This window comes from Mirounga angustirostris, unplaced genomic scaffold (assembly GCF_029215605.1).
Source record: "Mirounga angustirostris isolate CCGP_5_RB_7025 unplaced genomic scaffold, mMirAng1.0.hap1 SCAF_6, whole genome shotgun sequence".
In the NCBI taxonomy this organism is placed as follows: domain Eukaryota; kingdom Metazoa; phylum Chordata; class Mammalia; order Carnivora; family Phocidae; genus Mirounga; species Mirounga angustirostris.
Window position 1 is genome coordinate 70390289 of NW_026991714.1, and position 144179 is coordinate 70534467.

At 39.8% G+C, this 144179-nt stretch overlaps 1 protein-coding gene across 11 annotated transcripts; it reads left to right on the forward strand.

Moving 5' to 3' along the window:
• The first annotated feature begins 20650 nt into the window (after positions 1 to 20650).
• On the forward strand, positions 20651 to 80713 carry ZWINT (ZW10 interacting kinetochore protein). 11 transcript variants are annotated; one of them, XM_064594533.1, is made up of 9 exons: positions 20652 to 20801; positions 21405 to 21495; positions 21644 to 21767; positions 21910 to 22076; positions 22220 to 22276; positions 22790 to 22932; positions 23007 to 23166; positions 23261 to 23383; positions 80581 to 80713. In XM_064594533.1, the coding sequence occupies exons 1-8, from the start codon at positions 20761 to 20763 to the stop codon at positions 23336 to 23338; spliced, it is 861 nt and encodes a 286-aa protein (XP_064450603.1). In that variant the 5' UTR covers positions 20652 to 20760; the 3' UTR covers positions 23339 to 23383; positions 80581 to 80713. The 11 variants fall into 11 exon arrangements, with proteins under 11 accessions (XP_064450606.1, XP_064450603.1, XP_064450600.1 ...); XM_064594530.1 differs by lacking the exon at positions 80581 to 80713 and adding an exon at positions 69645 to 72322; XM_064594529.1 differs by lacking the exon at positions 80581 to 80713 and adding an exon at positions 60681 to 62874.
• The last annotated feature ends 63466 nt before the right edge of the window (positions 80714 to 144179 follow it).

A 144179-nucleotide genomic window follows, 5' to 3' on the forward strand; every position in this document is an offset into this window, starting at 1 on the left:
TGTGGGCGTGGGAAGCCAGCGCCCTGGGAAGTCTCTCTTTGGCTTAGTTTTGCTACAACATCAAGAATGTAACCAGTTCCTGCAGGTTCTGCAGCCATTTCAAGTTCGTATCCTGCTTCCTGTGCTTTCTGTCTTCCTTTCAGCTGACCCTGCTATGACAACCTTTCAAGTCTCTGACCCAACCTTTCCTCCTTTTCTTCGGCTTTACCCCTCATATGACCTCGTCACGCCAAACAGCCAAAAGCAACAATGTGTTCACTAGCAGATATCGCCTTTGAGCTTTTTTCCAGGCAGTTTGGTTTTTTTCCCCTTAATTTTATCATCAGTTCATATTCTAGCACCTAGTTATTCTATGCTTTATTCAGAATGGTACAAATTTTGAGAGAATCTCAATGTACAATAATAAAGACCTGTGACATTGGTAAATAATAACCTACAAGTAATATAAATAAAAATAAGCAACAGTGATGAATAAATTATGATGGGTTACAGAATGGTCTGTTCAGCATGCAAAGACCTTAAATTTGACCGATAATTAAAAATAAATTTTCTGCTTTAAACAATTGCGAAAAAGTTATACTCAGCCATGAAATAGGAAAAAAAGAAAAGGAAGATTCAGAAAACAAACAAGCCCCTTGAATAAAAATGCTGAAAATTTCTAAATAATCTTATTTTTTTTTACCCTTTGTTTCCAATATTTATCTGTTCACCAAACAATTGATGATCACTAAAGACAAAAATAAACCCATCACATACAAATAAATATACGTAAAGATTGGTCATAACCACCCAAGCCTGGAAAGAATCACTCTTGTCCCTGCATATACATCTTTTCAAATTCATTTAAAGAGAAGGTAGCTAAAATTCCTATCTGTGTGAAATGCGTTTTTTAACCCATCTGTTCCACTTACACATATGGATGGAAAGGGAGAGCATTTTTTGAGCATAAGGTCAAAGTTCAAAGTTCCTGATAGTCCCTCTAACTTCTGAAAGAAAGAAAACAAGTATAGATGTGTAAGTGTTGCCTTTAGTTGAGGCATCAGTGAGACTTTGAATGTGCAAATACAAGTCCTGGGCTTCGCAGAGTGGAGAATATACATTCTCTGCAGAGTAAAATACGAGGACTTTGGAGAAGATCAAGAAATCAATGAAGTCAGAAAAAAGTAAATAGGGGTGCCTGGCTGGCTCAGTCAGTGGAGCATGCAACTCTTGATCTCAGGGTAGTGAGTTTGAGCCCCATGTTGGGTGTGGAGATTACTTAAAACAAAATATTTTAAAAAAGAAAAAAAATACATGTTGGTAGAGATTGATGGGTGAGTGGGTGTCTAACCATGTGATAAGTACATACCCTCCTTTGTTATAATTAGTTATTAAAACTTGCGGCTACCCGCAGACTCGTCTGGTTCCTTCAGGGGAAACCAGAGGTAGGGAGGAGAGGTAATGAGTAAAAAGGATTTATGATTGTAAACAGTTTGATTTGGTTTTGATTATGGGAGAAATCAAGGAAATAAATAGGTTGAACTCGTGAACACAAATAACCATAAGCCTGAAGCCCACAAAGAGATTCATAATCCTTTGCTTTTAGCCTAATAAAGAATTATTCCCAATTTAGAGGTAAGAGCCAAGTGACTCAGATATGGGAACTCAGCTAAGTCACCCTTGAAATCTAGAATACCTGGGCTTGTCTTTTGGTCTTTAGTTTTTATTTCGTTTTCATTGTCTTGCTTCCTTGGTATTATCTTTTCCACTTGGTGGTTTATTCAGATGTGTTAACCCTATTTGGGAGCTTTGGGGAATAGTTATGTACTGAATGAACACTTACAAAAGTTGTGTTAATCACATCATTTTTGAAGTGTGTGTTCCATCCTTCCTTAAAGGAATAAAAGTGGTAAATTCTCACCATATGTAAGGGGCATGGTCAGCTATTAATTAGTAATGAATTTCCCAAATGCAGAGATTCTTTCCTCTTCCCACATTTCTAGCTGACAAAGCTTACAGTTATAGCATCTCTAGAGACAAGTTCAGGGACCCAACATGTGGGGAAATAATAATGTAAACATAACTTTAAACATACACCTCATCGATCTTCATTGTATGTCTTCGAGGGAGGTAAACATTGGCATAATTTGAATGTAGAGTGAAAGCTTGAAAACAAGGCAGAGGTGAAGTTAGGACTCACTGTTCTTTTAGATGACCAGTGAAAGCAGAAGAGGTAGCAAAGTGACATCCTGCATCAGTGTTCATGGATTTCAGTGTCGAGAGTTTACTTATGATGTGTCCTCGGCATTAGATCTTTGTCCACGTTCCTGTGTGCCGATAGCTTCATTCTGTACAGATGACTGATGATTACATGCTAATTGAAGGGCCAATCACTGGTTTTCCATGAGCTTTGCATGGATATAATGGGAATACTCTTTATCACAGTAATAAAACTGCCTTTGCACAAATTGAAAATCAGAGGCACTAAAAAATTTATTTGATGTTGCTTCCTAAAGGACAAACTTTTCTGCAATTTCTACCATCTGCGTCAAGTTCTATAACTCAGCTAGTTTCAGAAAGTAGTTCCTATACCCTCACTAGGTGCCACTCCGAGATTTTAAAGAGGAAACACTATCAGAATGGAAGATAAATGAAGACTAATACCATTATTAGTTGTTAGAGTCTAAAGTTCTTTAAAGGTCATAGAAACGGTTTCCTTCCTCTTAGATTTGAAGGCATTTCATCCTGTACAGATCCAGCTTATTCAAACTCATCAGCTGGGAGCACTTTGGTGGCTCAGTCGGTTAAGCATCTAACTCTGGCTTTAGTCTCGGGTCATGATCTCAGGGTCCTGGGCTCCAGCCCGGTGTTGGGCTCCCTGCTCAGCAGGGAGCCTGTTTGAGGTTCTTTCCCTCTGCCTGCCCCCCCCCCATGCTCTTGTACGTGTGCACTTTCTCTCTCTCTCTCTCTCAAATAAATAAATCAGTCTTTTAAAAAAATCATCAGCTGCGTGAAGGTGGACCCAAAATTAGGTAGCAGTTTGTTAATTATGGATCCAGTTCTCTTTCTATAGCATGGTTCCCAGTTAAGGAAAAAAATTATTTAATCTAATAAAGTACCAAGAAGATTACCAGACATGGGTAGAAGCTCTGCACCCACTTTCTAACCCTCACAAGCAAAGTCCAGAAGCAGGAGACCCTCTCCTCCTCTCTTTTTGAATTCCAAGGATTTTGCCCTGTTTTTCTTCACTCTGCTTATAATTTGATTGTGTTTTCATTAACCTAATAACCTAAAATTATGATATATTAGAATGTGACTCATTATCAAAAAAATACAGGACAGACATGGTAGGAATATAATTTCACTAGTGGAAAGTGAATAATTACAACAGAACTTCAGTTTGAAAATTTTTCAGGGAGAGAAGCACTCTTTCTCTTCTCATTCTGCTTCTTCATTCATTTTATGATAATTGCATTCATCTTGCAGACCCAGATGTAATTTTTCATGAGAAAATAGTAAAGTTTCACAAATTTTAAATGTGCTAGTACATATATTTTTACATTTTCAGGTAAATATATTCTGCATTTTTTTTCTATTTAAATAAATTTGCCGCATGTAAGAACACACATCCAGTTTCCCTTCCTGCTCCCCTACAGAGTAATTGAGTGTCTGTGTGAGTGTGTGAGTTAATAAAAAGAAATAGTGATAAAGTACAAGGTACTTATTAATTCAAGCTAAAACCTTCATTCTTAAAACACAAACTATTATTTGTCTATACTATTGATAGTAATAGTAATAGTAATATACTATTACTTTTAATGCCCTTCCATGATCCATCCTTCTGGACAGAGCAATGAGATAAAAGCATTGCAATTATCTATAATAGGAAATGCAATTTCATTTCCAAAGAACAAATACATCATTATACTAAAACATTGTGGGAAGAATACGACTGATGTAATCAATGATTAAATAGTCAAAGGAATGTGACCTTCGAGGCTATGGCTAGATAATTATGGATGGTTCAAAGTGATGGAATCAAATTCTGTTTCAAATTGAAAAAGTGTACCTATTGGTCAACTTGGGCTACCATAATAAAATACCATACATTGGGTGGTTTAAACAACAGAGGGGATGTGAAATATTTAGAGTGTGGTCTCCCAAGCATTCACCTGATGGACTATAGTTGCATATTCGCTTCATCCACACCGAGAATGGTACTTCCCACATCACAGGCAGTGTGGTGCATGTATTCAATGATCAATAAATATGCATCAAAAGACTTTAAAGTAATATACGTATATGATCATATTTGCATCTTGGGAAAAGGGACTGTAGAAGACAGTCACAATGGGAACTCTGAACAGTCTCTGTATTTGACCCGAAAAGAGCAACCATAATTCCATATATATTGTGAAACACACCACACAGCTGTTAAAGTGATGCATAAATCTGTAACTGTAGCTTAAAGCATGCAGGCATGTGTGTGTGTATAAAATACGTTAATGATACAAGCGTAATAGTGTTTTAGTGATGTGTTTATGTATTTCTCCTCTGTTGACCATTTTATTCTCACTTCCATGATTTGTGTAACGCTCTTTATATCAGGCCATTAGTGAACTGGGGCCAAGAGAGTAAACATAGGCAGTTCAACACATTGCCAGTGACTTCCTACGTAAAACGTTTAGGTGCTACTGGTGTATCAACGAGTCAGCGTTACCAACTGAATGAAATATCCGTGAGCTGGGCACCGGAGCTCAGCAAAGGCACAGACTGCATTAACAGTCAGATGGGCATTAGCCGTGACACTTGGCCTTGACGTGCAAAGGCCATAGCCAGTGGGTGGCTTTTGTCTCCGTATGTAGACATATTTGCAAAACCAAAAGTATGTGGCCCTGCTCACAGGTGAAAGCTCCCCTGAACCTTTCATTCTGGGCAGCTCAACCTCTTTGACTCATGCCCCACATACGCCAACGGCTGGGAAAATGTGCAGGATCTTCGCTGTTTGACACTGGTTCCGCGGCCTTGCGGCTGTTTCCCAGCCTGGCACAGCTGCGGCAGCAGGTGCCTGTGCTGCCCCACGGTGACAACGATAAGCTTCATAGCCGACCACCTTTAAGTAGAGCATCCGTTGTGACTTTCAGAAGCACTGGGTGAGAGCCCCAGCACGCGGGGCTGGAAGGAATCACAAATTTTACGCAGAACCTTTTATTTTATTTAAAAAAAAAAAAAAACCCATAAGTTTAAAGAACAGAGCAGCAGAGACCAGGGGGACCCACATGCTTCTCGAGCAGCGAGGCATCTGCTGGTGATCCGTATCGCCAACAACAGTCACCGCACCGAAGGCTCAGCCCCTGCTTCACGCCCCAGGCCAGGCGACGGGTGCGATCTTCCGGCCGCTGCAGAAGCAGACTCGTGGCTACCTCACCCTTCAGAAAAGGAGAAAGAATGATGGACGGGGAAACACGGGAGGAAGTATTGTTACAGGATTTTCTGCTCCGTCGGTGCCCATGGTTCTTGGTCAGGCTGCTTTGAAGAATGAAGAGGGAGACCACACAGAGGGGTGGACAGCAAAGCCAGGTTGATTGAGCAAGAGCAAAGTGATAGTACAAAGCTCCCGAAGAGGGAGGGGACCCCAGAGGGTTGCCACTGGAGTTCCTAAGTCTATGGTTTTTTATGGGCTTGTTGGCGGGTTGTTTTAATCTGATTAACCCTCCCTGCACCTGTCACCCCATCAGGCTTTTGTCATCTACCTATCATATGGGAAAGGGTGGAAGGCTCCTTCCAGGTGGTGTAAAATCCTTTTAAGGGTGGTTTCCTCTTAGGGCCTCTTGTCCCTGCAACTATCTGTTATTAATATAATAAGCTGTTTATTCTTCATTGCATGAGCTTCTTCAAATATTTTGGCTGGAAGAGAAGTTACAACTGTCTGATGTGGTGCTAAATGTTTGCAGAGGAATAGTTAAGATAATTATATTTTTAAGTTGGAAGGGAAAGCGACCTGAAGAGAAACAAACGTTCTGCACCCCACTCTAAGTTGTGAGATGTTGACACCAATAGCCTGCGATAAGTTATACATGTCATAGCAAGACCTATAACAACCACTCAGAGAAACTGTACAAATTGATACACTCGAAATCATAAATAAATCAAAATGTAACTCTAAAAGATAGTTAAGTAACCCAAAGATGGACAAGAAGGAAAAAAACAACAACAAAGGAACAAGAAACACAAGGAAAAATACAAGCAAATAATGACAAAATTAAGCCTCAGCATATACATACTTACTTTATATATGAAAATGTCTAAATTTACAAATTGAAAGGCAGAGATTAGCAGAATAGAGAAAAACTCATGACCCAACTATACTCTGTACACCAGAAAATCACACATAACAAAATAGATTGAAAGTAAAAGAATGGGAAAAAACATCATGCATTCTTTAATACAAATTACAACAGTGCTTCTATGAAGGTTAGAAGAGATAGTTCTAAGAGCAAATGAAATTACTAGGAACAAGATGGACATCACATAATGATGAAAAGATGAATCCCCCAATAAGAAGCAGTGGTCCCAAATGTGTGTGCACCAAACGGCAGGGTGTCATCCACGCCAGGAGAAAGGAGACAAGCCTGCGGGGACAGGTGGGTTCAGCGCCCCACCTGCAGCCAGCGGTGGGCCACACAGGAGAGGAGCCAGAACAGGGGCCATCTGAACCGCGCCACCAACCACGAGCTCTATTTCACATGTATGGGATACTCCAGGGAATAATGGAGGTAAGAACCTACCTCGGTGATCCTGACAATGAATCTATCGAGAAAAATCAATAAACCCAAACCCATTTATGAAAAAACAATCTACAAATTGATGAAACTCCTGCTAGACGAACCGAGGGGTGTGTGGAGAGAACATCATTACAGATGCTCGAGACACTAGAAGATCATGAAAAATCGTTAACCCTGTTATGCCAATAATTTAGATAACCTAGAAGAAATGGAGAAAACTTTCGGAAGTGCAGGAAGCGTTCCTTCCAGGTGTTGCTGAAGCGACTGCAGAGCACGTCGGTAACCGGTCAGTTACCTCTGCTCACGGATTAGCCGAGTCAATGCCGTTAACGTGGTGATCCTCACCAACTTCATCGACACATTTCATGCAAACACAACCCAAATCTAAGGAAATATTTTAAAGACAGTGATGTCAATTATAACATGGAAATGGAAATTTAAAGTACTTGAAATAGCCAAAACCATTTTAAACATGAACAAAGCTAGTAGACACTGACTCATTATCAGCATTCGTATAAAACTGCAGGAGTCAAGACTCGAGGATTGGCGTCAGAAGAGACAGATAGATGAAAGAAGCAAAACATGAAGTCCAGAACTAGACCAACATAGATATGATCCACTTATTTTTTACTGAAGTGCCACAGTAATTCAAAGGGGAAAGATAATCTTTTCAATAAAATGTGCCAACATGATTGGACATCAATATGAACCAATGAACCTCAGCCCTCACCTCATGTATACACAAAAATTCACTTGAAATGGATCTTAGGTATAAACGAGGGTGTCAAACTTCCTGGCAGAACGTTTGAGGAAAATCCTTGCATCCTGGCTTAGGGAGATATTTCTGGAATGAGACAAAATAAAACATTGATAAATTCGACCTAGACCAAGATCAATTTGGGTTTTTTTAGAGTGTATTCTTTGTGAACCCCATTAAGAAACTGCAAAGATTAGCAACAGTTGAAGAGAAATTTTTTATAAAACATACATCTGACAAAGGTCTCATGTTCAGAATATATAAAGAACACCTACAACTCAATAAGAAGAGGTCAAACCCAACATTTAAAAATGGGCAAAATATTTGATCAGACACTTCATGAAGGAGATTCTACTTATGTCCTTCAGATATCTTTCATATTCCCAAAATTTTCATGCTAAGGCTTGTTCCCTCAGGGAGGCCTATAACTTAATAGAGCCTATAACTGACTCTTTGGAAAACATAAATCATTAATAGATTTAAGAAAAAATGTTTGATCTTACTAGATATCCAGGGGAATATAATTAAAATAATATAATAATTTGGAAAAATTTTAATCAGTAGAGGGTTTTTTGATGCACCTTTATTCAATTGAAAATGTTAATACATGAAATGAGGATCTTTGTACACCTTAATTTAAAAATATTAAAAAATAAAAATATTGATATCAGTAGATTTAAAACTACCAAAATAACTGACAAAAATGCCAGTAATTCGCTACTTTTAAAATGGCACAGTAGGTACGCCTGGGTGGCTCAGTCGGTTAAGCGTCTGCCTTCGGCTCAGGTCATGATCCCAGGGTCCTGGGATCGAGTCCCGCATCGGCCTCCCTGCTCCGTGGGGAGCCTGCCTCTCCCTCTGCTTCTGCCTCTCTCTGTCTGTCTCTCACGAATTAAAAAAAAAAAAAAAAATCTTAAAAAAAATAAAGTAAATAAAATAGTATATCGGGACCCTGAAATGGTAAAAGGCTGCATTGCAATCACCAGGACTTTAAACAATTTTTCCTTACCTGGAAACTAAAATAACTGTCCAAATCATGTTGTTTTTGGACATAGTGTATCTGTGAGATATAAAGAGGTTGAGTTTTATTTTAGTTTTGAATGCACTTTATTTAATGGAAACGTAGTTACCTGAAGATTTATGACTTTTTCTCCCATTGTCATGTATAAACACAAAAATAATTTCAAAGGGATTAGTAATTTCTGTGGCAACATCGCAATACCATAGAGTAGATGGATGGGGGAATCCCTGAATTGTGTCTGTTCCCCCCTTGCTTCCCCAAGCCACTCGCTTTGTGCACCTAAGGGACACAGCCATCCCTGGAGGAGTCTCGATGGTTGTCCAGTGATAAAAACCAAATCAACTTAGCACTCAGCTTCGTCTATGAAGGGAAACAGATAACTCTCCTTGAACTGAAATGGAAAGATTTATAGAAAGTGAAATTATCTCTCTTGAAAATTAGCGGGAAAGCAACAGGAACAATCTAAACATGATTATAAGTGCGACAGATCCATAAAAATGAGTTTCAGAATTAAAAATAATCCCTTTAGCTTTCAGGCATTCATCACTGTGTTTTGGTTCATTACTGTCAGAAAACAAAGAGGAAAAAGCTGGAGGGTGAGATGGTGATGAGAAAAGACTCTAAAGGCTTTCATGGGCATTTGCTCCTAGGGAGACATCCTTTCTCATGAGGGTCTTGCAATTTAGTTTCATGGTCCATGTCCAAACTGCATGGATGCTGAGCATTGTTAGAGGAAAGAGAGACTGAAGTAGGGAACCGAACGGAGTCTAAGTCAGAATCTATCCATCTGGAACTAGCAAATCAAGGTAAGAATTGCCTTATAATCTGCAATTTAGATGCTAAACATGGAGATTCACCCTCAAATGCCAGGTTGTGTGTTGATCTGAAAATTCCAACAAAGCACAGCTGTAGCTAACATCAGACTATCACTGACTCTCAGAATCATAGTTCCTGGGAAAGTAGTAATAGTTTTGTGCTAAAAGTTAGGCCTCAGGAAGGGTAATTCTTTCCTTCCTTCCTCCTTTCTTTCTTCCTGTCTGCCTTTCTTTCTTCCTTCCTTCCTTCCTTCCTTCCTTTCTTTCTTTTTCTTTCTTTCTTTCTTTCTTTCTTTCTTTCTTTCTTTCTTTCTTTCTTCTTTCTTTGTCTCTCTTTCTTTCTTTCTTTCCTTCCTTCCTTCCTTCCTTTTCTTTCTTTCTTTCTTTCTTTCTTTCTTTCTTTCTTTCTTTCTTTCTTTCTTTCTTTCTTTCTTTTTCTTTCTTTCTTTCTTTCTTTTCTTTCTTTATCTTTCTTTTTTCTTTCTTTCTTTCTTTCCTTCTTTCTTTCCTTCTTTCCTTCCTTCCTTTCTTCTTTCTTTCTTTCTTTCTTTCTTTCTTTCTTTCTTTCTTTCTTTCTTTCTTTCTTTCTTTCAGATTTGGTTTGTTTATTTGAGAGAGAGAGAGAAAGCACAAGTAGGAGGAGCAGCAGAGGGAGAGGGAGAAGCAGACTCCCCACAGAGCAGGGAGCCCGACGTGGAGCTCAATCCTAGGACCTTGAGATCATGACCTGAGCCAAAGGCAGATGCTTAACTGACTGAGCCACCGATGTGCCCCAGGAAGGGTATTTCTTAATTGCTGTTTCAGTGAAACCTAGAAGTAGAGTTCTAAGTTTATTGACCAAGTTGACACTGACAAATGAACCATAGGAAACCATGAAAAGTAATGATTATAAATCATGCTAAACATTAATGCAGCTGGAAGAGATATAGTTTATTGGAAAACAAGTCTGATCCATGTTGTATCCATGTTAATATTATCCTCTATGTGCCAAGCATACAGCAAGATAGTTTCCAGAAACTATTTTGTTTGGTTTCTCACAAGAAAACTGCTCATCACTATCCCTGTTTAATAAATGAGAAAATCAAGTTCTTGATTTTACTTAAATTGTCCAAGGTCACAAAGGAAGATGCTGATGCTGTGAGGGAAAATAGGCCTTCCATGAAGTTTCATTGCCCAAAACCTCTCAGGTCGAACTCCGCTCAGTGCAGGTAAGGGAAAGAATGGCTTTGGTGTCCCACAGGTTTGTTTCAGATGAGGCTTTGCAACTTACTAGCTCTGTGGCCTTAGCTAAGTTGCTTTGGCTAGTTACGCTTTCCTGAGCTTCTGTTCCCTTTCTATTAGTTTGGAAATAAAAAAAGTTAGTTCAGAGAGCATCTGTGTGGCAATTAAATGAGAACATGTTTATTATTTTTTAAAACCGAGTATAGCACTTTTGGATTAATAATTATGAATTTCATCCATCTGGCACAAAGTTTCCATAGATGCCAGGTTTGGTCCATTTTCTTTTCCAAATCTCAAAATAGGCACCTCCACTGAGAATTTGCTGTTCCTCTTTTCAAAACACTAAGATGATTGGCTTCTGAAGTTTTCAGAGAGGGTAGGTTTTCTTGCACTTTTATGAGGGAAAAAAGGACCTAATGTGTCAGAGCAAATTATCTCACTTTGTCAATATATTGCTGTGTCCTGTTAATGCAGTATTTAATCTCCATGCCTATTTCCTTTTAAATAAGGTGAGTTATTGTGTCAAGTTCTTTGATTTGAATATAAAATTCTTTCCAAAAGTCTAACTGATCCATCCCTCTGTCCTTATTATCCATTTGCATACCTTCTTGTGAAATATCAATTGGTTATTTGTTTTCTAAATATTGCATTTTAAGAGTTATATATATCCTACATAGAAGTCTTTTCTCTCAGGTATAGGATTTGAAAATATTTTTTTCCCAGCCTGTGGCTTGTCTTTCATTTTCTTAAATGTGTCTTTAAACTATTAAGAATACTTGCCTAGTGGAATTATATAATGTTTTTTGTTTTCTTCTCAAAGATTTTTAGTTTTGATTCTTACATTTACACTTACAATTCATTTTGAGCTAACAGAAGGATTTTTCAGAGAAAAGTGTACATTAAAACCTCAAGATACCACCTCACACCCACTGTAGTGGTTATAAACAAAGCTACTGAATACACCTCCATTACTAGATATCTATTCAAGAGAAATATTCATATATGTTCACATACATACTTTTAAGGGAATGTTCAGGGTGGGATTATTTGTAAATGTCAATAACTAGAAACAATCCAATTTCCATCAACTGGTGAATAGATAAACTGTATGAGGCATATCCACACAGGGGAATATATTCATCAATAAAAAGGTACAAATTACTGATGCATGCTACAATATGCATCATCCTCAATGCATCATGCTACAATGATGCATCATCATCAGTCCAGTTTCTGGACTGTCCAAAAAAAGGCTAGTCTCTATAGGTAAGACAAAATAATACATCACTGCTGATCTGAGACTGTGGGTGGGAGCAGGGATTACTGCCGACAGGCAAAACAGATCTCTTAGAGGTGATGGAAATGTCTTAAAACTGATTGTACAACCCTGTTAATATAATAACACCATTGAATTTTACATTTATAATTAAAATTACAATTGATATTTCAATAAAGCTATCTTAAAAAGTAAGTAAACCAATTGGAATTCCTTATTCCCAGAGCAAAACTGAAAACACACACACACACAGGAGGATGTATTTATTGGTTGATAAATGCAAAAGAGTTCCTCTTCAAGAGTTTGAGTCACTATGAACACCTTTTGATTAACTATTTGTATTGTCTGCCATATGACTATCTTGCTGCATTCCAATCAGATATACAATTCACCTTAATGCATTAAAACACCCACACCAAAGGAATAATTATTTATCAATTTTTTAGGGAAAATTTTTTTTTAAAGATTTTATTTATTTATTTGAGAGAGAGAGAATGAGAGACAGAGAGCATGAGAGGGAGGAGGGTCAGAGGGAGAAGCAGACTCCCTGCTGAGCAGGGAGCCTGATGCGGGACTTGATCCCAGGACTCCAGGATCATGACCTGAGCCGAAGGCAGTCGCTTAACCAACTGAGCCACCCAGGCGCCCTAGGGAAAATTTTTATATTTCACAATGCTAGCTATTGAAAAACACCCTAACAAGTTACTATTACCAAAAATAACTTTTTAAAGAATTCAGCAGGCTAAATTATGTAAGTTCTGAAGTCCTGCATGTAGAATATTTGAGATATAGAAAAAAAAATCCATCAGTCAGTGGTCTAAAATGATACAAACATAGAAATATTCCTATGTTTAGGAAGAAAGGAAAGAGGAAATACTTTTGACAGTTACATCTCAATAATGAATAAATTTAATACATTTTTAAGCATTTTTTGAAAATGTCCTGGCACAGATCACTATGCTTTAGCCTCTGAATTAATAAAAATCATGATGGAATTACACATTAGTAATCTGTGCATGATTGTGACATGGGAAGCAGAAAACCAGTGATTCTATAGAGAAAAAAGGCTAGTGTTAAAGTTCTAGGAGAAAATTTTAAAGGATTTTAAAATATGCCTTTTCAGTTAATGTTTATGGTGATATACAAACACACATATAAAGATGTGTGTGAAGACAGAGATAGATGATAGATAGATGATAGATAGATAGATAGTTATGATATACATACCTATTTATATGCAATGTTTTATCCATTGGATTTCCCTTGACCCACTTAGAGGAACTTGCCAAAGGGCACAGAAGGTCTGGAAATGCAACTTCAAATCCTAAAACAATGCTTGGAGAGCTGGACATACCAAATAGAAGTTTCTGTTCAGTTGGAAATCAGTGCCCAAAACATGATATATTGTCTTTAATGTTTTATAAAGTACTGGAGGCATTTTTCTGTGGACAGTTGCAAAGATGCGTCTTATCACATACTTATATTTGCTTAATGCTCTATGAATTTCAGATGAATCTTCCCCATAATCACTTCATGCATCCCGATACAACAGTTGATGTTCCATTTGAATGCTAGCATAAGTACTATTTTCAAAACCATCTCACATGCATTACACAATAAAAGCTTCAAAATGAGTGAGGAAATTTTCTATTTCCAGGAGCATATGCTTTATTTTTTTTTTAATTTGCCATTTGTTCAGTGATTGAATAGATGTCACCATCTTAATAATGAAAATATAATACCCATATCAATTATATGCTTGAGGGAATTCACTTCCTCTCTGGTTGTGCTGTTACCTCTGCAACAGAGGAAGATTGGTTGAGGAACACAAAATTTCTATATATAATTTATGGAGGGCATTAGAGTAGATTAGCTGCAAACAAGCACTCCTTAAACTTATAAACACATACAATTTGTATATTTGCAACTTCTTTACTACAAATGTGATATTTTTTAAACTATGGATCTTTTTAACCTGTTGGTTTTTTTGAAATTAATGTACATTAAACTTTTGTACATAAAGTATGGATATACATGTCTAATATACCTACAACTTTTTTTGAATCATTACTGTCCAATTGAATCTTCCATCACTGGAAATATTATTTTTTTTAAGATTTTATTTATTTAGGGGTGCCTGGATGGCTCAGTTGGTTAAGCGACTGCCTTCAGCTCAGGTCATGATCCTGGAGTCCCAGGATCGAGTCCCGCATCGGGCTCCCTGCTTGGCAGGAAGCCTGCTTCTCCTTCTGACCCCACCCCCTCTCATGCTCTCTCTCTCTATCTCATTCTCTCTCTCAAATAAATAAATAAAATCTTTTAAAAAAAAGATTTTATTTATTTATTTGAGAGAGAAAGCAGGTGCAGGAGCAGGGGAAGGGGCAGAAGGAGAAACAGACTCCTCACTGAGTGTGGAGCCTGACACAGGCTCCATCTCAAGACCCTGAGATCATGACCCAAGCAGAAACCAAGAGTCCACGCTCACCAACTGAGCCACTCAGGCGCCCCCATCAGTGGAAATATCCTAAAATTTTCATTGTCTGGTATGGCAGCCATTAGTTATATATTGCTATTGCTCATGAAATGTGGCTAATGTGATTTAGAAACTAAATTTTAAATTTTATTTAGTTTACCCTAATAATATTAAATCTAGATGTAAGATGAGGTCATTTAATATGTTTGGGGAAAAAATGATTCCAAAGTCAATATTTCCATGGAAATTTGTAATAAATAGATAAAAGGCACCCAAACCCTCAAACATAAACAGATTAACAAAATCAATCCTCATTAGTCTAATCAGATGTGCCTTTTAGAAAGTGTCGTTTAAAGAAAAAAGAAAGAAAGTATCATTTGTTTTCTCCATTGTATATATGTAGAATATTTACAAAGTGTTAAAAAATAGATTCACCAAGCAGGAAGGACTCTCAGGAGTCGGGCAGGAAGATTCTTTACTGAAAGCAGAGGGAAAGCTTTGTCATTACAAGTATGTACATAATACAAATTACAGTGGAGCTTATTAAAACTTCAGTGAAAAACTACCCTTTTTCAGAGTCCATCGTCTCTCATGATTCTTCTACCCCTCCGATTTCCCCCCCTTCATTCTTCCCCTCCTGCTACCTTCTTCTTCTTTTTTTTTCTTAACATATATTGCATTATTTGTTTCAGAGGTACAGATCTGAGATTCAACAGTCTTGCACAATTCACAGTGCTTACCAGAGCACATAGCCTCCCCAGTGTCTATCACCCAGTCACCCCATCCCTCCCACCCCACCCCCCGCTCCAGCAACCCTCAGTTTGTTTCCTGAGATTAAGAATTCCTCATATCAGTGAGGTCATATGATACATGTCTTTCTCTGTTTGACTTATTTTGCTCAGCATAATACCCTCCAGTTCTATCCACGTTGTTGTAAATGGCAAGATCTCATTCCTTTTGATGGCTGCATAATATTCCATTGTATATATATACCACATCTTCTTTATCCATTCATCTGTCGATGGACATCTGGGCTCTTTCCACAGTTTGGCTATTGTGGACATTGCTGCTATAAACATCGGGGTGCATGTACCCTTTCGGATCCCTACTTTGAAAAACAAACTGAGGGTTTTAGAGGGGAGGGGGGTGGGAGGATGGGTTAGCCTGGTGATGGGTATTGAGGAGGGCACGTTCTGCATGGAGCACTGGGTGTTATGCACAAACAATGAATCATGGAACACTACATCTAAAACTAATGATGTAATGTGTGGGGATTAACATAAGAATAAAAAGAAAAAAAAAAGACCGTGCATAAAGCTGCCTCTCTTACAATATGCTATAACAAATTATTATTAATTGCTTACTATTGTTTATGAGCAAAAATATATCCAACTCATGCCCTCAATGAGTTTGCTTATTAGAAAAGGAGAAAGATATCATTCGAATAATTGTATAATCAATTGTAAAAATGCAACTGCAACCAGTATTAAAAAGTCCACAGTTTTGTGAACCTACGATAAAGAGGCTTGATTTAGGCTTATGGTGAAGGATTTTGAGCAGAAATCTAAGGAAAGTTTAAAAGTTAACTTGATTTTTTTAAAAAAATAAAAAAAGACTGCTCCATGAGAGTACATCATCATTTTAAAACATGTAGAAGAAATTATTTGGACCCTTTACACACATAAAATATACTTTGTATGGTTCTACTCATCATTGATATTTATTTATTTATTTGTTTGTTTATTTATTTATTTTTATTTTTATTTTTTTTAGATTTTTTATTTATTTATCTGAGAGAGAGAATGGGAGACAGAGAGCATGAGAGGGGGAGGATCAGAGGGAGAAGCAGACTCCCCGCTGAGCAGGCAGTCCGATGTGGGACTCGATCCCGGGACTCCAGGATCATGACCTGAGCCGAAGGCAGTTGCTTAACCAACTGAGCCACCCAGGCGCCCCCATTTGTATTTATTAAGATGCATTTTATGACCAATAAGATGGGCTTGTTTGATCATTTGGTGTGCACTGGGGAAGAATGAGTATTCTGCCATTTCATGTAGTGTTCTATCAAATATTGTAAATTGCTTACTGAAATCCCAACTGTAGCTATAGATTCATTTCTCCTTTCAAATCAGCCAGTTTTTGATTCATATATTTTGATGGTCTCTTATTCGGTGTAAATAAACATTTATGATTATTAAGTTCACATGATGAACTGACCACTTGATCATTATGAAATCACCTTCTTTATTTCTGGTAGTATTTTTTGCTCTGAATATACACATATATATTAAAATAACCACCCCAACATTCTTTTAATTAGCATCAGCATGACAAACTTTTTCCCACCCTTGTATCTATTTGTCTTTATATTTAGTGCAATTCTCTTTTTTTTTTAAAGATTATTTATTTTAGAGAGAAAAAAAGAGAGAGCACATGCAAGTGGGGAGAGGGGCAGAATTTGAGAGAGAGAGAGAATCCTCAAGCAGACCCCATGCCAGGCGCATCCATCCCAGGACCCTGCGACCATAACCTGAGCTGAAATCAAGAGTCGGATGCTTAACCAACTGTACAACCCAGGTGCCCCTGGTGCATCTTTTAATGTAATTGTTGTGCTTTTAGATCCAATCTGATAATCTCTGCCTTTTGTGTCTTTAAAGCACTTACATTTAATGTAGCTATTCATATAATTAGGCTTAAAGTCTATCATTTTGCTATTTGTTTTCTATTTCCCTCATCTCTTTTTTTCTCCTTCATTTTTTTCTGCTTGTTTTAGATTTGTTAATATTACTTAGGTTCTCTTTTATCTATTTTATTGGCTTATTAGCTGTAACTCTTTACTTCCATATTTTAGAAGTTGCTTGTATTAGTTTTCTATTGCTGCCATACAAATCACCACAATTCAGTGTCTTAAAATAACACTCATTTGTTATCTCACATTTTCCATGGGTCAGGATTTCAGGCAGTTTCCGTAGGACAGGATTTTTGCATTCTTTTCTGGGTCTTAATAGGGTGGCAACCAAGATGTTAACCTGGCAGGATTCTTTTCGGGAGGCTCAATTAGGGAATAATTTGCTTCCAAGAAACACTTTAGCCTCTTGTGATTGTGTGATGGAGGGCCCCATCTTACTAGCCACTGGCTAGAATCTATTTTGGGGTCCAAGAGCCTCTGTGATCCTCACCACTGATGGTTCCAACAGGCCTGTTTGCTTCTTCAAGGCCCGCAGGAGAGCTCCCTCTCGGGGTTGCTGCGGAGCATGATGTCACGAAATGACATCATCGGAGTGATGTATTTTGCCTAATGTAGCCTAATCAACAGATGGATACCCCACCACCAGTACTATATTCTATTGCTTAGAAACAAGTCCTAGGTTTCACCAAGAAAGATTATACAAGAGTAACTCATTGGTGGCCACCCTGGGGTATCCGCACCACTTCTTAAAGAGTTACAGTCCACGGCTTTCTTTTACCAGTCTACTTTCACCTGATACACAGCTTTACATAAATGACAAGATGTGTAATTCACTTTTGTTTCTTCCCCCCGACCCTTTTTTTCTGCTGCATTTTACTTTTGTATATGTTATAAATCCTACATTATTGCTGTTTTTATTAATGTAGCTCATTAACTTTTTTTTTAAGATTTTATTTAGTTGAGAGGGAGAGAGAGAGCACAGCAGGAGGAGTGGCAGGCAGAGGAGAAGCAGGCTCCCTGCTTAGCAAGGAGCCCCATGTGGGACTCGATCCCAGGCCCCTGAGATCATAACCTGAGCCGAAGGCAGATGCTTAACCAACTGAGCCACCCAGGTGCCCTGTAGTTCATTATCTTTTTTAAAAAAGATTTAAGTATTAAAAAAGACACATTTTTATTCATGTAGTTACCATTTCTGGTGTTGTTCATTTCTCTGTAGACAATCAGATTTCATCTAATGTCATTTCCTTCTGCCTAATAAGAGTTCTTTCACATTTCTTGTAGTGTGGATCTGCTAATGATAAATTCCTTCAGCTTTTGTATGTCTGAATGTGTCTTTAGTTAACCTTCGTTTTCTGGAAGGTTTGCTTCCATTTATTTTTTATTTATTTATTTTCTAGCGGTACTTTAAAAATGTTGCTTCACTATGGTGTTTCTTGCATTGTTTGCAATAAGAAAGCTACTATAATTCTTATTTTTGTTTCTTTGTATATAACATACACTCTCCCCACCCTCCTCCCCCCAGCTGCTTTCAAGAATTAAAAAAAATTAAAAAAAAAAGATTTTCTCCTATCAATGGTTTCAAGCTATACAGTTATGTAGGTCTTAGTATAGTTTTCTTCATGTTTGTGTTTAGGTTTTATCGAATTTCATTTTCATCAAATTTCAAATTCTTTGGTCATTATTACTTACTTACTTATTACTTTGTCCTCTTGCCTCCTTCAGGGACTTCATTTATAAGTATATTAAGCTGTTACAAACTGTCCCACAGCTTACTGTATTTTGTTCTATTTCATTTTGTTTTAATATTCTATAATTCATGTTAGTTTCTAAACCAAAGTCTTCAATTTCATTTTTTTCTTTATGTAATGTTTAATCTGCTACTAACCTATTTTCATCTATCACATTGTAATTTTCACCACTGTAGTTTTCACAAGTTTGATTTAGATCTTTATTATATATTTCATATCTCTGAAAGAGCTTTATGGAGACCCATTTAAGTGTAAATCGAATGGCTTTTTGTATACAATGTGTAACCTCTCCATAATCTAATTTTAGGACATTTTAATTTACCCCTACAAGAAACCCTATGTCCCTTTGCAGACCCTCTCCATACCCTAGCCACCCCCCTCCCTCGCCCCACCAGCGCCCCTACCGCCATCCCAGTCCTGGACAACCACTAGTCTACTTTCTCATTCCTTAGATTTGCCTAATCTGATCATTTCATATAAATGGGATCATACCATATGGTCTTTTGGGACTGTTGTTGTTTTTTTTTTTTCACTTTGCACAATGTTTTCAAGGTTCATCTGTGCTTCAGCATGTATGCCTCATTCTCTGTTATTACTGAAAAATACCCCATTGAATGGATGTAGATTTTGTTTTCCAAGTCACCTGCTGATGGACATTTGGGTTGCTTCTACTTTTTGGCCGTTGTAAATAATACTCTATGGACACCTGTGTACAAGGTTTTTGCGAACACGCTTTCCTTCCTTTTTTTTGATATATGCCTGGAAGTGGAATTGGGTCTATATGATCGCTCTGTGTTTAACATTTTGAGGAACTGCTAAGCTGTTTCCCAAGGCAGATGCATCATTTTATATCCCCACCGGCAGCACCAACATTCCACTTTCTGCACATCCTCACCTTTTATTATTTATTTTAATTCTGCTTATTTTTTTGAACATAACTGTTTCCAATATCTTTGCCTGTTTGATTCTAACATCAATTTCTGTTCTGATTAGTGATTGTTTTTTTCCTTCTCATTATGGGTTTTCTTTTCCTCCTTTTTTGCAAACTTGGTGGTTTTTAATTGGATGCCAGACGTTGTAAATTGTACGTTAATGGCTGCTGGACATGTTTCTGTGAATATTATTTTGCTTTGGTCTGTCACATATTTAGGTGATTTGTTCACAGTCTGAGCCGTGAAGTGGCACTAGAGGGGCGACCAGTCTCTGGTACCTGCTCCCCACCGCGGAGGCACGCCTATCTGAGCACTCTACCCCGGGCCCCCAGCTGGTGCAGCTTTCGGCCGAACGGGAGGAGCCGGTCACGGTTCCTGCCTCTCCAGACTCCGCACGCCCTTCCCGGGCAGCCCCCCCCGGGGCCCACGGCGCCCCGCACTCAGCGGACCCTCGACAACTCGTGGAACCCCGGCTGGTGGGCGGGTCCCCAGCTGGTGGGCGGATCCCCGGAGTGGCGGGCAGGCACCAGTAGGCGCGGGGAGACGGACCTCCGGACACGTCGGGAAAGCGACTCGCTCCGGCCCTGGCATCACCGGCCCCCTGCACTTCCAGGATCCCTGTTCTTTCCTACGGATGCTAAGCGTCTGGGGAAACACACCGAGTGTTCTCCCTCTACCACAACATAATTTTTTTAAGGGAACTCAGTGCCCAGAGCCTCCCCTAAAATCCAAACTCAGGGACTTGTTCTCTGTGTCCCGCGAAGTAGGAACCGGCCGCACGGCGCGGGCCTGGCCCACGCCACGCCTCCAGGCTCAGCACCGCCTACGGGCAGCGCGCATGCGCAGGATTCCGGCGCGCCGGCCGCGCCCAGCCACGACCGCGCCGGCGCCAAACATCCAGAGTTCCAACCGCTCGTCCGTGCCTGCCAATCAGAGTGCACGCTGACCCTTGGTTCCCGCCCACTGGCCCCGCAGCCAATCACCTGCCCCGGCGCGCAGCCGCGGCGAATCCAAAGGGCAGTGCGGGCGGGGGACGGAAGAGCAGAAGCCAGCCGCCCGCAGGGATGGAGGAGGCAGAGGCCGGGGCGCGAGCTTCAGCGCTAGAGTAAGCTAGCTGCCAGCCGGGGGCGGGCGGGGAGGGCCCTGCAGGACCCAGGGTACCCCCCGGGGGTCCCGGCACCCCGCTGTGCCGGCCGCGGCGAATGCGAGAGGGACTGCGCTCTCCCGGCGCGCGCACAACACGGCGAGTTCCCGCGCACTTGACGTCCCCTCGCGGGTAGCGGCGTCCTCGCAGGACACGTATGGGAGGGTCACTTAGCTTCTCTGCCCCCGCGTCCATGCGCATTCCCCCATCCTTGCCTGCCTGGGGGGCGCTGCAGGCCCCAGCGGGGAAGGACCAGGAGAGCCTGGAACCAACCTCCTCAGACCCTGCCCCAGGACGCTCCCTGTCTGGGACCCCCGCTGCCCATCAGAGCGGGGCCTCTTGTCTTCCTGTCCCTGTGTTTCCCTGACTCTTCTTGCTCTGCTTAGCTTTGCTCAGGGCACGTATTGTCTTTATACACACGCCGTTCCTGCTCCCAGATACCCTGCAGGCTACCGGTCAGGGCAAGACTTGGCATTGGTACGGGTCTGTACGCGTCTGTGCACGCCAGCGGGCCAGGACGAGCACCCCAGGAGTCTCCCGTTTCCCCTGTCTGCTTCACCTCAGGGCCCTGGCCAAGCTGGCAGACATCCTGGAGCCCATCGGCCGGCAAGAGGAGGCAGAACTGCCGGCCCAGATCCTGGCGGAGTTTGTGATGGTATGTGCAGGATGGGCAGCTGGGGCCTCTCCTGGGTCTTCTCCGGGAGCTACTGGGCAGCACCGATGGCGGGCGCCCTGGAAGGCAGTCTCAGCCTGCGGCACACACAGGTAATGATGTTCCCTGCCTCTGCCCACTCTCCAAACAGGACTCCCGCAAGAAGGACAAGCTGCTCTGCAGCCAGCTTCAGGTAGTAGACTTCTTGCAGAATTTCTTGGCTCAGGAGGACGTTGTCCAAGAACTAGACCCCTTGGCTTCTGAAGACACCAGCCGTGAGTGGGCACCGGGGTGGGATGGGGAAGTAAGGGGATGTCAGTCGGGTCAGCTCTTTGGCTGATGGGAAGACAGAGGCCCAGTGTTGCAGGCAGGCAGGCCATTCTCCCTTATGTTCTCATCCTCGGTGGCTCCTTTCAGGGCAGAAGGCACTTGCGGCCAAGGAGCAATGGAAGGAGCTGAAGGCCACCTACCAAGAGCATGTGGAAGCCATCACAGGTGCCCTGACCCAGGCCTTGCCCACAATGGAGGAGGCTCAGAGGAAGCGGGCGCAGCTCCTGGGAGCCCTGGAAGAGCTCCAGGCCAAGGTGAGCCAGGCTGAGGGGAGAGGAGGGCAGGCAGAGAGGAGGGAAAGGGCATGCATGCTGGGCTGGGCCTACTGGCCACCTCCCAGAATCCAACCAGAAAAACACTCCTCTCCTCCTTGTTCTCCTCCTCTGCTTCCCTACAGAAGCAGGTGGCCACGGAGAGACTGAGGACAGCCCAGAAGCAGTGGCAGCTGCAACAGGTGGGTCCACACCCCTAGGAAAATCTCCCTTCCCCGCCACCGTGCCGTTGCATGGGCTCAGTCCTCTGCCTGGAGTCCCTCTGCCTCTTCTCTTGTGCGGTGTTATAGCACAGGTACCAGCATCCTCACTTCCTGTGTTACGACTTTGGGCCGTCCCCTCACTTCCTGTGCTTCCGGGTCTTGCTTGTGACGTGGAGGCGACATTAGCACCTACGGTACAGAGCTCAGTTGATGAAATCGCTAGCAGAGCAAGTGCTTATGTGGACGCATGGCAGCACATAGCAGACTAAATGAGTTATCATGTTTGTGCCCCTTTTCTCCTGAATGCTTCACACTGGAATAGCTCATTCTCACCCTTTTTCTCTAGGGCCCTTGTTTTGCCTAAAGTGGGTAGGGTCCCTCTTTCCATCTGTGGGTCTGAGCCCCAAGTTGGGTCTAGCCTGGAGGGGTTAAGAGAGTGGCTGTAAGTCCTGCGCATCTGAGGAGCCGTGTCTGCCTTCTCATTCCTGGTAGGAGAAGCACCTTCAGCACCTGGCAGAAGCCTCTGCGGAGGTGAGGCAGCGGCAGAGAGGGACGCAGCAGGAGCTTGAGCGGCTGTCTCAGGAACTTGGAAGACTGCAGGAGCAGGCGGGGCAGAAGCAGGACACGCTTCACAGGTGAGGCTGGGAGTGTGAGCTGCAGACCCAGCGTGGTCCAGTTTCCCTTCCTTACAGCCTGCCTCTCCTTCCAGGCACCAGACCTTCCTCCAGCTGCTGTGTACTCTGCAGGGTCAGCCGCCATTCCCTGAGGCAGAGGCAGAGCTGCCACGGAAGCTGGACCTTCCTGAGGGTGAGCCCCAGGAGCAGAAGCCTGGGGCTATCGTAGGGAAGGACAGGAGTGTGCCGTCCAAGGTGAACTGAGAGGTGGGCCGGGGGCTGGGGAGGTGCAGAAAGAAGCAGGGAGGTAGGCCTCACCCAGCACCCATACCCTGTCTCCGTCCCTAAGGCTGATGGCCCACAGCCTGCTGGAGATGCGAGCTTGCCTGAGCTTCCTGAGGGACAGCAACATGGGAAAGGAACCTAGAGCAGGTCAGACTCCAGCTCAGGCCTTGGTGTCCCTGGACTGCAGGTACGGAAGGAGGGAGACCTCTGGTCTCTGTCTCTGGGCTCTGTTTTCACAGAGGGGACAGGAGGTGGGAAGGAGCAAGGATTTATCTATGGCTGAAGCTTATCGCCACATCCTGTGCCCAGCCTGCCCTGGACCAACCCCTCTCTGTCTTCCTGAATCCCCTAGTCCCACGCTTATTGCAGGATGGACTAGGAACTCCTCTGAGTGCAGCCTGGTTTCTGACCATGATGGGGGTGTGTTCTGGATTCTGTTAGTTAAAAGCCCTAGAGCTCTCAGTTATCTCTTTTCCTATGTTGGTGGGAAGAGCCACACTTGAAGCCAACAGTATGACAGGTGCTGGGACTGGTGTGAATAGAGAGGGTGCAGATGGGAAGGGGGCCCTGGCCTGGAGCCTCCGGGGCTGCTTGTCCAAATCCATATGAATCAAACATGCTGAGCTGATTAATTCGGGGAGAAGGAGAGTGCTTTGTGCAGGTGGTTAGATACGGGAAGATAATTTTAATTGCTGACCCAAACATTGATTGAATCCGTGCTTTGTGCCAGGCCCCTTGCTATGAACTGAAGCTACAGCAGCGGGCTTGTCTGATAGTCCTTGGCTGTGGGGAACATAATGAGCGTGAACAATAAACAGGTCAATACCTGATTGCAGAGTATGGGAAAACAAACTAAAACAATAGTATGGTAAATTTAGAGCGGTAGTAACAAGAGAGACCCTCATCTGCGGGGGGGGGTGTGTGTGTGTTCTTTGTTCTGTCTTTTCGCCTCCGCTCCTCCATGTGTCTCTTGCTGGGTGCAGGGACAGTGGGGGTATAGGCGTGTGGGAGAGATTATCTCCCTGATTGGGAGCGTGGGGCTGCTGGCGAAGAGAGAGGGATACCAGTGACAGCTGCAGTGGGAAACCCATTCTTCAGCTTAGAACAGGACCCTCCCGTGTGAGCAAGACCTAAGCATCTCTGAGAAAGAGACACTGGGGCTTTGCTTTTGGCAAGAGAGTTTCAAGAGACACTGGGCTCTGCTGTGTCTCCGACCAGGATGCCTTCTTGGAGGTGGAGATTGAGATCCTTGCTCACTCTGATCATTTGCTCTGCTTTTCTCAGGTCCTGAGTGTTCTAATTACTCTTTTGAATGTGTTGGCCCCATTGTTTAGGTATGAAATGTGACAGATAACAGAGGTCTTTGAAGACTCAGTCAAGACGGAGTGAGGGGGTCGGTGAGGATTGAGGATACTTCTCTAGGGAGCACACACATACCCGGAGAGGCTCCCTTTGTCTGCCCATCCACCTCCTCACAGGTGGTTCTGAATGTAGCCTTCTAGCAACCCACATAGCAGTCCTATCCTTCCGCTGCTTCCCGCTGGGTGGGCTCCCCTCCCCTGCATTCTGGTTTATTTCTGTAGTCTTGTAGACCCTGAAATTTTTATGGTATGCAGGGGAGAGCAGGAATACCCACGCTGAGGAAGGAGGGCCTACTAGGGGGCGCTGGGGTATGTGTTGGGATGGTGTGGACTCACCATGTCCTTGCACACATGGTGGCTGACAGAGAGTCAGCAGGGACGGGAAGATACTCCCTGGAGCCCTGCAGGTGGAGGTCAAGGATGATGTCCTGAGATGCTCCGCGTCAGCGGACAGGGGAAGAGATTGGGCAGATGCACAGTAGTCAGACTTAGACCTCTGAGGAACTTCTGGGAACCAGCTTTGTCTCGAGGAGTATGGACGAGTCAGTGCATATATGAGGCCAAAGGGGAGGGGAGGCTTGAGTGTTTTATTGGCCAGTGTGGTCTGTGGCGTTGGTGTTCTGCACTGACAGCTCAGGAATTGGGGTTTATTTTCAGATAGGAGCTGGATCTCAGCTTCTAGCTGCTCTGTCGTCCCTTAGGTTCCCCTAAATACTGTCCTTGTTTATTGTTCTTGCATCAAGCATTCGTGTGCAAGGTGGGAGCCTCCCCCTGAGAAATTGTGGTCTCTGCTGCCTGCTGAGCATCTCCTCTTCCTGTTCTCCATCTGACGGAGGGACACGGAGACCAGTGAGGTGCAGGGAGGGATGGACACTAGTCAGGACTGGAAGTATCCTTGATAAACAAAAGGGATGGTAGGCTTAGTCCGATTACATAAAAACTCTGATTTCCATAAGAATAACGTTTTCCTTTTAAACAAAATTTTCTTTTGTGGTGAAATATTATTTTGCTTTTTTTCCCTGAGTTTTATTTTCATATTTTCTAGCTACTGTCACATTTTTCTAAGAATTTTTCATTTCTAATTTTTTAAGCTTATTGGTATAAAGTTGTGATGATTTTTTTTTTATCCTTTTAATGTTTACAGCCTGTTGTAGGATGTTAGACTCCTAATGTTTTTATGTCTTACCTGAATTTCCCTTTGATCTATCTTCAGATGTTCATTCAGTTTCAAATATTGAAAGAGTCAGAGATTGGCTTTTGTCATCCAGCGTTGTATGTCAGTTCTGACTCATCAATTTGTAGTCCTGTCTCCATCTCCGACCTTCTGTGTTTTGGTGGAGAAGAACTTTTTTGGTAAACTTTTAATTTGTATCGGTTGATAAACTTGTGTATTTGGTTCTTGATTTGTTTTCTTAAATAAACATGTAAGGCTATACATTTTTTTCTGGTTTTCTCTTAAGTATTTTCATGCTCATTCAACTTATAGAATTTTTTCTTTCCCATTATAAGTATTTGATTTATGAGTTTCTTAGAAAAATAATTTTGAAATTTTCTACTCTATATGAGAAGATAGTTTTTCTAAGTTTATTCTACTTTGGTCAAAGAATGTCCTCTATATAATAAACACTTTGAAGTTTGGTGAAGGGAGCAGTTGGAGCCATGAATGTGGTCTCTCTCTTTTTTTATGTTTCACGTGGATTTGAAAAGAACGTCTCTTTTGGAATTGTCATGTGTGGTGATTTCTATATGTCTGTTAGATTATGCTTGTTATGTGTTCGGTTAATCTTCTGTATACTTAATTATTGTTTTCTGATTATCACCTTCTGAGAGGTGTGTTCAGGTCTCCAAGTGTGACAGTGGATCTGTTTATTTCTCTTTCTGGTTCTGGTAAAGTTTGCTTTACATGCTCTGTGGCTGCTTGATGAAGGCATGGCACGTTGACACGCGTGTCTTTCTTCTAAACGGAACTTGACAGTCGTCTGGTGGCCTCCTCCATCTCTGGGTGAGTGTTCCTTAGCTTGAGATGGGATGAATACCAGTACACCCCAGCCTGCTCCCTTACCGATCCCTCGCCTGCTCCGTCTCTCCCACAACCTTCTGAGTTTCAACCTTTCTTTATCCTTGTGTGTTTCACCTATTTTTTTTAAAGCAGTTTTTTTTTTTTTTAAGATTTTATTTATTTGACAGAGAGAGAGACAGCGAGAGAGGGAACACAAGCAGGGGGAGTGGGAGAGGGAGAAGCAGGCTTCCTGCAGAGCAGGGAGCCCGATGCGGGGCTCGATCCCAGGACCCCGGGATCATGAGATGAGCTGAAGGCAGATGCTTAACAACTGAGCCACCCAGGCGCCCCTGTGTTTCACTTTTATACCACTGTTTTTAAAGATCCAGTTTCATAATTTTTGTCCCTAAGATTTTGTATTTGTGTCACGTTTTTCGTTCACTCTCCCTTGTTTTTTTTTTTTAACTTTATTATGTTATGTTAATCACCATACATTACATCATTAGGTTTTGATGTAGTGTTCCATGATTCATTGTTTGTGCATAACACCCAGTGCTCCATGCAGAACGTGCCCTCTTTAATACCCATCACCAGGCTAACCCATCCTCCCACCCCCCTCCCCTCTAGAACCCTCAGTTTGTTTCTCAGAGTCCATCGTCTCTCATGGTTCTTCTCCCTCTCCGATTTCCCCCCTTCATTTTTCCCTTCCTGCTATCTTTTTTTTTTTTTAACATATAATATTTGTTTCAGGGGTACAGGTCTGTGATTCATCAGTCTTGCACAATTCACAGTGCTCACCCACGTACCCTCCCCAATGTCTATCACCCAGCCACCCCATCCCTCCCACCCCCCACCACTCCAGCAACCCTCAGTTTGTTTCCTGAGATTAAGAATTCCTCATATCAGTGAGGTCATATGATACATGTCTTTCTCTGATTGACTTATTTCGCTTAGCATAATACCCTCCAGTTCCATCCACGTCGTTGCAAATGGCAATATTTTGTTCCTTTTGATGGCTCCATAACATTCCATTGTGTGTGTGTGTGTGTATACATATATATACACACACACATATACACCACATCTTCTTTATCCGTTCATCTGTTGATGGACATCTTGGCTCTTTCCATAGTTTGGCTATTGTGGACATTGCTGCTGTAAACATTGGGGTGCAGGTGCCCCTTTGAATCACTACATTTGTATCTTTGTCTCCCTTATTTCTTATATATTCCTTTTTTGCCTCTGGTTTTGTTTATTTATCATTTCGTTTTCATTCCTTTTATCTTTTTCTTCTAAAGTCCTTCACTGATTATTATCCCAGTTTAGCTTTGAAGTCTATAGTAAAGTATAACAAGTACTGAAGCTTAGAAGACTTGACCGTTGACGATACTCTGAACTAATGATGTTTTTGTCCAGTTTATTACTTCTAGCCTATTCTGTTCTCGGAAGTTGGACTTCCTGTTCTCTACAGTGTTTTGTTCATATTCACTCATTTACTTTGATTTTTTTTTGCCTGCTTGATTTTTATATGTCAGAGCTTTCATATAGGATAATGTCCCCACCTGAAATACATGTATCAGACTTTCTTGGTTATGGTCTGGAGGCTGTATAACACTTCAGTATTTCTTACTATGGAATGTTTTTATTTTATTCTCATTCTTTTTTTTTTTTTTTTAAGGTTTTATTTATTTATTTGAGAGGGAGAGCAAGAGTGCACAAGCAGGGGCAGGCAGAGGAAGAGGGAGAAGCAGGCTTCCTCCTGAGCAAGGAGCCCAATGTGGGACTCTATCCCAGAACCCTGGGATCATGACCTGAGCTGAAGCAGATGTTTAACCGACTAAGCTACCCAGGCGCCCCTTTTATTCTCATTCTTTAAAGATGTTTTTATTACATAGAGAATGTTTAGTAGACAGGTAGTTTCATTTAAAACATTGAAGATCTTGTCCTGTGATTATCTGGCTTTCACTTTGCTGATAGAAGTCAGCTGCTTGGGGCGCCTGGGTGGCTCAGTAGCTAAGTGTCTGCCTTCAGCTCAGGTCATGATCCCAGGGTCCTGGGATCAAGCCCTTCATTGGGCTCCCTGCTCGGTGGGAAGCCTGCTTCTCCCTCTCCCACTCCCCCTGCTTGTGTTCCCTCTCTTGCTGTGTCTCTCTCTGTCAAATAAATAAAATCTTAAAAAAAAAACAAAAAAAAAAGTCAGCTGCCTGTTAAAAGCTCTTCCTATATGTCTGGATCATTTATTCATTCATTCTAAAGTTAGTTGGGCTTGCTAAATCTGAAATTACCAGTCTTTAAACAGTTCTGGAGTTTTTTCAGCCTGTTTAAAAAATGGTCTTACCTCTTCTGTACAAGCTTCTTCCACACCAGTTAGACATCAGTTAGGTTTTTTAACTTCGTTCTTCATGTTACATAAACTTTCTCTTACATTTATAATTTTTTCTCTCTAGAATGCATCTTTAGATGCTTTCCTTTATTTTGTTAACTGTATGTTACTAACCTGTTGTTTTATCATCCGTTTCTTAATTTTTGTTCTTGATTTTCAAGCAGATATAGTAGACCTCAGTTTACATTATTTGGATTTTTGTTGTTATTCTGGCCTATGTTTTGAGCTTATCTTTTCTCGTCTTAATACAACATATACAGGCCTTTTGTTGTCTGTGTTGGAAAGGTTCATGATTTCCATCTTTGCGGGCCTGGATCCTTTATCACATACGCTCCCTATTTCTGTTTCGTGGTCCATTTTGATGGAACTCTATTGTTGAGAATTCTTGTGGCTGGTTACAGAGTTGAGAAGATTTGTTTTTACTTCTGTCAGTCGCTTGTGGATACCACCAATACAACATTTAGAAAAAATGTTTAAAGATACATGTTAATGTTCTTTATGTCTCTCCTCATTTTCATTCTGCTGTTTGAAGATTTTATTTCTTTTTCATTAATATTTCTCAGAGATTTTTTTTCTATCTTTCAAAAGCACAAGCTTTTGGCATTATTTTAATACTGCTTTAATGTTCTTTCATTATTTTCCTTTCCAAGGTACCATCCTACAATTCCTTATTGAATTCTATTTTTATGTGACTTATTTCTGCCAGGAAGATATTCTTGTTAACACTGGATAGTTTCAGCAAAGTAAATACCTCTCATTCTTTCTTGACAGTGTTAAAATTTGTAAGACTAAGGTTTCACTTTGAATATTCTACCCTATGTGAGAAGAAAGCTATTCTAGAATAAAAGAATAATATAAAATATATGTGTTCTATAATAACAAATTAAATGATAATAAAAGAAAGTTATTCTAACCATTCTAGGATCTATGGTTAATATACCTCATTCCTGTCTTATACAATTTATGCAACTTTTTGTATTCCAATTTGTATGTGTCTTCTTTGAGGCAATTATGTATACATTTTGAAATACAGAGTGTGAAATTAAACTAATTTCATTATTACTAGCCTAGTCTTTAAATGGCCCATTTGCTCCTTTGAACACTGGGCTCTGAGGAATTTAGTGTTTGGGTCTTGATATACTTTGATTTTGAAATGTAGGGTAACCTAGGCATTAGGTCTCAGTCTCAGGAATTAACATCTTTTATGTTTGTTTCAGGCCTTTTTAAACAGTTTTTTTTTGGGGGGGGGAGTGTACATTCTTTTATTGATGTTGTTAAATTGAATTTCTATAACTGTTGACATAGTTATAAAAAAGGCCGTGTTAATCTTCACGGAGCTCTGCAATATACAAAAATTAGCTGTTGGATGCCATATTCCCATGTATTTCTAAATTTTAAATTGCCAGATGGGTTTTAGCAAATACACCTATCCAAGGCATGCATGATTCATTTCATCCTGCATTTCTTAGTTATTAAATCCTAGTGAAGGAGTTGATAATTACTTAAATGGATTGATTACTATAGGCCTAAAATAGTGTTTTGAAATAGAAAAAAGGGGTAAACCCAGAACTATTTTCAGAGGCTAACCAGACTATTGTGAGAGATTATCACATGTAAGCATTATAAAAGAAGTAAATGAAGAAAAAATATATATGTGTGTGCACAAGAATTTGTTTTATTTACACCATACTATAAAAAATGATAGAAAAAACTAATTGAGTTGGGAGTCATCAAAGTAGGGTTTGTTTATGAAAGAATGAATGAGTTTAAATTATGCTATAGATTCTCAGTGTTATAAAATTGTGTTGCAAAAACTTAAGGTCTAATTTTAATAACCAATCATAAACAGTAAGCATATCAGTTTCATTAATTAAAATACGAGTTTAAAAGGTAGGTATATTAATTTTCAAGTTTTTCATGTAAGTTATCAGTGGACAAGAAGTTACGCTTTATGTGACTTTGAGGGAAAATACTCTTTAGGGACAGAGGCCAGTCCCCCTTCTCCATATCTGGATTACCTGGCCCAGATGCTCTAGAAATAAAAGAGGAATTTAAAGTAATGTGTTTAGTGAAGTTTGGCTCTCCTCCTGGTTGATTGGATCACTCCATGAGGACAGCAGACTGCTGTGGAGGATGTACAGCTTTGTATTTGGAAACTCTGCTCTTGATGATGACTGAGACTCTAGTTTATTGCAGTGCGTTGTTTTCAACATGAGAAAGATGAGTTCAATCCTAAAAAATATACATAAACACAGCAGAGAGCATGCAGATCCGAGGGAGGAAGGAATTACACTGCTCCTTTCAGGTCCAGATCCTGCCGTTCACCACTGGTGCTCCTCATTCCTCTGTTCGGGAACATGCGTAACTTTATCCACAAGTGAACACACACTGGTGCCTCCATACTTTGAAAGGACTTAGTAAATGTTCCTTGGGTTCTGTTCAGGGAAGATTTCCCAAAGAGCTGCCCCTTGAGCTCAATTTTAAACAAATGAAATTATCTGGAGGCTGTTTCATCATTTATTGAATGTCAGCTATGTGCTGAACATAAGTTTGGATGATTAAAAAAAAAAGATAAAGACAATCAGTTTAAATTTGAAGACAGGAAGGAAGAATCTGTTAAGAAACGAATTCTCGGGGCACCTAGGTGGCTCAGTCAGTTAAGCGTCTGCCTTTGGCTCAGGTCATGATCCCGGGGTCCTGGGATCGAGCCCCACGTTGGGCTCCCCTGCTCAGTGGGGAGTCTGCTTCTCTCTCTCCCTCTGCTCTCGCTCATTTTTTTTTTTTTTTAAAGATTTTATTTATTTGGCAGTTAGCACAAGCAGGGGGAGCGGCAGGCAGAGGGAGAGGGAGAAGCAGGCTCCCCACTGAGCAGGGAGCCCGATGCGGGGCTTGATCCCAGGACCCTGAGATCATGACCTGAGCCGGAGGCCGATGTTTAATGACTGAGCCACCCAGGCGTCCCTCTCTCACTCCCTCTCAAGTAAATGAATAAAATCTTAAAAAAAGTAGGTAGAATAGAGTGATCACAATTATAAGCAAGTACATGTTATACCCACCAAAGCCATCACTAAAGCGTTTCAGTGACTAGTATTCTTGGATGGTGGTAGTTACCCATTGGAACAAGTGTATACCAACTAGAAACTGATGAACTGCTTTTCCCCCGGCTCACTGCTTTTTAGTGTGTGAGTCACTGAAGGCTCATGACTTTCTGAGAACATTGGAAAGCATTTTCAACAATGCAGAATTATTGTGCCTGAGTAATATTCTGTTTATCAAAGTTTTAGGGACTAACAGTTGAAAATAGGAAGGGAAAAAAACCTCAGCCATAATTTAAAATGTTTATGATAAAGAATGGTGACCAACTTCCCATCAATTTGCCAAATGAGTATGGTTGTTAGACAATACCCTATGACTACCAAAATAACTTTAGTTTTAATAATTATGTTGAACGGTATTCAGAGATACTGGAATGTAAAGATAAGAGGAGCTTTACTTGAGGTGCCCCAGTCACCCTTGGTGCTAGCAACAGGCTGTTCTTACTCTTTTGAAAAAGAAGAGAAATCTTATTTGATTAAAAAAAAAAAAAAAAGTTTGGTTGCCATCATAAGAGATTTTCTGTTTTACGCCTTCCGTGTAGCTCTGTCCCATCTCAGAAATTTTCAGCAACTGATTTGCTAATTAACTTTAACTCTCTTGGGGTGGCGGCAGCGATCTGAAGAAGTAGGTAGTGCAAACAAATGTGACGTTTATAAGAACAAAAAGGAAAGGCTAGTAGATACTCAGCTAATTCTGATAATCATTGTTTTATGTCTTATGTCTTTTGTATTGGAGAATGACTAAAACTGGGGGGTTCCATGCACCTCAAGGAAACAGTTTTCTATCTAATTAATGAAATGGGGTTTTTTTGCTTTTGGATGTTCTACAACAGTGTTACTGGTGTGAGTCTACCTGTAATTTAGCAGTCACGTTGTCTAGGTTGAACAGGTGATAGTCTGGCAGGTGGTAGTGAGGGTTTCCATAAAAGGTTTACAGTTTTTGGCAAATTTCTTGCCTTGTTTGTTCTTTTTCTGAAATTGTGTGTGTGTGTGTGTGCACGTGCGTGCATGTGTGCATGCATGCACACAGACCCGGTCATATTCATAAAGTGTGCTCCTTTATATTTTGAGGCTAAGTTGATACTTACATGCAGATTCAGAATTGTACTAACTCCCTGATAATTTTTTCTATTAGTATGTATCGATGATGCACTTAACAAACTTTTCTGAGCACCTACATGCCAGTTACTTTTCCATTTTTTAATAAAAATATATTTGACACTTAACATTGCATAAATGTAAGTTGTAAAACATGTTAATTTGATTGTTGATGTATTGTACTGCAATTGCCATTGTAGTGTGGAGGTACCAGAATTAACACCTCTGTCACATTATTTAATTATCATTTCTTCTAGTGGTTAAAATAATTAAGTTCTAGTCTCTTAGCAAGTTTGGTGGTGATCCTGCAGTATTGTCTTTGTTCATTACACTGTGCGTTAGATCTCTAGGGCTTATTTACTACTCCTTGCAGGTTTGTCCCATAAACAATGTCAGTCCTATTTTCCCGACCCTCATCCTCTGGTTATCACCATTGTGTTCTGTTTTCATGAGTTTGGCTTTTTTGATTCCACATGTAAGTATACCATACATTACTTGCCTTTCTCTTCTGACATACCTCACTTAGCATAATTGCTCAGAGTCCATCCATGTTGTCTCAAATGGCAAGATGTTCTTCGTTCATGTGGCTGGAAAATATGTATACCATGTGTATATACATGAATATATACCATACATATGGATAATATATATAACATAATATATATGCATCACATCATCTTTATCAGTTCCTCCATCGATGAACATTTAGGTTGTTCCCATGTCTTGGCTATTGTGAATAATGCAGTGAACATGGGAGTTCAGATATGTCTTTGATATATTGTTTTCATTTCCTTTGGGTGTATACACAGAAATGGAGTTGCCAGTGCATCTGGTAGATATGTTTTTAATTTTTTGAGGAACCCCTGTATTGTTTTACATATTGGCTGAACCAGTACACATTTCCACCAACAGTGAGGAGGGTCCCCTTTTCTCCACATCCTCACCATACTTGGTCTCTGTCCTTGATTCTAGCTAGTCTAACAGGTATGACGTGGTATCTCATGGTGGTTTTGGTTTGTCTTTCCCTGATGATGAGTGATGTTGAGCATTTGTTCATGTACCCGTTTGCAATATGGATGTCTTTGGAGAAATGTCTATTCAGTTACTGTGCCCATTTACTTATTTTTTTATCATGTATGTTACTGAGTTGTCTGAATTCTTTGTATATTTTGGATATTAACCCCTGTTAGATATGTCTGGTTTGCAAAAATGTTCTGCCCTTCTGTAGGTTGCCTTTTCATTTTGTTACTTGTTTCTTTTGCTGTGCAGAAGCTTTTAAGTTTTATGTATTCCCATTTGCTGATTTTTGTTTTTGTTCAACGTTTGTGCTTTTAGTGTCCTCTCCAAAAACCATTGCCAAATGCAATATGAAGGAACTTCTTCCCTGCATTTTCTTCTAGGAGTGTTATGGTGTCAGTGTTATGTTTCAATCTTTGATCCATTTTGGGTGAATTTCTGTGAGTGCTGTAGGATAGCGGTCCAATTTCTTTGTTCTGCATGTGTTTTTTCAATGTTCTCAGCACCATTTATTAGAGATTGTTCTTTCTCCATTGGGTGCTCTTGGCCCCTTGTGGAACACTAGCTGACAGTATATGTGGAAGTTTAATGCTGAGCTCTGTGTTCTGTTCTCTTGGTGTGTGTGTCTGTATTTATGCTAGTTTTTATTAACCATGGTTTGTAGTATACTCAGGAAGTGTGATACCTCCAGCTTTGTTCTTCCCCAGCATTGCTTTGGCTATCCAGGGTCTTTTCTGGTTCCATATAAATTTTAGATTTTGTTTTGTTTTCTTTTTAGTTTCTTTGAAGCAGTTGGAATTTTGATGGGGATTGTGTTGAATCTATAGATGGCTTTGGATAGTATGGACATTGTAACTATTAATTCTTTCAATCCATGAACACAAGATGTCTTTCCATTTGTGTCTTCAACTTCTTTCAGCAAGGTCTTGTACTTTTCAATATACAGATCTTTCACCCCCTTGATTAAAGTTATTCCTAGGTATTTGAGTGTTTTTGAAGCTATTGTAAGTAGGGTAGTTTTCTTTCTTTATTTCATTTTTGGATGTTACATCATTAGTATATAGAAATGCAACTGCTTGTCATATGCTGATTTTATATCCTGCAACTTTCCTGAAGTTCCAACAGTTTTTTGGTAGTGTTCTTGGGATTTTGTATATATTTTGTATATACAAAATCAAATCATCTGCAAATAATAGCAGTTATACTTCTTCCTTTCCAATTTGGATGCCTTACTTGTGTTGACTAAATGCTCTAGCTAGGACTTCCAGTAGTGTATGGAGTAAGACGGGTGAGAGTGGGCATCCTTGTCTTTTTCTTGATCTTAGAGGAAAAGCTTTCAAAATTTCTATGTTGAGTATAATGTTAGTTATGGGTTTGTTGTATATGGCCTTTATTATGTTGAATTGTGTTCTTTCCGTACCCAATTTGTTGAGGGTTTTATCAGGAAAGGATGTTGCATTTTGTCAAATGCCTTTTCATCATCTATTGTGATGATCACGTGAATTTTCTAATCTGTTAATGTGCTGTATTACATTTATTGATTTGTGTATATTTGAAGCATCCTTGCATCCCAGGGATAAATCCCACTTGGTCATGGTGTATGATCATTATTATGTGTTTTGAACTTTTTAATGTGTTTGCCAATATTTTGTTGACATTTTTTGCATCTATATTCATCAGGGATGTTGGTCTATAATTTTACATTCTTGTAGTGTTCTTTTCTGGCTTTGGTTACATGGTAATATTGGCATCCTAGAATAAACTTGGAGGTGTTCCCCGCTCTTCATTTTTGGGGGGGGGGGGGATGGTTTGTTTTTTTTTTTTTGAATGCATTAACTCTTCTTTAAATATTTGGTTGAATTCACCAGTGAAGCCATCTGGTCCTAGAGTTTTCTGTGTTAGGTTTTTGATTACTGATTCAATTACTTTACTAGTTATTGGTCTGTTCAGATTTTCTCCTCTCTTTATTCAGTCTTTGTATATGTTGTGTTACTAGAAATTCATCCACTTCTTGTAGGTTATATTTGTTGGCATATAATTATTTATATAGTCTGTTAAGATCCTGTATATTTCTGTAGTATCAGTTGATTTTTAATTTTATTTATTTGAGTCTTCTTTCTTTTTTAACTAGTCTAGCAAAGGGTTTGTCAATTTTGTTTATCTTTTTGAAAAACCAGATCTTAATTTCATTGATCCTTTCCATTGTTTTTCTGGTCTGTATTTAATTTATTTCTGCTGGGATCATTATTATCCTCTTTCTTCTAACTTTGGACTTAGTTTGTTCTTCTTTTTCTAGTTCCTTGAGGTGTAAAGTCAGGTTTTTTGTTTGAGATCTTTCCAATTTCTTAATATATGCATTTATCACTATAAACTTTCTTCTCAGAACTGCCTTTGCAGCATCCCATAGGATTTGATATATTTCCTTTTTCCTTTGTTTCAAGATAACTTTTTATTTCCCTTTTGATTTTTCCTTTGACCCAATGGTTGTTCAGAAGTGTGTTGCTTAGTTTCCACATATTTGTAGAATTTTCACTTTTTCTCTTATTTAAAAAAAAAAAAATTTTTTTTAAAGTAGGCTCCACACCCAACATAGGGCTCAAACCCACAACCCCAGCATCAAGAGTGGCACGCTCCACTGACTGAGCCAGCCACGTACCCCTCAGCTTTTCTCTTATTGATTCCTAGTTCATACCATTGTGGTCAGAAAAGATCCTTGGTATGATTTCAATCTCCTTAAATTTGCCAAGATTTATTTTGTGTCCTATCATAGGATCTATCCTAGAGAATGTTTCATGTGCACTTGAGAAGAATGTGTTTTCTGCTGCTGTTGGGTGGAAGGATGTATATATGTCAATTAAGCCATTTAGTCTAAGAAGGGGTTCAATTCCAGTGTTTCTTTGTTGATTTTCTGTCTGGATCATCTATCTACTGCTTACAGTGGAGCATTGAAGTTCACTAGTATTTTTGTAGTGCTGTCTGTTTCTCCCTTCATACCTCTCAGTATTTGCTTACTATATTTAGGTGTCCCAATGGTGAGTGCATATATGTTTCCGATTGTTTTATCTTCTTGGTTTATCAAACCCTTTATCATTATATGACGGCCTTCTTTGTCTCTTGTTAGTGTTAGTGGCTTGAAGTCTATTTTCTTTGATATAAATATGGCTACCCTTACTTTTTTTAGATTTCCATTTGCATGGAATATCTTCTTCCATCTGTTTACTTTGAGCCGGTATGTGTTGAGAGCTGAAATGAGCCTCTGTAGGCAACATAAACTTGGGTCTTGTTTTTTTTTTTTAATCCATTGAGTCACTCTGCACCTTTTGATTGAATAATTCAGTCCACTTACTTTGTAGTGATTATTGATATGTAAGGACTTGCAACTGCCAACTTACTGTTTGCCTTCTGGTTATTTTTCATGGTGATTTGCTCAGTGCCCCCCCCCCCTTTTTTTTATGTTTTGTGAATCGAGTCTAGATTTTTGTTTTGTGGTTACCATGAGGTTTATGTAAAACATCTCAGAGATAAAAATAGGTCATTTTATGCTGAAAGCAGCTTCTCTTCATTCCTGTATAAAAGCTCCACCCTTTTATGTTTTTAATGTCACAGTTCACTGATTTTATGCTGTGAATTTGTTAAATTATAGTAGCTGTAGGTTTTAATACTCTTTTCCTTTAACCTTTATACCATAGTTAAGTGGCAACAGTGCTGTTCTAATGTAGAGTTACCGTTTTCTAACTCTGTAGCAGAGTAGAGTGTGTTTTTGTGTCACTGATTAGCATCTTTTCATTATAGCTCGAATAATTCCTTTTAGCATTTCTCGCAAGTCAAGCCTTGTGGTAGTAACCTTGCTTTAGCTTTTGTTTATCTGGGAAGTCCTTTTTTTTTTTTTTTTTTAAGATTTTATTTATTTGACAGAGAGAGACACAGTGAGAGAAGGAACACAAGCAGAGGGAGTGGGTAAGGGAGAAGCAGGCTTCCTGCCGAGCAGGGAGCCCGATGCGGGGCTCGATCCCAGGACCCCGGGATCATGACCTGAGCCGAAGGCAGACACTTAACGACTGAGCCACCCAGGCGCCCTATCTGGGAAATCCTTAATCTCTCCTTCATATCTGAAGGGGAATTTTGCCAGGCAAAGTGTATTTGGCTGGCAGTTGTGATCTTTCAACACTTTGAACATGTCATTCTACTCTTTCCAGGCCTGCAGAGTTTCTGCTGAGAAATCTGCTGAGAGCCTAATAGGGTTCCTTTGCAAGGTTACTTTCCTTTCCCTGGCTGCCTGTGAGGTTCTTTATCATTGATTTTTGACAGTTTCATTATAATGTGTACTGGAAAAGATTTTTTTTGCATTGAGATAATAGGCTGTTGTAATCGTTTTGTGGACTCTTACCAATTTCTTCCCAGGTTTGGGAAGTTCCCAGCTATTATTTCTTTAAGTAGACTGTTCCCTTCTCCCCCTTTTCTCCTTCTGGTACACCAGTTACTTTTATATTTGCCTTTTTGAACTTTTGGATTGAAACTGATAGCTCTTGCTGGGTTTCTTCACTATTCTAAAATCTTAGTTTTCCCTCCTCATAGAACTGAATTATTTTTCTATTCCTATACTCCAAGTCACTTATTCTCTCTTCTGTCTGGTCTGCCCAGTTACTGATGCTTCATTCTCCATCTCATTTATTGAATTCTTCAGTTCTAGTATTTGTTTGGTTCTTCCTTATAATTTTAATCTCTTTGGTAAAGAACTACTGTGTTCATTAATTTTGTTCCTGAGTTCACTGAATGGCCTTTCTGAGTTTGCTTGTAGCTTGTTGAATTTCTTCATGACAACTATTTCGAATTCTTTATCAGTTAGAGTGTGGTATTCTGTGCCTCTGAGTTTGGTTGCTGGAGAATTCTTTTCTTTTCTTTTTTTTTAAAGATTTTATTTATTAGAGAGATAGCGAGAGCAGGAGCACAAGCAGGGGGAGTGGAAGAGGAAGAAACAGGCTTCCCATTGAGCAGGGAACCCAATGTGGGACTCGATCCCAGGGCCCTGGGATCATGACCTGAGCCGAAGGCAGACACTTAACGACTGAGCCACCCAGGCGCCCCGGAGAATTATTTTCTTTTTGTGATACCATATTTCCTTGATTGTTTATGGTGTTTGAAGACATGCACTTCTGCTTTAGCATTTGAAGTAGCAGTCACTTTCCCTAATTAAGGTTTTGTGTTTACTTTGGATCTTACAGTTCAACAGACTGGCCATTAGAAACCTTTCTTTTCTATTATGGAAGGTGGCACTGTAGCTCGTTTGTGGTTTCTCCTGTAACAGCTAGCTCTTGTGGATGCACTTAGCTGGTGGCAGAGTGGGGGGTGTTGTGGGCTTGGCAGCTGGAGCTTTGGGGTGCCACTGGGCCTGGTGTGGCATCAAGTGGGGCATATCCAGAGGTCTGTGGGCGGTCCTGCCAAAGTCCTGAAGCCGGCAGCAGGAAGCCCATTTCTTCACTGCACTTTGGTATTCTCGACTGCCTCCTTCCCTTTCCTCTTTGACCCCTCAGTCACTGGTGTTCCTCCTCAGAAATCCAGGTGCTGCTGGGGAGAAATGGGTCCCTCCTGCTGCACCTGGACAGCTGCCTCGAACGTCACTCCCCCAACCAGTGACAGGGTGTTGGCCTTTGCCTTGTGGTTTTTGTATCTCTAGAACTTAGTTCCTAGTCACTAGGGTGTCACTTACAGGAAATATCTTTGTTAAATGACTTTTCCACCAAATGGTGTTTTCTATCAGACATGTACCTAAGTTAAAAAGCTGTTTAATCTTGTGTTTTGTTTTTTCTAGCTAGGTATCCTGAGTATCATATTTTTTAAATATATGTGCATTTACATATATTCTAAACTGTGAAGGCAGGTATTATTTTCTCTTTATAATTTAGTTTTATTTTCTATTATTTTTTAAGGAGTCATTAATTCCAATCATGAAGACACCTGGACGCTATGGGAAACCTTTCTCACTTTATTGTAGTACTGACTGCTATCTGTAGTCTGCTGTTTTTTATGGGTGTCCAGTTTATTTGTAAAGAAGTTGAGTGGACATCTTGGCTCATTTTAAATTTTGTATTAGGAGCAGAGTTCACATTTAGTGCTGTCACAGAACTCGAGATGTTTGCTTCTTGGATGTTGTGAGTTGGACAGTGTTAAGGTTCTGTGACAAAAACAGTGCACCTACTTTGTTTAATGTCAGTTGAAGCCTATCTGATATTTCCTAGATGGTTAATAAGTATATGAAATTAATATATAATACAAAATATAGAAAAATTAAAAATCTAATGTCTTCCTCTAGACATTACTCTCTTCACAGAAGTATATATGCCTGACAGAAATGTGGAGGAAGAATCTCCATCCTTGTAACAAATCCTCCAGAGTTTCCAAAAAATTTCATACTTTAAGTCCTTGGTCCCTTGATTTGCAGTTTCTCTGACCGCTTGCGGCATTTGTATTAACATTGAACATTCACATCTTTCTTTGACCAGCTGTCTCATTGGTTTTACTCTTCTTATGAACTGGTACTGCTTCTTTAATGATGGTTTTTGTTGAACAGCTGATACCTGGGAAAACAGAGAAACCTGAACTTGCTAAGTCTCTTATTTATTTAGCTTCTGCTATCCTCAGTACATCTGGCATGTGAACAGCCCTGTGAAGGCAACCAGAGACGCTTTGAACATTGCATTTGCCGTCACGAAGTGATCTTTCAAAAATCCACTTGAAATCCATGGACCAAGAGAATGAAGGCCTGAGAGAAGCAAATGAAACTCTTGTGGTTTAATCATAACAAACAATTCAAGTATCCTTTGAGCACAGACATCACTAACAGTAGGTTTTATATTGTGAATTTAAATGCAGGCTTGCTGCAGTGTTATGGTGTCCCCTATTCTAATTGGCTGTGAGCCCTGTGGGTGTGAATTGTTCTGTGTAGGAGTTAGCACCACTGGCCTTTCTCAGCCCCACTCGCAGAACAGATGTCTAGTCAACCTTGGCTCTTCCCTGACACCCTTAAGTATGGAAGATCACCTCCCTCGTGCTCCAGTACCCCGTTCAGCCACTCCCAATCGATAGACCTTGGCATGTAAGAAAAATATTTTTGCTCTGCCTACTAAAATATGTTGAAATCAGCATAACATATATGTTATATATATATGTGTGTGTGTGTGTGTGTACACACACACACATGCTCCAGAAATATGTGAAGTGGGGAGCTAATTCTGTGGAATAAATCCAGGGGATGTTTGCAAATAGTGGGATGGGAAACAGGCCTTTGTAAAAGGTATAAAATGGCGTTTTGTTGGGGAATTTTAGAGTAAAGTAAACTAAGCCAGGTTCCACATACAGGATAAGTAGGGTAACACAAGACCGTGTGGAGGAGCCGTGAAGGTGTGATGTGGCCGCAGGAAGGCTGTGGTGTGTGGTGTGATTGGAATGCGTTAGAGGCCGTTGGTTGGACAAAGGGCGCTGAGTGACCTCCTCAGATGTTCGAAATTTAGAGACAAAAGCAAATAGATGTTGAAACTTGGAACTTTTATCTGCTTGTCTTCCTATTGATTTTGTCACCTTTCAGGTTATCTTCTCAGTGAAAATAGCAGATTTTTGTCAGTTCACAATTTTTAAACAGATTAATATTCAATCCTATAGGTAATAAACATTTAATGCTTTTAGGCATTAACTGGTGAGATAGTATTGTTACCATTTGTAGACTAAGTAGCTGAGGATCAGGTGCTTTCCCTAAAGAAAAACAACTGCAGCAACAGCCGTGATATTCGGGGCCAGTATGCTCCGTTTCTTCCCTCATGTCATCGTTGACACACACACACAGACTCACTGTAATGACCCGGATATGTTATCTGGGAAGACATAGGGCTAAGCCTTTAGTTCTTAAAATGTGAGGTGTAGTAGAGTCACCTGGAGGCGTTTCTTAAAATGTTGATTTCATTTGTCTCTTGGAGGTTCTAATTCCTAGTGGCTGGTTTAGATTTTGCATTTTTAACAAACACCTCCAGTGATTATGATGCACTGGATTTAGGGACCGTTTTGTGAGAAACACTTCACTCTTTCCCACCGAGACTTCAGCATTCATTGTATTATCAGCTCGCTGGGTTGTCCTGGAGACCATGAAACAGTGGACCCACCCATTTTGAACAGGGCTGGGGCCCTGGACAAGCTGGAAGTGATGTGGGAATAGGGGCGGGGTTGTGTCATGGCAGAGTCTGAAGTGGGAGGAGAGGGCGGCGGAAGGGAGAGCAATGAGGGCTGAAGGCAAACATGTACTGTAGGGGGTTCTGGCCCACTTGTGTGCCCAGCACACGAGCCCGGAGGGCAGACGGGACAGTGGAGGACACCTATCCCTCCTTGTCCTGTTCCCATGGGAAATAAACTCAGGAAATGAAAATGTTGATCTATGAAGAGATAAATTGCCTAAGTTTATCATAAATACACATTTATGAATTGTGCCCCAGACCCACAGCTGAGCTCATTTCCTACCATCCTGTGGCATCAGGTGAGGTCCTGTGTCTCGACTTCAGCTAAGATATGGACAGCAGTGTGACCTCAGGCCTGGCTCGTGAGGACCCCGAGGATGGCTAACTGGGGAGGATGCTGAGGTGGCGGGGAAGGTGGGGATGACAGTGGAGGGGCCTGGCTCCTGGGGACAGCTGTGAGTCAGGAACAGACTTTTGTATTCAAAGAGCCACTGAGGCTTGGAGGTGGTTTTGTTAGAAGCTGACACCTTATGGATCCACTTCTGGTTTCTGCAGCCAAACTTACTGGAAAACGCCTTAACTTTTGGTGATAATTAAACGTTCACTAGACTGGAAAAGCTGCTTCTCAGAGGATCTCCATGTCAAGTAAATAAAAGTTTGCAGGCAGCAAATGGAATGCTGGTCAAAGACAGGGTAGTAGTTCGATGGAGTTGTCCATTGCCCACATAAAGATGCAGGTGTTGTTACCACAAGCTTAACTCGCTATCCTGCAGTCTCTCTCGCTTATGCTGAAACCTCCAGACATGCCTGATCGGACGAGATGAATGCTGAACTGTTCAGAACGGAAAACATACAAGTCCTACAATTGCCCCGTGTTTTAGGAAAGCTGAGCGGTTTGATACATTTTACCTCCCACTTGGAAAGGAGTCCAAAGTTTATAAACCCTCCTAACGTGAGTTTTAAGGTGACTGGTGAGTCCTCCCTGAGCTGTTTCTGCTCTAAATACCAGGCAGGAAATTTGTGATCTGCTTGGCGGCAGCCCGTTGCCGGAGACTGCTGAGCCCCGTCATTCTGAGCTGGAAACACCTTATGCTTGTGGCCTCCCGATTGCTGCGTGTCCTGGGCCGTGAGGCGGTCAGGCATGCTCGTGCGAGGCTTTGTGCCCCTTTGCTTCTCCCCTCGCTGCAGTGCTTTCTTTATTGCTGGTTGCTGGTCTCCTTACTCCAGCCCCAAGAATCTGTGAGATGCTGGGGATTCGCCATCATGAGTGGTTCTCAGAAGGTGTTCTTAGCGGTACCCGCAACATCCTAAATCCGTGTTGCTGTTTTGGATTCAAGTGCTCTTGAAGAGTTCATGCTACAGTGGGAAGTTTTAAAAGCTGTGATGATTTCCTCTTACCTACTTTCTAATTTTCAGAAGTCACATGTCACATGTCACATTTTAATACTTAGTTTGTAATTACTTCCCCGGCCCCTCTGTGCCCTCATTCCACGGGACAGACAGCTGTTTAGGGTGATGAGAGTTTGGGGGTGGCCATTTTTCCTCATTTCTTTTCCTGAATTCATTGGTCTTGAAGATTGTTTACCTATGAACAACATCTTCTAATATTGTCTTTTTAAAAAAAATATTAATCTCCAACAGTTGTCATCTTTTTGTTAAAAGTATAATTAATAAAAGTGGAAATGTAGGCTTTCAACATTATGGTGTTTTAATCTAATTTTTGAGTATCTCAAGATAACTGAGTTGCCATAGCAATCAGTTAGATGTGCAAATGCAAGAAAACTTTAAACAAATGTTTTGTTTCTTTTTTTTAACATATAATGTATTATTTGTTTCAGAGGTACAGGTCTGTGATTCAACAGTCTTGCACGATTCACAGTGCTCACCATAGCACATACCCTACCCAATGCCTATCACCCAAGCACCCCATCCCTCCCAACCCCCACCACTCTAGCAACCCTCAGTTTGTTTCCTGAGATTAAGATTTCCTCATATCAGTGAGGTCATATGATACATGTCTTTCTCTGTTTGACTTATTTCGCTCAACGTAATACCCTCCAGTTCCATCCACGTCGTTGCAAATGGCAAGATTTCATTCCTTTTGATGGCTGCATAATATTCAGAAGAAGATAGCAGGAGGGGAAAAATGAAGGGGGGAATCGGAAGGGGAGACAAACCATGAGAGTCGATGGACTCTGAAAAACAAACTGAGGTTTCTAGAGGGGAGGGGGGTGGGAGGATGGGTTAGCCTGGTGATGGGTATTAAAGAGGGCACGTTCTGCATGGAGCACTGGGTGTTATGCGCAAACAATGAATCATGGAACACTACATCAAAAACTAATGATGTAATGTATGGTGATTAACATAACATAATAAAAAAATTAAAAAAAATGTTTTGATTGTGTCTGTTCCTAATTGGTACTCACTCATCTCCAGTATTTCCATTGGGTGTTTTTATAACACTTTAATGGAGTAGATATTTATCAGCAGTTAGAAGTTGTTTTATAGACAGTAAAACTATTACAACTTTGTAATTTTTATCTTAAAAATATGAAATCTGCAATACTTTGACAAACCTTTGAAAAGTTGTACTTACTGTAGCTATCTTTGGCATTTCTCAGAGCAGAGAAGATTTGCTCCTCTACTTCCACACCCTGAACACGGATCCCACCTGGCCCTCACCATAGCTTATGGAAAGTCGTGCTAACTGCTAATTTTATGCTAACACTTTGTCTTCATTGTGTGTTATTACTACAGAATACACTGCCTGTTGCATAATAGGTATCCAAGAGTTGTTTCTTTGCTTGTTCTTTTGATAACTTTTGAACCTTATGTCTCAGGGGCTTGAACTCAGTTCAAGCCAGGCACTATGTCAAGATACACAAATGACCTGGGGCAGATGGAGCCTTCAAGGAAATCTCCAAATGAACGAGGGAGGCTTGTTCATGCTACAGTGAAACACTTTGGAATATATAGGTGTTGCTGTTTTTATTTTTGTTGTTGGTGGAAAAACCTACATAACAAAATTTACCATTTTAACTATTTATAAGTGTACAATGCAGTGGCATTAAGTATTTTCATGCTGTTTTACATCCATCGCTGCCATCCACCTCCAGGACATTTCCATGTTCCCAGGCTGTAACTCCTTCCCCATGAACCAGTAACCCACTCTAGGGACCTCATATAAATAGAATCAGGCAATACCTGGTCCTTTGTGACTGGCTCACCCTTAGCACAGTATTTTCAATGTCAAACTTTCATTATTAAGGCTGAATAACATTCTGTATGAATATACCACTTTTTGTCTATCCATCTGTCAATGGATGCTTAGGTTGCTTCGCCTTTTGGCTCTTATGAACAATGTTGCTGTGAACGTGTATACAGATAGCCATAGGAGTCCCTGCTTTCTCTTATTTTGAGATTCCAGAAGTGGAACTGCTGGATAGTGTTAGGTAAGCCTATGTTTGATTTTCGGAGAAACTACCATACTGTTTTCTACAGCGGCTACACCATCTTATATTCCCACCAGCTGTGCACAAAGGTTCCCGTTATTCCATGTCCTCACCAAAACTTGTTATTTTCTAGGGGTTTTTTTGGTTTGTTCTTGGTAATAGCCACCCTAATGGGTATGAAGTGGTATCTCATTGTGGTTTTGATTTGTATTTCCCTATCAGTTATCAGTTACCAGTGTTGAGCATCTTTTCAAACACTAGTTGGTCATTTCTTTAGAGAAATGCCTGTTCAGTCCTTTGACTATTTCTTAATCAGTTTGTGTGTTTTTTGTTGTTGAATTGTAGGAACTCTCTCTATATTCTTGATATTAATACTTTATTAGATATATGCAGGGATCTTCTCCCATTCTATGGATTACCTTTTTACTCTTGATTATGTCCTTGATGCACAAATATTTTTAATTTTGATAAAATCCAACTTACCAATTTTTTTCTTTTGTTGCCTTGCTTTTGATGTTATATCCAATAAATCATTGCCAAATCCAATGTAGTGAAGCTTTCTCCTATGTATTCTTCTATAAGTTTCATAGTTCTAGTTCTTTAGGTAAAGCCTGTGATCCATTTTGAGTCATTTTGTATGTGGTACACATTGAGTCTAAAACTTCATTCTTTTTTGCATGTGGATATCCAGTTTTCCAACACCATTAGTTGAAAAGAATCCTTTCCCTCTTGAATGGTCATGGCACCACTGTCGAATATTTTACCATACACATGAGAGTTTATTTTTTTGTAACATTGCTAAATTTGTTTATTAGTTCTAACGGATTTTTGTGTGTGTGGAATCTTTAGGGGTTTCTGCATATAAGGATATGTCATCTGTGAACAAAGATCATTTTACTGCTTCCTCTTTTATTTAGATACCTTTTATTTCTTTTTCTTGTCTCATTACTCTGGCTAGGCCTTAACATTACTATGTTTAATAAGAGTGGGATGAGTGGGGATCCTTGCCTTGTTCCTGATCTTAGAAGAAAAGCTTTCACGTTTTTACACTTGAATATGATGGTTGCCTTGTGTTTTTCATATATGGCCTTTAATATGTTAGAAAGTTTTCTTCTATTCCTAGTTTGTTGAGTGCTTTTATCAGGAAGGATTGTTTTATTCTGTCAAAAGGTGTTTTTTTTTGCATCAATGGAGATAGTCATGGGTTTTTTGCTTTCATTCTGTTAATGTGGTGTATGTCATTGTTTGATTTTCATATGTTAAACCATTTTTGCATTCCAGGAATAAATCCTACTTGGTTTGTGAATAGTTCTCTTAATATATTCTTGAATTTTGGTTTGATGGTATTTTGTTGAAGATTCTTGTATCAGTGTTCATGAGAAATAATTGGTCTATAGTTTTGTTGTTGCTGTTTTTCTTTGTCTGGCTTTGATAGGTTAATGCTAGCTGCATGGAATGAGTTAGTTCAGGCTGCTGTAACAAAAATACCATAAACTGGTGGCTTGTAAACAACAGAAACTTATTTCTTACAGTTCTTGAGACTGGAAAATCCAAGGTCAAGGTGCCAGAAGATTCAGTGTCTGGCAAGGGTCCTCTTTCTGGTTCATAACCAGCACCTTCTCATTATGTCCCGACACTGGAAGGATGAGGGAGCTCTGTGGTTCTCCTTTATAAAGGCACTAATCCCATTCACAAGGTCTCCACCATCATGACCTAATCACCTTTCAAGGACCCCAGCTTTTAATACCATCACCTTGGAGGTTAGAGTTTCTACATGTGAATTTTGGGGGGACACAGTCAATCTATAGCAGAAGTGTTTCCTTTTCAGTTTTTTGGAAGAAGTTGAAAAGGATTGGCTTAATTCTTTTTTAACTGTTTGGTAGAATTCATGGAAGACACCATCTGGTCCTGGGCTTTTCTTTGTTGGGAGGTTTGATTCCTGATTCAACCTGTTCATTATAGATTTATTCAGATGTATTTCTTCATGATTCAGTCTTGGTTGTGTGTGTGTGTGTGTGTGTGTGTTAATGTTTCAGTGAGGGAATTAGGACCTGAAACTTCTTAGTCCACCATCTTGCTGGCATCCCTCTCTGCTACATTATCATTACATTGTGTTACTGTCCTGTAAATCATTGGCGGTAGTACAAAGTGGTTCATGCAATAAGAGCTTCCTTTTCTTGGTTCCCAGCAAGTGTTCTCTCACTTTTGCACTGTTACATATGTATGATTGCACTAAAATCAATGATTCATGGATATCACGATCTTGCTGTGATTAAAGTCTGTATTTTACACTGAGGCACATGTCTTAGTGCAGAGTGGTGACCCTGCTTTTGAGAAGTATGTGTTCGTGTTCCAAACCTGGTCATAAACAGCACTCGTATTTTTGTGACTTATCTTTAAAATGAGAATGTTAAAGTAAATGATGTTTAAAGGCCCTTTTATATCTAATTCTCCATGTTTCTATAATGTAGATAGCAATTTAAATTTTGAAACTATGTAAGTGAGCCTAAGAATACTTTTATGTGTATCTACTCAGGAGTACACTTACCTGAAACACTTTGGATTAGGTCAACAGGTAGCCCTTATGAAAATAGTGAAGAGGGTGGGATAAATTATTGGGACCTAAGAAAATCAGACTCTTAAATCAACATGCTCTTGCCCCAGCCTTTCAGAGGGTGTTGTAGGTTGTCTGTGAACTTTACCTTGAGGGTAAAATAGAACACATCTCTGGACATTTTCCTGAAGGAAATGTTCATTGTTGGCAGGGAGAATCTTTGGAGAATAACAGTATATGATACACCTCCAATACCCTTTGATTTTGTCCTAGGAGAATATGGTTCAAGTTCTTTAATAAATGGGGTTATAAGAATATGACAGAAAAAGCCCCCACCCTTGCTGTAAATAAGAAAATATGGAAGGAAAAAAAGATAGTAACAACTTCAGTGTCAATAGAAAAAGAAACTAAAGGCTCAGTCGGTTAAGCGTCTGCCTTCGGCTCGGGTCATGATCCCGGGGTCCTGGGATCTAGTCCCGCATCGGGCTCCTTGCTATGTGGGGAGCCTGCTTCTCCCTCTGCCTCTGCTCCTTCTCTGGCTCATGCTCTCTTTCTCTTGCTCTAGTTTGCTCTCTCTCAAATAAATAAAATCTTTAAAAAAAAAAAAAAAGGAAAGGAAACTAGGTTCATAAAGGTGGAAGAAACTATATGGTATTTGCATGCAAGATCCATCCAGAAAACTCTCACAAACTGGCCATTCAAACATGAGAGAAAACAAGATTGCTTTAATATTGCTTATTGCCTAAAAAGTCATTATTGGCTATTTTAGGACTTGAGGCCTGTGTGTTTAACACTGCCATGAAGAAAATTTGTGTACACAAAAGGAGATTCTTCTTTATTTTCAGAAATCATAGCATGGAAAATACAACAAAATATACTTGAGAAGGTTTCTGAAAGCAAACAAAATTTTATAAACACTCAGTTTACTTCAGATGTTAAAATGTAATGTTTGTGAATAATAGCCACAAATATTTTTTAGGCCAATATGCTTTTCTGTTTGCTTATAAATTATACGTAACTGAAGATGGTTACAGTTTATAAATTTCTAATGTGCGTTGCTATTTATATGGTGTTTCTTTATGCTATTAATGTGCAGTGCCACTGTCTTCCATTATTTTCAGATATTTCTTTAGTTCACATTTTCACACTTATGATACTGTTAATTTATGTTATTTTTTCCTACTCATGAATGTCAATAATGACAGAGAAAAGAGCACTGAAGAATAATGAAAATGGTGAAGAGTCCATCAAAGTGTGATTAAAACAGTCCAAAAATAGGTGAAAGTTCATGAATTTTGCAGAAGTGTTTCATAATAGTGAAGTTCACTGATGTGAATTAAAGACTAGTAAATTTGGTCAAGATATATGGTCCTCACATCTGCATAAGTGGGATTCAGGCAAAATATAAAAGAGCCAAGTGTGGGGGAATGTGGTGGCATCGTTCTGGTTCTGTCCTTCAACCAGGTAGGACTCACTCAGCCCCCTGTGGGAAGTCACAGATGAAGACACTTCAGGGGGAGGATACCAGGAAGAAGGCAGAAGAGGAGGTGCCAGGAATCCGTCTCCCACCCAGGCAACCAGTCACGCTGGTAGAATCTGTCTAATGTAACTATTTGGGAACTTTGGAGACTTTACAGCTTTTGGGGGATGGCTTCGATGGTAAATTGTGATTAATTGCAGTCAACTGCAAATCTCTGAGCCCCAGCCCCAGCCCCAGGGCAGACAGCCAAGCACACGTTCCTGGAGCACATTGCAGATAGCTTGCAGGAGGCCAGGGTGAGCAGTAAGGAACCGTCCCCCCAGTATCAATCGTCTGTGTTCTGATCACTAATTGCTGCCTTAAACTCTATCCTGGATGTCTGAAATACGACCGACTGGCCCTGCTCGAGGCTTATTCACAAATGACGGAGTCTGGGTCCTGGGCAGTGTGGTTGAAGCTGTTACTGTACACTGGTCTCATCTTTCTGCTTGAAGTTCTGTTGAGAGTAGCCTTAATTATATTCTGTACGAGAGAAATTAAATGTAGTTAGCCCTAGTCTCTGTTGGTCAGATTTATCAGAATGGCAGATGGAGTGGTATACTCATGTGACTATTCGAGTTCAACCAAGAAAATTAGGGTCAGATATTGGAGGAGGCAAACTGCTATAGTTCCTGAGCATTCCTGAACATTGTGGGCATGCCAAGAATACAAAGCCCTGACCGCTCTTTGCTTACTGCCTTCTGTAAAAGAGGTGGGTTTCCCGTGGTCAGTGTTCCTCAGATGTGGCACAACCCCGACTACCTGTGTAGCATAGAGAAGGCGTCTCCATACTGGCCCCGTGGAACTCAGGGCACCCAGGGAAACCAACAGAAGCATGATGCTTTTGCTTCGCAGTCTGCTGTAATAAAGCTCTTTGTCTGGAAGAAAAAAATCCAATAGAAGCCTGAAAAGAAAAATAAATACATGGTAAAGGAATATATAAAATAAGGTAGAAATTAGTCCAGATAATTGCTAATAAAAAAATTATATAAATTAAATTTACTTGCTAAAATGAGATTTTGAGAAGGAATTTTAAAATGATCTGTGACATATACAAGAGACACATTACATAAAAGGATGAATGATGAAAGTCATGGAGCAGTCAAACATCATAAAATAATTAGGCTTCTGCTAATAAGTAATACACACCAAATATCGTGTTATGTTATTTAATATTTGTAAGCTCTCGTAAAACTTGAAACAATTGATTTTGTTAGAATGCTGCCAGATGACATCTATATTGATCTTAAGGTTTATAACAAACTTGAAAACCAGGTATTTTTAAGAAGCAGAGAATGAAGTTATGAACACTCAAGTAATTTCTCAAGAACTTTTATAGAACATATGATCTAACTAGGACTCAGTTTGCTTCCTTCCATCCTCCCTCCCTCCGTCCCTCCTTCCTTTCCTTCCTTCTTTCCTTCTTTCCTTCCTTCTTTCCTTCCTTCCTTCCTTCCTTCCTTCCTTCCTTCCTTCCTTCCTTCCTTCCTTCTTCCTTCCATTCTTCCTACCTTATTCCTAACTCCAAAGCTATTAAACTTTCTGTCACTAAGTCTCTTATTCATGCACTAGGTATGAGTAACTTACAAATATGAGACCATTTGGCAGCTATCTACAATGTTATGGTAAATGGAAAAGGCTGCTACGTTAGCTCTGGAGACATAACCAAATGATTCCGACCTATTCTCTTTTGCATTCTACATCTCGCATTTTTTTAAGTAATGAGATTATCTAATGTAATAAGTGCACATCATCTGTGGTGGTCTTGGAAGGTATGTGTTGTGTGGGGGGAAGGTGCAGGCAGGTGTCCAGAGAGGAGGCTAAAAGGCATAAAGAGGGTGCTAATATCCTTTACTTGTGGACGAGGGACTTCTTTGCTTTTTTTGGGTCTCCTAGAGCTTGAGGTGAATGATTTCCCTTTCATACCCTTAACATCAATGATTACAATGACAAGCCTGGTTTCAACTATGTAATCCCCTTTGCGTATCTTAGGTGGGAAGGCATAAAGTTACCTATTGCACTTGCAAGATATTGAATACATTGTATTCAGTAAGTCCTCATGAATGAATGAAAGTATTAGGAGTTACTTATAGAAATGTGACATAAGTACGATAGCATCTTTCCTCTCTGCATTGTTCAGTTTTTTGCTGTGTTAAAGTCCCAGAGCTATTCCTCTCCACTGTCCTGCTTCTGCACTTTCCAAGTTCAGTTTGGTTGCAGTTTTTATCAGTTTACACCCCATTCTACTCAGGCTGCCACTCACATTGCAAAAACCATTGCCCATAGCACAACTTTTATTACTGTCTATGAAAAGAAAACACAGATTGATATATCCTCAAACTCTGTGTAACCTATAGAACATGCAGATAGATAACTTATTCATGCAATATGACTTTTTAACTCAAAATACTAATATGAAAAATATGAATAATATGAAAAAATATGTAAAAGACAGTGAAGCCAGTCCTAATTAGCATTGTCTGAAGACCAGCAGCATGTAACATCTTGATTAATTAATAGCTGTCCTCTTTCTTGATTGCCTTAGAGTAAAAAAAAAAAAAAAAAACTGCATTTTTGCATATGTGTGCCATGTCATTCACTCCTTTGTTTTCACGTTCCTGTCCCTGGTGTCCCTGGAGCACAGCAAAACTGATTTGTTCAGGTCTTCGCTCGGTCATTAACTTACTGTCCCACCTTCCCCAGTTCCCTGAAGTTCTGTGAACGTCAGTCTCTTCATTCATAAACGAGGTAGTCAGAACTGCACTCTTCTTCATCTGTATGCTGGGGAAACCAGTTGTCTCTCCAACCGTAAAATTCTATGGATTTGATGAAATATTATTTGAAATAGACCAATTCATGGTGATGGATGTGGACATTTAAGGTTGCAGGACTGAGCAGGACAAGCATCTCGTGAAGAAATGATTTTGCCTGATAAGGAGTTTTTTGGCCTGGACAGAAAGAATGAAAGAAGGAGGAGATAATATAATGACCCTGCAAAAATAATGAGGATCTATTCCCTTTATCAACAGTGGAGATACTTTTGGGATCATGTTTCCAGTAGAGGGTGGGCCACAGGGGAAGTAATTCCTTTGTAGCCTGTGGTTTCTCAAAAGAGAACAGAGATCACCATCTTGATAACTAAAGATTTCAGGGACTGAGAATAAAAAGTGGCTCAGCTCGGGGGGCACAGCAGAGGGTTTGGGCCCCTTGTAGACTTCAGAGTGGCCCAAGAGTCTCTGCAAAACCAGGAGATTTACTAGAGGATGGGTATACTCAAAACTGCCATGCACCTGCTTGGAAGCAGGAATAAAGCCGCAGTGCTGTGTTCTTCATTGTGTTTCCTGATGTGCTTTGCAGTAAAACATGTTTGTCTCTTATGTTAAATATTCCCCGAAGTGCTAGAGGTAAAACCATGTCCCCTCAGAGAATTTCATAGCATCCTTGTCTTTGCTTCAAGTCCCCTGAAGGAGACCTGTGATAAAGATCTGAGCACAAGTAGTTTGTTCAGGTGGTTCTAGGAAGTTTTGGCCTTGAGTGTGAAATAGAGAGGGAAAGGAAGAAAGTCAATACCCAGGGTTTGCTGATGATCGGGGCGGTGATTGGGGCACCCCACTGTGATCCCCAGGCGATGGTTGGGAACATGTTTAGAGCTGTCCTAAGCAGCAGGAGAGCCAGGGTGCATAGGCATTTTTCAGTTGTGCTGTGTTAGGTTGTTCAGAGGGTGAACTTCCTGGTGCTTCCCCTCGGCCCCACACAGAGTACATGCTTCCAGCCAGAGGCAGCTGACAGAGTCCGGCACAAGACACACTAGTGCGAGGACACGAATGAGAACACAGTCCCCATTTGCGCTCCTCAGACCCATCTGTGTCTCACATTCTCTTCCTCACGTCTCATCTTTGCTTTAGCAAGATCATGGCCCATCAAAATGTGACATACATACTTACAAAACCTTTTTATTTTGAAATAATAATTGTAAGATCACATGCACTTTAAAGAAATAACACAGAGATCCCATATTTCACTCATTTTTTCCCCAATTGCAGTTAGCTTAGAATATATCGTTAATAATCATTTTTTCCCTTTTATGCCACAGATTCCAGATTTACCTCAACCAGCATCAACACATCTGATGATCTTGGTTGCTTGCTCAGCAAAGTAGTCAAGATATATCACGTTAAAGTATATGAACATCCGGGGTCTTTGCTCCTTCAGACCATGATTTCTACCTTGGCTACTGAAGGTCATCACCAAGGATGGATGTCCTAAGGGGTGCCCACATCAATATGCTGAGCTCAAGATATACACATCTTTTTTTTTTTTTTAATTTATTTTTTATTCTTATGTTAATCCCCATACATTACATCATTAGTTTTAGATGTAGTGTTCCATGATTCATTGTTTGTGCATAACACCCAGTGCTCCATGCAGAATGTGCCCTCCTCAATACCCATCACCAGGCTAACCCATCCTCCCACCCCCCTCCCCTCTAGAACCCAGTGTTTGTTTTTCAGAGTCCATCGTCTCTCATGGTTCCTCTACCCCTCCGATTTCCCCCGCTTCATTCTTCCCCTCCCGCTACCACCTTCTTCTTCTTTTTTTCTTAACATATATTGCATTATTTGTTTCAGAGGTACAGATCTGAGATTCAACAGTCTTGCACAATTCACAGCGCTTACCAAAGCACATACCCTCCCCAGTGTCTATCACCCAGTCACCCCTTCCCTCCCACCCCACCCCCCACTCCAGCAACCCTCAGTTTGTTCCTGCAATTAAGAATTCCTCATATCAGTGAGATCATATGATACATGTCTTTCTCTGTTTGACTTATTTCACTCAACATAATACCCTCCAGTTCTATCCACGTCGTTGCAAATGGCAAGATCTCATTCCTTTTGATGGCTGCATAATATTCCATTGTGTGTGTGTGTGTATATATATATATATATATATATATATATATATATATATATATACCACATCTTCTTTATCCATTCATCTGTCGATGGACATCTTGGCTCTTTCCACAGTTTGGCTATTGTGGACATTGCTGCTATAAACATCGGGGTGCACATACCCCTTCGGATCCCTACTTTTTTATCTTTGGGGTAAATACCCAGTAGTGCAATTGCTGGATCATACGGTAGCTCTATTTTCAACTTTTTGAGGAACCTCCATACAGTTTTCCAGAGTGGCTGCACCAGCTTGCATTCCCACCAACAGTGTAGGAAGGTTCCCCTTTCTCCGCATCCCCGCCAACATCTGTCGTTCCCTGACTTGCAGCTCTGGGGTGGAGTCTTTTGGGTTTTCCACATAAAGTATCATATCATCTGCAAAGAGTGAGAGTTTGACTTCTTCTTTGCCGATTTGGATGCCTTTGATTTCCTTTTGTTGTCTGATTGCTGTGGCTAGGACTTCCAATACTATGTTGAATAGCAGTGGTGATAGTGGACATCCCTGCCGCGTTCCTGACCTTAGGGGGAAAGCTCTCCGTTTTTCCCCATTGAGAATGATATTCGCTGTAGGTTTTTCATAGATGGCTTTTATGATATTGAGGTATGTACCCTTGATCCCTATACTCTGAAGAGTTTTGATCAAGAAAGGATGCTGTACTTTGTCAAATGCTTTTTCTGCATCTATTGAGAGGATCATATGATTCTTGTTCTTTCTTTTGTTAATGTATTGTATCACATTGATTGATTTGCGGATGTTGAACCAACCTTGCAGCCCAGGGATAAATCCCACTTGGTCGTGGTGAATAATCCTTTTAATGTACTGTTGGATCCTATTGGCTAGTATTTTGGTGAGAATTTTTGCATCCATGTTCATCAGGGATATTGGTCTGTAATTCTCCTTTTTGATGGGGTCTTTGTCTGGTTTTGGGATCAAGGTAATGCTGGCCTCATAAAATGAGTTTGGAAGTTTTCCTTCCGTTTCTATTTTTTGGAACAGTTTCAGAAGAATAGGTATTCATTCTTCTTGAAATGTTTGGAAGAATTCCCCTGGGGCGCTATCTGGCCCTGGGCTTTTGTTTGTTGGGAGATTTTTGATGACTGCTTCAATTTCCTTAGTGGTTATAGGTCTGTTCAGGTTTTCTATTTCTTCCTGGTTCAGTTTTGGTAGTTGATACCTCTCTAGGAATGCATCCCTGTCTTCCAGGTTATCTAATTTGCTGGCATAGAGTGGCTCATAATATGTTCTTATAATTGTTTGTATTTCTTTGGTGTTGGTTGTGATCTCTCCTCTTTTGTTTGTGATTTTGTTGATTTGGGTCATTTCTCTTTTCTTTTTGATAAGTCTGGCCAGGGGTTGATCAATCTTGTTAATTCCTTCAAAGAACCAGCTCCTAGTTTCGTTGATCTGTTCTACTGTTCTTTTGGTTTCTATTTCATTGATTGCTGCTCTGATCTTTATTATTTCTCTTCTCCTGCTGGGTTTAGGCTTTATTTGCTGTTCTTTCTCCAGCTCCTTTAGGTGGAGGGTTAGGTTGTGTACTTGAGACCTTTCTTGCTTCTTGAGAAAGGCTTGTATTGCTATATACTTTCCTCTTAGGACTGCCTTTGCTGCATCCCAAAGATTTTGAATAGTTGTGTTTTCATTTTCATTGGTTTCTATGAATTTTTTTAATTCTTCTTTAATTTCCTGGTTGACCCATTCATTCTTCAGTAGGATGCTCTGTAGCCTCCATGTATTTGAGTTCTTTCTGACTTTCCTCTTGTGATTGAGTTCTAGTTTCAAAGCATTGTGGTCTGAAAATAGGTAGGGGATGATCCCAATCTTTTGGTACTGGTTGAGACCTGATTTATGACCTAGGATGTGATCTATTCTGGAGAATGTTCCATGGGCACTAGAGAAGAATGTGTATTCCGTTGCTTTGGGGTGGAATGTTCTGAATATGTCTGTGAAGTCCATTTGGTCCAGTGTGTCATTTAAAGTCTTTATTTCCTTGTTGATCTTTTGCTTAGACGATCTGTCCATTTCAGTGAGGGGGGTGTTAAAGTCCCCCACTATTATTGTATTGTTGTCGATGTGTTCCTTTGCTTTTGTTATTAATTGCCTTATATAATTGGCTGCTCCCATATTGGGGGCATAGATATTTACAATTGTGAGATCTTCTTGTTGGATAGATCCTTTAAGTAGGATATAGTGTCCTTCCTCATCTCTTATTACAGTCTTTGGTTTAAAATCTAATTTGTCTGATATAAGGATTGCCACCCCAGCTTTCTTTTGGTGTCCATTAGCATGGTAAATGGTTTTCCACCCCCTCACTTTCAATCTGGGGGTGTCTTTGGGTCTAAAATGAGTCTCTTGCAGACAGCATATCGATGGGTCTTGTTTTTTAATCCAGTCTGATAGCCTGTGTCTTTTGATTGGGGCTTTGAGCCCATTTACATTCAGGGTAACTATTGAAAGATAGGAATTTAGTGCCATTGTATTGCCTGTAAGGTGACTGTTACTGTATATTGTCTGTGTTCCTTTCTGGTCTATGTTGCTTTTATTTTTATTTATTTATTTTTTTAAAGATTTCATTTATTTATTTGACAGGGAGAGACACAGCGAGAGAGGGAACACAAGCAGGGGGAATGGGAAAGGGAGAAGCAGGCTCCACGCAGAGCAGGGAGCCCAATGCGGGAGTCGATCCCAGGACCCTGGGATCATGACCTGAGCCGAAGGCAGTCGCTTAACCGCCTGAGCCACCCAGGCACCCTGGTCTACGTTGCTTTTAGGCTCTCTCTTTGCTTAGAGGACCCCTTTCAAGATTTCCTGTAGGGCTGTTTTTGTGTTTGCAAATTCCTTTAGTTTTTGTTTGTCCTGGAAGCTTTTTATCTCTCCTTCAATTTTCAATGACAGCCTAGCTGGATAGAGTATTCTTGGCTGCATATTTTTCTCCTTTAGTGCTCTGAATATATCCTGCCAGTCCTTTCTGGCCTGCCAGGTCTCTGTGGATAGGTCTGTTGTCAATCTAATGTTTCTACCCTTGTAGGTTACATATCTCTTCTCCCGAGCTGCTTTCACGATTTTCTCTTTGTCTATGAGACTCGTAAGTTTTACTATTAGATGTCGGGGTGTTGACCTATTTTTATTGATTTTGAGAGTGGTTCTCTGTGCTTCCTGGATTTTGATGCCCGTTTCCTTCCCCAAATTAGGGAAGTTCTCTGCTATAATTTGCTCCATTATACCTTCTGCCCCTCTCTCTCTTTCTTCTTCTTCTGGGATCCCAATTATTCTAATGTTGTTTCGTCTTATGGTATCGCTTATCTCTCGAATTCTGCCCTCGTGATCCAGTAGTTGTTTATCTCTCTTTTTCTCAGCTTGTTTATTTTCCATCATTTCATCTTCTATATTACTGATTCTCTCTTCTGCCTCATTTATTCTAGCAGTTAGCGCCCCCATTTTTGATTGTACCTCATTAATAGCCCTTTTGATTTCTACTTGGTTGGATTTTAGTTCTTTTACTTCTCCAGAAAGGGTTTCTCTAATAACTTCCATATTTTTTTCAAGCCCAGCTAGTATCTTTAAAGTGATGATTCTGAACTCTCGATCTGACATCGTACTAATGTCCGTATTGAGTAGGTCCTTCGCAGTCGGTACTACCTCTTGTTCTTTTTGTTGAGGTGATTTTTTCCGTCTTGTCATTTTGTGCAGAGGAGAATAGATTAATGAGAGAACAAAATGCTAGCAGAGTAACCACGTCCCCAGAAAATATACTCTAAACAAATCAGAAAAGACCTGAAACAGTGGGAAAAGAAAGGGAAAGAGAGAAAAAAAAAAAAGAAAAAAAAGAAAAAGATAAAGATAAAAACAAAAACAAACAAAACAAAACAACAACAACAACAAAAAAACCAGAATGTGATCAGATATGATCAGGCTGGTATATAGATCAGTGCCACACACTAGATTTGGGGTGTATTTTGGTCTTTTAGAAGAAAGTGCCTCCCAAAATTTTAAAGAAAGAAAAACTTATATATGTACACAAATAAGGGTTGATATGATGAAGGGATGGAATATGACTGTAAAGATGGAAATTATAAAAAATTTTATAAAAGGAATTGATAAGAAGTTGTTTGAAAAAAGAAAGAGGATTTAAAAAAAGAAAAAAAGGAGAGGATGTGATCAGGCAGGGGAATAGAAAACACCATATACTAGAGATTTAGTGTATATTTTAATCTGTTAGAAGAAACTATCTCAAAATTTTAAAGAGAGAACAACTTATATATATATGCCAAAAGTACGGGTAACTACTATGAAGGGATAGAATATGACTCTAAAAATGAAAAATAAAAATATTTTTTTTTTAAAAAGGGATTGATAAGATGTTGGTTGAAAAAGGGAAAAAGAAAAATTCAAAAAAAAAAAAAGTTAAAAAAATTAACTTTGAAAGACTAAAGAATCATGGTAAAAAAAGCCATGAATTTTATGTGCAGTAGTCCCCTAGGGCTGGAGTTCTGCCGTTCTCATTGATCGGTAAACTTGGTCTTGGCTGGCTGTTCTTGCTGATCTTCTGGGGAGGGGCCTGTTGCCACGGTTTCCAAATGTCTTTGCCGGAGGCAGAATTGCCCCGCCCTTGCCCCCTCCCGGCTAAGTAATCTGCTCGGGTTTGCTCTCGGGGGCTTTTGTTCCCTGGGAACCTTCCGTACAGCTTTGGAGGCAGAGAGTGAAAATGGCGGCCTCCCAATCTCTGCCCTGGAGGAGCCGAGAACTCGGGGCCCCGCTCCTCAGTGAGCCCCCAGAGAAAAGCCGTCAGTCACTCCCGTCTCCCGGTCTCCGGCCACACTCCGTGCTCACCTGGCCTGTGATCGCACGTTTCTATCTCTGGCACCCGACCCCGGGTGGAGTCTCCAAACCCAGCAGATCCCTGCGGTGCACTCCCGCTCGGCTCCTCCTGGGGAAGGAAGGGGAGTCTCCCCGGATCTGCCGCTTGTTGGGTCCCTGCTGGAGGAGCAGTGGCCCGACTGTGCCGCGGATCACGGTTTATGGCCACTCCGAGTTGAGAGCCCGCGCCTGGGCTCCGCCTCTGCAGCCGGCTTCCCCGCTCCGTTACCTGGGAGCTCTGCCACACTCAGGCACCCCCAGTCTTTCTGTGACCCCGAGGGTCCTGAGACCACGCTGTCCCGGAGGGTTCCACCCCTCGCTTAGCCACCAGAGTGTCGTCCCTCGGCGGAGCAGACTTTTAAAAGTTCCGATTTTGTGCTCCGTGGCTCTATCACTTTCCAGACGTGGCCGATGGAGGCCCCTCCCCCGCCGTCTATCCTCCCGAATATCGCCTCGGATTCACTTCTCCGCACGTCCTACCTTCCAGAAAGTGGTCGCTTTTCTGATGAGAGAGTTGTTGCTCTTCTTTTCTTCGATCTCCTGTTCAGTTTGTAGGTGTTCAGAATGGCTTGATCCCTATCCAGCTGAATTCCTGAGAGGAGACGAAATCCAGGTCTCCTACTCCTCCGCCATCTTGCTCCGCCCCCAAGATATACACATCTTTGTCCTTTCTTGCCACAGTTCCATCTCCTGACCCGAAGGCTTCATTGTTTCCAGCAGTATAGTATTTTATCTCTTGGCCACCTACAGGTCTACACAAGAGAAACCTCAGATAACTAAGTGGTTGTCATAGCTTTATGTTTAGCAAAACTCAAGTCTCTTCTAGGAGGAATGTCCCCCACTCAACCTTCCTCTAAGACAGAACTTGATGGCATAGACTCTAATGTTAGAGGGACAGGAAGTATAGATTATGCCCTGGGTCACTGAGAATGATCGTGAGATGAGCCACTCTTAACCACCATTTATTTCTGTTCCAGAGACACAGGACCATTGATGCACAGGACCCCAACCCCACAGGTGTCTTTCCCAAGCTGGCCATCTCATCTAAGCTGTCTGTAAATGAAGCCCTTCCAACCTTCCAGTATTCTATTGGGAAAGAAGTTTCTGAGTGAAAAGTACATGCTAGAACCAGGCCATCCAATTGTCATGAGCAGTCCAGGTTCTCAGAAGCATCCACTCAAATGTCCCCTGCCAGATCTCGACATCTCAGTCCTCCTTAGCACTGGCAACTTACTGCAGCTCGAGTTCAGCCCCGGTATAACCACTCACTCTAGCATTAAAGTCTTCGTCTTCATTTTAACACGTTCTACTCTTTGGCTGTAGAAAGAGGAAGGGAAGTTCTTTCAAGCCTACCGAGGAGGCCTTCTGTCGTGCACAGCATCCCCGAGTTAAAAGGCTGGTATCAGCCTGTTTTTTTGTTTTGTTTTGTTTTGTTTTGTTTAAGAGCTCTGGCTTACAGTTACTGTTGGCTTAAAATATGATAGGCCTTAGAATACTGTGAAGGCAAATGCAGTTCCTGCCAGACCTCATCCCAGTTCATTAGAGCCGAGTCTTAGAACTTCATTGCTTCAGTAAATCATAGGTTAACACCATGCAGCTTACCATTGGCAATGGCGACCTTGTTAGCATTTTCTGAGAGATCTCATAACCCCATCTTAAAAATCTGACTTCTGATGCCATGTGTAGTATCAGTGGTCTTTGTTTGGGTCTCACCAAAAAAGACCCTGATCCATAAATTTGAGTGCAAGTCGTTTATTGCAAGCAGCACTGTGATGAAGTGAGTTGTTTGGGTGGGGAAAGGAAGGAGTTAAGTACAGGTATGCCAGTGACTGCTCCTTCCACAGGTGATTGATTCACACACTTTCTGGAGACCCCCCTGAGCTAGTGTATCTGAAGAACGAGGGACGGTGTCATTCTCGGTGGAGAATTGCTGTGTGACCAGTGTCATCATCTTGCCAATTTGCATATGTGCCCAGAAAACTTCCTTGGGCAAGGGGAGTCCTCATTCATCACACAAAGAACTGCAGTTTCTTGCAGTAAGAAATAGTTGATATGTATAGAAAAGTTATGAGTACAGGGGCGCCTGGGTGGTGCAGTTGGTTAAGCATCTGATCTTGCTTCCGGCTCGGGTCATGATCTCAGTCATGAGACTGAGCCCTACATTGGGCTCTGGGCTCAGTGGGAAGTCTGCTTGGGTTTCTCTCTCCCTCTTCCCCTCCCACTCATGCTCTCTCTCTCAAATAAATAAATCTAAAAAAAAAAGAAAAGTTAAGAGTACATGTGGACATGAGGTCCTTAGTATCTGTTATACCACTCTTTAACCAAATTAATGCAAACTTTCCTGGATGAAAAGTCATCTATTTTAAATATAACAAAGAGAAAGAAGTTATGCTTTATTTTACCCTTTATGCATTCAAGTCTACTGACCATCACTATACTTACGAGGTGAGCTAAAATTTCTAGCATCACAAAAGAAAGCAGTAATCTAGGATCACTGAGAACGTGTGGCTGACTAGAGATTTTCACCAAAATTTGCACCCATTCACCACACAATCCCAGGTGGGAGCCAGGTCAGACCATTTTCATTATGTGATATTAAATTGTGCAACTAATTATCAGTCTCTTGTCTGATGATCCCAAATACCATATATAACTAAAGAAAAAGTAATTATTTTCCGTCCGGTTTCATAAATGGGAAATCTGAATTTCAGACATCTAGTGTCAGCTAGTGACTAATAATACAAGGAAAACTCAGAGCTCTGTGCAATTACCCACTGACGGCACAGATTTACCCAGGTTTAAATGACCTCAGACACTATCAAATGTATGTGTTCACTACAAGCTCTCAGAGTATTAAAGTATACAGAATATTCTTAGTCAAGCAGTCTTGTTGTACGTGGTTTCTAATTATGGAAGCAAGACATCACCATTATCATCAGTCACCTCCACCGCCACCACCACCAGCACGACCATTACCACCAGCACTGTTTCAGAAGAGCACGTATGTGCAGGTGAGAATGGTGAAGACGTCCCATCTTTGCACTCAGGCTTTGGGCTCTTCCTACCTGGATTTCTTGTGTCTTTATTTCACCTTTTCAAATGTGGCTGCATTTCTGTTGACTCCAGCTCTGCTGGAAAAATATACATATTTGTAGTTTGGACCAGTGATTTGTCTCACTAAGTTCCTTGTGTTTTTTGATTTGCTGAAGTACGTTTAAATAACAGCAGTAAGAGTATTCACTCTCAGCACATTCAGTGCTTACTAAGTATAATGCTCTGTTCTCATCATGTGGGATACAGTGGTTAAACCAAAGTTCCTGACTTCAGTGACTTATAATTTAGTGGAGGAGACTGAGCAAACAGTCGGGAAATATGGATTATAACATCCTATCATACTCTGAAGAAAAAACATAAAGCAAAAGTTAAAGGGATATAATGAAAACTTATATTTGATAGGTGGCCCGCCCTGACAGGGTGACATTTGAGCAGAGACAGGAACAAAATGTGGCAGAAATTTAAATCAGTGACTGAGGGAAGCAGGGTCCTGGCAGGAGGACATAGTAGAGCAGAGGCCCTGAGACAGGACAGTGTGCCATGTCTTTGTGGGAGAGTTTGACATCTGGGATGCTTAGAACAGAGAGGGAGGATAGAAGTGAAGAATGTTTGAAGAGAAGCTCAGGGCCAGATAACGGGGCTTTGTAGCTCATGGTGAAGAGTTATATGTATTTTAAGTTAGGAAGCTGGTAAGAATTACGAGCAAGGGAGTTGTATGGTCTGTCTCATACCTTAAAAGAGCACATGGCTACAATTTGGAGAAAAATGTAGGTAAAATGTAGGAAGGCAAAAGGTGATGGTGCTTGGATTGTGTAGTACCATTGGAGATGGTGATAAATTGCCAGATTATGGACAGATTTTGAGATTATGGCTGGCGGCAGGTGTTTGTCCTGGGTTCCTGACATGTACGTGGTCATATTAATGTTGTCTAGTCAACTGAGGGCCTGCTCTGGCCCTGCTTTATCCAACAGAATTTATCTAGCCAGGGTCTTGATATTCCTTAAGTGCTTCTAATGGCACCATGTGGCATATCCAAAGGGATAAATATGATGAGATACAAGAGCTGTCTTGAAACCACATGGAGACTTTCTCAAAATTGGGAATGCTGTGCCGGGAGATGGGAGGATGGAGTCGCTCTACCCGGGTCGACCTCAGACTGCCTGCCACGCCTGCCCTTGTGCGTTTGCTAGCGATTTCCCTGTCCTGCTTGCTGGCAGTGGAGTTTGATGGTCTGTGATCAAGTGTATCGGCTTTACCTTGATGTTCCAGACTTGACAGGAAGAGGGATGCAACCACACAGGCATGGAGGGAGGGCTGTGTCGGGGAGGAGCCTGCTGCACTTCCAGATGGAGGTTAGCCTCCCCATCTGTACCTCCCAGCGTGGATCCCACTGCTCTCACCAATGCATCATGTGCCACAGGAAACCTCTCCCTGATTCTGAGCTTCCCTGTGTTTGGGATCAGAGAACCCTGGAATTTAAGTGCTGGGGAGTGCCTTAGAGATGATTTTATCTGAGAGAGAAGAAAACTAAGGTGTAAATGTCAAGGATAATTCGCTGTTGCCACAGAGTCGAACAGAGGCAGAGCTGGGACCAGCTTATACCTTCAGTGGCTTTTCCTTTAAGAGTCTGGCTGATTATGTGAGATTTAGTCCCGCAGGAGTTGTAAGAGGAGCGCCTTTTGGACTGCATTCCATCTTTAACTCCAGGACATGTAATTATTCACGTGAGTGTGTTATTTTTAGCTTTGACAAAAACAGTTCCATCCAGCTATTTTGGACACTTACCAGAAAATTAGTCCCAGATGTTTCCTTTTGTCTCATTTTATTATAAGAATAGTTTAAAATAAGTCATGATGGAGTCCAGACCAAGATGGTGACATAGGAGACTCCTGAGCTTCTGTCCTCCCACAGATGCACCAAATACATAGCTCCACACAGAACATTTCCCTCTGAAATCCTGAAACTAGCTGAGCGGCATAAGAGCACCGAAACATACACAGTAAATACTATAGATCTCAAGGGAGAAATGAACAGCAAGACATTAAGCATAGGGTGTTTCAATGCTCCACACTCAAAATGGATAGATTATCAAGACAAAACCAATAAGGACAAAATGAGGCTTAGTTAGACCAGTTGGACCTAAAAGACACATAGAGAACTTCCCATCCAACAGCAACGGAACACACATTTTTCTCAGGCACATGTGGAACATTATTCAGGGTAGATCATGTGTTAGACCAAAAAACAAGTCTTAATAATGTTTAAAAAACTGAAATTATGTTAATTATCTTTTCTAACCAAAATGGTTTGAAACTGAAAATCAATTACAAGAGAAAAACTAAAAAATTCCCACACATATGGAGATTAATCAACATGCTAGTGAACAACCAATGGGTGAAAGATGAAATCAAAAGGGAAATCAAAAATATCTTGAGACAGAGGAAAATGGAAACAAAATACCAAAACATATAGATGCAACAAAAGCAGTACCCAGAATTTTATAGTGTTGAATGCTTACATTAAGAAAATGTATCCCAAATAAGCGTATATTTACATTTCAAGGAACTAGAAAAAGAAGGACAAATTAAGGAAGGAAATAACTCAGATCATGGGATTCAATATGAAATAGAGACTAGGAAGATAATAGAAAAGATCAATGAAACTAAGAAACAAAATTGACAAATCTTATGACAAAAAAAATCAGAAATGAAAAAAGACATTATAGCTGATACCTAGAAATAATAAGGATCATAAGAGACGGACTGCTATGAACAATTATGCCATCAAATCAAATTACCTAAAAAGAATGGGCAAGTACCTAGAAACCTACAACCTATCAAGACTGAATCATGAAGAAATAGGAAACTTGAATGGATCAATAAAGAATAAGAAGATTGAAGTGTAATCATAAATTGGATATAGAAGGAATGCACCTCAACATAAGGCAGGTTTCCTCCGGTATCCAAAAGTAGAGCATTCCTGGGAGACCTTTCATAAGCTAAAGTGATTGTAAAGCAAAGAAGCAATTATTATTTCATAAAAGCAAAAACCCTCTTTGAATTTCTTTTGGTTAGCAAAAATAGATACTAATGTAGGTCTTTCTTAAAGCAAAATGGCATCAAGGGAACCTTTGGATGGCAGGGGAAACCTGTATAGGCCATATATGACAAGCCCACAGCTAAAATCTTACTCAACAGTGAAAAGTGGGAAGCTTTTCCTCAAGATTAGGAACAAAAAACAAGGATGCCCACTCCCACTATTTTTATTCAGCATAGTACTAGAAATGCTAGCCAGAGCAATTAAGCAAGAAGAGCAATAAAAGGCATCCAAATAAGAAAGGAAGAAGTAAACTTGCCTCTCTCTGCGGATGACATGATCTTGTATAGAAAAGCCACAGAGACCACCCCAAATCTTAGAACTAACCCATTCAGTAAAGTTGTAGGATACAAAATCAATATACAAAAATCATTTGCACTTTTATACACTAACAATGAACTATCAGAATTTTTTAAAGTCCCATTTACAGTAGCATCAAAAATAATAAAATACTTAAGAATAGGTTTAGCCAAGGAGTGAAGATCTGTACACTGAAAACTATAAAAAAAACAATGAAAGAAAGATACTTGGTGTACCTAGATTGGAGTAAATGGAAGAATGAATATTGCAAGATTATTATGACTCTCTAGTTTCCCTGAAGTCTCAGGCTCACATTTCTGTTTGCCTTTGCATGGTTTTAAAAAAATGAAAAGGGGCGCCTGAGTGGCTCGGTTGGTTGAGCATCCGACTCTTGATTTCAGCTCAGGTCATGATCTCAGGGTTCTGAGATCGAGCCCCGTGTTGGGCTCCACACTCAGTGGGGATTCTGCTTGAGATTCTTTTCCCCTCCCTCTCTTTCTGCCCCTCTCCCTGTTTGCAAGCTCATTCTGTCTCCCTCTCTCTAAAATAAATAAATAAATCTTAAAAAAAAGAATGTGAAAGTGCAAATTGACTTTTCTTTTTTCCTTTTGTATTTATTTATATTTATATTTTTTGTCATGATAAGTGCACTCTTTAATTCCCATCACCTATTTCACCCATCCCCCTCACCCACCTCCCCTCTGGCAACAAGTTTGTCCTCTATAAGAGTCGGTTTCTTGGTTTCTCTCTCTTGCTTGCTTGCTTGCTCATCTGTTTTGTTTCTTAAATTCCACATGAGTGAAATCATATGATAATTGTCTTTCTCTGATTGAATTATTTCACTTAGCATAATACCCTCTAGCTCCATCCATGTCATTGCAAATGGCAAGATTTCATTCCTTCTTATGGCTGAATAATATTCCATTTTATATATATACACCACATCTTCTTTATCCATTCATCTGTCGATGGACATCTTAGCTCTTTCCAGAGTTTGGCTATTGCGGACATTGCTGCTGTCAACATTGGGGTGCATATATCCTTTTGAATTAAGTGTTTTTATATTTTGGGGGTAAATACCTAGTAATATAATTCCTGGATTGTAGGGTAGTTCTATTTTTGACTTTTTTGAGTATCCTCCACACTGTTTTCCACAGTGGCTTCACCAGTTTGCATTCCCACCAATAGTGCATGGGGGCTCCTTTTTCTCCACATCCTTGCCAACACTTGTTATTTCTTGTCTTTTTTTTTTTTTTAAGATTTTATTTATTTATTTATGAGAGACAGAGAACGTGAGAGGGAGGAGGGTCAGAGGGAGAAGCAGACTCCCCGTGAGCAGGGAGCCTGATGTGGGACTCAATCCCGGGACTCCAGGATCATGACCTGAGCCGAAGGCAGTCGCTTAACCAACTGAGCCACCCAGGCGCCCTCTTTCTTGTCTTTTTGATACAGACATTCTAACAGGTATGAAGTGATATCTCATTATAGTTTTGATTTGCATTTCCCTGATGGGAGTGATGTTGAGTATCTTTTCTTTACAACTTTAAGAAGAAAAGCACTAACTTTAGCTAAGTTTGCCCTTTTGTATCTCATAAATATGGACAGTCTAGGAGCTGGATGCTAAGTAGTGATGAAGCGTATAAAGCACACCGAGGCGCTTTTAGAAACTCAGAGATAAATGGACCTACAGTACAATATGCCATTTCTAGTGGATCGACAAGCTGCCGTCCTGCTGAGGAGGATCTGGCGTGTTACCATAAGCAAAGGCCAGGTGTGGAGGAATGTGAAGTCTCCCTGCCAAGCTGCAGGCCAGCGAGGGCCGCACAGATGGGAGCCCCACCCCTGAGCGTGACTGTTGGCACATTTGATGCACATTGTCTCCATTTTACATTTGACTCTGCTCATTTGTGTGGTATCTCAGGATACACTTACTTGCCAATCACACACACAATAGCAAATACTTTTCCCAGTAGCAATTTATAAAAATAATTCAGATGAGAGGCTACTTTCAGAATTGTTAATGAAGTCAGATAAGAGAATGTCAGCTTTTCTTTTCCCCAAACTCACATTCTTTTTACAGTGCCAGAAAGCTTTTCCCAAACTGTCTCGTGCCTAAATGAATACTGTAAAATGGAGCTAACTGTATAAAACAAACTCTAAGGATTAGCATAATGTGCTGTTGGTTCTTAGAGTCCATTGTTTTCTGATATTTTCTACATGACCTATATCTTCATAAAATGAACCCCAGTCAACATGTATTAAGCCAAAATAGCATTGCAGAAATGTGATTCTTTTTGTTTTGTTTTTCATGTTTCCTTTCTCATATCACTTCCTAATTCTAGGACCTCATTAAACTAACTCCCTATGTGGTAGTTCTGTGTTAAGAATTTCTTAACCTCCTTTCCCAGTTTTCTGCTGCTTACACTTCAGTGCAGATGTTGAAACAGACCGATAAGTAAAACATAGCAGCAAAAATGCTGTGAATAAAAATACAGCAGAGGGGGAGGAGGATTGCCAGGGGAGAAAGGGGGATTATCATGGGATGGGCTATTGGTTAAAGACCTGTTAAATCAGGGCTCTGAACGTCTGTGTTTCTGGAGGAGCTGTGAAGATGGAGTTACCTCACACAGATGTGGAGGGACGGTGTGGAGTGAAGATGTGGGCCACCAGCCAGGAGCTCAGCTTTTGAGATGTGGGGTTTGAGGTGTCTGTTTGAACTCCAAGGGGTGAACGAGCCGGCAGCTGCCTTTGTGAGTGTGCAGATTGGGGGTGAGGTCCACAGTGGAAATCAAATCTTGAATGCTTCTGCAGTAGATCTCATTTGTAGCTGTCGGGGTGGATGTGTTTAGCGAGCATAGGAAGAAAAGAGCAAAAACCCAGGAGGAGGCCAACATTTGACTACGGGAGAGATGAGAACTCAGTGCAGAGGATCTGATGGGCGGCCAGTGAAGGACACGGGGGAGATGGGTGTTGATGGAGGGACGGTCTCTTCCGAAGGCTTCTGTTCGTCTAGTGGGGCAGTAGCATCAACCTTTTACACAGTGACTTATGTATCTTATATTTTACAAAAAAAGAAAAAAAAATATTGTCCTGGGGGATTGACGTTATCAGCTGAGAATGAGAATTCAAAGGATGTGCTGGAGATTTGAGAAGAGAGAATGGTCTGTAGATGTTGTCAAGGCAGTAAGAATTGTTGAATCATGGAAATGTGGTAAGACTGCCTGCTCCAGGTTCATGAGATGGATTCAGCATTACTCCCCTTGGCCATGTTCTGCCGTACACGTGCAGACACAGAGTAGGCTAAGGATTGAATTTAACCAGAAGTTTTGACTAAGAAGACACTATGATTAAAAAAAAGTATACCCTTAGGGATTGGAGTGACTGTGTGATTTGCTGTAGCCGAAGAGTTAAAAGTCGTTTTCAGACTTCTGGGCTGAAGCATTTATAAGCAAATTCACATAATTCTCCATGCTTTTTCCTTGATGCTGCAGAAGCTGGCGTGTCATGTTGAAAAGGACTTGGTCCACATGGGAGTGGCCTCGAATGCTGAGCAACTGCATGGGGAAAACTTCCCTGGAGAACGCAGATTGATGGAGAATTTTATGAGAAAAGGAATGAACCTTTTGTTTCCAGCCACTGAGCTTTTGGCGATCTTGTTGTCACTGTAATCCAGTGTGTCCTACCTAATAACAAGTCTTGCATGTGGGAGCAAATGGCTGAGGTCAGATGAAGGACGAGATCAGAAGGACCGAGATGTAGAAGCAGCATCTGTGTGAAGATTTAAATCACCAAGAATCATGAGGGAAGAAGTGCTGGAGGAAGTGAGGTTGAGTCAGGAGATAGTGTGATCAAAGAGCGGGGAAGGAGAGGAGCTGAAGGCTCAGGGATGGCTGTGGAAAGTGGGGGTAATGAGGATGTGTGACCCCAGAGCATGGAGGATGGGGGAACTGAGGAAGGCTCTGGAGGGAGCTGTAAAAGCAAATGGAGGTAATCACTAGACACTAATATTAACTTAAAGGGTGTGGCCGTTAAAGAATTGGGTGACTTTTCAAAGGGAATGCATCTGAAGCACATAACCTTTATCAGGATTTCAAGGTCCATACCAAATGGAAACTTTAAAAATGGGTCATTCTCTTGGATTTTTAGACCTTGGAAGCAACATCAGAATATCCTCCCAAAGTAAGCAGTTTCCCATGTTGGAGTCTCCAAACAATAAAAGACTATTTGGACTGAAATTATAATGAGCTCACACAATTTACAAACTTTGACCTCCACTAATGTTGCTTGAAGGTTGTTGTTTTTTTTTTTAGATTAATTCACAGTTGTGCTATTTGTCTTTTTTATGTCAGTTTCTTACGTTATTTGGAAAGAAAAACACAATCTCTATACCTTCTACTCAATTTTACTGTGAAGTTGAAAGTGCTAAAAAATCTCCTTTAAAAATACAGTCTGCCTGATTCCATTTACATGAATTTTTATTCATTACATTTTTTTTTATTTCAAAAACTTGGAGTCATATATTTAACAGTGTGAATCTTTTGTCACTATTATGTAATGATCAGTAGTGCTTCTTTTTTTTTTTTTTTTTCCTTAAGATTTTATTTATTTGAGGATGCCTGGCTTGCTCAGTAGGTGATCAGCTCATGGTCGGCTCAGGTCATGATCCCAGGGTCCTGCGATTGAGCCCTGCATCGGACTCCCTGCTCAGCGGGGAGTCTCCTTCTCCCTCTGCCCCTCCCCCTGCTTGTGCTCTCTCTGTCAAATAAAATCTTTAAAAAAAAAATTTTTTTTTAAAGATTTTATTTATTTGAGAGAAAGAGTAAACAAGAATGAGCCTGAGATGCTTAACTGACTGAGCCACCCAGGCACCCCTCAACAGAGCTTTTTAAAAAAAATCCCTAAAAAAATGCTATCCTTTTGCTTTGAATATAGGTAAGAAACTGCTGAAAGTTACCTTTGTAAAAAAAAAAAAAATATATATATATATATATATATATATATTTGACTTCATCAATGACCATGACGTGTGACTGAAATAACTGAAAAAATTCATTGTAGATTCTCATTAAAACATAGTTGAAGTTATTTGAGGTATTAAAATTTTTACAAATAGACTATGATAACAATTCCATTTTTATTTTTAAGAAATGTTTCTTATTTTCTATAGTCCCACAACTATTTCTTTTGCCTTTGCCATTAATATTAGCCTAAGTGGAGGCATACTAGCTGAAGCTTGATCTTCATTCTTTGAGAAATACCTAAAAAGGACGTAATTATACAATACTACTTTATATAAAACATCTAGAACTTATCTATTTCCTTCATGATGTGAATTTTTAAATCTATACAGATTGCTTTTATGCTTTCTTTTAGAATTCAGTTTCTCAATCACTGTTTACTACAATCATGTTTTCCTAGAATAATCTTGGTTACAACTGTAGCTGTGCCATCCCAGGGAAACGGGAGCGGTGGGCCCCTCACCCCAGAGCACCAAGCCTCGATCCATTCTTTATAGTGTGCCCTGCAACGGGCGCCCATGTTTTTGAACTAAGTGGTTACGTTTGCCCCGTCAGAATGAGAGTACAACATTTCGTAATGATTCCACTACCAAATATTTGTCAGGTTTTGCATGGTCCTCCCTCTGTAATGATAAAAAGACAGGGAAAGAAACAACAAATGTTGGAGAGGTTGTGGAGAAAGGGGAACCCTCTTACACTGTTGGTGGGAATGCAAGTTGATACAGCCACTTTGGAAAATAGTGTGGAGGTTCCTCAAAAAGTTAAAAATAGAGCTACCCTATAACCCAGCAATTGCACTACTGGGTATTTACCCCAAAGACACAGATATAGTGAAAAGAAGGTCCATATGCACCCCAATGTTCATAGCAGCAATGTCCGCAATAGCCAAACTGTGGAAAGAGCCGAGGTGCCCTTCAACAGATGAATGGATAAGGAAGATGTGATCCATATACACAATGGAATATACTCAGCCATCAGAAAAGATGAATACCCAACTTTTACATCAACATGGATGGGACTGGAGGAGATTATGCTAAGTGAAATAAGTCAAGCAGAGAAAGTCAATTATCATATGGTTTCACTTATTTGTGGAACATAAAGAATAGCATGGAGGACACTAGGAGAAGGAAGGGAAAAATAAAGGGGGGGTATCAGAGGGAGAGATGAACCATGAGAGACTATGGACTCTGAGAAACAAACAGGGTTTTAGAGGGGAGCGGGGAGGGGGGATTGGTTAGCCCGGTGATGGGTATTAAGGAGGGCAGGTACTGCATGGAGCACTGGGTGTTATACGAAAACAATGGATCGTGGATCACTACATCAAAAACCAATGATGTATTGTATGGTGACTAACGTAACAATAAAATTAAAAAAAAAAAAAAAGGAAGCTCATTTGTTATAAGTAATTTCTGAGTGTTTTCTCTGTGCCATGCCCTATTCTTAATGTTTTATATGTCACCCTCACAATTTTTTTAGATGGTTCATTACCCATTTTTACTGAAATTGGGAGAGTGTAAGTAGTACGCTCTGCTTTTCCTCCCAGTTAGGATGTGGTGCAGCTGGGACTGAAAGTCCACCTCTTAACCACTCAGTACTTTTGCTAAAAGTACTTCTCTCTGTATTTAGAGAGAAGAAGTCATCTTCTCTAAATACAGATGCCTGGGCTCCAGTCCAGATCCGATGAATCAGACTCCAGTGGGCAAGGATGAGTTAGGGATCGGAATCTGAATTTTCACAAAGTCCCCCAAGGAATTCTTCTACACTTGAAATTTGAGTGATTACCTAACTCTTTGCCTTAATTCCTCCGACAGTGGGTGGTCTGGTCCCACATTCTGTCTCCGTCCTGTCTCACTTCCAGGAGCTGTTCTCACCTGACATAAGAGAAATGGAAAGCTCTGACATTAAAAGGATGTGTGTACCATGCTGTGTGTCTTCTGCAAATGGACTTTAGCACAGCCCCCCTTGCCTCAGGAGTTCCAGCAATGGGGCTGCTGTAAGATCCTTACAGGCTCAGCTCTTTGGGTTAGAGTGGAGCTCTTCTGTGTTCCCTCAGAAAGTTCTGATGATAGTGTTATTTTGCTGGATTTAGACTTCTCACCCCCTTACTTCAAGAGAACCCGGTTTTCCAGGCACCTCCCATGACCCAGACCCCGATGATCTGTGTCCTTTGGTGTGTCAGGTGTCGTCTGTTAAAACAGATCACAACACAACTCTCATATATTATTAAGGGGGCAGATACCAACAACACACACAAACTTCAGTCTTAGTCCAACAGGAGAGCCAGAGAAACAATGTTATTTTCTGGATCCAGGATCAAGATACTATGAAGAGTTTTAACTAATGCATTTATTAAATGTGTAAGCAGAACTTCTCTGATGCAACTTCACAGGAGACAAAACTGTACACTCTGACTACCTGCTTTAACTACAGTACTTTGCTTGGAAAATTCCATAATTGTATCTATGTATATTACATCTTTTTCCTAAAATCACCATGGCGATCCCATTAAAAAGACTTCTGGCAGGAAAACAAGTATTTTTTCCCTCTGGATTTGGTTTAAAAAATATATGTATATAAAATCTAAACTGAGAGGGCGCCTGGGTGGCTCAGTTGGTTAAGCGACTGCCTTCGTCTCAGGTCATGATCCTGGAGTCCTGGGATCGAGTCCCACATCAGGCTCCCTGCTCGGCAGGGAGTCTGCTTCTCCCTCTGACCCTCTTCCCTCTCATGCTCTCTATCTCTCATTCTCTCTCTCGCAAATAAATACAATCTTAAAAAAAAAAAACAAAAACTAAACTGAGATCATTTAAAAGTGAAATTTAAAGGGGACATTTTTAAACTTTACAAAATGAACAATTTTCACTGTTTACATTTTCTGTTTCTCAGTCACCAATACTATTTGTATGACTTTGGTCAAGATTTTTTACAATTTTATTTAAATGCAATTAACTACACATTTTTAGAATGTACAATTGGATTAGTTTCCACATACATGTTCACGAATGAAACAATGGTGACAGTCAAGATGATGAACCTATCGCCATGAGACCCTCTGTCGCACTCCTTTGGAACCCCTCCCCTGCAAGCTCCTGACCCTGACCCTAGGCAACCACTGATGTGCTTTCTGTCACCGTGAGCTTGTTTGCATTTTCCAGGATTTTATATAATCAGAATCATGTAATATACAATCTTTTTTGTTTGTTTGGTTTCTTTTATTTAGCTTAGTCAGTTTGAGATATACCATGTGGTTGTGTGCATCCTTTGTTCATTTTATTTTATTTTATTTTTAATTTATTGTATAGACATACCACAGTTCTTTTATTCAATCACTTGTTAATGGGCCTTTGGGTTGTTCCTAGTTTTAGCTATTTTTTTTTCCTAATTCTAGCTATCATGAATAAAGTTGCTGTGACCTTTTCTGTGCAGTTCTTTGTATGAAATTTTGCTTTTATTTCTCAAGGGTGAATCCCTATAACTGTCCAGGGTGAATTCTATGGAAGTGTTAGGAACTTTGAAGAAACTGACAGACTGCTTTTCAGAGTGTTTCTAGCATTTTATAATCCCAGCATAAGAGAATTCTAGTTGTCCCTTGTCCTCAACACTTGGTACAGTCAGTTTTATTAATTTTAGACATTTTTATAAGGGGTAGTGCTATTCCTATAGGTAATGTCATTGAGGTTTTATTTTTTAATGAGTTTGCAGCTAATGTTGAGCTTCTTTTCATGTGTATATTTACTATTATATATCTTACTTGCTAAAGTGCCAGCTCAGATCATTTGCCTATTTATGAGAAATTAGTTGTTTGTCTTCTTCATTTTGTGAGCCTTTGTATATTGCAGATACAAGTTCTTTATTAAATATATAATCTGAAAATAACTTGCCTGTAGTTCTATTTTTCATCTTCTTGTCTTTAGAAGAGCAGAAATTCTTGACTTTGGTGCATTGTAATTGATCAGTTGTTTCTTTTTATGGTCCATGCATTTGGTGCTGTGAGTGAGAAATCTTTGCCTGACTCAAATATTTCCTCTAGTCCAGCTGGTGGAAAGAGGTGCTATAATTCTCAGCCCTGTGTGGTTCTGTTGTTATGCCCGGTGCTCTTTCCAGGTGGTCCTTTCTCTGGAGGCCGGTGGTCTCTTCACACACACAGTTCAGTACTTGTCTAAGTCACGAGATGGACTCATAGCCCCAAAGCTCATGTCCCTCTCTGCGTGCTTCTTCCTCTCCAGTCCTCTGCCCCATGCGCCCTACCTGTAGCCTCCCTGGACTTCTAGCTCCATCTCCTCATTTTAGGAGGACTTCTGGGCTAGGGGTTCCTTGGTGCTGAGCCTCAGCCCAGAAGCTCTTGAGGCAGCGAGCTGAGGCAATCATGAGGATCACTTCAGTAGTCAGAATACTAACATTTTCTTGTCCTACTGCTATTTCTGAGAGTAATAAAATCCTTTGTCTCTGACCAAGGAAGTCTTATGTGTTCTGACAATGTTCATGACATTTAAATTCTTATTTAAAAGTAGGGCAAAATCTCAGACTTTTTACAGTTTTGATGTATTTTTGCAAATAATTTGCAAGCATAGATTGAATAGAATTATTAGTTGGAATAAGTTTCTTCTCTAGGTTTTAAATCATTATTAATGTGGGACAGCTACTTTAAAAGGTTGTTTTAGACCACATTGGTGTACTATAATGTATTATGCTAACTTCTCTTAAAAATGAGTAAATGGAATGAAGGAAACATTTTGGCACACTAAACTGAATTGATTGTCAAATTTAACATCAATGCATAGAAAGAGATTCACTTAACCATTAAGTAAGTCTTGAGGAATTGTTTTACTGCTTGCCTCACCGTTCTGTCCAGGACATATCAAAGCATAGGGAGTGTCAGGAGGAAAGAGCCTCTTGGATGAAGAGAAATGAATTTTGCTTTTCTTCTTTGGTTCTTTCCAGTAGTCCCTTTTTCTGAGCAAGTGGAAAGTGTGAACTATAACAAGATGTTTAGATATTCATGCCTGAGAGGTTGTAACTACTTTGATTAAGCAACCTGACTCCCAATAATTCACATTTATTTTGAGTGGTTTGTAACATATCAAGCAAAATGAAGTCAATATGAAACCCATCAATATGAAAGACAAACAAAAGTAACTTACCCAAGAAAGTTTTGTGTTTCTTTGGGCACAATGTTTAACCTTTGTGTGATTCTGCATCCTCATCTATAAAAGGCAAAGTAATGGCATTTATTTCAAAGGATTGTTGTAGGAATTAAATGAGTTTGTATATGCAAAACAGAACATAACCTTGCACTTAGAGATATTATTCTATAATTCATCACTGACTCAAGTTGTAAAGGAATCAACATATTACCCAAGTTTTACACAATAAAATAAATAAATGAAGGAAGAAAGGTGTATTATTTTCCTGTGGCAGCAGTAGCAAAGTATTACAAATTGGGTGGCTTAGAACAATAGAAATTTATTGTCTCACAATTTGGGAGGCTAGAATATGAAATCAAGGTGTTGGTAGGGCCATACTCCCCCCCAAACCCACAGGGTTACATCTTCTACCCTCTGGCATTCCCTGACATTCATTGGTCTAGGCAACATAACCCCAGCCTCTGCATCTGCCTTCAGATGGTGTTCTCCCTGTGTCTCTTCATCATCGTCCCTCTATATGTGTCCAAGTCTATGTCTGAATTTTTCCTTTTCATAAGGACACCACCATATTGGATTAGGGCCCATTCTAATGACCTCATTTAACATTTGATTACCTCCATAAAGACCCTATTTCCAAATAAAATCACATTCTGAGGTAGTGGGAGTTAGGGCTTCAACACCTCTCTTTTGCAAGGAAGAATTCAGTCCCTACCAAAGGGAATTATGCTACCTATGTAATTAAGTAATAAGGACATTTTATTTTAAAAATGTATCTAAAAACATAAGAATACATTCCAGAAAACTTACCATTACTTAAAATACTTAGGATAATCTTGACAGTGTACAGAGAATACTTTGTTTATTAAAGTGATACCACCCATGTGGCAACAATGTAAATGCAATTTACAATTCAATTCACTTGGCCACATTCCCTTGAAATTGTATGATTGGTGATCATGGGATGGGATCATAGATTAAAAGATATCACAGTTTTTGTATTAGGTCAATTTTTCTTAATAAACAATATTATGTTATATAAAGTTAAAATAATTTGAATGAGATAAAATACAACTACACTGAGCAGCTAGATCACTCAGTAGATTTGTATAGAGCCAGCTTCATTGTAGGTGATTCTTGTTGAATTCAAAGACTGAAGTCTATGTATCTTGACATTAAATCGCACTAAATACTGGGGTTTCTTATACTTAACTTGATCCTGATTAGTTGGTGATAGTTAAGAAAAATTGCTTAGGTCTTCACATCCCAATAATTTGGTACAATAAGGCTTCATTCACTCAGCTATGAAAATAAGACCTAAAGATATACATTAATCACTTTTACCACTTTTGGATTCAGATTTTATCATTATTTTGTACTTGCAATTATAGGCATTAGGTAAGCTAATTAGAGTGCTAAAACATATAGTCATAAAAATATGCCCTCAGGAGGGAGTAGAACTTCTCAGGCATTTCATTCTAGATTCTTCATTTTCAGTCTAGCATGAATTGGGGAAATACCAGACAGCAGATTATCAGTGCTCTTGATCAAGCACTCTGATAAAGAGAAACATAAGAAGGATTGAAGAATATACCCTTTGCCTCAAAATCTAGGCCTTTATGGATCAAATGATAAAATAATTCAGATGTTTTACCGTACACCCAATCAGAGAACCACATATGGATGGGTATTGCTTCTTCCCTACATTTTCTCAGAACAAGACTTTTCTCAGGACTCCAGGGATTGAATACAGTCAGCTACAAAAGGACAGAATACATGAAGAATACATGAAGGTAAAATATTAGAATTTCATGAGTAGAATATTCTGAGCCTTTTATATAATTTAAATTTAAAAGAAGGTTGATTTGCATTGTAAGATCTAAGGTATCACTTAGCCTTAAATTATTTTTAACAAATTCAGATTGGTCTAGGGTGAAGCAAAACCTCACTGTCCTAGAAACCATATTGTAAATCTCTTTTGTACCGTCAGAATTCTAGAGCAATCTCAAATGTACAAGGTGCATTGCTTTATTTAAATAAACCACAGTGTGAGATAGTCTGACAGTTCTACAAATATCTATGAATAAGAAGGATAAAGAAGCAAAACCGAGTGGAGTAAGGGCCCAGAGAAAATCGCTGAAATGTGGAATTTGCCTCTGCTAAAATTTGCCTTTGCTAAAATCATCCAAGGCTTGAGGAAAAAAGGGACATGAGGGGCCTCAACATGGTTTAGGAATATTACAATATTCATTAATGTATAATGCTAAAGACGATTGTAATTATAGCTGTCGTATTCGAATAGTCTGTATGTGTCGGGCATTGTGATAAATGTTTGGTGATAGATATTTAATTAAACAACCCATTGTGTTAATAGTCTTGTTTCCAGTGTAGAGATGAGGGAAGTAAGACTTTTTTATGTCAAACATGCCGTATCCAACAAGCTCCAGGTTAGTATTATGGTAGAAATTGTTCAGGCAGCCAACAGCCATCAAAGTCATCCGTGGCTCTTGGTGAGAAGTCCACATAGAGCATGAGACCGTAAGATGGTGGGGCATATGGGAGCCACTGTCCAGCCCCCCACAGAATCAGTCTGAAAAGAGATATGAAAAAGATAAGGATTCCAGCTACTTGCCATGAAGCTACAATGAGGAATTATCATGTCTTCCTGGGAGTTAGAGTGTTAGACGCAAAACCTGAGTCTGTTTAGCAGTAAAAACCCACCAGATGTGTTGTTATGTGTTGTGAACCTACCAGACTGTGCTTTATGCTTTGCATTCACGCTGCCTAATCTTGACAAGTGACTTACTCTAAGTCACACACATAGGGACCATCTCAACTAGGATTCAGACCCAGGCCGACCAAGCTTCCAAAACTATGGAATTTCCATTATATTAATAATTTTACCTGTAGGGACCGGAGTAACAGGCATAAAGACAGCCATGACCCCCAAATGTTCAGGCTCTTAGGAACTGGTTGAAAGTGACGTTAGCTGGCAAAATGACTTATCTGATAGAAGATCAGGGCTACTTTTTATTTTGGAGGGTGAGAAAAACGTCATCTATTGAAGTAAACAATTTAAGTAAAGAAATGACCTGTTGGCCAATCAGCCAGTCAGCAAATAAGCAGATTAATTAATTAATTCTGATATTATCAGTTTCTCTTTTCTTTTTTTGACTTTTTATTTTTTCTTTTTCTTCTTTTTCAGTTGAAGTATAATTTACAGTGTTATATGAGTTTTGAGGGTACAATGTAGTTTTTCAACAATTCTGTACATTACTTGGAGCTCATTATGGCAGATGCGCTCCTAAATCCCTGTCTATTATGTCACCCATCCCCCACCCACCTCCCCTATGGCAACCACCAGTGTGTTTTCTGTATTTAAGAGTCCATTTTTGTTTGTCTCTTTTTTCCTTTGTTTGTTCATTTGTTTTTTTCCTCAAATTCCATGTATGAGTGAAATTATATGGTATTTGTCTTCCTCTAACTTATTTCACTTAGCATTATACCCTCTAGATCCACCCCCATCATTGCAAATGGCAAGATTCCATTCTTTTTTATGGCTGTGTAATATTCGTGTGTGTGTGTGTGTGTACCACATCTTCAAACCATTCATCTATGGATAGACACTTGGGCTGCTTCCATACCTTGGCTATTGTAAATAATGCTGCAATAAACTTAGGAGTGTTTATATCTTTTTGAATTAGTATTTTCACATTATTTGGGCAAATACCAAGTAATAGAATGACTGGATCATATGGTAATTGTACTTTTAATTTTTTTTAGGAAACTTCATACTGTTTTCCAGAGTGGCTGCACCAGTTTGCATTCCCACAAACAGTGCACAAGGGTTCTCTCTTCTCCACATCCTCATCAACACTTGTATTATTTCTTGTGTTTTTGATTCTGGTCATTCTGACAGGTATAAGGTAATATCTCATTGTGGTTTTATTTTGTATTTCCCTGATGAGTGATATGAACATCTTTTCATGTGTTTATTGGCCATCTGTATGTCTTCTTTGGAAAGCATTTATTCAGGTCCTTTGCCCATTTTTTAATTGGATTATTTAGGGTTTTTGGTGTCAAGTTGCATAAGTTCTTTATATATTTTGGATATTAACCTCTTATCACATATATCATTTGTAAATACCTTCTCCCATTCAATAGGTTGCCTTTTCGTTTTGTTGATGGTTTCCTTTGCTGTGTAAAAACTTTCAATTTTGATATAGTCCCAGTAGTTTAATTTTGCCTTTTTCTTTTTTTTTTTTTAGCTAGAGCAGTCCTGAGAAAGGAGAACCAAGCATCACACTTATTGATTTCAAGCTATATTACAGAGCTATAGTAATAAAAGACAGTATGCTATTGGCATAAAAATATACACATAGACCAATGGAACAGAATAGAGGTCCCAGAAATAAACCCATGCATATGTGGTCACCTAATTTATGACAAAGGAACCAGGAATATACAATGGGGAAAGGACAGTCTCTTCAATAAATGCTGTTGGGAAAGCTGAATAGCCACATGCAAAAGAATGAAACTGGGTCACTTTTTTACACCATCTAAAAAAATCAACTCAAAATGGATTAAAGAGTTTTGTGTAGATCTGAAACTATAAAACTCCTGGAATAAAACATAAGGAAAAACCTCTGTGATATCCATCTTGGTAATGATTTTTTTTTTGGATTTGACACCAAAAGTAAAAATAAACAAGTGGGACTACATCAAAGTAAAAAGCTTCTGTACAGCAAAGGAAATCAACAACAAAATGAAAAAGCAACCAATGGCAGAAAATATTTATAAATTATAGATCTTTCAAGGGATTAGGATCCAAAATATATAAAGAATTCATACAACTCAGTAGCAAAAAAAAAATAAAATAAAATAAAAAATGGGCAGAGGGGGCACCTGGGTGGCTCAGTCAGTTGAGCAGCCAACTCTTGACTTTGTCTCCAGTCATGATCTCAGGGCTCTGGGATCGAGCCCTACATCGGACTCCATGTTCAGCAGGAGTCTCCTTCAGGATTCTCTTTCTTCCTCTGCTCCTCACCCTGCTCACTCACTCTCTCTCTCTAAAATAAATAAATAAATCTTTAAAAAAATAGGCAGAAGACCTGAATAGACATTTTTCCAAAGAAGACATAAAAATGGCCAACAGGTACATGAAAAGCTGCTCAACATCACTCATCATCAGGGAAATGCAAGCCAAAACCACAATAAGCTATCACCTAACACCTGGCAGAATGGTTATTATCAAAGAGACAACAAATAATAAGTGTTGGTGAGAATGTGGAGAAAAGGGAACCTTTATACTGTTGGTGGGAATATAAATTGGTGCAGCCACTCTGGAAGACAATATGGAAGTTCCTCAAAAAATTAAAAATAGAACTACCACATGAAAACAATGAATTCAAAAAATTATGTGCATCCCCCATGTTCATTACACCAGCATTTACAATAACCAAATTATGGAAAAAATCTTAAGTGTCCATAGGTGGATAAATGTATAGAGATGTGTGTGTGAGGGGGGGTGCGGAGCAAGATGGCGGAGGAGTAGGAGACCTGGATTTTGTCTGGTCTCAGGAATTCAGCTGGATAGGGATCAAACCATTCGGAACACCTACAAACTCAATAGGAGATCGAAGTAAAGAATAGCAACAACTCTCTGAACAGAAAAGCGACCACTTTCTGGAAGGTAGGACGTGCAGAGTAGTGAATCCAAGGTGATATTTGGGAGGAAAGACGGCGGGGGAGGGGCCTTTGTTGGCCGCTTCTGGCAAGTGATAGAGCCACGGAGCACAAAATCGGAACTTTTAGAAGTCTGCTCCGCTGAGGGACATCATGCCAGTGGCTAAGCAGGGGGTGGAACCCTCGCGGGACAGTGTGGTCTCAAGATCCTCGGGGTCACAGGAAGACTGGGGGTGCCTGAGTGTGGCAGAGCTCCCAGGTATCAGAGCAGGGAAGCCGGCTGCAGAGACGGAGCTGAGGCGCGGGCTCTCAGCTCAGGGTTGTCATAAACCGTAATCTGGGGCACAGTCGGGCCACTGCTCCTCCAGCAGGGACCCAACAAGCCGCAGGTCTGGGGAGACTCACCTTCCTCCCCTGGGAGGAGCAGCATGGGAGCGCACCGCAGGGATCTGCTGGGTTTGGAGACTCCACATGAGGTTGGGTGCCAGAGATAGAAATGCTCAGTCACAGGCCAGGTGAGCACGGAGTGCAGCCAGAGACCGGGGAGACGAGAGTGACTTACTGCTTTTCTCTGGGGGCTCACTGAGGAGAGGAGACCTGAGTTCTCGGCTCTTCCAGGGCAGAGATTGGGAGGCTGCCATTTTCACTCTCGGCCTCCACTCTTGGAAAGCTTGCAGGGAACAAAAGCTCCTGAGAGCAAACCCGAGCAGATTACTTAGCCAGGACCGGCAAGGGCGGGGTAATTCCACCTCTGGCAAAGACATTTGGGAACCACAGCAACAGGCCCCTACCCCAGAAGATCAGCGAGAACAGCCAGCCAAGACCAAGTTTACCCATCAATGAGAATGGCAGAACTCCAGCGCTAGGGGAATAGTGCACATAGAATCCAAGGCTTTTTTTACCATGATTCTGTAGTCTTTCAAAGTTAATTTTTTTTTAACTGTCTTTTCTTTCTTTTTTTTTTTTTTTGAATTTTTCTTTTTCCCTTTCTCAACCAACATCTTTTCAATCCCTTTTTTAAAAAACATTTTTATTTTTCATTTTTAGACTCATATTCTATCCCTTCATAGTAGTTACCTGTATTTTTGGCATATATATATAAGTTGTTCTCTCTTTAAAATTTTGAGATAGTTTCTTCTAACAGATCAAAATATACCCTAAATCTGTAGTGTATGTTTTTTTTTCTACTCCCCTGCCTGATCACATTTTCTTCCCCTTTTTTTAATTTTTTTTTTAAAAAATACTCTTCTTTCTTTTTTCAAACAACTTCTTACCAATTCCTTTTATAAAATTTTTTATAATTTTCATCTTTACAGTCATATTCCATTCCTTCATCATATCAACCCTTATTTTTGTACATACATAAGTTTTTCTTTCTTTAAAATTTTGGGAGGCACTTTCTTCTAACGGACGGAAATACACCCAAAATCTAGTGTGTGGCACTGATCTATGTACCAGCCTGATCATATTTGATCATAATCTTTTTTTTGTTTGTTTTGTTCTGTTTTTGTTTGTTTTTATCTTTATCTTTTTTTTCTCTCTCTCTTTCCCTTTCTTTTCCCACTGCTTCAGGTCTTTTCTGATTTGTTTAGAGTATATTTTCTGGGGACGTTGTTACCCTGTTAGCATTTTGTTCTCTCATTAATCTATTCTCCTCTGGACAAAATGACAAGACGGAAAAAATCACCTCAACAAAAAGAACAAGAGGTAGTACGGACTGCCAGGGACGTACTCAATACGGACATTAGTACGATGTCAGATCTAGAGTTCAGAATCATCACTTTAAAGATACTAGCTGGGCTTGAAAAAAGCATGGAAGTTATTAGAGAAACCCTTTCTGGAGAAATAAAAGAACTAAAATCTAACCAAATCGAAATCAAAAAGGCTATTAATGAGGTGCAATCAAATATGGGGGCACTAACTGGTAGGATGAATGAGGCAGAAGAGAGAATCAGTGATATAGAAGACCAAATGATGGAAAATAAAGAAGCTGAGAAACAGAGAGATAAACAACTACTGGATCACGAGGGCAGAATTCAAGAGATAAGAGATACCATAAGATGAAACAACGTTAGAATAATTGGGATCCCAGAAGAAGAAGAAAGAGAGGGGCAGAAGGTATACTGGAGCAAATTATAGCAGAGAACTTCCCTAATTTGGGAAAGGAAACAGGCATGAAAATCCAGGAGGCACAGAGAACCCCTCTCAAAATCAATAAAAATAGGTCAACACCCCGACATCTAATAGTAAAACTTATGAGTCTCAGAGACAAAGAGAAAATCATGAAAGCAGCTCGGGAGAAGCGATCTGTAACCTACAATGGTAGAAACCTTAGATTGGCAACAGACCTATCCACAGAGACCTGGCAGGCCAGAAAGGACTGGCAGGATATATTCAGAGCACTAAATGAGAAAAATATGCAGCCAAGAATACTATATCCATCTAGGCTGTCATTGAAAATTGAAGGAGAGATAAAAAGCTTCCAGGACAAACAAAAACTAAAGGAATTTGCAAACACGAAACCAGCCCTACAAAAAATCTTGAAAGGGGTCCTCTAAGCAAAGAGAGAGCCTAAAAGTAACATAGACCAGAAAGGAACACAGACAATATACAGGAACAGTCACCTTACAGGCAATACAATGGCACTAAATTCCTATCTTTCAATAGTTACCCTGAATGTAAATGGGCTAAATGCCCCAATCAAAAGACACAGGCTATCAGTTTGGATAAAAAAACAAGACCCATTGATATGCTGTCTGAAGAGACTCATTTTAGACCCAAAGATACCCCCAGATTGAAAGTGAGGGGGTGGAAAACCATTTACCATGCTAATGGACACCAAAAGAAAGCTGGGGTGGCAATCCTTATATCAGACAAATTAGATTTTAAACCAAAGACTGTAATAAGAGATGAGGAAGGACACTATATCCTACTTAAACGATTCCAACAAGAAGATCTAGCAATTGTAAATATCTATGTCCCTAACATGGGAGCAGCCAATTATATAAGGCAATTAATAACAAAAGCAAAGAAACACATCGACAACAATATAATAATAGTGGGGAACTTTAACACCCCCTCACTGAAATGGACAGATCATCTAAGCAAAAGATCAACAAGGAAATAGACTTCAAATGACACACTGGACCAAATGGACTTCACAGACATATTCAGAACATTCCATCCCAAAGCAATGGAATACACATTCTTCTCTAGTGCCCATGGAATATTCCCCAGAATCAATCACATCCTAGGTCACAAATCAGGTCTCAACTGGTACCAAAATTGGGATCATTCCCTGCCTATTTTCAGACCACAATGCTTTGAAACTAGAACTCAATCACAAGAGGAAAGTCGGAAAGAACTCAAATACATGGAGGCTAAAGAGAATCCTACTAAATGAATGGATCAACCAGGAAATTAAAGAAGAATTTAAAAAATTCATGGAAACCAATGAAAATGAAAATACAACTGTTCAATATCTTTGGGATGCAGCAAAGGCAGTCCTAAGAGGAAAGTATATAAATACAAGCCTTTCTCAAGAAACAAGAAAGGTCTCAAGTACACAACCTAACCCTACACCTAAAGGAGTTGGAGAAAGAACAGCAAATAAAGCCTAAACCCAGCAGGAGAAGAGAAATAATAAAGATCAGAGCAGCAATCAATGAAATAGAAACCAAAAGAACAGTAGAACAGATCAACAAAACTAGGAGCTGGTTCTTTGAAAGAATTAACAAGATTGATCAACCCCTGGCCAGACTTATCAAAAAGAAAAGAGAAATGACCCAAATCAACAAAATCACAAACAAAAGAGGAGAGATCACAACCAACACCAAAGAAATACAAACAATTATAAGAACATATTATGAGCCACTCTATGCCAGCAAATTAGATAACCTGGAAGACAGGGATGCATTCCTAGAGATGTATCAACTACCAAAACTGAACCAGGAAGAAATAGAAAACCTGAACAGACCTATAACCACTAAGGAAATTGAAGCAGTCATCAAAAATCTCCCAACAAATAAAAGCCCAGGGCCAGATGGCTTCCCAGGGGAATTCTACCAAACATTTCAAGAAGAATGAATACCTATTCTTCTGAAACTGTTCCAAAAAATAGAAATGGAAGGAAAACTTCCAAACTCATTTTATGAGGCCACCATTACCTTGATCCTCAAACCAGACAAAGACCCCATCAAAAAGGAGAATTACAGAACAATATCCCTGATGGACATGGATGCTAAAATTCTCACCAAAATACTAGCCAATAGGATCCAACAGTACATTAAAAGGATTATTCACCACGACTAAGTGGGATTTATCCCTGGGCTGCAAGTTGGTTCAACATCCGCAAATCAATCAACGTGATACAATACATTAACAATAGAAAGAACAAGAATCATATGATCCTTTCAATTGATGCAGAAAAAGCATTTGACAAAGTACAGCATCCTTTCTTGATCAAAACTCTTCAGAGTATAGGGATAAAGGGAACATACCTCAATATCATAAAAGCCATCTATGAAAAACCTACAGCGAATATCATTCTCAATAGGGAAAAACTGAGAGCTTTCCCCCTAAATCAGGAACGCGGCAGGGATGTCCAGTATCACCACTTCTGTTCAACATAGTATTAGAAGTCCTAGCCACAGCAATCAGACAACAAAAAGAAATCAAATGCATCCAAATCGGCAAAGAAGAAGTCAAACTCTCACTCTTTGCAGATGATACGATACTTTATGTGGAAAAACCCAAAGACTCCACCCCAAAACTGCTAGAACTCATACAGGAATTCAGTCAAGTGGCAGGATATAAAATCAATGCACAGAAATGAGTGGCATTCCTATACACCAACAACAAGACATAAGAATGAGAAATTAAGGAGTCGATCCGATTTACAATTGCACCCAAAACCGTATGGTGCCTAGGAATAAATCTAACCAAAGAGGCAAAGGATCTGTACTCAGAAAACTATAAAATACTCATGAAAGAAATTGAGGACGACACAAAGAAATGGAAAAACGTTCCATGCTCATGGATTGATAGAACAAATATTGTGAAGATGGCAATGCTACCTAGAGCAATCTACACATTCAATGCAATCCCCATCAAAATACCATCCACTTTTTTCAAAGAAATGGAACAAATCATCCTAAAATTTGTATGGAACCAGAAAAGACCCCGAATAGCCAGAGGAATGTTGAAAAAGAAAAGCAAAGCCGGCGGCATCACAATTCCAGACTTCCAGCTCTATTACAAAGCTGTCATCATCAAGACAGCATGGTACTGGCACAAAAACAGACACATAGATCAGTGGAACAGAATAGAGAGCCCAGAAATGGACCCTCAACTCTATGGCCAACTCATCTTTGACAAAGCAGGAACGAATGTCCAATGGAAAAAAGACAATCTCTTCAACAGATGGTGTTGGGAAAATTGGACAGCCACATGCAGAAGAATGAAACTGGACCATTTCCTTACACCACACACAAAAATAGACTCCAAATGGTTGAAAGACCTCAATGTGAGATGGGAGTCCATCAAAATCCTAAAGGAGAACACAGGCAGCAACCTCTTCGACCTCGGCCGCAGGAACTTCTTCCTAGAAATATCACCAAAGGCAAGGGAAGCAAGGGCAAAAATGAACTATTGGGACTTCATCAAGATAAAAACCTTTTGCAAAGCAAAGGAAACAGTCAACAAAACCAAAAGACAACCGACAGAATGGGAGAAGATATTTGCAAATGACAGATCAGATAAAGGGCTAGTATCCAAAATCTATAAAGAACTTATCAAACTCAACACCCAAAGAACAAAGAATCCAATCAAGAAATGGGCAGAAGACATGAACAGACATTTTTCCAAAGAAGACATCCAAATGGCCAACAGACACATGAAAAAGTGCTCAGTATTGCTCGGCATCAGGGAAATCCAAATCAAAACCTCCGTGAGATACCACCTCACACCATTCAGAATGGCTAAAATTAACAAGTCAGGAAACAGCAGATGTTGGCGGGGATGCAGAGAAAGGGGAACCCTCCTACACTGTTGGTGGGAATGGAAGCTGGTGCAGCCACTCTGGAAAACAGTATGGAGGTTCCTCAGAAAGTTGAAAATAGAGCTACCATATGATCCAGCAATTGCACTACTGGGTATTTACCCCAAAGATACAAATGTAGGAATCTGAAGGGGTACGTGCACCCTGATGTTTATAGCAGCAATGTCCACAATAGCCAAACTGTGGAAAGAGCCAAGATGTCCATCGACAGATGAATGGATAAAGAAGAAGTGGTATATATATATACAATGGAATATTATGCAGCCATCAAAAGGAATTAGATCTTGCCATTTGCAACAATGTGGATGGAACTGGAGGGTATTATGCTGAGCGAAATAAGTCAAACAGAGAAAGACATGTATCATATGACCTCACTGATATGAGGAATTCTTAATCTCAGAAAACAAACTGAGGTTTGCTGGAGTGGGGCGTGGGGTGGGAGGGATGGGGTGACTTCGTGATAGACACTGGGGAGGGTATATGCTCTGGTAAGGGCTGTGAATTGTGCAAGACTATTGAATCTCAGATCTGTACCTCTGAAACAAATAATGCAATATATGTTAAAAAAAAAAAAAGAAGAACATATCAGGAGGGGAAGAATGAAGGGGGGGGCATCGGAGGGGGTGACGAACCATGAGAGACAATGGACTCTGAAAAACAAACTGAGGGTTCTAGAGGGGAGGGGGGTGGGAGGATGGGTTAGCCTAGTGATGGGTATTAAGGAGGGTGTGTTCTGCATGGAGCACTGGGTGTTATGCACAAACAATGAATCATGGAACACTACATCTAAAACTAATGATGTAATGTATGGTGATTAACATAACAATAAAAAATTTTTTAAAAAAGTGTGTGTGTGTGTGTGTGTGTGTGAAAAGATACACAATGAAATACTATGCAGCTATAGAAAGGAAAGAAATCTTGCTATTTGTGACAATATGGATTGATTACCTTGAGTTCATTATTCCAAGTAAAGTAAGTTAGACAAAGACAAATACTGCATGATCTCACTTATATATGCAGTTTTATTTCATTTAAGATTTATTTTTTTATTAGAGAGGGAGAGAGAGAGAGAGGAGGGGAGGAGCAGAGGGAGAGAGAGTCTCAAGCCGACTCCCGCTGAGCACAGAGTCTGATGTGGGGCTAGATCTCATGACACTGAGATTGTGACCTGAGCTTAAACCAAGAGACTGACAATCAACTGAGCCACCCAGGAGCCCCAGGAATACTGTTTTAGATGATCATAATTTAAATAATACACATGCCTATCAGATTATCTTATACTGAATTTCTTTAAAGCATGTTGTATTTTTAAGGATATATTTAGAATACTGTATTCCTTGCCCTTCTTTTCCACAAATGGTCCATTTGACAATTTCAGTCTGTAATGTATTTAGAATAACAACACTTCACTTATTGTAAGGTTGTGTCATCATGACTTAAAACTTGTAGATCATGGTTCAAAAATAAATGATTGAAAAGAGGCTAAAAACAGCCAGAGTAATTCTTTTAGCTTTAATATTTGTGGAATTTATTATTCAAGACTGAATTTGAAGTTCAGTACTATGTAATTATTTGGCATTTCCCTGAAACACAAAATCTAAGCAAGATTAATATTTGAGGGGGGCACAGAGCCAGAGGATAAGTCTAGGCACAGTCCAATCCACAACTCGGTGTTACATTTTTTTTTTAATTGATATATATGGAATGATTTATAATATACCTTACCCCATTAGAGAAGCTAAGTCCTTCGCAAAGTGGTAACAAAACATACAATTAAAGTGGCATTAGAATCTATTCCTTAAGAACATCAAGAATCTGTTATAGTTTCCATTGGAAAAAATAAGTTGTTATAGTGGACATTAAAGATTTTGCTCTCAATTATATAGAAAATTCACACTCGCTGTTGAACTTATTATCAGAGAATGGAAGACTATCGATAAACTGTACTATAGTCATTTCTGGCAATCTCTATCTTTATTTTTTTAATTTCACTGAGTATATTTCAGGACCAATGACAAATTAGAATTATGGGTTAGAGGAGTCATCTGACACTAAAATTATGGGTACACAAGTGTACGTACACATATATGGACATATACAAGCATACACATAAATAAAAGAAATCCATAGTAAATATTCTGAAACCGTTTTGCAACTAAAACTGAATGGATTCTCTCCTTCCTAATAGTGTATTATAGATGTCTGTCCAAACTACAAGAAATCTGGTGTCCAGATGCATGTTTCCTATTGTTAGATATAAAACCTCCCCTTAACAGCTGGTGACCGCAAATGAGTTGAGGAAGCAGATGATGGCAATAACTTAACTCAGTTCAGAAATCCTCAAAGCAGCCAGCTACTCTAACTGTTCCTATCAGACCCCATTACCCACTGGGCTTCTAAACATGACAGAAAAGCGTCTTTCAAGAAGTTTCATTTTTACTGAGTTCCAGCTAAAAGCCATGCGAGCATCCAGTACTCCTCATAGGGATATCACTCTAGCTGCCAGACACCTCGGTTGGAATTTAGGGTGGAAAGGAGACCTACCCCCTTCCCCTAATTCTCCAGGCTGGCCTTTGACAATAGCACTTGCTTTTATCACACAAAGTAGACTTTGATTCGATTTTCCCCGAACTGCTTCAGTTTTGGGAGGGTAAGCAATAGTCTGTATGTGTGGGTGTGTGCCTCTCACTGTGTACTGGGAATGGGGGATCTGGGCACTGTGGGGCCGCCTGCTCACTTTCTTCCTGATCCAGTTTCAGAAGGAAGTGTGTTGTAGGAAGCCAAGCATGGAGCGGGGCTCTAGGCTGGAAGCTTGATGTCCAGCAGACTGCCCTTGAGACGTTTGCTTCTGCAACCACCGCCCTCTATAAAGGAGAGAGGATTATATCATCCATACAATGAGGATACTGGACCCGAGAGCACCTCGGCTCAGACAGGTAATGCATTACCCCACAATAAGCGCTCCATTCTCCTAACATCGAGTCCCACTGAGCGCAGGCACCTTGATATACTTCCTGTGAAGGGCCCCAGCCTGGGTCACGTGCTCCTTGGATCCTCGGGAATTTCATTCAGCTCGTTGGCCTCTGAACTTGGTGCTGGAGACACAGTGGATGAATAGACAGAGCAAGAAAAAGTCCACCTGTCACTTTCTTTGCCGTGCTACATCCTCAACAAAGTAAACTAAACTGTCTCAAATACCCAAGCTTTCACCATAAGAAAACATGAAAATATATAAAGAGACGTAGAGACATAATAGCGATCATCTGAAAATAATTATAAAACAGGGGAGAGAGTATATTCATCTACCTACTTGAAAGCCTGTCTCACTCTAGGTGCCCAGGAAGGTAATTTGCACCATAGAAGGTGCTCAATAAATGCTTGTTGGCTTGATTTTTTTATTTAATTAGTTGATGATGGCACCTGTGTAATGAAGCAAGTTAAGGAAGCGACACTACCCCCAGGAAGATTATATAATCCATATGTGGAGAACTCTTTATTCTGGACCATATCAAGTGATCATATTCCATCTTGTCTTTTGTAGACTCTCTGTCCCCTTGTCTTGTATCTTCTTGTATACAACACGGCCCAGAGGACAGAAGTTTTGAAAATACAAGAATTACGTTAACTGTGAAATAGCTACCAAGTTCCTTGTGTAGCTTTGATGTCACCAAAAAAAAAAAAAAAATCATTCTTCCAGCCTACTAAGAGCTAGAAACCACAATGCACAGAAGTAGAACAAGTACGGAAATGCCTACAGGGATAACAGAATGCGGCAATGTGGGAAGTATTTTCCAAACAACGAGTAAGCTGCTACCTTCAGCAGAGAACTCTTGGAACAGTCAAGTATAAGAATAAACACACAAAGCTTTTTAATGGATTAAATAGATAGTATAGTAAAGTAAATCTGAATGGAGATGTTTAGTCAGTACAGGCCTGACTCTTGAGTTGAACCCTGAACAAAGATTTCTTGCTGAGCACTGAATGTATTAAGAATTGAAAACAGGGGCGCCTGGGTAGCTCAGTCGTTTGGACTCTGCCTTTGGCTCAGGTCATGATCCCAGGGTCCTGGGATCGAGCCCTGCATGGGGTTCCCTGCTCGGCGGGGAGCCTGCTTCTCCCTTCCCCCACCGCCCCTGCTTGTGTTCCCTCTCTCACTGTCTCTCTGTCAAGTAAATAAATAAAATCTTTAAAAAAAAAAAAGAATTGAAAACAGGGGAAACAACAACAGCAAACTCACATAAGCATTTTTTTAATTCTAAAGAGTGAGAATTGATCTTTACAATAATTGCACAGATGAGTGCAAAATCCCAAAGAGCCTCGAGAAATTTATTATTTTTTTTAAAGATTTTATTTACTTATTTGAGAGAGAGAATGAAAGAGAGAGAGCACAAGAGCGGGGAGGGTCAGAGGGAGAAGCAGACTCCCTGCTGAGCAGGGAGCCTGATGCAGGACTCGATCCTGGGACTCCAGGATCATGACCTGAGCTGAAGGCAGTCGCTTAACCAACTGAGCCACCCAGGCGCCCCTGCCTTGAGAAATTTAAAAAGTGGAATAAACTAGATTTAGGTTCATTTCTGAGCGAAATATATTTTGTTGAATGCCAGTATTTTGATGACCGTCAAGCCATGGGGAATGTTTAATGCGGCAAGCTTGTGTCCAGCTTGTGTTAGCTACCTTTTCTGCACAAGACAACGTACTTTGTGATTTGGGGAAAAAGGTAAGACGCTTTTTCAACTTGCTTATAATTTATTAGTGGGGCTAGGTAAACATACAACTATTTTATATAATTGTGTGGTAGTAATAATTTGAAATATTCTGACTTTTAAATAAGATTGGAAGTTTGGATATTGATAAATCTCATTTTTGAGTCATAAAAGAACTTTCCATGATCTGCTTAAACAGAGATTTAATTAGGTCTCAAAGAAATCAAAAGTAATCGTTACTAACTTCCTACTGCTTTCAGAATTAAATATAGATTTTCCCACTTGTTTCTAAAAGCGTTTTTTTGTCATGACCCAAGCTTTGTACCATTGTCTCCCAAGACTCTTGTGTAAATGCCCAATAAAATAGAATTTAGATTTGTATTCCCTGACCACAGTCTATGCTTTCCTGACAATGCCTTTGCCTGTGCCCTAGGATATCACTCACACTCCTAAAAATTCTCTCTTTTTAGGTGTAAGTCAATGTTTACCACTCTCCTGAATGTTATTCTAACACCTTTGTTTCTGTTTCAGAATTGTAATGATACTTTGCTTGAATCTCTCGCTCAAAGTACCAATTATGCAGGTTGAAAACACTTGGCCAATAGAAAGCTCTCTGTAAATAGTGGTTTTTCTTCTCCATTTCTTGACTCTTCAAATATCTGATAAGTAACCACATATATCAAACAGCTTGGTGCTAGTTGAACCTCAAGAGACTCAGGATCCAGTGACAGAGAGAAATAAGTAATGTTTGTAATTTTCTGCAGTACAGAAAGTTATTAGACCATTAAAATGTTCTTAGTTCATATATTTTGAAGGTATCCTTTATGGTATTTATAAATTCCATTGTTGCCCAAATAATTTGTCTAACAGGCCAAACTCATCTTTATATGTATGCCCACCCCACCTCATAACTTTTTTTTTGCATTTCTAATAATATAAATTGGTATTGCAGAATCACTAATGACAAATGCATAAATTAGAATTTATGAAAACTCATGTTACTACTATATATGTTCAAAATTAAATTCAAAGTATGGAAACGTCATGCAATTTATATTACTAAAAATACAGTTATCACCTTTGGCTCAGATTTAAGTGAACAAAGAAGAAATCACTTTTATAGAGGTGGTTATAAGATTAATAAGGGCAGGATATGTCTCTATGATGTTGTTCAGCATTGAATTTGTAGAGACAAGTACAATCCCCCGTAATTTTTTGAGAGGACAGATGGATGAATGAATGGATGGATGAACAAAAAATGTGTAAGAGTTGAGTTTCCAAAACAAGTATGTTCGTCTGACTTTTTGATTTGTTTGTGCGTCCGTAGGATTCTTCAGATAATCAGGTATAAGATACACATTATGTCACAATTAACTGACACTCAACCAATATGGGTCACTGAGTTAGTTTTCTCTTGCTGCCTAACAAATTATCACAACATTGGTGGTAAAGGGGCGCCTGGGTGGCTCAGTCAGTTGAGTGACCAACTCTTAGATTTTGGCTCAGGTCATGATCTCGGGGTCCTGGGATCAAGCCCTGCAGTGTGGGGCACAGGCTCTGTGCTCAGTGGGGACAAGTCTGCTTGTCCCTCTGCCCCGGGCTCAGTGGGGACAATTCTGCTTGTCCCTCTGCCCCTCCCCCTGCTCGTGCTCACACGCACTCTCTCTCACTCTCTCTCTCAAATAAATAAATCAATCTTAAAAAATAATAAAGGAGCTAGTTAAGTGCTTATAGAAAAGGAAAGTAAAAATCAGAGACTTTCTTATTTGGTCTCAAAAATTGCTTCCATACAACCTCATATAACTAATGAAGTCTAGCTCTACCCTCCAAAGGCACAAAGAGGAAAATTCCTCCTTAATTTGAAGATACTCATGTTCTAGCCCTGCGTCTAGCTTCCTGGCTATGCATGTTGAGTTTTTTTTTTTTTAACCTTCGAGCTGTTTTGAGACATTAAGCCCGTTCCCTATTTTAGTTCCGTTTCCTCTGTTGGTGTAAGAATGGAAACTAGAAATGAGCGTCACACTCAAGCAATAGATTTGATAGTGCAAACTGAGAAAGAGTCCCCTTTCCTTGTTTACAATGCAGTATTTCCATTAAAGATGGCCAGAGTGGCAGAAAGGTTTTCTGTTTCAGCATGACTGATACTGCGCTTGTCCACGCTGAATCTTTATTTTCCTTTCACAGGAGCTGCTGTACATGAAATATTTCAATCTAGTCGCATTATACGTGTTGTATTTATACTTGTGTACTTCGTCTCGTCTCCAATAGCCATTTCCACAGGGTAACTTCTCCTAATGATGTTTATTAAAGTTCAGATAAAAACAACATCAAGGAAAAAAAAAGAATTAACTGTATGTGATTCTACATAATGATCATATTCGAGAACAGATTGATAGAAATGATGAAATATGTGGGTGCTTTGATCCAAAGCTCAACCACTTCAGATGTGTGATTTGTTTAAAAGACAACACTGCTGTCATCTGCAACAAAAAATACAAAGCTATTGGGTATTTATAGCATTATCTTATGTGGAAGACTATTACTATGGAAACAGATCTAAAATTATTCCAATAATGTAATGTTTACTTTTAATCAGCTCAAGGAAGCTCTCATGGCCAATTGACTTAGAAACAAACTGATAGAGAGTCTTCCAGTCCAGAATCATTTACCAGGCTTCATAATTAAGATAAATGTAGCTCTCATTTGTGATAGCACTGGACACCTAAGACTTAAATTTAACTTAAAATTTCCCTGTATTTCAAAAGCAGTCAATGATTTTGATCTACTGTTGCTATTAAAACACATGACATTGGGGCGCCTCGGTGGCTCAGTTGGTTAAGCAACTGCCTTCGGCTCAGGTCATGATCCTGGAGTCCCGGGATCGAGTCCCACATCAGGCTCCCTGCTCAGCGGGGAGTCTGCTTCTCCCTCTGATTCTCCCCCTCTCATGCTCTCTGTCTCCCATTCTCTCTCTCAGATAAATAAATAAAATCTTTAAAAAATAAATAAAAAAATAAAACACATGACATTAACTCCACCAGAGATTAGTATGAACTACTAAGGAACTGATTTTTTACAAAAAGGGAAATTGAAGCCCTAAATCTGAGAAATGAGGTAAGATTGCTGAGCTGGTGATGTCTTTTTAAAATTGACCTATAATTGACATATAACACTGTGCAAGTTTAAGGTGCACTACTTTGATTTGATGCGTGTATATGTTGCGATATGATTACCAGCTCGGCATTAGCTAACACCTCTATCGTGTCACCTAATTATCCTTTCTTTTGTGGTGAGAACATTTGAAATCTAGTCTCTATCTTACATTACTCACAAAGATTAAACTCAAAAGGGATTAGAAGACTTAAACATAAGACCTGAAACCATAAAACCGCTACAAGAAAACACAGGGGAGGAGCTTCTGGACATTGTTCTTGACAGTGATTTCTCGGCTGTGACACCAAACACACAAGCAACAAAAATGGAAAAATCACAAGTGGGACTTGATCACACTGCAAAGCTTCTGCCCAGTGAGGGAAACCACTGACTACATGAAAAAGCAACCCACAGAATGAGAGACACTATTTGCCAATGATATATCTGACAAGAGGTTAATATCCAAGATATCTAAGGAACTCCTACAACTCAAGAACAACAACAACAAAAATCTGATTAAAAAATTGGCAGAGAAGGGCGCCTGGGTGGCTCAGTTGGTTAAGCCACTGCCTTCGGCTCAGGTCATGATCCTGGAGTCCCGGGATCGAGTCCCACATCGGGCTCCCTGCTCGGCAGGGAGTCTGCTTCTCCCTTTGACCCTCCCCCTTCTCATGCTCTCTCTCTCTCATTCTCTCTCTCAAATAAATAAATAAAATCTTTAAAAAAAAAATTGGCAGAGAAGGAGAATAGACATGTTTCCAAAGAAGACAACCGGATGGCCAACAGACACGTGAAAAGATGCTTGGCATCACTAATCATCAGGGAAGTGCGAACAATCAAAACTACAAGGAGATATTACCTTAAACCTGTTAGAATGGCCATTATCAAAAACACAAGAGATAATGTGTTGGTGTGGATGTAGAGGAAAAGGACAGTTGTGTCTTGGTGGTGGGAATGTCAGTTGGTTCAGTTACTATGGAAAACAATAAGAAGATTCCTCAAAAAATTGAAAATAGAACTACCATATATTCCAGCAATCCAATGTCTAGGTATATATCCAAAGGAAATGAAAACAGGGTTTTGAAAAGATACCTGTATTTCCATGTTTACTGCCACATTAATCACAATAGTCAGGACACGGAAACAACCTAAGTGTCAGTGGATGAATGGATAAAGATGTGGCATCTATGCAATGCAATATTATTCAGCCATGGGAAAGAAGGAAATCCTGCCATCCGCAACAACTTGGGTGGACCTTGAGGACATTATACAAATAAGTCAGACAGAGAAAGACCAGTTCTGTGTGATATCACTTATATGTGGAATCTGAAAATGCCGCACTCACAGAAACAGGAGAATGCAGTCCCCGGGGGCTGGGGTTTGGAGTCCTGGAGAAGCTGGTCAAAGGGGACAAACCTGCAGTTAGAAAATGAAGAAGTTCTGATGAGGTAATGCACGTCCCTGAGACTAGAGTCCCCAGTATGTACTGCGTACTGCAAAGTTGAAGATACCTTTTAGGATAGTGTTTTTACTAAACTTCTCATGCCTGGTAATCATAGACACATAATTTGGGACTGTATTTCAGTAAATATCAGCGAGGATCTTGGGAAACGTGAAACAATATGTCCGTTTTCAGAGCTTACAGTTGGAGTCCGAGGTTTGCATCCAAAAGCTGCTCCAGCATTTTCAGCTGTGGGACCTGATGTAAGGGATTGAATCCATCCACCCTCAGTTTTTCCATTCATAAAATATGAACTGTAGCAACCCCTATAATATATGATTAAAGAAATTAGGAATAAATCTGATTACAGCTTCATGATGCTTAGTAGAGTACTTGGCACCTTAATAATAATGACTGACAGAAAATAAAATCTATAGTGAGACAAAATAATTCTTACATCCTTTCCCATCCACTCAGCAGCAGGTAACACTGGTGGACATGTCAGTCACTGGTGGACAGTGGGAGCCACGGGGCCAGAGTTAAACAGATAGCAGAGCAGATCCCACAGTAGCTGCTGCAATCCTAGAGAAGCTCTGGGAATTAGGAAGCTGTGATGCTTGGTTGTGCCTGAGAGTCCGAGGCTAGCCCAAAGCAGAGGTCTTTGCCAGCAGCCATGTGAATACCACAATGATGGTGATTTATATTGCAACCTGAAGATACATTGCATTTTTGGAAGACAACCTTGGAAGGATAGAGTGGGAGCTTCTTGTCTATCTCCTTTCTTCTCATATAAAAATTACTTCCCCAGAAGCCCTGTGTACTTGGCATTTCACTGTTACACATACCTGTCACAGTGTTTCATTTCATATTTATGAAACATAATCGTAAGAACTGGCAGAAGCTACCCAACAGCAAGCTGTCATCTAACTACTTCCCTCATCTTTTCCTGGTCCATATGCATTAATACAGCAGTTTGATTATTAAATGCATCTGTTCCTAGAATGGAATAAGCTCCACCAAGCTGTTTCCTGAGTAATGACCACAGGAAAGGGCCGGGGGATTACATAGACATAGTTGAAAATTTTGCCGTGATCATTCCTTGGCACAATGTATCATTCTTTATCCTAACAGCCACTAGGCCAATCTGGTTGGCAAACCCCATGGCTGGCAGCCTGGTTGAAAGATTGTCTAGGGGATTTGGAACTAAATCAGGTTAAATTTTATGAAAATGTTTTGTTCCTCTTGCATTCAACCCTTTTGGACCAAGGTCTATCTGCAAGTGGGGGAAGACTGGGGGGAAATGAAATTATAACTACTGAAGTGAGATGTACCGATTTTGTGACGTTGGAGGAAGGGCAAAAATCCCCATATCTAAGAAAAGAACATCTTAGACCCCAAGAGGTGCAGGAGAGAGTTGTGTTAATGATCTTTGTTTTTCAGAATGCTGGTGGGGTCTTTCTCAGAAGGTGATATTTGCCATTATATAGCTTTAATAAGATATACATTTCCAAATTGATAAGACAGTAAGAGAATGCTAATTTTCTGTGATGTAACAGGTGTTAGGGCAGCAAGGACAACCTCCAGAATCTGGGTTATAATCAAATAAGTTTGGGTCAAGTTTAATGGGACAAGAAAACAGTAGTGAGCATTCAGTACTTTTTTTTTTTTTTTTTTTTAGATTTAATTGTTTATTTTAGAGAGAGAGTGTGTGAGTGGGTGGAGGGGCAGAGGGAGAGGGACAAGCAGACTCCCTGCCTGAGCACAGAGCCCAATAGGCTGGATCTCACCACCCTGAGATCATGACCTGAGGGGAAATCAAGAGTCGGATGCTTAATCAACTGAGCCATCCAGGTGCCCCTTATTAGGGAGCATAATACATAGCACTTTCTTTGATTTGGCCAAGAAAACTTTAGGGTTAGACAGAAATGAATTGGGATATGACCTGTACAAGGTATCCAATGGAGACAGATTCTTACTCTCTTTCCTCTTCTGTGAGATGTTTAGTTGTAAAGATGAATTGAGGTAAAGATAAAATCTTCTGACATATGTTAGGCACTTAGTAGTTGTTAGGTATTTTTGCTAAAGATAATAAAAAGAATATGTGTATGAAGAGAGGTGAAAATATTTAGATATAGTAGTTTTGAGATACTTCTAAATAAGCATCTTAGGTGGCATGTTAAACTATTCATAGGAAATAGAATTATTTAAAAGGTAATCTGTGAAATCACATAAAGCTTCAGAAAACTATTTTTGAATGAATGCATTTTTATTATTCTTGTGATTCAAAATTATTTTCTTTTCAGGAAAGACTCCTTTAAACAATCTTCTGTTTTTTTTGACTTAATAGCATAAAACTCAAAGCATTAACATGATCTACATGTAAGAAAAGAACAAATACAGTGAAGGTCTGACCTCTAAGAATTGACAATAAATTCATAAATTTATATTTTAATTTTTTAATGCCAAAGTGTTTTGTTTTTTTTTTAAAGAGTCTTGTCACCTTGATATTCAAGAACTAAAGAGTTGTAGATGCTTGGGGTACCTGGGTGGCTCAGTTGGTTAAGCATCTTCCTTCAGCTCAGATTATGATCCCAGGGTCCTGGGATGGAGTCCCACACCGAGCGCTCCCTGCTCAGCGGGGAGTCTGCTTCTCCCTCTTCCCTCTGCGCCTCTCCCTGCTCACGCTCTCTCTCAAATAAATAAAATATTTTTTTAGAAAGAGTTTTAGATACTTTAGATTCAAGTTACGAGTATTCAGTAGATAAATAATATTCCAAGTTACCATCTAACACAGGTTTCAATATTTACTTAAGTTGTTAGCCAAAGCAATAGAAGTCTACACTGGGATGCAAGGAGTTTAATATAATTTTTCATCTTTTATTTCTATCTCTATGATCAGACAGTATAGAACTTTGTTTATGTGATGTTCCCCTCTACTAAGGCTCATTAATAGTCCCCATGATTCTTTGTAGCTCTTAGAGATGACCTAACTCACCTCTCAGCTAGGGGAAAGTAAGAGGGTCAAGTGTGAGGTGGAATCTCGGTTTTCTTACTGAAGTTGAATGCACTTGCATGTTTCACTTTTTAGCTGAGACAGCTTTTGGCTGAGTCTTGTGGCATATAATATAAATAAGAAAAACAGCAACAACAATATCAACAAAACCTCAAGAAACAAAGATGTTTCTCTTTTCCTCTGGTTTGTTATCTTATGTCACCAAAAATTGTATTGACCTTCTCAAAAGAGCATTCACAATATCCTTTAAGACGAAATAGTAAAGCTATGCAGCCACTCCCAACTTGAGAAAGGGATGGATTTTATTTATTTAGATGTGATTTTTTAAATTCCTAAAGGAAATAATTGGATTATCATTAATAGTTTTAATATCTAAATTCATTTGGCATATCAGAATATATTTACCCACATCTGAATACTAGTAATTGTTCTTAGCAATAACATACATAGACAAGAAGTCAATAAACAATTAAAAATCATTGCCCATATATTATTTTAATATAAATTATTTGAATTTAAAATAGATAATTATACTTTACTTAACCGAATACAATTAACATACAATAATTGCTTTTCACAAAGTTTTCAGGCTATGTAAGAAGGTGCTCAGGTAGGAAACGCACAAACAAGATTTTTAATTTGGCATATCATCAAGAATGAATCTAATTGTATAACACCAACTCCTTGTAAAATACATGATTTCTTTTATGCTCCTTGCTAGATTAATTACAGGTGAGTGCTGGGAAATAGAAAAATACTAACTCATTAGATTAATTCCCTCTTCCTACCCCTTAGTAATACAGTGGAATAAGGGAAGCTGCTCTATAAAATATTTTTTTTTTTAAGTGAAGTTTCTCTCAATGTTTTCACACTTCAAATAGAGTCATTTCCAAAGTTTACCACAGTAACAAAGCATTGACAAATAAGATGTATGACTTTGCCTTCCGGACAACATAGAATTATTAGGGACTGAATTTACTGGGCTGCTGAAAAGCTGTGCAAGGCCAATGAAATGATGTTCCCCCAGACGCTATCAGGTAACAAGAGACAGTGTTTCCTGAAAGCTGAGAGATGCAAATGAGGTGAGCTTTATCATTGCCCAGAGGCATCAGGAGCAAATGAGGTAAGCCCTCTGTCTGCCCCATCATGAGAGGTTTTCCAGGCCCAGGTAACAGAGGAGGGACCCAGGCAAATCCAGGAGAACTCCTTGGCTTGAGAAATGGGAGCCAGGAGCCTGAGGGGAACAAGGCAACCCGAGTTTGCACAGCTAAGTAACTGAGGGGAGAAAGCAGTATATGGACTTGCAGAGATCTTCAGAAACCCCTTCAAGTGTTCAGTTAAGTATTGAGGAACACTCAAGGTGGGGGAAAGAACCACCAAAAAGGAATAAAGTTATAAACCCCCAGAGGTGCAGGTCTTGGAATAGGGCCTGTTCCCAACACTTAGTCCGGAAAACCTCTTGGTTAGAGTGTAAAGAAGGGTCTTGCTTTGGCAAAGGGGAGTGACTAGCCTTAAACAGAAAACAACTCCAGCTTTGCCTACAAATCTTAGAAGCAAGACTCCAAAGGAAGACTAGTGTAGCTATGTGTAAAACAAAGACTGTGAGTATCTTTCGGAAATATTCAGCAATGAATAAGGTAAAATTCCCAGTGCCTGGCATCCTATTAAAAATGACTAAGCTGCCAAGAAGGAGGAAAGTAAAACCATAGAAAGAGAAAATTAGTTGATCAAAACTGACACAGACCTGACACAGAGGATAGAATTATCAATCACATTAAAACCATTATTATTAGTGTATTCCAATACACGCAGAACATATATCAAGATAGACAATATTCTGTGCCCTAAAACAAGCTTCTATAAAATGAAAAAGTTTTAAGGCCATGGAAACTCTCCTTCCATTAAAAAGTAGAACTGAATTAGAAATCAGTAACAGAAAGACCTCTGGCAGATCTCCCAAATTTGGAAATTAAATAACACAACCCCAAATAACTCATTGTTCACTGAAAAAATCCAAAGATTAAGTTAAAAATGTATTTTAACTTAGTGAAAATGAAAACATGGCATATCAAAATGTGTGTGATGCTGCTAAAGTGATTTTGTATGCAAATATTAGTGCTAAATGTTATTCTAGAAAAGAAAGTTCTCAAATCAATGATACTAGATTCCTCCTCTAGGGAAATAGAAAAAGATGAGAAAATTGAGGCCAAGATAAATAGAAACAGTCTTTTACTAAATGGTCCTGGAAAAATTGTTTATGGGAAGAATGGTTATAAAAAAAATCCATAAACAAAAACATAACCTTAATGCATCTCTCATACTTCGCATTATAAGTAAGCTAAACTAGGGCCCCCTTGGTGGCTCAGTCAGTTAAGCGTCTGCCTTCAGCTCAGGTCATGATATCAAGGTCCTGGGATTGAGCCCCGCATCAGGCTCCATGCTCTGCAAAGAGTCTGCTTGGGTTTCTCTCTCCCTCTGCCCTCTGTGCCCATCTCGCCCCTCAAGTAAGTAAATAAATAAATCTTTTAAAAAAATAAGATCTCCCAAGTAGAAGGAAGCATAGAATCCACTGAGCACAACCTTTCTTGTAACAGGTGAGAAAATAGCAGACATGCAGAAGGGAAATGACTTTAACAAAAACATGTAATTTAGCTCCTCTTCCCTGACACACAATTTCCCCAAAATTAACTATATATAACTTTTTTCATTTTTATTCTTCCTCTTGAAAAAGAGACAATTTAGGGGCACCTGGGTGGCTCAGTCGTTAAGCGTCTGCCTTCGGCTCAGGTCATGATCCCGGGGTCCTGGGATCGAGCCCCGCATCGGGCTCCCTGCTCAGCGGGAAGCCTGCTTCTCCCTCTCCCCCTCCCCATGCTTGTGTTCCTGCTCTCTGTGTGTCTTTCTCTGTCAAATAAAAAGAAAAAGAGACAATTTAATAATACATGTTGAGAAGTAATCCTGCTTGTTCTTATAATGTGAGGGTTCCCAGTATCAGTAGCCAAAAAAATTCACTTCAGTCTAATTTTTCAAAGAGAGGTTTCCTCTGGTTAATCCCCTCAGAAACAGACTGTGGGGTTTTTGCCCTTCCTGGGCACCAATGGTGTTAGGAAATTGAGTGACATAAAAGCCTATATTGGAAACTCCTTGTTCCATTAAACCACGGTTTCTCCAACTTTTTCTGCAAGCATCTGATAGTAAATATTTTGAGCTTTGCAGTCACAACTACTGAGCTGTTCCACTGTAATCCCAAGGCAGCCGGAATGCATACAAACAAGAGTACGGCTGTGTTCCAATGAAGCGTTTCTCAAACTGGTGGATGGCTGCACTGGGCATGCAGGCTGTGGTTTGCTGACTTGTAAACCATGAAGAACTCAAGAAAGAGTAATCCTTAAAGCTGTGAACCCATACAGTGTCTGCTGATGGTCAGGATGGTGATGGCACAGGGGATATCCACATGACCTACGCCCTCCTGAGCCCTTGGAGGAGAGATCTAAATGTGTTGGCCCATATATTCATAAAAATAACTTTATGGACTAAATGTTACGGCCTTTATTTTACAGATGAAGAAACTGACCCTCAGAAAATTATGGTAACTTCCCCACATCACTGTGATAATAATCAAGAGAGGAAAAAAAAAATTAAAAACAGGACTTTTCTGGCTCTTAAGAACCCAGTTCCAACTAAAACCATTAATGTAGCCTAATTTTAAAGGCCGTGTAATGTCTTTGGTTCTGGAATACTTTGGCTACTTCGTCCATATTAATCCTCCCATGTAATGGAATGTGAGGTTGAACTGAATCCAACCTGATTAATATAAATAATGACTGCACACAGTAAGCCAAAAGTGATCTCATTCTCAATAATCTGTGAGGGGGTTAGCTACATTTTTTTCAGAATATTTTCATGTTTGCTTCTTTCTATCCCTTCTGTGATGGGTCAGGATTAAAAGTTTGGTCATTAATAGTCATATGTTTGGTACTCCCTTGCACAGGTTATCTGACTCGATGGAGTAACAGGAAGAAAACTGACTTAAGCATTACATCTGGGCTCGTGATTGCTTACAATGTGCTTGGACTGATCAAGCGCCATAGTGTCAGGCAGCACCTGAAATGGGGGCCCAATGCCTTAGAGATTCTGAAATCAAGGGGGTTCAGTGTAGGAGAAGAGAGCAACAGGCAAGGAAGAGCATGTAAGATAATCAAATATGACTGTATAAAGAGAGGAGTTTTCTGTGACCACACACAAGGAAAGAGTGAGGAATCCAGGTGACCAGTAGGGTGATGTTGAAATAGCAGCAGTGAGTGATGAAGACTGTCCGTGAAAGCAACATCGCTTCGATCTGGAAACCATTACAGATTTCTTTCTTGAGGAGAGCAGGTGTTCGGAGTGGGCAGTGCCTAAACTCTGATGTAAGTTTAGAGCAATGATCTTCTATTTGCTGGTGTAATAGGTGGTCTGACTGTTAGAGCAGGAGTGAAAGAATAAAGCCACAAATACAACTGGTAGTTGTTCTTATGGAAAGACTTTCCAAGTGGAAAGGACACCATGTGTATTGTTCAAAATGTTATTCCTGGCTTCTAGCACAGTGCCTGACACACAGTAATAATTTAAATTTTTGATGAATGAATCAAAGGATGGGTAGAAGGATAGTTAGCTGCTTGGATAAAGTGAGTGAAGCTACAACCTGGGAGTTCAGCTTTCCCCTAAACAAAAGGACTGGGAGGGAGCTAGGTATCCCTCAGTTCAATTGCTTCATTTTACAGATAGACAATCTGTGTCTTAGGATGATCAGGATTCAAGTCCAAGCTCATCAGTGAAATAGTAACATAATCTTGGGAACATGTCTTTCTTGTGATATACAAGCTAGTGAGATACAATGTTACTAAGTTTGAGAAAGATCCATTTTTAGTTACATTAACTATTCTATAATTTAATTGCCATTTAAGAACAGGTAGCTACTGGCGATTATTATCGATCATTATAAAAATAATTTCAATTTAATTACTTTAAGTTTGTGCAATTATACTCACCTCTGTTATAATATCTGTGTAGGGTTTTTATAACTCAGTTCATTGTCAAAGAACCTGACCATGCCTCTATAACCTGACATTTAAAAGTGTACATTTTTGGGGGCACCTGGGTGGCTCTGTCAGCAAGGCATCTGTCTTTGGCTCAGGTCATGATCTCCAGGTCATGGGATAAAGCCCTGAGTGAGGCTCCCTGCTCAGTGGGGAGTCTGCTTATCTCCCTCTCTCCCTCTGCCCCTCCCCACTCCCCTCTTGTGTGCTCTCTCTCTCTCTCTGTCTCAGATAAATAAGTAAAAATCTTTAAAAAAAAAAGGAAAATGTGCTTTTTTAAAAAACCTTCAGTAAAACCTTTTATGAAATAAATTACATAAAATTATGTAAGTGAAATCAAAATCATCCATTTGTATAAGAATTCACCCAGGCACAATGCTTTTTTAGCAGCTCAGTGAAAGCTTTCCACAAATGGAAATAGTCTTCCATTACATTACACAAAAGCATGTATGAAGACTGCATTCCCATATAGATTTCAGCATTTGACACAAGAGAGAAATAGAGAAACTGTGATTTCAACATAAAAAGTTTTATGCCTTAATTTAAAAAAAATGGCATTTTAAAAACCTATTCAATTTTCATAGTTTAAAAGCTTTTGATGTTAATTTCTTGGATAATTATTACTTTAATGCATAATTGAATCATATTTAGGACTGCATTCCTTAACTCGTAGTTCTTTATTGACCAATGGATCATAAATTGTGTGGCTGTTTTTTATCCATCCAGTTTCCTTGCCACAGTGTAACTCCTAAAACTTGCAAGGGTCCCAAAGACCTGTGAGATTTGGGAGAAGCGGCCCTCTGCTCCACACTCTCCATACCTTGACCACCACAATCACATATCCAGTCCCTGCCCCTCTGGGGGAGAAAAATGTCTTAGAATAAACTATTTGCTGCTTCTGAAAGATTTTCTGGATGGGTGGATAGATGATAGGTTAGAAAATGCCCTTTGCAAACTTGTAAATGTCCCATGGCAGGCAGAGAACTTTGGTGACATTTAAAGATGCTCCTCCTAACGAGCATATGCCTTAGAGTTTGAGATCTAATCCATTAACTGTCAGCCCTGGGCTAATTGCTCTTACGTAATTATGGAGTAAGTCAATATGGTTGTTATGAGCTGAACATCTTGAAGGCCCAGGATCTCAGAATGTGACCTTATTTGGAAATAGGGTTTACAGGAGCAATTGAGGGAAGATGAGATCACTAGAGTGGGCCCTAACCCAGGAGGACTGCTGCCCTTATAGAAAGGGGCCCGTGGACACTGAGATAGGCATGCAGAGAAGGAGGATGGTGTGAAGGGACACAGAAGACCATGTGAAAATGAAGGCAGAGAATGAGGCAGGGTGTCGCCAGGCCGAGGAGCATGGCCTGTTTCTGGCAGACCACTAGCTGCTGGAGCAGGGCACAGAACAGTCTTCCCTGGGGCCCTCGGGACCAACATTGCCCACAACTGAGACTCCCAACTGCTAACATCCTGAACTGTGAGACAATAAGTAAGTCTTGCTTAGGGGCACCTGGGTGGCTCTGTCGGGTTGAGCATCTGACTCTTGGTTTTGGCTCAGGTCATGATCTCAGGGTCAGGAGATTGGGCCCATCGGGCTCCACGCTCAGTGCAGAGTCTGCCTGAGATTCTCCCTTTCCCTCTCCTTCTGCCCCTCCCTCTCTCTCTCTAAAATAAATAAATCTTAAAAAAAATTAAGATTCTCTATCTCTCTAAAATATATATATATATTGCTTAAACAGATCAGTTTGTGATGTTTTGTTTGCAGCCCTAGGAAAGTAAGACACTGACCAAGAAGTTTAAGAAAATAACATGGCAATTATCTAGGAGATCGAGCCAAAAGACAGGCTAAAAATCTAGAAAGTTAAGGCAGCAGTCCTTATAATTTATAATTGGAAATTTTATTTGTTTTGATTTCTGTGTTATCTTCAAAAGTGTTATGTTATTGAATACTTTTTAAAAAATTAGTATACAATGCATAATGCAAATTGCATTTAGTACATTTAGAATAAAATTATGAGAACATGGATGAACATATTGATACCTACTTTGGGATTTTATTTACCTTTGACGAAGGTAAAAAGGATACACCATTGGATAGGATGAGGAATTCAGGAACTTCAATCACATTTTGCTTCTTTAGAAAAACTGAAATATATATGGGGCATTTTTAACATTGGTTACATCTGGGTAACAGCTACTTTGGTGTTTGTTACAATATTCTCCGTACTTTTATTATCTTTTTTACTGTGATCAAAAACATATCACCTAAAATTTACTGTTTTCATGCTTTTTAAATGTATTGTGCATTACTGTTAACTAATTGTGTTACACTAACTGCTGTGTAACAGATCTAGAATATTTTTGTTATAAAACAGAAACTCTATATCCATGGAACTGAAACTCTGCTTCTTACTCTTGTATATTTACATATGTTTTATAATTGGAAAAGAATCACATATGTAATATGCCAAATTTTTTTACCTTCGGAAGGCAAAGCTGTTTCTCATTAATTATATATATGTAAGGGGCCAGAGAGAATCCCAGTCGAGACACTGTTGGTTGAGATGGTTCACTAATCTGTGGCCGTGACTTCATACGCTGTTAGAGTGATGACTAGGTCTGTCTTGTGTGTCATGGACTCCAGGATGAATGTAACTCTATGGCATGGAATTTGCCCAACACTGCAGTCTATATTCTATCCTCTCCTTGGAGTATCCCAGAATTATACAGAATGCAAATAAGACCTTTACTCCTCCTTGACATTTTGCTAAAAGGGAAACAATTAGGGGACCAATTCAATTTGTAGCTAATATGGTGTCCAAGATTTCCCCTTTCAAGGTAAAGATATTCTCGGTCTGTCTAAAGCAGGGCTCAAGTCTGCAACAAATTCCTCACAGGTTTGTTCACTGACAGGCTTAGGTAACTCATTTAGGAAATATGACTTGGTTCTCAAATGCCCCAGATAGAAATTCTGCATAGTCTTTGTCCAAAAGTCTTGCTACTTAACACAACAAGTGCATCTTGTTATTCCTAAAAGCAAAAGTTCTTACATAAACAATTCAAAGAAAAGGAATGTGAGCCTGCTTCATAGGCAATCAGGTAAAGGAGATTCATTTCCTACACTGTCAGATCAAATGGTTCAAGCTTCGCTTTAATGACTCTGTTCCTACTCCTCCTCTCTAAGACGAATACAGCAATAGTCCATTTTACAGGAAGTCACCTTCTGAAATTATTGATTTTTCTAGTAGGAATCTAGGAAGACCTTATGATACAAATACACATTGTATTCTCCCCCATAATGCTTACTCTTTAAGGGTCCAGAAATAGTCTGATCTTGATTCTGAAGATCATATTCAATTTTGCAATAATACCAAAAACGTTGTTGTCTTCAACATTGAAAAAAATGTATTTTGACATAATATGAGAAAAGGAAACTTCAAACTTTTATTTTTTTGTAAAATGGAAGTAACATTTACAGGTATTTAAAAGGTAGAAAAACCCAACCTTTTCCAAGAAAGTAGATGGGGTTTTGAAATTTTTGAGAGAGAAATATGAAGACTTATGTAAATGCCACCTGGAACTTCGCAGCACATATTTGCTGAGGGATATGTTTTAGTTCTTTGGATCTTTAAGTTAATTTCCTCCCTTCTCATTTTAACTTTAAATAATAGTTAAAAAGATGTTCGTATAACTGAGTATTTTAATTTAAATCTTTACGTATTCAAGTGGCTGCTTTACAAGTCTAGTGTTATAAAAATGGCTAATTTTAAAATATATCATTTTTCTTGAGGAAATAGCAATGTTAAAACTAAAATTGATTGGTACTTGGGACATTGATGTTTACAGTAGCCCATAAGCCTTATAATGGGATATTCCATTTACAGTTCTACCAGTGGGGAGTCTGAGGTGATCCAGGTAACTTAGGTAGTCAGTGGTGGAGATGAGTTAGTTGGCTACTTTCCAGAGGTCAAGTTTTTAATGCTAAGCAACACCACACATTAGAAGGAAGTACATCGAAGGGACTAAATTTAAAAGTTAAATAGTACTTACCAATTTTTTATACTTTGTAGTTCTTTTAATATTCAAATCCACTTTTCTGTTTGGTCTCTTAATGATGGGAACAACTAAGAAGTCATACTTCAGTTGAAATTTGGGGGCGCCTGGGAGGTTCAGTTGGTGAAGTGTCTGCCTTTCGGCTCAGGCCATGATCCCAGGGTCCTGGGATTGAGCCCTGCATTGGGCGCCCTGCTCTGCAGGGAGCCTGGTTCTCCCTCTGCCACTCCCCCTGCTTATACTTTCTCTCTCTCTTTGCCAAATAAATAAATAAATAAAATCTTTAAAAAAAAAAAAAGAAATTTGAAGAGGTTATCTCATTTGATGTTCCTGTGGAAGAGTAGCTATATTATAATAACAATTGTATATTCTTTCATTATGATAGGAATGAAGTATGTATTATATGCTTGTGTCTAAATTTTTTCAACTCTGTCTTAATGCACAGTCTATATGGTCTATATGCCTAAATTGCCCTGTGGTATTTGTGGCCACACGGGAAAGCTTTCACAATTTGGACTTTCTTTCTTTCTCTGTCTCTCTGTCTCTGCGTCTATATCTCTCTCTGTCTGAGAGGAGCTTTCTAAACTTTTCTAAAATAAAAATCTCAAGTTTGTCTTCCATTACTGCTTATTTCAAAACCAGGGGAACACATGGTTGTTCTATAAAGTCACAATTTATTTTGTGATTTAATAAAGAATTGAATGGAGATACAGAAAGATTCTTTTAATTTAAAATAGAATGGTACCTCTTACCCAGATTGCCAAAGTACTATATGAATATCAGTTAAATTACATTTTGAAAAGGAAGATAGGGAATCAATGATGGTTTTATCAAACATAGTTCATTTCCCCTCTACCATTTTAAGTGCATTTTTAGCAGGAAAGAAAATGTTAGTTACTGCGCTGGCGTTTCTTCTTTGCCCTTCTTGCTGCAAAAGTATATATTGGTTGATCATTAAATAACAAAATTTGGAAGAGTCCCTGTCAGAAAGTCTGTGCAGAAAACCAGGATTATAAGTAAATTAGTCCTACAACCTGCTGTTGTTTCTAACCACTCAGGACTTAAAACTAGGATATTCTGCATTATTTACATCTTCCACTGGATTATCTGGCCTTATACAAAATCCAGTTGTGCCCCCAACTAATAGCAGATGATCTTAACAAATAAACATTGACTTATTTCTCCAATTACTGAAAAGGCAACTTTGGGACTACCGTGTACTAGAAAATGTGCTTGGTCTACAGAAAATGGTAAATAAGGTAGGATCCCTAGATGTACTAGCTCACACTGAGTGGGCCACAGACAGTGATCATGGTAATGCGTGCTATGGGTATAAAAAAAATGATTTACAATGCTGTATTTTTCTCCTATTGCTGCTGTAGCACATTGACCACAAACTTAGTAGCATAAATCAATACAGATTTTTCCTTCTACAGTTGTGGAGGTCAGGATTCTAACATCAGGGGTTGGTAGGGCTGCATGTCTTCTGGAGGCTTCCAGAGAAGATCTGTCTCCTCGCCTTTTCTTGTTCCTTGTATCACTCCAGCTGTCTGCTCCTTTGGTCACAGTTTCTACGGCTTACTTTTATCGACTGCTTTCCACTTGTAAGTACTTGATTGCCTTGAGTCCACTCAGATAACCATGCACATGGACATCTGCCGGACCATTATCCAGCCCTCGAAAAACGGGCTCTGAAATACAGGGCAACATCCAGCCTCCCAGGGAGGGGAGCACGGAGAAAGCACCCCTTGAACCAGGCTTTTAGGAGACAGGTGAGTCACCGATCCGGCTATGATAGGTGGGGAATGGCAGGCCTGACAGAACGTGCTCATAACCGGGAGTAACCGGGTACGTAGTGGTTACTGGGGAAGATTCTGTTTCCTTCACTCACTGTATCTGGACTTCCTTATAGCACTCACTGCTTCAAGGAAAAGGGAACAGTGGGAAGGGGCAGGATTTACCCCTGAGGTTCCTGAAGAAACAGCAACCCCACACCCCAGGTCCCCACCACCAGGATGAGACAGGCAGAACCCGTTTCTCCCCCAATCACCTCTCCCAGCCGTAGACTCTGAACATCTCCGGTTAGCAGCTCATCGTACCATCCTGATGTCGTGGAGTCAATACTTAGGAAAACCACTCCCGTTCCCTTTACTCTCACCCCATCTTTTTCCTACCGTGATCCCTTGCTCCCCTAAGATCACAGTCGCCACCTCAGATTTACTGTGTGCAAAGCGGGGCAATGCTTGTCTCTCTTTGCATCACATTAATTCAGTTTATTCCCAATGGCTGTGGATCTAATCGAACTCCAGTGAGAGAAGGCAGGCTGCTCCGAAGCATTGCCCACAGGAATCAGGCATTCCACTTACGCTGTGGATCATCCTCTTCTGTTTCTTGAAACGCTATGCTTAATTTATTAAATAACCTTAATCTTCAAATTTTATATTCTCAGCTACAGCATTAGCTTTCAGAAGAAGAGGCAGGTTTGAGACCTAGCAGATGGATCACACCCTGGACATCCTCCAGGCCACTCCTAAATCATCAGATAGGCCCTCTCTCCAGAGTCATAGGCTTCTAATCAAGACCCAAATGACAGGGGCTACAATTATGTCGCTGACCCAGCATTTTAGAGCAGGTGATGTGGACAAAGTATTGCCTAGCAGATTGTGAAGGTGAAGCCCATGACTTAGATGAAAATACGGAAGTGAGCAAGGAGCAGTGGGGTAGGGCTGGCAGTTAGGATTACCTCATCCCTCAGCCAGCACTGCGGCTTACCTCCCCAGTAGGTTGTATGCCAGAAGCTCACAGCATTTCACACCTCTTATTATAAACATAAGAAATCATTCGGGATAGAAAATAACTTTGATAATGCTGGGTAGTGTTGCTTACAATATGCAAGGTTAAAGAATGTGTTGGTCTTAACAATCAGTTACAAGACGTGAGATGCTTTGATTGGGAGCTGTTCTTGCCATATTTCTCACATGTAGACCCACAGTCTGAATTCCAAGCTCATGAAAGCTCATGAAAAATTGCTGGTCACATTTTACACCAGAATGATGAGCTGCAGAAGACCAAAGCTTAGCGATATATTCTCTTTGTACTGGTGCAGTTTCTGTGACCTTTTCATTTGGAAGAATTATTTAAATACAATTTGGGGTTTATTGTTTATTGAACTGTGGGAAATTATCGAGGAACAAAATAATTGGATGGTTTTCCTTTGGTGTAAGAACAAAAGTGCTATAAATATCATCTATAGTGATTTTTTGGGTAGTAAATTCCAACAAATCTGGGAGAACTAATTACTTGAACAGAATTTTCTGTATTTGTCTTTTATTAAACCAGGCTCCACTTTTGCTATATGGAGTTTATAAACTTCATATATAATAGCCATTCACTGAATGGTAAAAGGTGAAAAGTTTGAATAAACCCAATAAATATATTAATTCAATATACTAGCACAAGAACAATGAGAAGATTAAAAATAAATTTAAAATATTATAGTTTATATATTTTAGCTTATTTTACTGTAAACTCTCAAAGTAGATTATCTAAAAATAACAACTATGATAATGCAAGCCTAAAACAAAAATGTCTCAGTTCATCAGTTTTACAACACTGTGTTTTTATTTTTTTCCAGTTTTAATATGAAATAATTGATATACATCACTGCATAAGTTTAGGGAGCACAGCATGATGGTTTGATTTACATCTGTTGTGAGATCATTTCCATGATGTGTGCAGCTAACATCCATCTTCTCATGTAGGTACAAGAAAATGAAAAGAGAGAAGAAAAGAATAAAGGGGGAAAAGTCTCCTTGTGATAAGAACTCTTTAGGATTTATTCTCTTAAGAACCTTCCCATGTGTCATATAGCAGGGTTACCTGCATCCCCAGGACTTACTGTCATAAACAGAGAGTATGTACCTTTGGACCACCTCTTCCAAATCTCCCTCCCTCCACCCATGAATTTTTAAAAGATTTGAAAAAGAGCACCGGAAATGGTGAAATAACATATATCACTACATTATGCTATTTAAAGTTTAAAGAATGTCAGGGAAATAAGAAAACCAGCAAATCTTATTTATTGAGTATAAGAATTTAGAAGGACAGTTTCTCCATCAGCAAAATGATGATTTATCCAATAAATACAATTCTGCCATTCAATTTGGATATTTATATACATATGCAGTTAATGATAGATAATTAGCCAGGGTATGATTTGTTGTTTTATAAATTTTTAATGATGTAAAGAAATGAGTACTTTGGAGGTCTTTATTAAGGAGTTATTAAAGAGCCTGTGAGAGTTACATCAGTTTAACCATCTACTGAACACTGCCATCTAGCTATTTCTTCTCTAATACATACAAAAACATAAATGTATATTTTCTTAAATTTCCTGAATAATGGCACATATGTAAATTTTCTAGATGAGAAACCGTTACCCTTTTTCATGACAGAAAGTTATTTCAACTTGTCATAGAAATCATCCAAAACAATTATTGCTTTTTTGGAAGGGTACAATGGCAATGACTTGTAATATTTATTGTTATTTTTATGATTCATTGTCATAAACATATATAATTTATAGCACTGTGTCGTATCGGTAATAAAATAAGTGATACCTTTGAGAGTAATGTGAGTAAGGCTGATTCATGCTATGCTAAAAAACTCAAATCACATAGGGATTCTTACCAAAGTTATGTCAAATTTTTTCTCTTCTTTTGCCTTAAGAGCTGGCTTTTAATTCTTCAACTCCCCCGCCATTTCAGTGAGCTTTCATTCTTAAATTTAGTGAAATATGGAAAGCCAGATATCTAAGTTTATTAGCACTTCTTGTAAAATAAATTAGTATGCTATGAGGTCTGTATATTTTACTTGTAAAAATATATTTTTCATTTGCATTTTTATAGTGGATGTTGTTAAATTTGTCTTATTGGGTCAAGTCTTTTCAGCAAAATAATTTCCCATGCTTTAATGGAGTTACAAACATACACTATTCACTTACAGGTATATATTTCAATACTATCAATTTATCTAATCATATGTTTATTGTCAGTTTATCCTATAGTACATATTGCATATCTGCATGACATCTAAGCCTGTTACATGCATTTGCCAGTGTTATGGTCACATACTTATATGACAGGAGAGTCACTGAATTTATCTTCTAGAGATAAGGTGTGTTACCAGCATTTTACTATTGGTAAATAGGAGAATTTCTAATGTAGTCAATTTTATTATGTTAAATAGTATACTGGGGTAAAGAATTGTATTGATAAGTATTTAGTAAATATCAGCATATGCTAGCATTGCATGCTTTTATTAATGTTTTTACAAAGTAGTATTTAAATACCTTTTTCCACAATGGCAGCATATAACACGTGAAACAGGGATACATTCATCTAAAATATTTTTAGCAAATATGTACAGCAATTATTAAAGGAGGTCTCATAAAAACAAGGTACAGAAAACATTTACTTGATTACAGATGATTCGAAATCTAAGTGTAGGTTTCGTAATGAACGTGATATAAAGCAATAGAAAACAATGTGTCTTAGGAAAATGGCTTTACACCTGGACTCATGGTTCTGGAAGAACAGCGGGGATGCCTCCTGCTTAAAGGGCCGGAAAACCGGAAACATATGAAGCCACACCCGAGACATCTGGTGCCCGCAGACATTCCCAGGCCGCCCAGCCGACCATGTGGAGCTGGGCCCTCAAGCCCGCCCATCAGTGAACAGCGCCCGGGCGGGCGGAGGCGGGGCGGGTGGCAGGTGCACCAGCCGCCGGGCCTGCCCACGTCGTGGAGCGGGGGGCTCGCGGGGAAGACGCCCAGGGAGCGGTCGGCCCCTGGACGACCGTGCGGCTTCAGGTGTGTGGAGGACTAAGTGCGGGCCCCCGGGGGACCGGGGAAGACGAGCAGGGACGACAGCCGCGTCGGCAAGAAGCAGGCCCGCAGCCACACTTCCGGGAGGACGCTCTCTGCAGTCTCGCGGGATCTCAGGTTCCCACGCGGGCCACGTGGGCCGAAGGGGGTGCTGGGACGGGAGACGCAGCCGGGGTTGCGGGCGGGAAGGCGGCGTCGCACGCTGGCCGGCGAGGAAGCCGGCTCAGCTGCCTGCCCGCGCATCAGTCCTCGGGCTCTGCGCCCAGGGCAGAGCGGCGAGGCCCGCTGCGCGGGATCCCGAGCGTCGGCAGGCCGAGGGCCGGGGCCGCGTGTGGACTTTCCCCGAGCGCTGCGGCCCCGACCCCGGGCATCCCAGGGCAAGGCCCGGCCCTCTGACGCGGCGTCCCTTCACACCTGTGTGGGGGTGTGGGGTCTGCAGCGTGTCCCCGTGACCACGCCTGCCTGTTCCTGAGCTGGCCCCTGAACGGCAGCCGCAGGCCGTGCTCCCTGTCCCCGCCGCCTCACTGGGGCCCTGAGATGGAGAGCTGGACCCTTAGCCCACGAGAGCCTGCATCGGAAACGTCTTGAGCACTGTGGGGGGTCCCTGGGGGATCCCCCCCGGGGCCTGCCCCCGGAGCCTGGCACAGGTGAGTGCAGATGGGGGTTTCGCGGAAGGTCAGCAGGGCTCATGTGCTGCCCGCAGGGTTGCCACGCGCCTTTGGGTGTGTGTGGTAGGCAGGGGGGGGGATGACCTGCCGCACGGGAGCATTCAGGAGGAAGGAAGGGACCATGGGGAGTGGCAAATAGGGAGCGAAGCAGAGATCATGGAGATTAGTGCATTGAGCTCTTCCAGGAGCCCAGCCCACTGCTTGGAAACATTTCGAGCCTGCAGTGCACGGCGTGGGAACCCGAAAGGAGCCCGCAGTCTCGGCTAGTCAGAAAAGCAGCGTTTGGAGTCCAGAAGCCAAGGCTTTAGGCATTTGTGACACAGTAGAATAGGGAAGGAGGGTGCACAGGGAGCTCTGGGGATTTGCAGACATGGAGTTCCCTAAGTCCCCTACCAGTGCGAGGCCAACAGCAAAGAAAGGACTAGAAGAGTCTCTGTATATCACACTGCTCATAGTGCAAAGGCATGTTAACACATGGAGTACCTGTAGTGAAATGGACTGTGTCCTTCAGAAAGTTCTGCTGAAGCCCTAACCTCTGGTACCTGTGAATGTAACCTTATCTGGATGTAGAGTCTTTGCAAATATGGGACACCAGATGAGGTCGTGCTGGAGCACAGGTTTCTGAATTGGGTGTGACCGGTGTCCTTATAAAAAGATGCACAGACACACAGAGGGGGAAATGTTGGGTGAGGACAGAGACACCCTGAGCGGAAAGAGCCATGTGACAATGGAAGGAGAAATTGGGGTTAAGCAGCTACAGGCCAAGGAATGGTAAGGACTGCCAGCAATCCTTAAAGCTAGGAGGGAGACCACTGCCCTTATGACACCTGAATTTTCACTTCTGTCTCCCAAAACAGTGACAGAATCCATTTCTGTTGTTTTACATCACCCGGTATATGGTAGTTTTTATGGCAGGTCTAGGACAGTAATACAGACTGGTAGGATCCTTCGAAAATAGGCTAAAGACCGTTCTAGGCCCACTGATCAAGTTTAGTCCACACTAATCACGTTTAAAGTTAGAAACAAGAATTGGGGACACCTGGGTGGCTCAGTCAGTTAAACATCTGCCTTCGGCTCAGGTCATGATCTCAGGGTCCTGGGATCGAGCTCCCTGCTTAGCGGGGAGTCTCCTCCTTCTGCCTCTTGCCCTCCTTACTGCTTGTGCTCTCTCTCGCTCTTGCTCTCTCTCAAATAATTAAAATTAAAAAAACCAAAAAACAAGAATCAAAAAGGTCAGACTAATTCCACACAACTTTCTCAGAACAGAACCCAAATCAAATTAAAATAATATAAAAAGAAAAAAACCCACAAACTTAAAATTCAAAAAATGTTATTTTTTCAGACATTTTCAGGCATGCAAGAAACAGAAAAACATAGCTCATAACCAGGAGAAAGATGAGTCAGAACTAGAAATGACTCAGCAGATAAAATTTTTAAATGAACACATTGATTCCTTTTATAAACATACTTCAGATATTCAATAAGGTAGAGAAAAGCATTAAGTATGATAAAGAGAGAACTGCAACATATAAAAACAACCCAACTCAAGCTGCTAGAAATGAAAAGTACACTACCTTTAATGAAAATACATTGTATGGAATCAGAAGCAGATTAGACAATTTTTTTTTTTTTTTTTTTTTAAGATTTTATTCATTTGTGAGAGAGAGAAAGAGAGACAGAGAGCATGAGAGGGAGGAGGGTCAGAGGGAGAAGCAGACTCCCTGCCGAGCAGGGAGCCCGATGCGGGACTCGATCCAGGGCCTCCAGGATCATGACCTGAGCCGAAGGCAGTCGCTTAACCAACTGAGCCACCCAGGCGCCCCAGATTAGACAATTTAAATAAAAAAAAAAAGATCAGTGAACTTAAAAATATAACATTAGAAACCATCTAAAATGAAACACAGAAAAAAATACCAGAAAAGACAAATAGCACCTCAGTGGGCTGCAGGAACATAGCACATGGCATTCTCAGGAGAAGGGTAGAGAAGTGGGTGAAGGAAAAACTTGGGAAGAAATAGTATTCATAGATTTGTGCAATTTTATGAAAACTGTTAACCCACAAATCCAAAATGCTCGAAGAACACTGACAAAGGAAATATGAGGAATATCACACCAAGGCACATTACCATCAAGTTGTTGAAAACCAGTGATAACGAATTCTAAAAAGAAACATATAGAGAAACAATAACATTGGATTTCTTGTCAGAAGCAGTACAGCTGCAAGACAATGAATTTATATCTTTACTGAAAGGAAAGAGTAGTATCGTTTTTCATTTTTTTCAAAAATGAATACAAATTGGTGACTTACCTAATTCACGCATAGAAAAGTGAAAGAATTTCTTACCAGTAGATCAACACTAAATGAAATTCAGACAGAAACAAGAGGGGATGCTGTGTGAAAATCTGGAGCTGTGCAAATGAAGGAAACAACAAACATGTAAATATGACGGCAGTTTAAAGGTGTTTCTTTTCAATAATTGTTTTAAAATAGTTTGATATTTATTTATTTTTTAAAGATTTTATTTATTTATTTGACAGAGAGAGTGGGAGTGCACGAGCCAGGAGGAGGGCCAGAGGCAGAGGGAGAAGCAGGCTTCCTGCTGGGCAGGGAGCCTGACGCGGGACTTGATCCCTAGACCCTGAGATCATGACCTGAGCCGAAGGCAGACACTTAACTGACTGAGCCACCGAGGCGCCCCCAAATAGTTTGATATTTAATTTATATATAATGCATCGTGGCCTCATAAACTATGTAGATGTAAAATGCATGACAAAATATTATAAAAGGCATGAAGGAAATGCACTATCATGCTTCTTACACTCTGTATAAGGTGGTATAACATCATCTGAAGATCTGCCATGGTCATAGAATGACCACAGTAAATGAACATGGAAACACAGAGGTACAGCTAACAAGCCAGCAGTGGAGATAAAATGAAATCATAAAAATTCAGTGATTCAAATAAGGCATGGTTACATTTATATGAAATTCTAGAAAATCTAGGCTAATCTATAGTGATGAAAGGTAGATCAGTGCCTTTCTGGGGTTAGAGTAGTGAGACCAGGAGAGACCAGAGGTTGGACTGCAAAAGGGAGCAAGGAAAACCTGGGTGTGCCGAGTATGTTTAGTTTATTGATTGTGGCAGTGGCTTCATGGGTATGTGTGTTAAAAGTGATCAAATTGTTCACTTTCAATAAATGTGATTTCTGGTACATCAGTTGTACTATAACAGAGGTGCTAAAAATAATTTTAGATTAGTGTAACTTGGAAAAAATGAAAGCAAGACAAAAGGAAAACAAAGCCAGTCATAGAAGGGAAAATAGAAGACATCCATCTGGTAAATTTAAACCCCATCTTTAATTACATTAAGTATAAATTGATTAAATAGTCATATTGAAAAAGATTGTTCACATTGCATAAAAAAGCAAGACCCAAAAATATGCTGTCTACAACACAAACACTTTAAAAATTATCACAGAGGGAAGTTAAATGGAAAAAAGATGGAAAGAGATATGATGCCAGCTAATAGTTCAAAGAAAGTGGAAGTGTTCATCAGCCAGTGTACATTTCACAGCAAGGGATAAAAAGCTTCATTTTATAATGATAAGTGGGTTAATTCTGCAGAAAGACCTGACAGTATAAATTAGTATGCAACTAATCGTGGAAATTCAAAATGTATGATACAGAAAGTGATGGAACTGAAAAACAGTGACTAAATCCAAAATTATAGAGAATTTACAAACCTCAGTAACTGAGAAAACAAGGTGATGTAAAATCAGAAATAATAATGATTTAAAACATGCTCAGGTGTGATAATCTTACATTAACAGAAAATTCTAGCCGTAGTAGTAGTATACAAATTCATTGCAAGTGTACACAGAAAAGATAATGCAGTGGAACAATCTCTAGTCCGTAGAATAAATTTCAATATATCAAAAGAATTAAAATCATACTGTGTATAGTCTCTGATCCTAGTGGAATTAAATTAGAAATCAGTAACAAAAAGCTAATTGAAAAAATCCTTAAATGTTAGGAGATGAAACAATTTAATTCTAAATAAACCATGATAAAACATTCATAATAAAAGTTAAAAAAATATTCACAGCTGAAAGAAAATGAAATAAAAACATTCAAATTTGTGGGAGATACCTGAAACATTTATAGCAATAAATGTTTATGGTAGAAGAGAGACTCAAATCAATAATCTAAGCTACTACCTTGACAGTCCAGAAAAAAGCTGATGAAACCCAAACTCGCAGTAATGCTCATATCTACATCAGAAGGTGAATGCTACTCCACAATACAAAGGAGTAACGGACTGATATATGCAACAAAATATTTGCATGTCTACAGTCCTATGATGAGGGAAGGAATCCACATGTAAACAACTAAATACAGTTTGATTCCATATATGTAAATTCTAGAAAGGGCAAAATTGAAGTGATAGAAAGCAAGAGCCAGCAGTTAAACAGGGAAGGCCTTTTCCTTTATGCCGTGATTGGATGGAAGTAAATAACATGTTTTCAATTACGCCTACTAAAATATGGCAGGATCTAATTTCACCTTTGACAGTTTGAGGGAGATGAGAGAACAGATGACAATTTTAAGCAAGATGTTGTAAAATATTCCAAAATGGATGCTGTTATTGTACTATTTAAATAATTCCTCGTTCTTCGTGGTTGCTTGATATACTAACAAATGAAGCATACTGGCGCTCTCCACTAATGTAAGCAAATGTCTAAAAAACAAAAACAAACTGAAAAGCAAAAGGTTACTCTAAAGTATAAATAAGAAGGAAAAATAACACAAAATGTCAAATGGATTTTAAGAATTGTATAAAAGCCATCAAGCAATAAGTGCCTGTGAACACTTACCATATGCGCTTGCACTCATTAATGGCAAGGTAAATAAAATGAAGGCTTTTTAGTCTGGAAAGCAAAAAAGCTGTAACCCTTCTGCAGACTGGACCTCATGTAGCAGTTGTTAAATGTTCTCCTGAAACCGTAGGAAAGAAAATGTGCTATTGAAATTCTCATTACCATGAATGGTTATTAGTGGTACAGATCAATGTGAACATTTGAGAAGGGAAGCAGGAATATTTGCAACAGTCTGGTAAACATATCAGCGAGATCATCAAAAGCCACGAACAGTGCTGATAGTGGTACTTCTCCAGTGTTAATCAGATTATTAAATTAAAAATGATAAAGAACTGAGGAGTGTATCATTTTCTAAAGCAGACTGATCCCCTGGAATCTCTTGATGAGTAAGATAAAACTGTTACCTCCTGGAGACCTAGATACTGCATCTTCATTCGGTCCTGCTTTTGGTACAGTCTTCCTGTAAAAAGTGCCTACCCCCTAATCAGGGCTAAAGCAAGCACCAGAATTCCTGTACAGAAAAACACATTTTTGGAGAGAGAATATACAAATAACACTTGTAGACAAAAAGGTAGAATGAAACTGAACTGACCTATATATTTCAAGGAAATTGGAGATGTAGGAATGGGAGTAGGCATTTTGGGGAAAGATTTCTAATATAGGACTGACATTGTTCAGTTGCTGAGTATCTTGATAGGTAGAACCTTTGATCTGTAGTTATTGACAGAGCTGATACATGGTGTGGAGTCCTTGGAAGTAAATATGCCTTTGAATGCCCAAACTACTTTTTGTTTGCTATATAATGATGCAGTTAAAGGAAATATTGTATGTCAGTAGCCAGTGAGGTTGTGATAACATGAGAGAGAAAATCTTTAGAGTCAGTTACCGTAAGATAATGTCATTGTTAATGCTAGGTTGCCTGAAGATGACTGAGAGGCTGCGGGAGGCGCGTGGAAGTTCTTTATGTCCTGTGCCAGGTGGTCTGTTATCTTTTGAACTGAAGCCCGTATGCATCAGTAGGGTTGCTTTGTCCAGAAAATATCTAAGTGAACCACACTTTGACAAATCAATTAGTTACTTGCTCCACAAATTGCTCTCCACCTGTTTTCTGATCAGAATGTCGATTTTCCATGGAAAACTAGTATCTACTCCTTTGAGTGCTAATTCACAAGCTGGCTTAAATATGGAAATTTTATGTCACCCTGATGTGAACTTGGGGTATCAGTTTTCTTAGGTTGTCTTTATAAAGTACCCCCAAATGAGTGCTTAAAACATCAGGAGTTCTCTGTCTCCCAGTTATGGAGGCTTGGAGTCTGAAATCAAAGTGCTGGCAGGGTCATGCTCCGTCCAAATGCAGTAGGGGAGAATGCCTGCCTCTCTCTAGCCCCCAGTGGTTTTCTCGAAATCCTTCATCTTTGCTGGCCTGCACATCCAGCACTTCAGTTTCTGCCTCCACTGTCACGTGATTCCCCCACATGTGTCGTTTCTGTCCTGCTTCTCCTCTCCTTCGAAGGACACTAGTCATCCTGGCCTAGGGGCCCACGTTACTCCAGTATGGCCTCATCTTAACTGAGCGGACACAGGTGCAACTACCCTGTTGCCAGGAAGGCCACGTTACGGGGTGCTGGGGTTTGGGGCACCAGCACACTTCTGCGGGCGATACGTCCCTAACAGGCGGCTTCTGTAGTCACTCGTGGCATCTCACACAGACCTCTTTGGCAACAGCCTTCACAGCGTTCGTTTGTGTGCTCTGTGAAAATTGGAATTACCTCCTCATTCTTGTATCACTGGGTCTGGCGTAGTGTCTGACGCATAGTGGATGTGCAAAATTCGTACGGTTGTGTGAGTGTAGCACCTCTGGCTTCTTTGTCTGTTAGTATTTTCTTGTCTTTCTGAACTTCACAAACATGACAGTCAACATCAAGTGTTTAGCAAGTCACCTAGCACACAGTAAGCACCCAATAAATAATCAGCCTAGTGGAGTAATGCCTCCATTTTCATTTATTCTTCATTTCCCTACTTCCAGTACCTGGATCTTCCTACTCCAATTCCACAGCTGGAGTTTGCCTTCTTATCGATAGCAGTCTCATCTCAAAGTATAAGATGATAGTAGGTGAAACTAAAATTGAAAAATAAGGATTCATTCATGCAGTAGAATTAGTAAAACATCATAATGAACTTTTTAATTTTATATTTGTGGCCCATCCTTCGAGAAAACCTTTTTTATTATTATTGAAGTAGGGTAGATGCACAAACTGGATGTTTTTCAAAGATATCATTTTTCCCTAAATATTCTCTCTGTTAGCTGATACACTTTTTTTTAAGAATATTTTTAAAATTTTATTTATTTGAGAGAAAGAGAGCAAGAAAGCATAAGCTGGGAGAGGGAGAGGGAGAGGGAGAAGCAGGCTTCCCCGCTGAGTAGGGAGCCCGACATGGGACTCCATCCCAGGACCCCAAGATCATGACCTGAGCGGAAGGCAGATGCTCTACCAACTGAGCCACCAGGTACCCCCAGCTGATACACTCTTTAACAGCATACTTAGAGAGATGCATGTAACTCTGTGGTACTTTTTATGATAAATGTAAGTTATAAAATACTACAAAAGAGGATTTTAGAGATTGATTCAAAGGGCAGGATGAAAATGAAGGCATCAGGGCGACTGGGTGGCTCAGTTGTTAAGCATCTACCTTCGACTCAGGTCGTGATCCCGGGGTCCTGGGATCGAGCCCCACATCGGGCTCCCTGGTCAGCGGGAAGCCTGCTTCTCCCTCTGCCTGCCCCTCTCCCTGCTTGTGTTCCTGCTCTCGCTGTGTGTCTCTGTCATATAAATAAAATCTTAAAAAAAAAAAAATGAAGGCATCACAGGGTTGGTTCCATTCAGCTAATCTTGAAAATGTGAGGAATCGAGTGAGGTGGTGGTGTGTCAGAACACAGGCAGGAAGGTGTGAAAGTGCATTGTGTAGTTAGGGAATCATGAGTGAACACGAGCGACCAAAGCAGGGGGTTGACCAGGGCAGAGATGAAGGTCATGCAAGCTGCATTGCAGTGATGCCAGTCCCTATACCGAGGCTTTTCCTTGAAAGTCTCCAAGCCCACTTAGGATCTGAATTTAGAAGCAGCATTGTGGGAAGAATTGATTTCAGTGGGATGAGCATGTTTGCAGAGCTGTTGTAAAAGTGCAGCAGTAGTAGGTCCAGAACCAAAATAATAACAGTGGGGATGAAAACCCAGTTGCTCAGAATTTAGAGTTATCTCCTGTGTAATGTCAGTAGAACACAGTTTTTAAACTTTGTGTATGTGGGTGTTTAACAGTGATAAAATAAATAAGGCTAGAACCAGAATCTTACTTGATAATTAATAACATCATCAACCTGACCGTTGGCAAATATTGAAAAGTCTGGACCTTTTTGGGGGGATCTCCAGTGCATTTTGGCATATTAGTGGTCTTGGAATTCCTTCAAGGAAAAAGAGAGTGGGTTACTGCTTTAATCTAGACTGTCCCAAATGATTGTGGCCATGGGGCCCATCTACCAAGTAAAAATATTTCACGTAAAAATGTTTGCTGCACATTGATAAAATACATTTTCTGTATATCTATAAGCAGTAGGTAATGAAAGCCTCCAGCATGAACACATTCTGAGCTGAAGATAAGACTGCTGATGCAAGTCTGTCCCGTTACTGTAGAATTAAAGTCAAATGCAGTTATGTAAAATAATACTGTAAATGAATATTTGTCACTGAAACCTTATTTCACCTTTATTAAAATGCTAAAAATAATATAAAATTCTTACTCTTGAGTATAGTTGTCACTTAAAAAATTAATTGCCCTATCACGTCTACAAAGCAACACAAAATCATATAATTAACATGCCTTGGGACTCATGTATTGTTAATAATAAGGTAGCATCTTCTGGTTTATCTAGATCTAATACTGTATAACACAAACTCATTTTCCCGTATTACATATATTAACAGCTTTTATCAGTTTTTGAATATAAAAAGATTTTCCCTCAAGCAAACCTCTTGAAATTTAGACTCATTTAAATGTGTCTATTCTGTTATGGATTTTGTAAAATTAGAGATTGTATTGCTTTGCCAGCCTAACACTCACTTGCCAGATTTAGTTCTAAATTATTAAAGCAATGAACCATTTGATAACCATATTAAGAAAGTGGTAAATAATTATAGCCATTATATTGTAAAAATTCAGTTTACCTTTCAGGTTTTTTTCTTGGCAAGTTATTTTTCCTTTCTCAAGTACTTCACTGCCTCAGATCATAGGGTTTTGTATAAAATGTAGGTGTGATAATTTTTCAAATTCTCATAGTGTTGGAAAAGGACCAATCATAGTTCAGTACAGTATAAAGTAAGACATTCTTTTATATGTTTATTTACCACTGGCTATCATTGAACAGGTAAGTCTTACATGATCACGAGCTGAGATTCCTGTCAAAGGGTCACAGAACATTTGTTACCTTTCTTTTGTTCTCTGCAAATTCTGTAGATTGTAATTATGAGGAAGGGAATTCTGTATAGCTCCTTGCCCTGTATTCTGTATATAAGTAACCCATAGTTATTTCATGTGTTTATTAACAGAAAAGAAATTGCTTTGGGCTATATTATAGGTGGGACAAATATATCAGATGAAAGATAGACTCTTACCCTAATAGATGTCTGACTCTGTTTATAGTTAGAAATTATTTTTAGAGCAAAGTCTTTGCTTCTTCTCCTGCCTCCCACCCTCCCTCCTTCCCTTTCTTCCTTTGTTCTTTTTTTTTTTCATTTTAAGTACTTTTATTTTTTTATTTTATTATGTTATGTTAATCACCATACATTACATCATTAGTTTTTGATGTAGTGATCCATGATTCATTGTTTGCCCGTAACACCCAGTGCTCCATGCAGAACGTGCCCTCTTTAATACCCATCACCAGGCTAACCCATCCCCCCAACCTCCTCCCCTCTAGAACCCTCAGTTTGTTCTTTTAAACACATAAGCGAATATTTTTATGAGCAGATAATAGGAATCATCATACTGTTTCTAAAGCAAAATGGCGGTGTTTCATAAGTCTGTGGGCTTCATGCAGTGATACCACTTTTGGAAATGCACCTGTATTAGTTTGATAAGGCTCCCAAACAGAATAACACACACTAGGTGGCTTAATCAATGGAAATTTATTTTTCTTACACTTGTGGAGACTGAGAATTGTCAGGTTTGTTTTTTTCTGAGGCTTCTCTCCTTGGATCGCAGATGGGTACCTTCTCATGTGTCCTCAGATGGTCTTTCTTCTGTATCCATGCATCCTTGGTGTCTCTTTTTTGTGTCTCTGAATTTCCTCTTCTTATAAAGAGACCAGTCAGATTGGTTTAGGTCTCACCCCAATGGCCTCGTTTTAATTTCATCACCTCTTTAAAGGCCCTATCTCCAAATACACTCACATTCTGAGGCACGCACTGGGTGTTAGAGCTTTGACATATGAATTTTGAGGGGATGTAATTCAATCCATAATCTAACTCTAGCAAAATATCAGATAAGTTTGGTAAATTTTATGTAAATCAAATTTATTGTATTATTACTTTCTTAAGACTTGATTTCTTTTAGAGCAATGTAAGGTTTATAGTAAATTTGAGAGGAAGACACCATGATCTCTCATACACCCACACCCTGTACACATGCACAGCCTCCGCCATTGTCAACATGGCCCACCAGAGTGGTACGCTTGTTACAATTAATGAACCTGCAGCAACACATCATCACCCAAAGTCCATGGTTTGTATTAAGGTTCACTCTTGGTGTTGTGCATCCTGTGGGTTTGGAAAGATGTATAATGCCATGTATCTGTCATTATGGTATCCTGCAGAGTATTTTCCTTTGTGTTCTGCCCATTTATCCCTCCTGATCTCCCCGCCCCCCACCTCCTGGCAGTCACTGACCTTTATATTGTCTTCACAGTTTTGCCTTTTTCAGAATGTCACATAGTTGGAATCCTACAGTAGGCAGCCTTTTCAGATTGGCTTCTTTCACTTAGTAAGATGCATTTAAATTTCCTTCATGCTTTTTCATGGTTTGATAGCTCGTTTTGTTTTAGCACTGAATAATATTTTATTGTCTGGATATAACACAGTTTATTGATCCATCACCTACTGAAGGACAGCTTGGTTGCTTCCAGGTTTGGGCAGTTATGAATAATGCTGCTATAAACATCTGTGTGCAGATTTTTGTGTGGACATAAATTTTCAACTCCTTTAGGTAAATACCAAGGAGAACAATTGCTGTATCATATGGTAAGAGTATGTTTAATTTTGTAAGAAGCTGCCAAAGTGTCTTCCAAAGTGGCTGTGCCATTTTGCATCCCCATCAGCAATGATGAGAGTTCCTGTTGCTCCACATCCTCACCAGCGTTTGCTGTTGGCCGTGTTCTATAATTTGGTTCTGATAGGTGTGTAGTGGTATCTCATTGTTTTAATATGCATTTCCCTGATGACATATGATGTGGAGCATCTGTTCATATGCTTATATGTCATCTTTATATCTTCTTTGCTGAAGTGTCCCTTAAGATCTTTTGCTCATCTTTTAACTGGGTTGTTTATTATTGTTGAGTTTTAAGAGTTTTTTGTATATTTTGGATAATAGTCCTTTATCAGATGTGTCCTTTTCAGATATTTTCTCCCAGTCTGTGTCTTGTTTTTTTGTTTTCTTGGTGTTGTCTTTTACAGAGCAGAACTTTTTAATTTTAATGAAATCCTGCTTATCAATTATTTCTGTCATGGGTTGTACCTAAAAAGTCATTGTCATAAAGTTATTTAGGTTTTCCCCTGTTATTTTCCAGGAGTTTTATAGTTTTGCATTCTATATTTAGATATGGGATCCATTTTGAATAAATTTTTGTGAAGGGAGTTCTTTGTCTAGAGTCTTTTTTTTTTTTTTTTTTTTGTATGTGGATGTCCACCTGTTCAGCACCACTTGTTGAAAAGTCTGTCTTTGCCCAGTTTTCTTGCCTCTGCTCCTTTGTCAAAGGTCACTTGACTGTATTTATTAAGGTCTGTTTCTGGGCTTTCTCTTTGGTTCTTTGATGTAGCTGTCTGTTCCATAGCCAGTACCACACTGCCTGGTGACTGCAGCTCTGTGGTCAGATGGAGTCCGATGGCATCTGTCTTCCAACTTTGTTCTTATCCTTCAATATTGTGTTGACTGTTTTGGGTCTTTTGCCTTAGTATATAAACTTTAGAAATCAGTTTGTCGATATCTACAAAATAACTTGCTGGAATTTTGGTTGAATTGCATTGATTCTGTAAATCAAGTTGGGAAAAGAACTGACATCTTGACAATATTGAGTCTTCCTGTCTATGAACATAGACAGTCTCTTCCTTTATTTGGTTCTTTGATTTCATCAATAAGAGTTTTGTAGTTTTCCTCATATAGATCTTGTATATACGTTGTTAGATTTAAACCTAAATATTTCATATTTTGGTGCTACTGTAAATGATGCTGTGCTTTTAATTTCAAATTCCATTTGTTCATTTCTGGTATGCAGGAAAGCGATTGACTATTGTATATCAGACTTGTATCCTGCAACCTGCTCTGTTGCTTATTAGCTCCAACATTGTGAGGGCCTCTCTGTGACGAGTCCCCTGGGGGCTTCTAACACTCGTCCACACTGAGCTCCAGCGCTTTGCCAGGTGGAGTTCGGGTTTGCCCGCGCTGGCACTGGCTGGTTCCCCTGGCGCTTTCTGCCCCAGAGTCTCTGCTCTAGTGATCTTACTTTGACTGTTTGTATTCACCTGTCTGTTTTCTCCAGTCTTGGGGAGCAGTTTGCCTGGTCGTGCCCTCTCCTCGGGATCCAAAATAGTTGTTGATTTTCAGTCTGTTCAGCTTTTGACTCACTGTTAGGATATTGAGCTCCTTATGTGAGGAACTGGAAACTGAAAGTTGCAGTGTTATTTTTTAAGGTAGAAACTTGAGGACAAACTGAGTGCCTAGAAATAGATGATAGTTAAGAGAAATTTTGTTGTAGCCATATAAATCTAATGCCAGTCACTAAAACAAGGCTTAGAAATTGTTTTAATTATATGAGAGCATATTTTATTAAATGAAATTAACCACTTTCAAAAAGGTGTATTCAGTATGTTTCCAACTTTGTGTCACAAATACAAATAGGATAAATAGGTCAAGAAAATAAGTCATTTAAAATTATTTCCAGTTGGGATATTATGAACACATTTTAATTTTTTTCTTTGTATTTTTATATCATTTTCAAACATTATACATTTTAAAATGAAAATATACTTTAAAATATAAGTTTGCTTTCATAAAATTCAAGTTGCAAATTAGTACAAATTTCTAAAAAAATTCTGTATGCCCAAATATAAAAATATTATTACAAGAAACTATCAGACAGTTCCATAAAATAGTGTTTAGTCCTTCACAACTGAACTTATTTAATTGCTTTGTTAAAGTAGAAATAGAAATAGCTCCATTTGAAAAAAAAATAATTCAGTTGACACTTCTAGGCAAATTAAATGTGCCAAAGCTTTGTTTCAAAGTCGTGGTCATTGCATATGCATGCCTTCTTTCTTTATACCACATCTCTTTTAAGCGATAAACTTCACCACAGTGTTGAAGGTTCTAGAGGAAGACCACCAGAGAACAGGACGGTCAGTTAAAAAGTGAGACTGTTGTTACCTTCTGACAGTTAGAAATCATATTACAGTCTTACAGTCTCTTATATAAATTAGTTTTGGTTTGGTCATGAAGAAATAGAACAATAGAGGTGTGAGGGAGGGGATAGGACAGCGCTTATTCAGCATCTCTTGACTCTCAGACATGATGTCCTGTGGATCTGGGTTTATTAAAAAATAAAGGGAGAGGGGGATGACTTAGGCCAGAGACTTGCAAATCTTTTTTATGTAAGGGTATCAGAACTATCCTAACTCTTTAAACCATAAATCAAAAATTATTTTTCTTTTTTACATTGAAATTGGATAATGCTTCAATTGTGGTCACTAGTGAAGAGAAGTAGGGCTTAGATCAACAAACTTGCCTTTAATTTCTAGACTCTCTTCTCTCTTACTAGAGTGTCTTTCTTGATATTGATCTTGGAATAATGATAAAAGTAATGATTTCCTTACTAGACCAACTATGCAGTTTTTAATGAGTCATCAATATACAGAGTGACCATAAAATGTAAAAGCATAGATTACATTCTTTTATATTTTTACAGAGTGAACCTTTTTCTGGACTATAGTTTGTGTATTCACCCTTTTCCTCAGAATTGATGGACGCATTGTAGTGGTATTCTTATACAAATAAAAGGACCTCATGAACAATGGGAAGAAAAATCAATACTTTGCATCAATGGGACAGGGACTTAAAGCTCTCTATGGAAAGATAGAGGATTCTATAAATGCTTTAGAAATTTCTCTTAGTATAGTACTCCCTCATATTGCTATTGATTTTCTAAAAAAGAACTTTAGAAACCCAAGGTGCTTGTAGTATACTCCAATTTTCCTAGGCTCATGAAAGAGTTCTTTTTGTGTTTTTTAAACTGAAGCTTAAAATTATAGTAGGTTGACCTGTTCTATCCTTACAGCCCTCTTGTGAAGGGGGCTTGACCCTCCTTGGCAAAAGCAAGAAGGAACAACACTTTATGCAGTAGTCTGCAGTGTTTGCTCTGCTTATTCAACAGTTCACAGATGCAAGACAGGCCTTTCTGTTGGGTCTCAGACCATATTCCCTTCCATGTACAAGACTGACAGCAAGAATAATTGGACCAACAGGGATCTACAAAACTGCTTGTTTTCTTTACAATGAGTATGTTCAGTCAGTGGAAGAAACCTTTGTTACATCCGAGAAGTTCTCAAGGAAACAGGTTCAAAATTTTTTTATTTACAACATGTGTCCATCTCCTTGAGATTCCATCCTTTGCTCCACAGAGTTTCCTCACAAACTCCTGTCCAGACATTTGATAAAGTATGAGATTGCTATCCCACCTATGATTAGTCAGTAATTACTGTTTAATTGGTTGACCTGATAGTTATCTCATGATATTATCATTAACTTGGGCAGGAGACACTTAATCCAGGGAAATTCTGCTTATTTCGGTCTTGAAGCTATAAGTGTATATGTAATTTTGTTTTATCTGCTAATAACCAATGCGCATTTTTCTTCTTTATTGTGCTAACTTGAGTAACTCAACAAAATCTTTAAAATATACTCAAATACAGCCATCCGTTTTTCTTATACCTTCTAAAGGCTTTTTACCAAATAAAATTGTAGTGAATACTACTGTATGAATATAAATACGTTTCATCATATATCACTATTATTTTATCATTAATAAAATGAATTGCCGTATGTATACTTCCAGTGTCCCATCAGACCCATCCTCAGGCAAAGTTGAGATGCAAGGAAATGTTTGTCATTTGAAAGCATTTGTCAGTTTGTACATCCTTTCCTCTGCTTTCTTTTGACTGAGTCAAACTCTAAAAATATCTTCTTTCTACAGAAATTCTACTCTTGGGGGATCTGGATGGCTCAGTTGGTTAAGCCTCTGCCTTCGGCTCAGGGCATGATCTCAGGTCCTGGGATCGAGCCCTGCAGTGTGCTCCCTGCTCAGCGGGGAGTCTGCGTCTCCCTCTCAATGTCCCTCTGTGCTCTCTCTCTCTTTCTCTCTCTCTCAAATAAATCTTTAAAAAAATAAATTCTAGGGCGCCTGGGTGGCTCAGTTGGTTAAGCGACTGCCTTCGGCTCAGGTCATGATCCTGGAGTCCCGGGATTGAGTCCCGCATCGGGCTCCCTGCTCGGCGGGGAGCCTGCTTCTCCCTCTGACCCTCCCCCCTCTCGTGTGCTCTCTGTCTCTCTCATTCTCTCTGTCTCAAGTAAATAAAAAATAAAAAAAATAAAAATTAAAAAAAAAAAAAAATAAATAAATTCTATTAAAAGTTACCATCAATATATGTCACTTTCTCTGACATAACACTTTATCTCAGTGAATGTGCATTCTTTTTTCTCCCCCACACTGTATTTGCTCTGAGTATTATACTGTCAGTTTTATTCTCTAATTTCCAAAGTTTTAGCTAGTTTTCAGTTGGTTTATTTAAGTGAAGTTTAAAGACTACAGTGGTAGTGACTAGTACATTAATATCTTAATTCTTTCAAGCTCTCTCAGTCTACATTTTCACTTGGGACAGCTGAAGAGACTTTAACCCCAAGACTGAAAACCTGAATGATGTTAAGTTGAAACCATGAACTTCCAACGAAATGATTGTCTTGATTATCATGGATATCATTTCTGTCCCTTACGTAGTGTAATGTTTCCAGTTGTCACATTACACGTGATCATCGTGTCTCCTGATGCTCCTTTTTGCTGTGACAGATTCTCACAATGTGTCTGTTTTTGTGTACCTTCATAGCTTTGAGGAATATTGGTTAAATGTTTGGGAGGTTGTCTCTCACGTGTTTTCTCATGACTAGGATAGAGCTGCGTGTCTCGGAGAGGGAGAAAATAGAGATAGTGTCCTTTCATCACATCACATCAGAGGTACACACTGTCAGCGTGACCTGTCACCATCGATGTAACCGCGACAGTTGGCTTAGGTAGGCTTTGTCAGGCTTCTCTGCTGAATGAGTCTCCCTTCCTTTTCCTGGACGTACTCTTCAGAAGGACGCCACTATGTGCAGTCTCACTCAAGAAGTGGGGACTTGTGCTCTGTCTTTTGAGAATGGTGTATCTTCAGAAATTATTTGGAAATATTCTGTGTTGGAGATTTCTTTTTATGATAAAATTTAAGTTCTACTCTATTAGCAAAGTTTAGTTATATAATACAGTGCTATCAACTATGGCACCATGTTATACATGAGATTTTTCAAATGTCTTTCATCTTTTACCAACCTCTCCCTGTGGTCCTCACCACATGGAGGTGATACCATGAAGTATCTGTCTTCCTCTGTCTGGCTTATTTCACTTAGCATAATGTCCTCCATTTTCACCTGTGTTCTTGCAAATGATAGGACTTCCTTCTTTTTATTTTTAATTTTTATTATTGTTTGTTTGTTGGTTTCAGGCCTCTAATGTGGGGCCTGAACTCAAGAACCTGAGATCATGACCTGAGCCGAAATCAAGAATTGGATGCTTAACCGACTGAGCCACCCAGGTGCCCCAGGACTTCCTCCTTCTTTAAGGCCAAATTGTATTCCATTGCATATATGTACCACATTTTTTGATCGGTTCATCTGTTTGTAGATACGTAGGTAATTTCCATATCTTGCGTATTGTGAATAATGCTGCAGTGAGCATGGGAGTCCAGATAATTTGAAGTGATGATTTCATTTCCTTTGGATATGTACCCAGAAGTAGGATTTGTGTGGCTCATGGTAGTCCTATTGTAATTTTTTGAGGCACCCCATACTGTTTTCCATACTGGTGTACTAGTTTATGTTCTTGCAAATGGTGCACAAGGGTTCTCTTTTCTCCACAGCCCTGCCAGCATTGGTTATTTCTTCTCTTTCTGATGATAGCCTTTCTAAAAAGTGTGAAGTGGTCTCTCATTGTGTAGGAGATTTTCCCTTTTCTCCAGTTTATCTGTATAATAATTTGTTGAAACCGGTATGAGCTTGGGGGTACTTACATGTTAGATTATAATCCAATACTACTTTATTTTGTTGCTCAGATTGTTCTAGCTTTGGCGATTGGAAGCTCTTTCCGTTTGCTTCAGGGCCCATCTGACACGCTCTCATCAGTGTGGGGTTGTTGGATGCTTTTGGAGTCCTTCCTGTGCTTCCTGCCCAGCTCTAGAATCAGCCATTTCCTCCAGGACTCCTGGTTCCTTTTATTGGAGAATTGCATTAAAAACCAAGTTCTGGGTACTAGATGTGTCTGATGTTTCTGGAGTGGTGTGGCTTCTAGACCCTCTAAAATGACAGGGCAAGAAAATACATGTGAGCGCATTAGCCAGTGAATATGCACATATCTATATGCATTTTTGTGTGTGACTGTCCATATGTGAAGCTGCACATGAGTTCACACTGATATGTCTGCTTCTGACCATGCACTGCCCGCTTGCTCACCTGTAACCGCCCCTGCGGCACTGGGGGCTTTTGCTCCTCTGTTTGTATTCACATGCATTTGTTAGGGTTCAGTGCATGGTTAGAGTGGTGTCAGAATTGTTACCCGCATCTCTATGGGAAAGGGACTCCTCTAGAATATGAAATAAAATGTGGAGGAATATGTTTGACCTTGCTAAACACACCAGTTTGTCAAGCGGTCTTCACCGCGGGCAGGGTGTAGTTACATTCAGGGAGATGCGGCTGCCTATGGAGGAGAGAGATTTATAACAGAATAACTGACGGGACAGCTTTGTGCTGCTGGGGCTCGGGGGGATCCGGCCCCTTCGTGCTGCAAGTCCAGTCCAGGTCTGTCTGGGATGCGGGAGGAAAACAAGCAGGTATCCTTATTTTTAACCGAACATGCTGGCCCCCATGTTCTGTTTAACAGAACACATTCAGTTTTTTTTAATCATTCTACTGACCTTTCTTTGAGATTTGTGGATTGCATATGCCAGCTTTCAGAAGGATAAAGTAATAGTTCACAAAGCTAGTGATAGATTTATAGAGAGAGAAAAATATTTTGTCCAGTCAGGCCAATGTGAGAAGGACATTTGTCTCAGGTATTTTTGGAAAGAAGGCTCTATGATCTAAGTGTGTAGTGCTAGAGAATGTCAGGAAACGTCTCTAACTCTTCACTTGTGGTCCCCCAGTCCTCCCCCTTGTTGACCTTACCTTAGGGTGTGGCTTTGCCATATCTTCACTGATGTGTTCTTCTGCACTTAAATGCTTCTGCCTTGTCTAATTATTGTCAAAGAATATGTGGAAGCAATTTGTGTGTCTTTGGAAGTTATACAAAGTTAGACATGTTTCTTTCCCTTTAGTATTTGATGGGATTGTAGCCTAGGTTTTTGGTGATTTTTTTCCCCCTATATTGTTGACAAGCCTCCATTTTATAAGGATATGTTTCTTTTCCTCCGAGTAAAATGGATAGTTACTGTTTTTCTGGCTTACAGTTGTTGCATTTTTCATGCTGAAGGCTTTTTCTTCCACCAAAATGTTATTTTGATAAGACCCGTACTTGAATTCTCTAAGCCCCTACCATTTCCTTGCTTTCTCCCAGTGAATGCAATAATAAGCAGAAAAGATTAGCTTGTTTTGCTTTTCTGTTTTAAATGAAACAACAGGGTTGTTGCCCAGGCACATGGTGATTTTACAGCTTAAAGCATTTCTTTGAATGTTTCTCTGTGTTTTCCTCTGGAGTCTTGGCCAATGAACTTGCCCAAATTCACCACTTTTGGCAGGTTCCTTGTTAAGCTTGTGGGAAGCTCTGATTCCACGTGTAAGAAATAGCCACCAGTAGCAAATAATTCATTCCAGACTTCAACGTATCCAGTTTCTTTTGTGAGACATTCCTTTAGTTTTTCCTCTTGAAGCAGCTTCTCTACTAAGAGCTTTCCAAGGGCTTATTTCTTGGGGAAAGAACTAAGTATAATTTAATTCTTTAAAAAATGTCCGTGTGTGTGTGTGTGTGTGTGTGTGCATGCACGTGGATGCGTGTATGTGAAACTAAGGACATTTATTGGTTTAAACTTACCTGTACTCCTCTAAATTCTCAAAAACAAATTCTTTTTATTTCCAATCTTATTTCATTGTTAAAATCAAAAATTTTTGGAGGACTGTATTAGCTAATTTTAGAGCACTGAGATAATGTGATTTCAGGGAATGAGAGTGTGAACATTAGTGCAAGATGCCAAAATTGTAAAATAGCACTGAAGCCAATTTTTACTTTAAAGAAAAAGGAATATTCGTTTTAGAGCCCAGTGTGTCAGAGGCATATATTTAGGAAATGCTTTCAGCACCATCCTATGATGTCCTTAGAATTAAGTAAAATTAAGTATTTCTAGAACTGATATCCTACAGACAAGCTACATCAAAGGCACATTTAATCAAGTTACTGGTGCAGATCAATACATATTTTGTGAGAAAATGCCATGTAATTATTAGTATTGAGTGATGAGGGGCTCATAAAACTGATAGAATTTCTGCTTTTTTTTTTTTTTTTTTAATTTCTGCTTTTAATGACTATGTTACATCATTGTAAACATTGGCCACATACCTAAAGGAAAAAAAAAAATAGCTGCCATCCTTTTTATTGGTACAAATTAAGTTCCAAGTACTATGTGTAATTGAGGATATTCCCACAAACACTTGGTTGAAATGACCTGTGTTTTGCAGGCCGGAAAACACTTGGTGTGACGTTAAGTAACTTAGAGTTGCACAACCAGTAGGTAGATGTCTGAGATCTTGGCCCCCTTTCCCAAGAGTTCCATTCTGCCCATTTAGTGGACACCCCCTGACCTCAAATGCAGTCTGGTTCCTCTGAGTAATTTTCTGCCCACCGACTCCTCACTCTGTGCTGTGTGCAGAGTCGAGCTCAATTCTACACTGAATGCTCTCCCCTACCATCGTAGCTCAAATAGCATCTATCATGTTGTTTATAGTGTCTGGTGCAAAATTTTCCCTTCATGCTATCCTTCCAATCTCATTTACAATGATTTTCCCAAACAACTTACATGTGCTCCTCCTCATGGATTTGCTCGTCTTTCTTAATTTTTCCCAGCGCAGTCTTCATAACCTGCATATAAATCCCTTCCACTGAAGTTTCAGCAAGGCCTCTGCTCCCCGCTCTCCCTCCACTCAAACGGCCAGTGCTCCTGGCATCGTTATTCTGATGGGAGCAGCAAACTTACCATTTGATCCTTGTGGTGACTGCGCCCAGGAGCCCATCCACAGCACCTGCAGCGTCTTCCCCATGTCGGGAACTCCTCCGGGCTCCGCTGTGCACGTTCAACTTTGATCTCTTCCTCGGTCTGGATTATGGTCTTTTATTCAATTCTCTATCTTGTACAGACAAGCTACATCAAAGGCACATTTAAATTACTTGCACAAGTGAAGCTATACATCAGTAGGCATTAAGAAAAAAACTTAAAAAATTCAAGAATGTAAAAGAAGAGGATTTAAAAAAAAATTCAAGAATGAAAAATGTGTTAAATAATGTGGGTAATTCTGCTCACTATTCCACCTGAAGTGTTTAGAATGTAACTTTAATTTTTAAATCCTGCAGAACTACCAAAAACAAGCCAACCACTTTATGTACTGATACTTGGAGAAGAGTATACTGTGCCAATGCTGGGGGAGAAAACTGGCAGTGTTAGATTTACTGAGAGATAGTGTAGAATATTGGTATTTAAAGTAGCCGTTTTCTGAAGTATTTTTAAGAATAGTTTGGGCATATGCAAACATTTCAATTTCAAAATCAATTTAGAACTTGAACCCAAGAAGGTATGTTATAACTAAAGTATCCCCTGCCCAGCCCCAGATGATTTTGAACTAAATTGGTTTCCCCCCTGGTGTTGAGAGCTTTCTCCCCAGATCCTGCGAATGTATTAATCCTTTTCTCCATTCACTGCTGTTCGACATCAGGGGTCACGTGCAGGGTAGGAGTACAACTGTCCTCACTGACTGTTGTCTCAGATTTTGTGACTTTTTATACTACTGGTCTTCAATCTGGGTCGATTCTGCCACCCAGGAGGCATTTGGAAATGTCTGGAGATATTTTTGGTTGTCAGAACAGGGTTGGGGTATGGATGTGGGCACCTAGTAGTTAGAGGCCAGTGTTGCTGCTAAATATCCTATAAGGTACTGGAAAACCCACCACAATAAGGAATTATCTGGCCCAAAATGTCAATAGCGCTGAAGTTGAGAAAACATGGTTTTAATGGATGACATGTTTCCCCCCAGGGGAGCTATGAGCTCTTGAAAGATGACGGTAGTAATAGAAATACTTTTGTATTTCCTTTGGGAACCATTTATTGTACCAACAGGTACGTATCAAGGTCTTCCTCTCTGCTGGGCAGTTTACTAAGTGCCAAGCACAAAATTGTGTACAGTCCCATGATGTTGAGCAAAAGATCTATAACTGCTGGTTGAATGGATGCCTTAGGCATTATTCATACCCTACACAGAGCACAAGGCATGGCATAAAAAAGTTGCTATTTAGATTTATGAGTTTTTTCAAGATTAATGGAGGGGAAAAATGGTATATGCACTTAAAATGTCAGGGAGAGGCATGCTTTATGATAAATATATTGAGGGTATGTATAGGGGGTTATTGTTACAGTCAGTTGTTGATTCTGATTCCTAATATCAAACACATAGTATCTATTTCTAGCATATTTCCCTAAACAATGAATCCTGACCCTTGACAGAAAAAATAAAACTTACAATTATGTGGCAGAAATTTCATGTATTTTGGGAAAAATATTCATGAGTATTCTAATCAGGGACTTGGAATACCCCAAAGTGATCACTCTTGGGTCAAACTGTGTTAGAGCATAGTCATTTCAAAACTTTGACTCCAGTAGCTAGCTCCAGCTTAGTGTATATAATAGCTTACAAGGACCAATACAAAACAAATAGTATTTCTCATTATAATTAGAAGGTAGTGTTTTGGACTTACTTTCATGGTAAAGGCCTCTGACCAACACATCTTGCTAGGAGGGTGTCCAGCGTGTTCCAGTTGGCCCAAGAGTTTCTTGGTTTCAGCCCTGGGAGTCCTGTGAACTAGACTCTCAGTCCCAGCAACCTGGGCTGGTTGGTCGTCTGTAGGACAGAGTTACTGCAATACTGGTGAGTGAACTGTGGGAGGTGCTTATTTTTAAAGTACTTGGTATAAGTACAGCTTTTGTCCATGTTTAAATATTCTGGCAACAGTCTGTAGTTGTGTTAGTTGAAGCTTTCGTAAGAAATGCCTTATATGTTCACTGACATAGAGAGAGAAATGCAGTGTGAAAAATTCTGTGAATAAAGTCTTAGAGTTCCACGTGTGGTGTTGCTCATTGAGGTTTAACAGATAATTCTTAAGTTAGATATTATATTTCTTGAGTGATTTGATTATAGCTATTGAAGTATCCTTTACCAAGACTAGAGCTGCCGAAATACTGGATGTAAAATTTAAGAATCTGTAAGGGAGACATTTTATTTCACTGTTTGTATGTGGGAGGTGAAAATAAAACATGACCTTATAGGGTATCTGGGAGGATGAAACAAGGTAACAGTAGAGCGTGCCTGGGCTACGTGAGGAGAAGAGTCCATAATCGCGGGAGCCATTATGTAATTGGACACTTCGTCATGATCATTGCAATTATGACGTTCTCCGGTCACAGATGCATAAACAATTTCACATGGATTTTATGCAGAAGAACAGAGTTGCTGCATCAGTAAGGGTTCATCATTGTTACTATTTCTGTACCCTGTCTGTGCCAACAAAACATTTTGTTAGAGTAGAAGCATAGCTATTGTGATCATCAAAATGGATAGAACTGGCCTTTATTTACATCCCTGGACACCCCAAAAAGCCATCTATTCAGTTTCAGAAATCATAGTTTTTAGACCTCCTTCAACAAAGTTTGGATTATGAGGAGATAGTTAACTTCCAAAAGTGCTCTTATGGTATACTTAGGTCAAGTCATCTTTTTCTCTCTAGAAGTATATTTAATCTTCTGGTTGTCAAAAACCCTGGATTTTTTTGCAAGCCTCTGGATTTGACTTGAGAGATGTATTTGTCATGCCAAGTGAGCATCTGATACTGTCTGCTGGCCCTGATAAACCTCTTTAAAGGACCCTCCTGGTGCTGAGGGAAGTTGGTTGCGCTGCTTATAAAAGCAGCATCCTGAGGGGCTCACATTCATGGAGCTCTCACCAGAGCCATTCTCATTTCCTCACCTGGTACCTTCTCCTCTGCCTTGTAATCACTCCCCATGTTCCAGCCTTTCTTCTCTTATCTCATTCATTCTCCACTCTTGACTTTGCTTGCAACTGTGATGTCACGTGAACTGGTTACATGTACCAATTCAGATCCTGCCTTTGTGCCATATCAGGTCTTCATCACAGATTGATCATTGAGGAACACTTCCTTAATTAGTCAAATTTTCAGGGCTATACTCTGAAAGCAGCCATTAATGGGCCTGAGTCCTGTGGCTGAGCTCTGGACACTAAAAAAGTTGTGGGGGAGGTATCTTTGTTCTCTTTCTAAGGACACTGAGAATGAGTTACACACCAGGCAAAGCACCTCTCCTCCTCCACCCCATATAAACATGAAAATAGGTAACTTGCTGCATAAAAACTAAAGATTAAAAAAAAAAAAGGATAGAATGAAATATTTATTCAGGTTCATGCAAAATCATATATTAATATTAACCTGTTTATTAGCTGGTGTCCAGCAGCAGAATTATCACTACCACAATAGCACAATAGTAGTAACAAAAAATTGCAGATTTGTAAAATTCTGTCTATACAAAGCAATTTTTTATATACCTCTTATAAACCCGTTGATCTGTGTTTAGGTAGGTACTATCTTTTAGTTTTCTGAGGAAAAATAGAATCAAGAATCGAGAGTATTATTTCAATTCAGGTTTTCTAACTTCAGACCCCTAAACTTTACCAAGGAACCTCTACAGATGAATTCAGAAGGCTGCATCCAAAACTTCCTGAGAATTGATAAAGAAATTGGTTGAAGGTTGAATACACCCTTTAGATAATCTTGAGTTGAGTTGACCTTCAGTTTTTAATCTTCTTATCACTCCAAACCAAACACAGTCCCGAGCAAAGATAAACCGTGGCACACAAGGTTCTGCTATAGCCCTCAGTCTCATGGGAACTAGTCTGGTTTTGCTGCTGTTGACTGTCCTTCATGCTGGGTTCAGCTCCCAGAGACCAAGACCAGCCCATCTTTATGCTGACAAATATAATAATATGGAGTACCTCGCTGTCAGATCTGATGTTTTGGATATTGCCATCAGTCCATATTATGCACAAACATGTCCTGTTGCTCATTGCTTTGGGGAATACAGCTATCCTGGGGAAAGTTACTTTCTTTGACCCTGGTTCTGATTAATTCCAATTCACACTTACATTGTAAAAGCTCACAGATGCCTCACAGTTAAGCTTGTGGCTTTGTGAAAACACAATTTTTAAACATCTGCTTATTCATTACTTCTCTATAAAATAAATACTGGATAAAAATACTAATTATAGTATTTTCCAAAAGCACAATATAAAACAGTTTTGAAAATAAATTGTATTTTAATTTTAATTAATCATAATTAAATTTCATTTGAAAAATGTATGTGAATGTCATTTATTAGTGTAATGATAGAGGCTTTAGTAGCCTGAAAGATCATTTTCTTTTTTTTTTTTTAAAGATTTATTTATTTGAGAGAGAGAGAGAGCAGGAGCAGGGGGAGGGGCAGAGGGAGAAGCAGATTCCCCTATGAGCAGGGAGCCTGATACGGGGCTATATCCCAGGACCCTGGGATCATTACCTGAGCCGAAGGCAGATGCCTAACCACTGAGTCACCCAGGCACCCCGAAAAATCATTTTCAGTGTCAGATAGTTACATCAGAATTTGCCTTTTGGCTGTAGGGGGAAATTGTTTTTTTTGCTATTTATGTATTTATTTTTTAAATAGCAGATTTTCTTAATGTAGAAAGGACTCGTGTTTAAATGGAATATTCTTGATATTATTCCTCTTTATTAGTACACTTTTTTTTTTTTTTTTTTTGAGAGGGAGAGAGACAGAGAAGACAGAAAGAGAGGTAGGGGTAGAGAGGGGGAGAGAGAGAGTCTTAAGCAAACTCCACAGCGCAGAGCCTGATGTGGGACTGGATCTCACAACCCTGCGATCATGACCTGAGCCGAAATCATGGGTCGGATGCTTAACCGATTGAGCCACCCAGGCACCCCTACTAATATGCATTTTTATTTACCTGAGTGATTTACTTATATTTGAGTCAGTTGTTCAATCATATTTATACCCAGTTATGAAAAACTTCGGCCATTTGCATGTGGATATAAAATTAGATTATATACTGGTAGCTGTCATGGTTAAAAAAAAATCAACCAGTAATATGTCTCCAAGAATGTGAGAAAATAGGTTATTGAAAATTGAGATGAGGAAGTTTGCCATAAACCAAGAGAAGGAAGATGTTCATACCTTAACCCAAAAGTGCATCAACCATAACTAAAAACATGAAACGTCCTCCTTAAAAGCTTTTTCAAAATTGATTTTCATGGGTTTCAAACTTATATTATGTATTTCAAGATCAAATGAACCATATCACTCAAAGTGAAACTCAAGTAAAACTAATGAGGCTTTCCTTCTTTGTGGCCTAAATTGTTCGATTAAATGATATATAATATTTGCATTAAGTTATTCTTTGCTTTATTGAAATCTTATATTTCTGGATTTGACTCTCTCAGGGTTCTTGCAATTCATTACAGAACTTTCTTTTAGCCTCGTAGTGTAATAAGATCCACTCAGAAATGTTACTCAGTTGAATTCCTAGATTTTAGTAATTAAGAAAAATTTTAGCATATAATGTTATTTATTCTAAGAACCATTATAAAATGCCTAATTTTTTAAAAAAGATTTTTATTTATTTGATAGACACACAGCGAGAGAGGGAACACAAGCAGGGGGAGTGGGAGAGGGAGAAGTAGGCTTCCCACTGAGCAGTGAGCCCGACGTGGGGCTCCATCCCAGGACCCTGGGATCATGACCTGAGCCAAAGGCAGACGCTTAAAGACTGAGCCACCCAGGTGCCCCTAAAATGCCTAATTTTTATCATAGGCAATTATTAGGAGAATTTTTGATTAAATGAACCTGAGTCAAACAAAAAATACGTATCTTTCCAGTTTTGTTAAAGTCCAAGCTATATGGGGCCACTATAATAATACATATATTTTTATATTCCAATGATATATTTTTTAATTATTTATTTAAAGATTTTATTTATTTGACAGAGACACAGCGAGAGAGGGAACACAAGCAGGGGGAGTGGGAGAGGGAGAAGCAGGCTTCCTGCTGAGCAGGGAGCCTAACGCGGGGCTCGATCCCAGGACCCTGGGACCGTGACCTGAGCCGAAGGCAGACGCTTAACGACTGAGCCACCCAGGCGCCCCAGGATACATTTTTTTAAAGATTTATTTATTTATTTTAGAGATACTATTGCACACGGGGCGGGGGTGGTGCAGAGGGAGATGGAGAGAGAGAATCTCAAGCAGATTCCCCACTGAGCTCAAGGGCATGACCCTGAGATCATGACTTGAGCTCAATTCAAGAGTTGGACACTGGGGCGCCTGGGTGGCTCAGTCGTTAAGCGTCTGCCTTTGGCTCTGGTCATGATCCCAGGGTCCTGGGATCAGGCCCCGCATCGGGCTCCCTGCTCAGCTGGGAGTCTGCTTCTCCCTCTCCCTCTCCCCCTGCTTGTGTTCCCTCTTTTCGCTGTGTTTCTCTCTGTCAAATAAATTAAAAAAAAAAAAAAAAAAGAGTTGGACACTTAATCGACTGAACCACCCAGGCACCCCAATGATATTTTGCTTAAGTACATCTGAAATCAAATGAATTAGGGAAAAAATTACTTTGGAAGATTTAGCCTCTCTCTAGTCTAGTACGTTCAAATAGAAATATGTCAGCTAGACATGTAATTGAAAATTTGTAGTAATACTAGAAATTAAACATTTATCTAAAATACTATCTTTCAAACACATTACTAATATAAAATTATTAGTGAGAAATTGTGTGTCATTTTTTAGACCTCAGTTTTCAGAAAAAGCATGTATTTCACCCTGTAGTACTCTATAGTACATCACAGTTCACACTGTCCACAGTTTCAGTGCTCAGTAGCCATGCGTGGCTAGTGGTTATTGTGTTGGAAGAGCACCTGCAGATTGTGAGGCAAAACAGAGTGAAATATGGTATGGTCTAAGAACGTCTGTATTTGCACTGTTATCTGACAGTGCCATATGCTTTGTATAGCATTCAGATCTGGTGGGAGTACGTATGGACGGATGCACACACACACCCACCCCCCCACCCCCCTGCATATTTTGGGCTCAGCCCTCCAGGATTGATTTCTTGGTTTGTAAGAAGTCTGACTTCTCTGACTACCAGCCCTTCCTTTGAACTCCAGTCTCTTGTCTCTGTCATTCACTCTCATTCAGGTTAAATGCTGTATTAAGTGACAGTATTTAATGTTAATTGGAGGGGTTTTTTTTTTTTTTGACTCTTAATTTAATCTGACCTGTGTGTGATATGCGTAGGTATAATGCTGAGTTTTAAAGACTCCCTGTTAGCTCTTT

Excerpts from the sequence above, each read along its gene's own strand:
- ZWINT (XM_064594533.1), top strand. The coding sequence starts at position 20,761 with ATGGAGGAGGCAGAGGCCGGGGCGCGAGCTTCAGCGCTAGA. Across the intron at positions 22,077-22,219 it reads TGGAAGAGCTCCAGGCCAAG|AAGCAGGTGGCCACGGAGAG; the intron begins GTGAGCCAGGCT and ends GCTTCCCTACAG. Across the intron at positions 22,277-22,789 it reads AGCAGTGGCAGCTGCAACAG|GAGAAGCACCTTCAGCACCT; the intron begins GTGGGTCCACAC and ends CATTCCTGGTAG.